This window comes from Hylobates moloch, unplaced genomic scaffold, assembly GCF_009828535.3.
Source record: "Hylobates moloch isolate HMO894 unplaced genomic scaffold, HMol_V3 SCAFFOLD_15, whole genome shotgun sequence".
Classification (NCBI taxonomy): Eukaryota; Metazoa; Chordata; class Mammalia; order Primates; family Hylobatidae; genus Hylobates; species Hylobates moloch.
The window spans coordinates 28,291,046-28,395,167 of record NW_026652290.1 but is presented as its reverse complement, the minus strand read 5'-3'; the positions used below and the strand labels follow the sequence as shown (position 1 = coordinate 28,395,167).

At 45.5% G+C, this 104,122-nt stretch overlaps 1 protein-coding gene and 1 long non-coding RNA gene across 4 annotated transcripts; one reads left to right on the top strand and one right to left on the bottom strand.

The window, feature by feature from the left end:
- Positions 1 to 697: 697 nt before the first annotated feature.
- LOC116483864 (uncharacterized) lies at positions 698 to 3,649 on the bottom strand. Its single transcript, XR_004252379.1, has 3 exons — positions 3,126 to 3,649; positions 1,752 to 1,781; positions 698 to 1,266 (listed from the first exon to the last, which is right to left on the bottom strand). It is a non-coding gene; the product is annotated as an uncharacterized LOC116483864 (long non-coding RNA).
- A 243-nt stretch (positions 3,650 to 3,892) lies between these two features.
- Positions 3,893 to 58,806, top strand: ST3GAL5 (ST3 beta-galactoside alpha-2,3-sialyltransferase 5). Of its 3 annotated transcripts, XM_032176949.2 has the most exons (7): positions 3,893 to 4,103; positions 32,505 to 32,628; positions 34,702 to 34,813; positions 48,087 to 48,430; positions 49,718 to 49,904; positions 51,408 to 51,566; positions 55,535 to 58,806. In XM_032176949.2, exons 1-7 carry the CDS (start codon positions 4,022 to 4,024, stop codon positions 55,781 to 55,783), a joined length of 1,257 nt encoding a protein of 418 aa, XP_032032840.1. In that variant the 5' UTR covers positions 3,893 to 4,021; the 3' UTR covers positions 55,784 to 58,806. The 3 variants fall into 3 exon arrangements, with proteins under 3 accessions (XP_032032840.1, XP_032032841.2, XP_032032844.1); XM_032176950.2 differs by lacking the exons at positions 3,893 to 4,103; positions 32,505 to 32,628; positions 34,702 to 34,813 and adding an exon at positions 42,874 to 43,438 and having other exon boundaries at positions 55,535 to 57,193; XM_032176953.2 differs by lacking the exons at positions 3,893 to 4,103; positions 32,505 to 32,628; positions 34,702 to 34,813 and adding an exon at positions 45,360 to 45,493 and having other exon boundaries at positions 55,535 to 57,193.
- The last annotated feature ends 45,316 nt before the right edge of the window (positions 58,807 to 104,122 follow it).

The following is a 104,122-nucleotide window of genomic DNA, read 5'->3' as shown; positions in this document are numbered from 1 at the left end:
TGTAAAAGCAATACATATGCATGTTATGCAATATGGGAAATACAGAAAAGCAAAAATAAAAATAAGAAGTAAAAATCTGCTACAATCTTGCGCTTACGATCATATGCCACTGAAGATCCCATTTGTCTGAGCTAGGTACTTTCCTCCTGGACCCTTCTCTGCCTTCCAGCCTCATTTCATCATTGCAACTTGTGTTGCATAAGTAGGTACATGGTGAATCAGTTGGGGCGCCTGGGGTTGGCTCGTTGAAACCACAGAGGAACTTACTATCTCATACAACTGAAATGTACAGAGGCAAGATGGACATTAGGACTGGTTTGATTTAGTGACTCAAAAATGTCATAAAGGAAATGGTTTCTTTCTAATCGTGGTCTTCTGCTTCCCACAGCATTACTTTCTTCCTAAAATAAGCTCTTCTTGTAGTCCAAGATGTCTGTCTTACCAACAGCTTCTGAGGCTACTTACTGCCTGGTTCTTGTCTGACAGAACATGAAAGCATCTCTCCCCCAGCATCCAATAAATTCCTGAGACTTCCTCTGATTGGATCAGTGTGGTTCCTATGGCTACCCATGAACCATTCCTAGTGGCAAGGAGGATGGGGCAATGGGGCTACTCTGGGTGGCTGAGACCAGTAAGTCTCAAACTCTGGTCTCAGGATCAATTTACACACCTACAAATTACTGAGGATCCCAAAGAATCTTTTTGACATAGTCTTTCTCTTGATATTTGCCAAATTAGAAATTAAAACTGAGAAATTTTAAAATATTTAATTTAATTTAAATATTTAAATTTTAAAATATTTTTTAAGTCATTAAAATAACAAATCTGGCTGGGCATTGTGGTTCACACCTATAATCCCAGCACTTTGGGAGGCTGAGGCAGGTGGATCACCTGAGGTCTGGAGTTCATGACCAGCCTGGCCAACATGGTGAAACCCCATCTGTACTAAAAATACAAAAATTAGCTGGGCGTGGTGGTACATGCCTGTAATCCCAGCTACTTCTAGAGGCTAAGGCAGTAGAATCACCTGAACCTGGGAGGTGGAGGTTGCAGTGAGCCATGATTGTACCATTGAACTCCAGCCTGGGTGGCAGAGCGAGACTCTGTCTCAAGTAAAAACTAACTAAATAAAATAATAATAATAATAATAATAAATCCACCGCATGTTAATATATATTGATAAAAAATAACTTTTTTTTTTTTAGACAGAGTTTTGCTCTGTCACCCAGGCTAGAGTGCAGTAGCGTGATCTCAGCTCACTACAACCTCTGCCTCCCGGGTTCAAGCAATTTTCCTGCCTCAGCCTCCTGAGTAGCTGGGATTACAGGCACATGCCACCACGCCCAGCTAATTTTTTGTACTTTTAGCAGAGACAGGGTTTCAGCATGTTGGCCAGGCTGGTCTCAAACTCCTGACCTCAAGTAATCTGCTCACCTCGGCTTCCCAAAGTGCTGGGATCACAGGTGCGAGCCACCGCGCCCAACCAAAAAATAACTGGTTTTGGCTGCATGCAGTGGCTCACATCTGTGATCTCAGCACTTTGGGAGGCCCAGGCAGGAAGAACACTTGAGCCCAGGAGTTTGAGGCCAGCTTGGGCAACAGAGGGAGACCGCCGTCTCTACAAAAAATTAGAAATTAGCCTGGCATGGTGTTGGGTATCTGTAGTTCCAGCTACTTGGGAGGCTGAGGTAGGAGGATTGCTTGAGCCCAGGAGGTGGAGGTTGCAGTGAGCCAAGATCGTGCCACTTCACTCCAGCATGGGTGACAGAGTGAATCTGTCTCTAAAAAAAAAAAAAAAAGTGTTGCTGTCCTGGATTTGTAAGTAGCCTGAGTGACTCTTTGCTAGTCACTATTCAGAAGCTTCTCTGAGATCAGCCACTGACTTGGAGAGATACCGGTAAGGCTTTGAGATCTAGAGGCTGATCTTAGTCTGCTGTTTGGAGATCTCTGTCTTAATCCAGAATAATAGCTAAGGATGTCTCTGTGGCTGATGAAGAGGAAGTTTGGGGGCCTGCTTGTCTTGCTGCCCAAGTGGGTCAACCTAATGTGAGTGGAGTGAATCAGGTAGTAAGGGCTTAACAGATGTCTTGTGATTCCGGGACAGGAGGCAACTTCAAGTTCCTTTTCTTCCTCATTCCCACCTTACACCCATTCTTGGAAGCTGGGATACTGCTGACTCTCATGGCAGCCATAACGCTATCAGGGCCTGGCTTTGCAGACAAGGGGAATCTGGAAGAGAAGGGGAAGGGCAGGGGAGACAAAGAGAGGTAAAGAGTGTTGCATCAAGCACATGTGTCAGAGGCGTTCAAACCAGAGCGCCTCCATTTTGAGTGAGGGCTAGAAAAATGAGGCTGGGACTTGCTAGGCTGCATTTCCTGAAAGTTAGGCATTCCTAGCCTCTAGATGTTTATGGTTAAGGGAACAAATTAATAATGCTTACTAAACAGACCCAGACTTGAGAGTGTCCAGATATCCCAATATCTGGAGAACAAAGGCATTCCTAATTTTGCTTTAAAAATAATAATATTGATTATTGCAAAATACAGTAATTAGGAAAATTAATCCTTTATCACAAACCCCATATATACAAGCATTACAAGCATTGTACCTTAGTTGGATATGTCCCGCCTCTTATTTTCAGGAATGCTCTGCTGGAGTGCAGTGGCGATCTCGGCTCACTGTAGCCTCTGCCTCCCGGGTTCAAGCGATTCTCCTGCCTCAGCCTCGTGAGTAGCTGAGACAACAGGCTTGCGCCACCACGCCCGGCCAATATTTGTATTTCTAGTAGAGACGGGGTTTTGCCAGGTTGGCCAGCTGGTCTTGAACTCCTGACATCAGGTGATCTGTCCGTCTCAGCCTCCCAAAGTGCTGGGATTACGCGTGAGCCACTGTGCCCAGCCACTACTTTACTTTCTTAATAAACTTGCTTTTACTTTGCACTGTGGACTTGCTCTGAATTGTTTCTTGCATGAGATCCAAGAACTCTCTCTTGGGGTCTAGATCGGGACCCCTTTCCTGTAACACATGGGCCTTGGTCTGATCTCCAAGATTAAGAGGGCAAGGTACTCAGCTGCAAGGGTCAGCTATCGCTGACCCCAGCAGCTGCTCTGCCTTGGCCAACTTACCGGATTTAAATCGCCCAGTGACAGCTTTTCCTCCAATATTTTCAAAATGCTCCCAATATCCTCACGTCAGAACAATCCAGAAATAGTCTTATGGTAAAACCCTTTTGGGAAGTGTGAAAGTAGAGTCCTAACACCGTTTCCTTTGCAACGCTTTTGCCCCAACCTCGATCGCCCAGGCAGCACATTTTTTCCGGCACCCCCACCAAGGGAAGAACAGAGACATCTCCAAACCAGTTGCCCTGCGCCAAGCTGTTACAAAAAAGAGCGACAAGGCTCCCGGTTTATGCAAACATATTTGGCTCGGTGTCTAGGATCTTCTTTTTCAAACCCAGAAGGAGATCACAGGCACACGGCCGCGGTGCTGTGTCTGCCCCTCTGAAAGGAAGTTCTGCAAGTCGACCGACTTCACTGGCTTCACTGAAGTCCAGTCCGAAAGCACCGGAAAGTTGCAGGCGCACAGTATACGCTCAGCTGTGTCCAAGAAATAACCTATCAATCACTGCCTTAAGCTTTGTTTCCTTCCTGAATTTTTTATTTTCACGAACATTTATGCTTTTACAAACTGTATATCATTTCCTCTTCAGAACCAACGGGGGCTCGCCCCAGCCCGGCCCCCGCCCCGGGTGCGTCCCTGCAGGTGGCGCCCTGCTCCGGCAATGCCCACTCCACCGCAGGGCTGACTGGCCGCGCGCCCGGGGGCGGGGCCGCCGCGGAGGCATCGTGCTCTCCGATTGGCCGTCCGCGTCCTCGTGACGCCAGACCCCGCCCACGCGCCCCTCCTCCGCATCTGCACGGGGGAGCGGCGGCCCCCAGCTGAATGGGCGCGAGCGCGGCGCTGAGGGCGGGTGGGGGCGCGGGGTACCGGGCTGGCGGCCTGCCGGCGCCCCCTCATTAGTATGCGGACGAAGGCGGCGGGCTGCGTGGAGCGGCGTCCCCTGCAGCCGCCGACCGAGGCAGCGGCGGCACCTGCCGGCCGAGGTAAGTGGCGCAGCCCCCTCCTCGGCGTCGCGGGGGCCAGCGGGCTGGGGGCTGCGGCGGCGACCTGCCTCTGCCCGGGCCGGCTGGGCGCGGCGTTTCCGCCTCGAACCCCGCGGGCAGCGCCCAGGGCACGGCACCCTCAGGCGAGCCCGGCTGGGGCGCGGGCGGAGGGTCGTGGTCCCGGGCCGTGTGGACCGGCGGGGGGGCCCACGCAGGTGTGGACGCGGTGGAGGGTGGGGCGGACCGCCGGGTGTCGGGGCCCGCCGCGGTGGCCCTTTCCCCGCCGCTTTCCGCTGCAGGTCGGGATTTAATTCATTGCTGGAAGCTTCGGAGCTAGCAGAGCCGAGTTAACTCGTTTTCCTGGGATGGGCTTAGGGGACCCCCTGCAAGGTTACTAGCAGCTCCTGAAACCGCTCTCTGCATCCATCGGGGAGGCATGATGTGGGGCCGCTGGTAGAAATTCGCCGGTGACCTTCCCTGCACCCTCTCTGCAGCCAGCCTTGCGGAGAAGACAGGTTTTGGCGACCTTTTGATTTCTTCTGAATTGTAAGCCATGGCTTGACGTGGATGTGCATTCATTGTACGCCTTGCGTGTGTAAGTAACGCAGGGTTTTCCGAGAGCATCCCCGAGGAGCCCTGCCCCTGCCCCACACCAGCTTGGTGACCTTGGCAGACACTGATCCCCCTGTGGGGCTCTCCTGAGAAGCTTACCCTGCCGATGGCCGAGGTCCCTTCCAGGCCCCGGGTTTTTCTAATCATAAAAAAATACGTTTACGAGGGTAGAGGATCCTGCAGAATCTCTAGCTGACTCGGAAGACGAATTTTATATCCTCATGTCTTAAGTCATGCATGCGGCTTTTGCTTAATTAGGCATCGTTCATTTGAAGGGGAAAATGGTTTTATGTGCTGCGCTTCATCTGGCACCAGTGGTTGGTTGCCTGCTCCTCGTGGCAGGGTCGTGCTGGGTGTCACAGAGAGGAAGGAGACTCATCTGCTGCCCTCTGGTGTTTAGCTGCCCTCCCCCGGGCTTATGGCTGCTAATCCTTTTCCACGGAAGGATACAGCTGCTGAAACTGTGGAAGAGGAATCCATTTCTGCTGCATGAAGGGGCACAGACTTGAATACAGTCAGGACAGGTTGTGGTTTCACTTGTGTAATCCTGAGAGCTTGACAGCTTCGAGGAGTGTCTAACATTGCTAGTAACAGAGCCCGGAAGCACCTGAATTCCAGCTGTCACTTGGAGAAGGAGAAGATTCATACGAACTGCGAGAGCATATAACCAGTATGACTTGAGTCTTTTACCCGTATGCCTGTTATATGGGTGCTGCTGTTTTTGTGAGGTGAAATAACCCTCGGATATTCTTGGTTATGATCAGCATTTCTTCGTCTAGGCGAGAAAAGAAATAGGTGAGATAGGAAGGCATGAAGGGGCTCATGGAAGAGAGAGGGCTGACAGGCATAAATTCTGAGAGCTCACATTTACGACTATTTGGACAGTTCTTATAATTTTGGCATAAATTGTAAATTGTTGCATGTTATCAAAATAGATTGGTGATGAATGTTAAGGATAGATCCATGGCAGAATAAGGACACACTCTTTGTATTTTGGTTTGCTCCTCTAGTTCTTCCCTGCTTGCCTTGTGGGACTATTTGCAGCAGTGAGGGGAATTTATCTAGCAGGTTGGCTCTCGGGAGGCAATGAATGAAAAGAGGTTGGTGAGTCCTCTGTGGGAGTCCATTCCAGGTCCTGGAAGGCTGAAGTGGGTGTCTTGGAGCCAGCAGTTTCTGGGAGAAGGGATAAGGCTCACCTTCCACACCCTCCTGGCTCCTGAGGAATGATTTAATCCGCACTGCCTGTGGACACGATGGAGGACTGAGATCACTCCTGAAGGGCATGCTCCGTGGTTTTAGTCTGCTGGGAAGCTCTGGCAGAAGTAAAACAACTGGGAATATACACACGTTAATGATGCTCCGAGTTGCCTAACTGCTGAGGAAGGAAAAGCAAGGGCTGGATCAGTGTGGGTGGCATAAGTTAGCAAAGGCATCCAAAGTGGGGTGAATCACAGGCCTGGTGTGGGAGGAAACCATAAATATGACGGTGACACGCAGGCTCGCCCGGGAGACAGCCAGCTTAACCACACGTTCAGAGGAGAAGCAAGTGAAATGCGTAAGGGAGCAGGAGAAAAATCAGCTTTGAGGGTTCAAGGACACTACCAGGCTTGTCTTACCTGGACACCAGACAGACGAAGCTTTTTTTTCCTCTTTGTTTTTTAAGTATAGCATAGATACTAGGAAAGTAGACATACCATAAGTGTCCTGCTCAATGAATTTTCCAGACTGAACATGCCCATGCACTCAGCACTTAGATCAACAAACAGAACTGGCCGGGACCCTGGGAGCTCCCCTTGTGTTGTACTCCAGTCACGGCCTCCCCCAGGATCAGCCTTGAACTCCTGGAGTCAAGTAGTCCTCCTGCCTTAGCCTCCTCAGTAGCTGAGACTACAGGCACACACCACCAGACCCAGCTAATTTGCTTTATTTTATTTTGTAGAGACGGCTCCCACTGTGTTGTCCAGGCTGGTCTCTGGCAACTCCTGGCCTCAAACTATTCTCCCACATTGGCCTCCCAAAGCGCTGAGATTACAGGCGTGAGCAACTGTGCCTGGCTAGTGTATGCCTTCTTTCCTTAAGCATTGAGTTTCTGAGAGTCACTCATGGTGCTGCCCATGGTTGAAGCATGTTCACTCTCATTGGTGATAGGGGCCATTGGGTGAATATACCACATAGTCACGCATTGTCAGTGGACATTTGGGCAGTTTCCAGCATTTGTCTGTTACAGAAAGTGCCGCCGTGACCACTGTAGTGTCTGGCTTTGGTACATAGGTGTATACATTTCTGATAGGTCTATACCTAGGCGTGGTATTGCTGTTTTAGGAGCCCTGGGCACAGCTATTTTATTCCAGTTTTGAAATGACCACGTTGGTAGTTCCTCACTGTTAGCTGATGAGGGCCACAGTTCTAAGCAGACTGGGGCAGGAATCAGGAGTCCTTCTAGCAGTCAGGATCAGTTTCTACCTGGCTGTGTATGGTGTCAGTAAGTGTGGTCACCTATAGGCCCCAGTCTCCCAGTGGGTCAGGCAACAGGGCAAGCTGAGCTGTGAGGAACCCTTAGCTCCCCAATAGCCTCTGACCTAAGGGAAGTGTTTCTCTGGTGAAACTGCCTGGCTTGGTCTCAACTCCCACCCTTCTTGCTGCAAACAAACCCCTCCTCTCTGAGTTCCCATAATACTGTACTTCCTATACTTGATGTCTACTTCTCTGGCCTGCTTTCTCTGCATTTCTGCTAAAAATTATCCGTGACCTAGAGGAAAAGCCCATTTCTTATTTGGGGTTTTGAGGCCATGTAAGACGTTTTTGTTGTCCCGTTATTATAGCATGGAAAAATGTTCAGGATTAAGTTATTGGATGGTTCACCAAGTCCTGTACCCATGAATTCTTTCCTTTTTTCCTTCAATTTTTAACATCTGGAATTATAACAGTTAAGTATCATGTGATAAGATAAGATCAGTTTGATAAAAATAACAGATTAGAAATGTCTGCTTTGGTGGAATAGTACTTCTGTCTTTTGACTGTTAAGGCTGTTTTTAAGACCATGTCTTTTTCATAATTCAGGGCTTATGTGTATGGAGTTCTGAGCAGGGGCAGTTTTTCTGTTACACGTGTCGTTTCTTCCTCAGCCTTCCTCTCTTCTCCTCAGCCTCTACATTTTTATACTCTTCTGCCCTGTTCTTCACCCCCTTTTTGCTTTTCATAAACATCTTATTCTCATCTCTAATCTATACTCTAGCAGAAGAGAATAGGACAAGTATGGCCTCTGATACTCTCCTCTCTTTGCTTGTCACTTTCTGCAATCCAGTTGTTGTCACCCAGGACTTGGGGACGGATGTGGGCTTCTTGCTCATCCTTCCTCTAGATCACTGCTGTCCAGTGGAAATATAACCTGAGCCACGTGTCTGATTTTATATTTTCTAGTAACTACATTTTAAAAATTGAAAAGAAACAGGTAGATCAAAGTTTCAATTTCCCAAAATGTTTCCATTTCTAAACTCTTACGTACCTAATAACACAGCTGCACGCTATGTAACTTATTAATGAGCTGCTTTATATTCTGCTTTTCACAGTAAATTCACTCCCTGCCCCCACAAATGAACCCACATGCTACAAAACATAGATACGACAAAAAGAAATAAATGCTTTCCTACTCACTTTATTCTTATCTATTGTAGACATGTTATATATACTAACTAATGTAATTTTCACCACAGCCCTCAGTGTTTGGTGCCATTGTCATCCCCATTTTATAAAGGAGGGTATTGAGGAACAGAGGTTAAGAAGCCGTAGGGGGCAGAGCTGGCCTAGAGGTGGTAAATGAGGCTGTCGTATCCATGTCTTTGTGGTCTGTAGTGCATTCCCAGACTGCCCCTTGGAACAGCTACTGGTGAAATGGGCGAGGATGATCTTAGGGGCCTGAGAGATGGCTCCATCCTGTCAAGTGAGTGCACTCCTGGGCAGTGCCGTCATCGCTTGCTTGGAGCTCCATAGCAGCCTCCTAACTGGTCCTGCTTCGTGAGAGGACTTCCCTATCTCCAGTCGAGCCTCGAGAGAGGTCTCCAAAATCCAATTCCACTTTAAACCACCCTACCACTGGTTGCTCTCTTTTATTCTTAGAGTAAAATTGCAGCCTCCTGTGGCATGGACTGCTTGCTTTTCTAGCGTCTCAGGGTGCTGTTCCCTCCTGGGTAGACATTTTAGGCACACTGCACTTGACGTTCTTTAGGCACGCTGCACTTGACATTCTGCCATCCATCCCCACTGTCCCTGGTCCTGAGGCACCTACCTCTCCCATCCCATTCCAGTTCCTATTCAGGCCTGGGCAGAAACATTCTTTCCTCTGGGAACTCTTTCCTAAGACACACATTGTATTAGTCCGTTTTCACACTGCTGATAAAGACATACCCCAGACTGGGCAATTTACAAAAGAAAGAGGTTTAATTGGACTCACAGTTCCACGTGGCTGGGGAAGGTCTCACAATCATGGCAGAGGGCAAAAGGCACTTCTTGCATGGTGGAGGCAAGAGAGAAGGAGGAAGAAGCAAAAGCAGAAACCCCTGATAAACCCATCAGATCTCATGAGACTTACTCACTATCATGAGAATAACACGGGAAACACCAGCCCCCATGATTCAATTACCTCCCCCTGGGTCCCTCCCACAACATGTGGGAATTCTGGGAGATACAATTCAAGTTGAGATTTGGGTGGAAACAGAGCCAAATCATAGCTTTCCTCTCCTGGCCCCTCCAAATCTCATGTCCTCTCATTTCAAAACCAATTATGCCTTCCCAACACTCCCCCAAAGTCTTAGCTCATTTCAGCATTAACCCAAAAGTCCATGGTCCAAAGTCTCATCTGAGACAAGCTAAGTCCCTTCTGCCTATGAGCCTATAAAATCAAAAGCAAGTTAGATACAATAGGGGTACAGGCATTGGGTCAGCCATTCCAAATGGGAGAAATTGGCCAAAACAAAGGGGCTACAGGCCCCATGCAAGTCCGAAATCCAGTGGAGCAGTCAAAATTTTTTTTTTCTTTGAGACAAAGTCTCTCTCCATTGCACAGGCTGGAGTGCAGTGGCATGTGATCTCAGCTCACTGCAACCTCCGCCTCCTGGGTTCAAGTGATTCTCCTGCCTCAGCCTCCCGAGTAGCTGGGATTACAGGTGTGTGCCACCACATCCAGCTAATTTTTTTTGTATTTTTAGTAGAGATGGGGTTTCACCATGTTGGCCAGGCTGGTCTTGAACTCCTGACCTCAAGTGATCCACCTCGGCCTCCCAAAGTGCTAGGATTACAGGTGTGAGCTACTGCACCTGGCCCAAATCTTAAAGTTCCAAAATGATCTCCTTTGACTCCATGTCTCTCATCCAGGTCATGCTGATGCAAGAGGTGAGTTCTCATGTTCTTGGGCAGCTCACACCTGTGGCTTTGCAGGTTACACCCTCCCTCCTGGCCACTTTCATGGGCTGGTGTTGAGTGTCTACGACTTTTCCAGGCACACAGTACAAGCTGTCAGTGGATCTGCCATTCTGGGATCTTGAGGACGGTGGCCCTCTTCTCACAGCTCCACTAGGTAGTGCCCCAGTAGGGACTCTGTGTGGGGGCTCTGACCCCACATTTCCCTTCTGCACTGCCCTAGCAGAGGTTCTCCATGAGGTCCCCACTCCTGCAGCAAACTTTTGCCTGGGCATCCAGGTGTTTCCATACATCTTCTGAAATCTAGGCAGAGGTTCCCAAACCTCAGTTCTTGACTTCTGTGTACCCGCAGACTCAATACCACATGGAAGCTGCCAAGGCTTGGGGCTTCCACCCTCTGAAGCCACAGCCCAAGCTGTACATTGGCCCCTTTCAGCCACAGCTGGAGTGGCTGGGACACAGGGCACCAAGTCCTTAGGCTGCACACAGCATGGGGACTCTGGGCCTAGCCCATGAAACCACTTTTTCCTCCTGGGCCTCCAGGCCTGTGTTGGGAGGGGCTGCTGTGAAGCTCTCTCACATTGCCTGGAGATATTTTCCCCATGGTCTTGGGGATTAACATTAGGCTTCTTGCTACTTATGCAAATTTCTGCAGCTGGCTTGAATTTCTTCCCAGAAAATGGGGTTTCCTTTTCTGTCACATAAGCTGCAAATTTTCTGAACTTTTATGCTCTGTTCCCCTTTTAAAACTGAATGCCTTTAACAGTACCCAAGTCACCTCTTGACTGCTTTGATGCTTAGAAATTTCTTCCACCAGATACCCTAAATCATCTCTCTCAAGTTCAAAGTTCCACACATTTCTACGGCAGGGGCAAAATGCTGCCAGTCTCTTTGCTAAAACATAACAAGAGTCACCTTTGCTCCAGTACCCAACAAGTTCCTCATCTCCATCTAAGACCACCTCAGCCTGGATTTTTATTGTCCATGCTACTATCAGCATTTTGGGCAAAGTCATTCAACAAGCCTCTAGAAAATTCCAAACTTTCCCACATTTTCCTGTCTTTTTCTGAGCCCTTCAAACTGTTCCAATCTCTGCCTATTATGCAGTTTTAAAGTTGCTTCCAGATTTTCGGGCATCTTTTCAGCAATGCCCCATCTGCTGGTACCAATTTACTGTATTAGTCCATTTTCACACTGCTGATAAAGACATACCCAAGACTGGGCATTTATAAAAGAAAGAGGTTTAATTGGACTTACAGTTCCACATGTCTGGGGAAGGTCTCACAATCATGGTAGAAGGCGAAAGGCACTTCTTACATGGCAGCAGCAAGAGAGAATGAGGAAGCAGCAAAAGCAGAAACCCCTGATAAATGCATCAGATTTCGTGAGACTTATTCAATATCATGAGAATAGCACGGGAAAGACCAGCCCCCGTGATTCAATTACCTCCCCTGGGTCCCTCCCACAACACGTGGGAATTCTGGGAGATATAATTCAAGTTGAGATTTGGGTGGGGACACAGCCAAACCATACCACACATACACCCCAAATCTGAAACATCATCTGACACTCTGCCTGCATGTCCAACATAGATAAGTTAAAATAGACCTACTTGTCTTTTTTAAAATGAGATTATGAGAGTTTTGTTGTTTTTTGTTTTGTTTTGTTTTGCTTTGTTTTGTTCGAGACAGATTCTTGCTCTGTCACCCAGGCTGGAGTGCAGTGGCACCATCTTGGCTCACTGCAACCTCAGCCTCCCAGGATCAACTGGTTCTCCTGTCTCAGCCTCCCGAGTAGCTGGGACTACAGGTGCATGCCACCAAGCCCAGCTAATTTTTGTATTTTTAGTAGAGACGGGGTTTTGCCATGTTGGTCAGACTGGTCTTGAACTCCTGACCTAAGGTGATCCACCAGCCTCAGCCTCCCAAAGTGCTGGGATTACAGGCATGAGCCACCATGCCCAGCCTATGAGAGCTTTTTGAAGGAGGGACAGTGTGTGTGTTTCTTGTTGCTATCTCCCCAGGCACATACTACTATTTGATCAAAAATGGGTTGTATAGTTAAAAACTGTTATGTCTGTTGGGGAGCCTGCCCAAATGCTGGTTTCTCAGAATTTTAGAGCCAACAGTAAAAGAGATGTGAGTGGGGTGTAAAAGGAAATTATATGTTTTAGTTAGACCTGAATATATGTTGTTGGTTTTAGAAATGGAAATGTAACTTGTTCTGAGTTTTAAGCAGCCCAAACAAAATCTCCTTTTGTCTCCCTCTCCTTCCTCCCTCTCCTTCCAACCCTAAATTGCCAAGTCCTGCCAAACTCTGGGTTATCACTGTCCCAGTCACTGTCCCCCCAGTTCCTTTTCTAGGGTCATTATTGTTTTCTGATTTGGGGCTTTCTATGACTCCTCTGGTTCTTCTGTTCCTATAAGACATACAGGATTCTGAATACCATGGGTTATTGGAAAAAAAAATGCCTAGCAAATTCCCTATCTTCCCTTCCCATCCACCTGGAGAGCTGTTCCCTGAGGAATATTTCTAAGGTTCTATTTGGTGATATCACTTTTATGCTCCAAAACCTTAAGAACTTTCACCCTTACGCTTTCTGGGGCAGTGGGATCTTCATTGTTTTAGAATTTGCCTACAAACTTTCCCATCATCTGATACCCTGTGTTCCCCATTCTGCTCAAGTTTAGCAAAAGGCCCACATGTTGGAGCCTTTGGGTACTGGGTCCTAGAATTGCTTTTTGTTAACTGTCAGTTCTGCTGACTTTCGCTTTCTCCTATTAAGTATTATTTATTCAGCCCAACTACTTGTATTTCCTTTGGGTTAAGAGGGAAATATTCCATTAAACATTTAGCTTCTAGATTTTGCTTTCTTTGGGGCATTCATGGGGTTGCCACAGAGTTGTTCTCTAGTAGCAGATTCTGCATGTATAATGTGCTGTCACACAGGCCCACCACAGGAGAGCTATTATGTAAAAGCTTGGTGGGACCCCAAGGGGAGGGGCAGTTCTAGGGGCAATTTCTTCAGTTTACCCCTAGTGTCATGTCTTGCGCCCTCTGGCTTCTTTCTCTTTGAGGGACATCCCTACCTTCACCATTAAATCATTCTGAGAAACAGTAACATTTGAAGCCTTCTTGCATACCTTCTCCCCTGCGACTCCGCTCTTTAGCTACCTGAATTTGTTACCCAGGATGGATCTTGGCTGGCCCAGTGCTATAATAATAGCCCCTCCTGGCTTGGTCACCAAGTCCTGTGGCACCTTCCTCCTCCACATCTCTTGGTTGGCCACCTTCTGGCCTTTCTGGCTGTGGCTCAGCTCCTCCATCACCCCTCACTGCACTGATCTCAGTGGTCTTTTGACTACCCTGTCCCTTGGCCTCTTTCATCCCAGTATGAGCTCTCCTACTTAAGAACCACTTAGGGCCATCCTCCTTTGTGTAATATAAGAGGGCCTGGTTCCTTCCTAGCTGCATCTTCTGCCCACTCTTCCCCAGGCCCCTGTAATCCGGCCCCAGCACACACCTCTCTCTGTGTGTCTTGGCATTACCTTCCTTCTGTCTGGAATGCCGCCTCCTCTCTCTGTCCTGTCTCCAGAGTCTTAGTCATTCTTCGAGGACCCATTCATACATAACCTCCTCAGGGAGGCCTCCCTGATTTCCTGTGATGGAGCCTGTGGTTTCCTGCCCAGGATGCGCAAGGTCTACTGTAGCTCCTCTATCACAGCGTTATTTGGTATTTTGAGTATTTGGGCATTTTCAGTTTTCCTAGCTGGATTATTCATTTAAAGAGGAAAGCGGCTGTGTCTTATTTATTTTTATATTCCCAGTGCTTGGTGTATGGAAGAAGCTTATGAAATTTTTATTTAAAGGATTGTTAGGTAAACAAAGGAAATTAGACAACCATACAGACCAGCCCTTCTCAACTGAGGTTCTGCAAGAGACTTTTGCCCCAATACTGTCAGGCAACCATTGTGTGTTATGAATTAACTTCTCTCCTTGCTTCTGTAATGATTCTAGTTATAGATCATTCCTGGGAGAATTGAGAAAAATCTATTCTTTTTTGTAGGACTTCATTCCCGAGTGGAATGCACCTTGAATGAGGCTGGTGTAAATAGCATGACCCCCGTCATGATAATATATCTATGCAAAGAGCAGAGGCTGACAGAATACAGACCAGAATGTTAACAGTGGGTATCACTGGGTTGTAAGATAACAGTGATTTTTAAATGTTCTGTTCTTATATTATTTTCTGAAATTTCTACTTGTGTCCTACCAGGGTTTTTAAAATATTTCTTGGATAAGGCAAATCAGAGTTTCTAAAGCTGGTCATCCGTTGAGAGTAGAGTTCTTGTTTTTAAATGTAGCTGCCTACATTGTGCCACAGTGAGCTGGGAATCACCAAGCTGAGCCACGCAGCGTTGCCCTTGGAAAATCAGGCATTGGTGTGAGGATGGCTCCAGCTGTTAGCTCTCTGGACCTGGGTGTCTCTTCTTGCTGCCACTGGACACTTTGTGAATTGAAGGGCTAAGTTTCTAGCAGACATGGAAGCACCAATAGAGAAATTACCATACTCCCAACTCATATATACTGTATTCTCAAAAGCAATTCTAGAGGTTATTTTTTTTCTTAATAGCTAAGAGTGAACGTAAATGGGGAAGTTAAGTCTGATAGGAGTCTTACAGGTTAATTTTTGTTCATCACCTACTGTTTTATCCAGCCCTAGTTTCATTCCTGAGGTTTGAATTTGTTTGACCTCAGAGAGTCATATCCTTCTCCTGCAAGAATCTACCAGTGGATACTGAAACAAGTAGATTTGATGATAAACAGGATATTTACTTAGTCTCTAAGTATCTCCCATCAAGTCACTTATTAATTACAAAGGGAAAATAGTTCACTCGACAGTGGAAAAACCTGGTGTCTACCACCTTAACCCTTAAATCAACATCACATGCCTCCTGAGAAGTGCTTTGAGAAGGGCACAGGATCACTTCTGTGATATTCCAGCCAAAAATGCATAAGTTGAATCTAATCATGAAGAAACATTAGACAAACTCCAGTTGAGGGACTTTCTACAAAATAATTGGCCTGTACTTTTCAAAAATGCCAAGGGCATGAAAGATAAAGGAACGGTTTCAGATTAAAGAAGGCTAAAGGAACATGACAGTGAATGCCAAATGATCCTGGACTGGACCCTGTAACAGAAAATAAGAAAATAACATATATTCTTGCTGTTTTTGTTCTAAGGCCATCACTGGGACTAGTGGAGAAATTTATATAAGGTATTTAGGTAATAGTACTGAATCAGTGTTAATTTCCTAATTATCATTATGCTGTGGTTGTTTAAAGGAGATGTCTTTGTTTTTAGGAAATACTAAAATATTTAGGGGTAGGTGTCATCATGTCTTCAACTTTCAAATGGTCCAATAAATATGCACACAGTATACCAATGGAATGGCAGCACAAATGTAATAAAATGGTAACAACTGGGGAGTCTGGTTAAAGGGCAGATGGAAATTCTTTATACTATTTTTGCAACTTTAAGTTTGAAATTATTTCAAGATAAAGTTTAAAAACTGCAGCCTCCAGGTCATGGGTGCTGTGGCCAGTCTAGCATCAGAAGCCACCATGGGGCTTTTCAGTGTCTGCCCTTTCCGTGGTCATTACAGAAGTCATGCCCACAGCACTGAGCTTTCTTGCAGAATTTGTTTTGTCTCCTCTGGTACCATCAGAAAACAGTGTAGAGGGCCGGGCGTAGTGGCTCACACCTCCCAGCACTTTGGGAGGCTGAGGCGGGCAGATCACTTGAGGTCAGGAGTTCGAGACCAGCCTGGCCAACAAGATGAAACCCCGTCTCTACTAAAAATACAAAAATTAGCTGGGTGCAGTGGCACACAACTATAATCCCAGCTACTTGGGAGGCTGAGGCAGGAGAATCGCTTGAAACCTGGGAGGCGGAGGTTGCGCCGAGATCGTGCCACCTCACTCCAGCCTGGGCAACAGAGTGAGACTCCATCTCAAAAAAGAGAAAAAAAGAAAAAGAAAAGAAAACAGGGTGGAGGAACACTTAACAGTGTGGCTTTGCTGAACCTGAAGGTTCCTTTCAGCCCCCAGCCACCCATTGTCACTGCTATTTTAGGGGACTGCAGTCCTTGTAGCTGTCCTCGGGCATCTGGTCAACCAACTCTAACGCATACATTTACCTGGTTTAGACTAGCCCTACAGCTGCCTCTGAAAGAGGCTTCCTGGGCAGAATATAAGTTTTAAAATATAGTTAAACACATTTGAGGGTGTTTATGCACAGAGATCAGTGCACTTCACCAGGGTGCTTTGGTGGAGCCCTTGGAGGGTGCGTTTTATCCAAATCCTCAGCATTTGCCAATTAAAGATGGGTCTCTCTGCTATCTTGACAGAACTCAGGTTGTATGTTTTGGCAGAAATTGCGAATTTATTATGTCCTGCATGATGAGGAGGGTCCTTCCTCAGCCCCACTTTTAAAACCCAGTTTAGGGCAACCTTCTACACTTCTAGCTGGAACCTCTCCTGTGGGGAGGGGAGCAGGCGGCAGGTCTTGGAATCAGAGGAAGATCTCTGAGTTGCTGCCTGTAATCGCTTTGTGGGTAGGTCTGCTTATAAGAATTCACAAAGAGGAGTTCCTCTGAAGCTCCCTAGCCCCAGGAAACAGAAAGAAGAACAGTGCTGGGGCTTCTCTTCCTGTTCCTGTCTTTTCCTTCCAGTTCTCCCTTCCCAGAATTTCCTGTCTCTCAACCTCCACTCTGTTTTTTCCGCCCCAGTGTTCCCCCACCCTCTTTCATTTTTATTGTCTTAAATCCATCTTCTCCCACTTATTCCAGCTTTCTGGTTTTCTCCCCAGATGGCTATAACATATTAGCATCCATTGAGTAAGCTAAGCTTCATGTTTCTTGTTCTTCCTTTGAAATGTAGATGAGTGAGAATCATAACATTTTGTTGGAGGAAGGAGCCATAGAAATGTTGTCACCCTTGGCCGGGTGCGGTGGCTCATGCTTGTAATCCCAGCACTTTGGGAGGCCGAGGCAGGCAGATCACGAGGTCAGGAGATCGAGACCACGGTGAAACCCCGTCTCTACTAAAAATACAAAAAATTAGCCGGGCGTGGTGGCGGGCGCCTGTAGTCCCAGCTACTCGGAGAGGCTGAGGCAGGAGAATGGCATGAACCCGGGAGGCGGAGCTTGCAGTGAGCCGAGATTGCGCCACTGCACTCCAGCCTGGGCGACAGAGCGAGACTCCGTCTCAAAAAAAAAAAAAGAAATGTTGTCACCCAACCCTGCTTTCTACAGATTACCAAACATCCTCAAAGAGACTGAGTGATTTGGCTGTTACCAAATAGCCAAACAGTTGAGTATTTCGTCTCTTTGCTCTTCTCTTTAAAAAAAAAAAAAAATCAGGCAAGTGTGGTAACTCACGCCTGCAAATTCCAGTACTTTGGGAGGCTGAGGTGGGAGGATTGCTTGGGGCCAGGGGTTTGAGACCAGCCTGGGCAATAAAGCTGAGACTCTATCTCTACAAAAAAATTAAAAATGTAGCCAGGTGTGGTGGTATACACCTATCGTCCTAGCTACGGGAGGCTGAGGCAGATCACTTGAGCCTAGGAGTTCAAGGTTACATTGAGCTGTGATCATGCCACTGCACTCCAGCCTGGGTGACAGAGCGAGACCTTGTCTCAAAAACAACAGCAACAAAAAGATCCATTTGCCATTTTCTTCCATGGTAGGGGGGAGACAGTCATTTTATATTGTTCCCCTAGCCTCCCCTCAACAAAGACTTATGGTGGGTCTTGTTGAAAAAGGATCTCAATCCCTGTTTTCCATGTGCCTGGTGCTATCTGGACATTGAATAAATGCCCAATGATTATGATACTTGGACACCTGGAAGGTCTGGTCTTCACAGTGGTCTCTTGTTAGGACCATGGTGAATTTGGGTTAACTTTGTGTGGGGATCTAGTTGCAGGCCACTGATCATTCATTCTTCTGTTCATTCACTCTGCAGGTGCTTGTTAAATGCCTTTTATATGCTAGGTACTTTTTACATTCCTGGATTATAGCAGTGAACAAAGTGGACACAGTCCCTAAGCTGGGAGTCTTATATTTTAGTAGGGAGAGCAGAGAATAGGCAAATATGTATCAGTGGCAATGAATGCTATGAAGTAAAGCAGGAAAGTGAGGGGATGGAAGTGGTGTTTTACAGAGGGTGGCAAGGAAGGCAACTTTTGAATGAAAACCAGAACGGAGATGGTGGGGAGGGAGCCATCCAGAGGGGCAGCAGAGGAAGGGCAAGTCGAGCACGAGGCCCCCTTGGTTGACATGGAGTGAGGAGGAGAGTGTGAGATAGGTGGAAGCGGAACTGGGCTCTTAGAGTAACTGCCCTCCTGACATCTTTACCACTTCAGTAAAGTCTTGGAGAAATCCCATCGTGCGTGCCGGGCACATTATAGTTTTAGAGAATGTTCATATAGTCCAAGGGCTCAGAATTAATTGCCTTAACACTTTTACATTTATAAAAAGCAGGCAATTGAATGATAGTAATGATGTGTTCTCAACACTAGAGGAATAGTAGATTTGAAGTAGATTAAAAAGCACAAGAGTCATTGAAGTGCTTGCATCTTGGTTGATGGTCAAAATTAGTACAGTATTGATTGTGCATTCACACAGCAACATTTTATTTTCTTCATTGCAGAAGGTAGGTCCTCATAACTCTGCTCAGTTTGTAGGAGAATCTGAAAATATATAGGCTAAAAATCTGTTGTTAATTACACGTGCTTTCCTCCAGCTGTGAGAAACTTGCTGGTGGGCAGGATTTCTCAAAGTGCTGCACCCACGTAACACTGGGGAACTTGGTTAACATGCACAGTCAGCGTCCTCACCTGGACCTGCCACCAGGTGGGACATTCTGGGGATGAAGTATGGGAATCTGCATGCTTTGCAGCCTCTTCCAGTGGTTGTTTTTTTGTTTGTTTGGTTTTTTGTTTTTTGTTTTTTGTTTTTTTCTTGAGACGGAGTTGCTCTGTTGCCCAGGCTGGAGGAGTGCAGTGGCACAATCTCGACTCGCTGCAACCTCTGCCTCTCGGGTTCAAGCGATTCTCCTGCCTCAGCCTCCCAAGTAGCTGGGATTGCAGATGGGCGGGCTGGGTAATTTTTGTATTTTTAGTAGAGATGGGGTTTCACCATGTTGGCCAGGCTGGTCTCAAACACCTGACCTCAGGTGATCCACCTGCCTCAGCCTCCCAAAGTGCTGGGATTACAAACATGAGCCACTGCACCTGGCCCTCTTCCAGTGGTTCTTGTACATGGGCAGGTTGGAGAATTCCTGGTAGAGACAGTGGTGAGGGTGTTTATAATTTAAACTGAACAAATACTAGGAGCTAGTGGGAGATGGTTGGGTGCGGTCTCAGCACCGGCACTTCCTCGGTGCTTTTGATTTCATGGGGGAAATTTCACACTCCTAAGAGACAAATGAGACCCTGCCCACCCAGTTGAAATCGGAAAGTACCATACAGTGGGGGTATTTTTCCTTTTGGTGGCAGGAGTGGAGTGAGATGGTTATAAAGAGGCCCTGCTGCAGTTGTGTCAATCCAGGAGTGTTTTCCTCCTATGTCTGTGTACAGCTGTGCACTCTACATGGATGGGCCAACTGCTCTGCCTGGGTCAGTGTGTGGATTCAGGCCCACGTATGTCTGTTGGCTTAGGCACCATTATACAGGTGAGGACATAAACACATTTCCCAATGAGTCAAGAATTTTTGAGATTGTGCAATCCAAACAAACCTAGAAAAAGATTAGATATTAAAATTTGCGTTATCAGTGTTTATACCACAGGCAATATTGCATTGTCTCATTACCCTCATTGACTTTAAAAATAAGGCCACGTGGAAATTTTAAGGTACACAATGACTTTATCCCAATGGTTAAAGTCAGGGGTGATTTCGCCCTCCCCAGGGGACTCTTGGCAATGTCTGGAGACATGTTTGGTTGACAAAACTGGAGGGGAAGAGAAAGAGGAATAGAGATACTACTAGCATCTAGTGAGCAGAGGCCAGAGCTGCTGCTCAACATCCTGCAATGCACAGGACAGCCGCTAGCACAAACAATTACCTGGTCCCAATGTCATCAGTGCTGAGGTTGAGAAACCCCACAAAAAGATCCATTGAGTACCATATATCTGCATTATGATAGATAGGATTCTACATGAGTTTTGATGTAAAAAGAGTTCTGCTGCTAAAACTAGTTTGAAATTAGCAACCTAGATTGTACAAAGATGACAAGCTGCTTGGGAGCACAAGGGAGGACAGGTTGACTTCTGGAATCATAAGAGAGAAGTAACGTGTCAACAAGAGCTCCATAAGCCACAGAGAAGGCCCGGGGCTGGGGCGCTCTTGAGCATTTCCAACTAGAGCATTGCCCCCTGCCCCACCCCAAGCTGCTGCTCCCTCTTGGGTAGGGGTAGAGGAGAGTTTGGTTTAGAATATGCTTGCACATCCTGGATCCTCGCCTCTGGCCCCAGCCCTGCGGCTGTTGTCATCATACCCATGGGTGGTGTCGGTGAGCCCACCTCGGGAACACACTCTCTGACCTCACTGTGTGGGTGCTGCATGTCAGACACACTTCGGAAGGTCCCTTTTCCATAAAGCTCTCTCCACACTACTGTAGTTACAGTCCCGTTATTTCTCAGGACCTTGGGTTTCTGGAGAGCTGGGTCTTGGTCCGTCATCTTTACATCCTCACTTGGAGGGCTCCCTAGTATGTTGGAGGAATCAGTGAAACTTCTAGAAATTACACTTTTTTGTGGACACAATGGGGGTACCTATGTTACTTGTAATTAGGTCAAAGTGATTTTAAATGTATTTTGTTTAGGAACTAGTGTGTTGCTTTCTTAAATAATGGTCATTTCAAAGTCTGAAACTAGGCTTGAAATTGGCACATGAGAATTCCACATTTTGTTTAACGCCTCCTTTCTTTTTCCCCTACTCCTTCAAGGTCAGTTTTCCCGAAGTCAAGATAGGCCTGCACTTTGTTCTTCCACTTGGGGATCTTACCTCTTTCTAGTAGCCCTTAACTGTCTTCTTAATTCAAATAGCCCCAGGTCCTTTCCTCCAGCTGTGGCAGACCCTACTAGTGCCTATTAAAGCTTCTCTCTCTCCTCCTTTCTTACTGACAGAACCCTAACTTTATTTGGGCAAGCAGCCTGCCCAGCTTATAGAAAGTTCCCAGACTACTCGGCAGCTGGGGCAGCCGTATGATGGGGTTCTGGCCAAGGAGATGTGAATGGAAGGCCATCAGGGGTCTTGGGAACAGTTTCCCTGATCTAGGAGCTGCTGCTCCCTTCCTGCATCTCCCTCTTTGCCTGATATAGGAGCTGCCCCTCTCTTCCTGTGTCTCTCTCTCCTCCGGCCTGAATGGGGCAGAGGTTGACCATGTGCTGATGCTGGAAGAGCAGAAGATGCCAGGAGCTGGGGACATCCTGGCATCGCAGAGCTGCTACACCAGCCCTGGTCTGCTTGTCCCCAGACTTACTGTTCTGTGAGAAAAATAAATCTCTTCTTGGTTAAAGGCCACAGCAGCCAGGTTTCTATTACCCAAAGCCAAGTGCAACCCCTGCTGATGCTCCAGCTCAGGTCCCTCCTGGGGCATCAGGCCTGGTTCTCAGCTGTTTGTGGGATTTACCAACCTGGCAGCCCACAGGCGTTTGGGACTCCACAAGGCCAAGCTGAACTTAGTGTCTCTATGGCGTTTTCTCTTCTTCGTGGCCTCTCTCTGCAGAGGGCTCCTCTTTCCTCCCTGTGACCTGAGTCATCCTCTTCCTTGACTCTCGCCTCATCTGATCCATCCCAGGTCCCGTCCATGCTGAGCCTATGGTGCCCAGAGCACTGGGGTAGCCCCTCAGCAGCCTCCCTCCTCCCCTGTCCCCACTGCTGCCCCATGATTTTCTCCACGTTTCATGTCCCATTCCTGAATAAAATCCTCCAGGGCCCCTCATCATCCATGATCTTCTTGACCTTGACCTTGATCTACCTTGACCTTGCTGACCCAACTTCCCGTCCTAGAAGCAGAGCCTGGGACAGGGACTCCTGATTTGCTGAGGGAGCTCCCAGGATGAAGAGAGTAGGGCCGGGCAGAGCTGAGCAAAGTTGTGGTCTCAGCCCAGAGCTCGGGGGCTTGAATTGCTCTCACGGTGGTCCCGTGTCCAGGCGAGGGGGCCAGCCTTTAATACGTCAGTCATTCAGTGTCTGGGGATGGAAGGCAGATGTGCAGAGAAGGGGACGACACCCGTGTTCTAGTAGCAGCCAACATTCAGTGGCCACAGCAGGGCCACAGTGCTGCCTGCACCCCCCAGCCCCACCTTGGGGCAGGACTTGCTTGGCCCCTTCATTCTGTCTGCCCACAGCACACCATGTCTTCCCTCCTCTCGGCCACCCCTTGTGCCGCTGCTGTAGTTGTAGCTGTTGCATGTTGTTGCTAGGCGGCTTTAACCTGCATGCATCCCAACACTGTCTTCTTGGCTGAGGTAAGGCTTCCTGCCTTGTCTTCTGTTCTCCTTTGCCAAATGGAATTCTTCATCTCAAACACAAAACTCCAATGGTGACTTGAATGGCTGTTTTCTCCCTTTCCCACGGATGGTAGGTCCCTGGTACCAGTCTAGGTGCACGGGAGAGGGCAATTCATTTGTTCTGCACAGTGGGTGGCTTGGGGCCTACTTCAGTCAGACCTGCTGCAGAAGTTCCACCCTGCCCCTTGCACGTTCCCAAGTACCTCCTGGACATTTTTTTTTTTTTCTTGAAATGGAGCTTTTCGCTCTGTTGCCCAGGCTGCAGTGCAATGGCACAATCTCGGGTCACTGCAACCTCCACCTCCTGGGTTCAAGCGATTCTTCTGCCTCAGCCTCCCAAGTAGCTGGGATTACAAGCGTGTGCCACCACGCCCAGCTAATTTTTGTAGTTTTGGTATAGATGGGGTTTCACCATGTTGGCCAGGCTGATCTCGAACTCCTGACCTCATGTGATCCGCCTGCCTCGCCTCCTGGACATTTTCATGTGGTAATTTATCATCTCAAATTCATCGTCTCCACTCAAGGACAAAAACAGACGTCCATTCGTATTTCTTTCTCTGATTGGGACCGAGGTCTGTCCCTGTGTGCTTCTGTTCATCACCAGTGTTGCTTTTGTTCTGGCTCAGAGACCTCTGTCCCCATTCCTTCCCCGTCCCCCTCACCAGGGTAGGCCTCGGACTCCCCTCTTGCCTGGACACCACAGTAGGGAGGGCCCAGGATCCTGCCTTGTCACCCACCCAGCATGCAGCAGACTAGGCTTCCTTGTCTCCTGCTGTGCTCGGAAGTCCTTCTGCTCTTGGAATCCTCCCACCCCACAGAGTGTGCTCTGCTGGCCATATTAGCCTATGAGCTGCACCTGCTCGCCTTCCCACACAGTCCACTGCAGCCATGTTGGTTTATTTTCGGCTTTCCCAACTTCAGATTTTTGTTTATAACCGTCTGTGCCTTGGTGTGACTTCACTATTTTAAAAAGCAGCCCCCTCCCAATATTACAAATACCCTCCTGTTGTTCCAGGTCCTCGCCCTCCTGACCACCTTGCTGCTGGAAAAGCATGGGTGTGGAGATGGGTAGATGTGGGCTGGAGTTCTCAGCTCTGTATCTACCCATGTGTGTCCTCTGGCAGGTTAAATGCAGATAACAATCCAGTGATATAAGTTTTTTAGGATGTATTGAAATCATATGTTGGCTTATCCCTCTCAATAAATATCAGTGCCTTACTCATGCACCAGTAATTATCTCTACAGTTAATTTGGCAGTTTATCATGTACTGCTTTATGGCATTTATTCTACTCTTATATTAAATGGTTAATTCTTTTTTTTTTTTTTTTTTTGAGACGGAGTCTCACTCTGTCACCCAGGCTGGAGTGCAGTGGCGCGATCTCGGCTCACTGCAAGCTCCGCCTCCCGGGTGCACACCATTCTCCTGCCTCAGCCTCTCCAAGTAGCTGGGACTACAGGCGCCCGCCACCACGCCCGGCTAATTTTTTGTATTTTTAGTGGAGACGGGGTTTCACCGTGGTCTCGATCTCCTGACCTCGTGATCTGCCCGCCTCGGCCTCCCAAAGTGCTGGGATTACAAGTGTGAGCCACCACACCCGGCCTAAATGGTTAATTCTTAATTTTGAAGAAGTTAAATGTCTTACAAATTGACTGAAAGCCCAAATTTGCCCTTATATTTCTTCATTAAGGCCTTAAGAATTATTGAAAATACAGAAATAAGTTCTAGTGTTTGATAGCATAGTAGGGTGCCTATAGTTAACAGTAATTTATTGTGTAATTCAAAGTAACTAGAAGAGAAGATTTGAAATATTCCCAACACAAAGAAATGATAAATGAGCCTCGGCAGCATAGCCAAAATTAAAATTTTAATTTTTTAAAAATTAAAAAAATTAGCTGGGTATGGTGGTGCACACCTATAGTTCCAGCTACTTGAAGGGCTGAGGTGGGAAAATTGCTTGAGCCGGGAGGTCAAGGCTGCGGTGAGCCATGATTGCACCACTGCACTCTAGCCTGGGCAAAAGAGTGAGACCCTGTCTCAAAAAAAAAAAAAAAAAAAAGATAAATGGTTGAGGTGATGGATATCCTAATTACCCTGATTTGATCATTGTAAATTGTATGCATGTATCCAGATATCACATGTATTCCATAAACATGTAGGATTCTCGCACTTTGGGCGGCCAAGGCGGGTGGATCACCTGAGGTCAGGAGTTTGAGACCATGGTGAAACCCTGTCTCTACTGAAAATATAAAAATTGGCTGGTCATGGTGGCGGGCCCCTGTAATCCCAGCTACTTGGGAGGTTTAGGCAGGAGAATCGCTTGAACCCGGGAGGCAGAGGTTGCAGTGAGCCAAGATGGTGCCATTGCACTCCAGCCCAGGTAACAAAAGCGAAACTCTGTCTCAAAAAAAAAAAAAAAAAAGTGTACGATTATTTATCATTTTAAAAAGCACATAAAAAAGAATTATTTTTTCATATGGGCCCTTTAAGAAGAATCTGTTACCTTTTAATATGTGGGTAGAAAAATATAATTTTGAAAGTCAGACCTTTTCTGCATAAAGGTGGTTGCTGAAACCATGATGCGGAGGCTGTTCCTGGCAGCCTGAGTGAGAAGAGTATCAAATTGTTAAGCCCTGGGGATCCTAACTCTTAGGAGATGAAAAAGGAGAATGAGGAGGGAGCCACAGGACAGAAGAAGATAGGCCAACCTTGTGATGGCCTGCCAACAAAAGCCTTGGAGGAATGCCTATAACCACCATCACTTCCAAAACCCTCATAAGAAACTGCATATTTATTCAGTAAACAGATATGGATGCCCTTTATATGCCTCTTCCCGTCCGAGGCACTGTGAAGACAGTGGTGTGCAAAGCAGAGACCCCTGCTTGCATGGAATCTGCATTCTAGTGGGGGAGACAAGACAAATGTGTAATTCAAAAGTAAAAAGCTTATGAAGAATCACATGTCTCATGATTAGTGTTATAAAGAAAAAAGAAAGCATGCATACAGGAATATCCACATAAGCAATTTTGGTAAGTAGGGCATGTCTGTAGTTTTATTATTCTAACCCAAGCATTGACATTATGTAAGTTAATTGAATTAAGGAGAGGGTCTTGTTTGCTTAACTGAACGGAGGCTGTGTGTGCACGTGTGTGCGTGCTCACCATTGGCTGGGTGGCTTTAGTGTGGGGAGTTATTTGTGATACCCTGTGTCTCTAGCTGAAGCTGCAGTGCCAGAATAGACCAGGTGAGAGAGTGTGAGCCTTCTGAAAGGAGGGGCCTCCGTCATCCTTTGTCCGTCGGGGATTCACTCACCATCTCTTTGGAAGCCCAGTGAGGCTTCCACAGAAAGGGAGCAACCCGGTTCCTGCCCCCTGAGGCAAACTGGACTTGCTGAGTGCCGACATCCTTTATTTTGCATCTCCATAAATCTGTTTTTTTCCAGTTCAGCAAACATGTGATACTTTCTTAGTGAAGTTCCTCATGATTTGTTTCTGCTTTTTAAGCCTAAATGCTTAATTTTGGGGATATTTTTGTCCCATACTAAAGAGATGATCAAGGGATCCTAAAAATATTTTATTTGGGTGATTTTCAAATGTCTTCTCATAGCTTAAATTTCAATCGTAGCTTAAGGATTTCCTCCCTAAGTGAAAATAGTTTCAGTTTTTCAGAAATAGAACTGGTAATGTATGGAATTCAGGTAGTAAAAAAGAAAAGGAATGCAAAAAGAAATAAACTCACTCACAATTGCACCACCAGGCCATGCATGGTGGCTCACGCCCATAACCCCAACACTTTGGGAGGTGAGGCGGGAGGATTGCTTGAGGCCAGGAGTTTGGGACCAGCCTGGGCAACAGAGAGAGACCCCATCTCTACAAATAAACAGATAGCTGGGTGCAATGGCACATGCCTATACTTCCAGCTACTGAGAAGACCAAAGTGGGAGTATCGCTTGAGCCCAGGAGTTTGAAGGTGCAGTGAGTTATGATCACACCACTGCACTGTTGCCTTGGCAACAGAGCAAGACCCTATCTCTAAAAAAACAAAAACAAAACAATTGTACTACCTGTTGATGACAGGTGTACTTTCTTCCAGATGCCTCTATGCCTATAATTACCTATGGCTACATGAACACTCTTCCCCTGCAGTCTGATCGTTTTTTGCTGGTTAAAAGCATAATTGCCGGCCGGGTGTGGTGGCCCAGGCCTGTAATCCCAGCACTTCGGGAGGCCGAGGTGGGTGGATCACCTGAGGTCAGGAGTTTGAGACCAGCCTGGCCAACATGATGAAACCTTGTCTCTACTAAAAATACAAAAATTAGCTAGGTGTGGTGGTGCGTGCCTGTAGTCCCAGCTACTCAGGAGGCTGAGGCAGGAGAATCGCTTGAACCCGGGAGGCAGAGGTTGCAGTGAGCTGAGATCACGCCACTGCACTCCAGCCTGGGCGACAGAGTGAGGCTCCATCTCAAAAAAAAAAAAAAAAAGTTTAATTGCCAGCTGGGCATGATGGCTCACAACTGTAATCCCAGCACTTTGGGAGGCCAAGGCTGGTGGGTGGCTTGAGCCCACGAGTTAGAGACCAGCCTGGGCAACATGGCAAAACCCCGTCTATACAAAAAAAAATACAAAAATTAACTCGGCATGGTGGTGTGTGCCTGTAGTCCCAGCTACTCAGGAGGCTGAGGTGGGAAGATGGCCTGAGCCCAGGACGTCAAGGCCACAGTGAGCTGTGATCACACCACTGTACTCCAGCCAGGATGACAGAGCAAGATCCCATCTCAAACCAAAAAACAAAAGTATAATTGCTATTGAAATTTATGACAGTTATTCTAGCAATTAACAAAGCATGCCCCTGATTCAATGTTCATATAATCCAACTTTCAACTGCCACCTTTTCACCGAACAGAAAATTGCAAACAAAAGAAATGAATGAAAACAGTCCAGATGGTGTCAAGGTGATCATGACTTTCAGCTGATAAGGCCTGGCTTCTCCAGGGGATCATGGAGAGGCCACTCCGCCGTTTGTCTGTTGTACCCAGCTTGGCCCTTCTCTTGTGATGTTGAGGGACGTGGAATCCACATGGTCCCTTGTAAATCAGAAGTAATGCCTGCTGAGCTGAAGTAGAGGGATTTGATGAAACTTCTTGGGAAGGCAAACTCTTTTTTTTTTTTTTTTTTTTTTTGAGACAGAGTCTCGCTCTGTCACCCAGGCTGGAGTGCAGTGGTACAAACTCTTATACTGTGGAGGCTAAAGCAACGCCATCTTGGATGCTAATCTTCCATGTTGACTTCTGACTAACCCCAGTCCCAAGAAGGCTTCTAAGGTTTCTACTTTCATATACTTACTGTAAATCTTGCCCTTAGGTCAAAACAGTCTTGCTGTTATACCATAAGTCCTGCCCTTTGGCAAATTCTTGCATTTTCCTGAGGGTTGGATGTCAATGTGCTATACATTCCTTCAATATGGTATTGAAGACCTGGGTGTATATGCCCTCAGTCTGGGGAGTAATAGCATGGGCAACCATTATCCTGTCTTGCCGCCACCCAGGACATGGCGTCTGTTCATAAGTCCCCATCACATGTTTCTTTCTGAGAAACTGGATTCGTCAGCCTCTTCCTTGGCCTTTGGGGGTGGGTTTGCATATGCCTGCCCACCACAGAGCACATACCTTTAACAGATATATCCCAGGAGGTAACTACATGTGTAGATTAATAGATTTTTATAAAACTGCCTTTTTCTTATATTTTTCAGTGTCAATAAATGTAAGTACTGAGTACTTTAAGCTAGTGCTTCTCAAACTTTAATGTGCATATGAATGTCCCAGGATCTCATTAAAATGCTGAGTCAGCAAGACTGGAGGCAGGCCTGAGACTCTGCATTTCTAACCTGCTTCCAGTTTACACTGATGCTGTCAGTCAGAGACCCTGCTGTGTAGCAAGATCTTAAGTACTGTAGAGTATTCATGTAGTTTGTGCTGTCATTTACCAACAAATTTCCTGCTGTTGGACATTTTAGATGTTTCATTTATTATTATTTTTTTGTAGAGGCAGGGTCTCACTATGTTGCCCAGGCTGGTCTCAAACTCCTGGCCTCAAGTGATCCTCCCATCCCAGCTTCCCAAAGTGCTAGGATTACAGGTGTGAGCTACCACACCCAGCCATTTTAGATGTTTCAATAGAGTTTATGCTTTATTCTTGCCATTATAATTTCTGTTAACATTCAGTTTTAGTTTTACTCTTAATCAGTATTGAGAAAATGCTTTTCTTGGAAGTTTATCTTGTTTGATGACAGGCTACAGACATGTAATGCACATTTCATTCCATTCGAGATGTTTCTTAAGGGGCTGCTGTGTGCCTATCTCTGTCCTAGGTGTTAGGGATACAAAGGTGAACAGAGTTCTGGCTCTGCAGCTCATTCCTCCAGGAGTCTGCAAAAGAAAATTCAGTTCATTTTGGTAAATAGAGATAGGGACGTGCCCAGGGATGGGTGTGGTGTTGAAAAATGACCTCAGAGATAAGGAAAGAGATGCTTGAGCTAGGTTTAAGGATGAAAAGTAGCTCACCAGGCAGATTGTTGGGTGGGATTCCAGATTGTGGGCACATCATGTGCAAAGTCACTGAAGTAACAATTTGGCACATCCAGTTTTCTAACAGTACTTCTTTGTGCAGTGTGATAGACAGGTTTGTCACATGGAGTCACAGAATCTGAAATAAGCTGGGAACCAGTAGGCAGATATGTATTTTTGAAAGATGGCTTTGAGGCGATAAAATTGAGATCAGGGCATTCGAGGTAAGTGATTTCTATTAAAGGCATGTAGTGAACAGGAGAAATTCAGGAGGTATTATTGGCAGGCCCTGCGGATTGACTGGGGTTGAGAATGAAAGTCTGGTTGACCTGCAGGTTTTCATCTTATGGCTGAACAGATGGTTCAGATACCAAAGAATGAAAGGAATAGGAGAAAATGCCTGGTTCCATTTAGGAATGTTGCTTGAGGTGAAAATAGCAAACAAGTCATTAGGTATACAGGTCTGGGCTTAGGTGAGAGGTCCACATTAGAGAGATGGATTTGGTCTTCAGGGAGCCATTGTCACCCCTAGTCTGAAGCTTGTACTTGTCACAAAGTTGCTGGAAGTGCCACGGCATCTGCTGCTTAAAAACCCAAGAATCCGAATGCCCACGACTGCTGCAGGAGTCACATGTAGACACCTTCCCTTGCCTGCTACTACTGCTATCCAAAGCTTCACCAAGTCGGGGGAAAAGAAAGATTGTCTCCCAGTCTTTCACTAGCACATCCTAGGATCACAACTTTATGAGAAGCCAGCTGGTAAGAGAGAGTTCGGAAAATATTTACAGGCTTATAGTCTGACGGGCAGAATAGAACAAGAGCCAGAGCACTGTCTGGCTCAGCAGTAGAGCACCTGGAGGCGGAGACCCTGGAGTCTTTCTCATACTCTTACCACAGTCATCTTTGTTCTCTGGAGGTCCACTTTGGTGTGAACTGAGTATCATTCCGGTCATCTCAGAAGTTTCCATTTTAAATATGCACAGGCTACAGGTAGCCTGCTGGTTCCCACCACTTGGCTGACTGTACATGAAGTAACCACAGAATTGTGGTGTTTGAAAACCTTCCAGGATCTCAGTTGTTCTAACTTCTCATTTAATAATTCAGCAGATTCTTCAGCAAAGGTTTATTAATAAGGCCTTCAACACTTATTGAAACTATTTTGATAGAATTATACATAATGATAAAAACTGTTGCTACACAGAATTAGAATTAAGGAGTTAAGGAAGAGATTGTTTACAGTGGCAGAAAAAAAAAACTTGAATGCCTGTTTAGTTTAAGATAAACAGATTTTTTTCAAAGAAGATGGCAAAACTCTAACGGGAAAAATGAAGTGAATAATGAATGAGATATAACTTCTTCCATCCAACTAAAAACTATAGTGAAGACATTATTTCTTAAGTTAATATATGCATTTATTATAATAGTAACTAGTGCCTATATTAGTTAAGATATAATTTTGCCTTTAATTAACAATTCCTTAAACAAGACAGAAGCTTATTCCTCTATCATAGACCAGTCCAGAAGTAGAGTGGCAGCTCTCTGCCCTATGGGGTTGTCCCAGGGGCCCCAGCTCCTTCTCTTGTTGTTCCGCCATCCTTGAGTAATGTCCTCTCTGTGTGGTCCAGAGTGGCAGATCATGGTTCATATTTCAGTCAGGAGGAAGAGGGAATAAAGGAGAAGCCAGAGTATGCCAAGGGATGCACCTTGAGAATTGCACAGGATGCTTCTACTCATATCCCATTGGCTAAAACTTAGTCTTGAGTCCTAGCTCCAAGGGAGACTGGGAAATGTAGTCTTCATTCTGGGAGGTACTATGCCCCACTAAAAACCCAGAGCTCTATTAAGTTGAGTTAGGGGAAAGTGAATATGGGGGAGATGGAGCAGTTTCTACTACAGTACTCTTGGAATATTATTTAGAACTTGAAAATTGCTAATAAAATTATTTCAAAAGAATAAATAGGCAGGCACACTTAAGAACATGTTTTTTAAGAAAAGTGTTTTTAAATTGCCATATTCTTTTTTTCTTTTTTCTTGATGTAACACTTCTGCTTTTTTTTTTTTTTCCACCACCCACTAATTTTTTGTATTTTATAGAGACGTACCCGTGGCTCCGATCTGATCCTGTCCCCCCGGCCTCCAAGAGCCACCGCGCCCGGCCAACACTTCTGCTTTTAATGTAACTTTCTTTCTAAACTTTTTTATTATATAAATTTTAACCGTACACAGAAGTGGGGAGAATTGTGTAGTGGGCCCTAGTACCCATCTCCCAGTTTTAGTAAGTTATCAGCTTAAAGTTAGTTTTGTCTATTCTCCTCAGCCCTCCACTTATCCCCTTCCTGAGTTCTTGAAGCAGATCTCATTTTCGCTATTTGATCTGTAGATATTTCTGTATGTAGCTCTAAAAGGTAAAAGGTCCTTTTTTAAAAAAAATAAACTTTAAAGTTTAGGATAATTGTATTCACATGAGGTTGTAAAACATAATCTAGAGAGATTTTGTGTATGCTTTACTCATTTTCCCCCATGATAGCATCCTGCAAAACTGTAGTACCATATCACAGCTGGAATCTGACATGGATACAGTCAAGATGTAGAACATCTGCATCCTCACAAGGGTCCTTCGTGTTGCCCTTTTATAGCCACATCTACCTCCCCTTCCACAATCCCTGACACTCACTAGTCTGTTCTCCATTTCTATAATTTTGTCATTTTAAGAATATTAAAAATCAGCTGGGTGCAGTGGCTCATGCCTGTAATCCCAGCACTTTGGGAGGCCGAGGCAGGTGAATCACAAGGTCAGGAATTCAACACCAGCCTGACTAACAGGGTGAAACCCTGTCTCTACGAAAAATACAAAAATTAGCCTGGCATGGTGGCATGCGCCTGTAATCCCAGCTACTCAGGAGGCTGAGGCAGGACAGTCACTCGAACCCAGGAGGCAGAGGTTGCAGTGAGCCGAGATCACGCCACTGCACTCCAGCCTGGGCAACAGAGCAAGACTCCATCTCAAAAAAGAATGTTAAGAATCATACAGTATGTAACATTTTGGTATCAGCTCAGCATAGTTCCCTCTAGATTCATCCACTTTGTTGCATGTAACAACAGTTCATTCTTCTTTATTGCCAGTTACTATTCCATGGTATGGATGCAACATATAAAGGCTCTTTGAAAACCATAATCCATCCTCCTAACTCTTTCCTCTCTTTCTCTCTACTGCCCTCTTCCCCTCTCTTCACAGCAATGCCAAGTGAGTACACCTATGTGAAACTGACAAGTGATTGCTCGAGGCCTTCCCTGCAATGGTACACCCGAGCTCAAAGCAAGATGAGAAGGCCCAGCTTGTTATTAAAAGACATCCTCAAGTAAGTACCACCCCTGGGACTGTAGATCCCCCTGCTTTGGGTCAACTGTGTAGAACTAGGAGAAAAATTCAATGAGAGCCCTCAAGATGGCTAATGTTGGAGAAGCATGCTTGGTCAAAGGATCATTCAAAGGCACGTCTGAGTAAAGACTGAGTGCACAGCTGGAGTGGGCCTGTACAGCTGGCTGTATTTGGTAAGTGCACAGTGCCAGTAGCTGCTCAGGCTCTGTACCTTGGCCTGGATGCCTGGGAGAGCAGCTCTCACCGTGCACTGCTCTTCATGCCCTTATTTAACAAAAGAGGGCTTTTCCCTTAGCTATTGTAAGTTAATCTAAAATATGGTTAATTAAATTTCCCTGAAGGCCCTTGAATACTATTAAATATTGAATACTAAAAATGATGACAGGTGTTTGAGCCAGGTCACCCTTATATCCTAATAAGTGGTAGAATTAATCAAGGAGAAACTTGGCAGGTGTTTTTTTTACATATATACCAGTCAAACCCAGTTGAAAATTGCCCTTTTTTCATGTCTAAACATAGAAATCCAACCTTGCAATCTAGTCTTCTGTCTCACTTTACTGACTTAGGAAGTGTAGGGGAAAAGGAAATTTATAAGAATAAAGCTTATGTTACATTCGGCCTCCCTTTAGTCACCAACCAATATTTATTGAGGCCCATCATGTTCATGACGTCATGCTGGGCGCCAGCCACAAGGCAGCAGGTGAGATAGACCTGTGCCCTGTGCTGCTCAGGCTGTGGGTGAGGTGGACTCGCGCCGGGAATTAAGGCACAGTCTGATATGTGCTATAGACACTGGGCTTGCCTTCATGCCCTTTTCTTTTTTTTAAAATCAAAATAAGGGAAGTATATGCACTGAATGTAACACCTTTTCTGGGGCTGAAGAGAAGAATAGGTAATACTAGGTTTTCAAGATTGAAAATTCAAAAGGTATTCAAGAGTCTCAGTGAAACACCTTCTCATCCCTGCTCCCCATTTCCCCTCCATAATTAAAGATAACCAGTGTCACCAGTTTCTTGTGTATAGGATAAATATTTTGTGTGTATGTGCTCTACCATGCCCCCTGCCCAAACCCACTTTTACACAAATTGATAGCATCCTGTTCACTTATCATTATACATAATCCCAGGGAAGAATTAAGATGCTTGTCCAAGTTGTCATGGGAAGCCTGTTTTAAATGAGAATTTTAAAGTTTTTAAAACACTCCCAGCAACACTTCATTGTATTCTCATCCTCAAATATTAAGAAATATTTTGCATCTATTATGTATAATGTATTATGCTAGATGCTTTTTTTGAAAAAAAAACTGCCCCTTTATTTAGAAAATGGATTACTTTCTCTTTAATTATTTCTTACATTTGTTTTTTCAAGAAGAGAATTGTTTAAAGCAGTGGTTCTTAAATTTTGGTTGAAACTTTTTAGCTTGTGGTTTGTGTCACTGGAGAACTTAGTAAAAATAAGATTTCTAAAACTAAGACTAGACTCAGCTCTTTTCTCCAAGTCGTGTGTGTGTGTGTGTGTGTGTGTGTGTGTGTGTGTGTGTATTAAACTATATATTAGTGTGAATTTATCAGACCTTTAAAAATATGTTTTAGGTCATCTTAAGGGTAACTAATGGTCCTGTCTCATTTCCCAGTCGGCCTCACTTCTGGGTAGAAGTCTTTAGAAGTACTGTGAATAAACTGTTTCTTTTCTTTTTTTTTAAGGACTGACAGAATTTTAAAGTCACAAAAGATTGAAGCCGAGATTCTATAGTTCAAGTCTATTACTTGATTTTAAGTTCAATAATTGACGTTGCGATTCAGATTTTGTTACAGTGCCCCTGCAAAAACAGTTTTTTCTGTGTTTGCTTATAACAAAGACAGTCATAAATGACTAGTTTATCTTGTCAGGAAGATGGGAAATGGCCCCTTCCTTTCACCCCAACGTCAACTTAAAGATTGTAGTTTTATGCTGCATAGCAGGCAGACTCATTTAGGATTCCGTTTTCAGTTTCACATTGCATGTCATGATTCTCACATGACTACATCATAATACCTAATTGATTTTTTTCCAGATGTACATTGCTTGTGTTTGGAGTGTGGATCCTTTATATCCTCAAGTTAAATTATACTACTGAAGAATGTGACATGAAAAAAATGCATTATGTGGACCCTGACCGTGTAAAGGTTAGATATCCCATTGGTGTGGTTTAAATGAAAACATTGCCAAGCATATGCTTAAACTATAATGTCATTAGTCTACTGTGTTACAAATATATGTTAATAAAAGTTTGAACTCAGAGGGGAAAGCACTTAATCTCAGCACTCCAAAACCAAAGACAACCTTCTTCTAAAAACCTACCACTAACTACTCCACAGTATCCATCTCCCATTTACTGTAGCTGGGGTTTGGGATGAGGTGGGCTCAATCCAACAGGCTCTAGGGCTCCTCTCATGGAATTAATTTGCCCTGATGCTATAAAGTAAACAACAAAGAAATGCTCTTCTTTTTTCTTTCTGCCTTTTTTTTTTTTTTGAGTCAGGGTCTCACTCTGCACCCGGGGTTTAGTGCAGTGGCAAGAGCACAGCCACCTTAGCCTTCTGAGTAGCTGGGACCACAGATGTACACCACCATGCCTGGCTAATTTTTTAACTTTTTGTGGAGATGGGGTCTTGCTATGCTGTCCAGGCTGATCTTGAACTCCTAGGCTCAAGCTATCCTCCCGCCTTGGCCTCCCAAAGGGCTGGAATTACAGACATGAGCCACCATGCCTGGCCAGAAATTCTCTTAGTATCATCTGTCCTTCCTGTGTTTTATTTTTAATTTTAATGAATTCACATTGCATTGCAAGATTTTTCTTTCAGCTTACATTTGTGTTTCCAAATCAAGTGACATATCGAATGCTCATTTCACTGATTATTTTAGTGGCTGGATTATCCAATAACATTTAGCCCAGGATGGAGGAAGAGATGATTTTAAATAAAGTAGCATGGGAGGAATGATAACTGACATGTATGGATGCTTTATATATATTATCTCCTTTGGTCATTGTGACTGGGAGATATCCCAGTATCATCTCCATCTTACAGATGATGGCTTGAAAGGTTGAGCTGCTCACCCAAGTTCATGTCTAGTTTAGCTTGCTAGTTTATAATGTAATTTAGTGCTCCTGTGTGCCAGGAACTGTTCTAAAAGTGTATTAGCAATATTAGCTCATTTAACTTTCATCACATTCCTGGGGATGTAGGTGCTACAATCATCCCCATCTCACAGGCAGGGAAACTGAGGAGCAGGGAGATTTAGTAACCTGCGCAGGGTAACCTGCGGCAGTATGTGGTGAAACCCAGGCTTGAACTCGGTGTGGTTTCAGAGTCTGAGCTCCTGACCACTCTGCTGTCTGCCTGGGTAGGGAGTGTCCACAGAGAAGCCCAAAGTTAAAAGCAGCATGATGCAGAGAGGAAAGAGCTTAAATGTTTTACTCAATTCGAATCTAACTGCCACTTAGTAATGGTGAAACCCTAGGCAGGTGACTTGATTGTTTTGAGTCCCAGTTTTCTCAACTGAAATGTGGAAGTTGAGTAAGACAATATATACAGAATTCCTTTCTTGGTCCTAATTTTTATTCATATTTTTCTACTTTAATTTGTACATCCTTCGAAGTGCCTCCAATTTTTTTTGTGGTACAGACAGGTATAAACAAATAAATGAAGAGCTCAGTTAGCAAAGGCATAGCTTGGCTCCCGCAAAACTATTGAGTCTCAGGGTCTTGCTGGTCGCAGGGCCAGCCTTCCCAGCATAGGTGTCCTCAGGTGTCTGCTGGCTCATGTCATTTCATCAGCATTAACACATCTGCTTTGGTTGAGTAGGATGTGTCCAGTACCCTCTGCTCAGGTTTCCCTTTCTTCCTGGACTGTCTGGCCTTGCAGCCATACCTCCCCCCATCCTTTACAATTCCACAGCCCTTCACAGTTCTCTTGGATAAAGGTTTTAGACATCCTGTTTCTGTTTTTGTCTTCTGAGAAAGTCTTTAAATGATGGCACTTGGTATGGCTTATTGATGGACTGGGAACTCTTCCCTTTGTTTCTTTGCTGCCCTTCTCCACGTTCTCTTTGCATCCTCTTTTTCCTGTCCATTACCATCTGAACAACTGTAAAGTGATTGTTCTAAAGTCTGGGTCAGTAGAGGAGAGAGATGTGCTCTCCTGTACAAGGACCAGGCATACTATTCCACAAGCACAGGGTGGAGAAGGTGTGTTTTAGTAATACTTTGGGGAAAATCAACTTAGTAGTTTTCCTGTCCAGCCAGGGCCATCTGTGTCAACCTGTGCCCCGGCTGCCTGTGATCATTTTGAACTTAAGCCAGATGGTCTGCTTGTCTCTGCAGTGGTCAGTCAAGTGCTGTGGTTGTCAGGCTGTTACTTGTTAAGGCTCCCCTAAGGAATCCTAGTGATTTCTAAGAATGACCAGAGGAGAAACTCAAGATCACCTCCCTGAGGAATCATGGAAGGGATAGGAACATCTGTGTAGCCTTAAGGAGAGAAGACCTAGTGCAGGGCACATGGCAGTCAGTGTCAATGAGCCAGATTCAGACCGCAGAAGGATGGGCCTGTCCAGGTGGCCTTAATGGCAGAGCTCTGTATCGGGATGGCAGCCAAACTCAAAGGAGAAAGGTTTCAGGCATCCAAAGATGGGATAAACAGACCACCTTTGTGGTGATTCTCTGGAGGTCTTTTAGAAAGTCAGGGGTCTGACTGGGTGTGATGGTGCACACCTGTAATCCCAGCACCATGGGAGGCTGACGTGGGCGGATCACGAGGTCAAGAGTTCGAGACCAGCCTGGCCAACATGGTGAAACCCCATCTATACTAAAAATACAGAAATTAGCCGGGCGTGGTGGCAGGCACCTGTAATCCCAGCTAGTCAGGAGGCTGAGGCAGGAGAATCACTTGAACCTGAGACGGGGAGGTTGCAGTGAGCCAAGATTGTGCCATTGCACTCCAGCCTGGGCGACAAGAGTGAAACTCTGTCTCGAAAAAAAGCCAGGGGTCCTGTAGGTAGAATTCAGACATCAGATAGGGAGGCGCTCAGGGGCCTTTCTGATCCCTTCCAGGTCTGAGATTCTGTGGTTCTCAGCAATTTGCCAGTGCCTGACTGGAAGATGGAGGCTGGTTTCGTAACCTGGGGCTTTCCCAGTTCTGAATTCTGGGTGGAGTTGTCTCAAACAGAAGGCTCTCAAAGAACACCTGCATGCAGCCCCACCAGTCCCCAACTCAGTGACTTTCAGACTGAACCTCATTGCTACTTCCAAGCTCCTCTGAAGCTTGCCAGATTCCATCGATATTATCCTAATTCATATGAGCCTCTCATCCTGCCATCTGAAGTGTAAGTTACTTGAGAGTAGGGACTGTGTCTGTAAAAATACATAGTACGTGGCATTCCAAGGAAAGGTGTAGTGAGCCAGGGCTGCCCTTTAGAGTCCCCCTGCTCTTCCTGTTTCCCTGCTTGTGTGTCTCCTCACCTGCCTTCCTGCATCCAGCCATGCCCCACTGTGGCCGGAGTAGTCGTATTCTACAATTTGAATCGAATGTATTGCTTCCTTCCTTAAAACTCTTTGCTGCCTCTCCTTTACATTCAGGAAAATACCCAGACTCCTTAGTCTGGCCCAGAAGACCATTCATGACTTGGTTCCTACTGATCTCTCCAGTCTCTGTGCCACCTCCATTGTCCCAGCTCTATGTATTTTAGGCACACTCAATCCCTCACAGGTCCTTGGGTGAACCTCTTCTCTTCTCTTCTCTTCTCTTTTTTCCTTTTCTCTCTCTTTTTTTTTTTTTTTCTGAGACGGAGTCTCACTCTGTCTCCCAGGCTGGTGTGCAGTGGCACGATCTCGGCTCACTGCAACCTCCACCTCTTGGGTTCAAGTGATTCTCCTGTCTCAGCCTCCCGAGTAGCTGGGATTACAGGCACGTGCCACCACACCCAGCTAATTTTTGTATTTTTAGTGGAGACGGGGTTTTGTCATGTTGGCCAGGCTGGTCTCAAACCCCTGACCTCAGGTGATCCACCCACCTCGACCTCCCAAAGTGCTAGGATTACAGGCATGAGCCACTGAGCCCAGCTTCTTTTCTTTTCGGCAGGGCCTCATGCTGTCACCCAAGCTGAAGTGCAGTGGCCTGATCATTGCTCACTGCAGCCTCCACTTCCCAGGCTCAAGCAATCCTCCCACCTCAACCTCCCGAGTAGCTGGGACTATGGCATGCACCACCATGCGTACCTAATTTTTTTTTTTTTTTTTGTACAGGCAGGGTCTTACCATGTTTCCCAGGCTGGTCTCAAACTCCTGGACTCAAGTGACTCAAGTGATCCTCCTGCCTCAGCCTCCCAAAGTGCTGGGATTATAGGCATGAGCCACCATGCCCTGCCCTGAAAACATCTTTATTGAGATATAATTAACACACCACATAGTTCACCCATTTAAAGCATACAGTACAGCCAGGCATGTTGGCTCCTGTCTATAATCCCAGCTTTTTGGGAGGCTGAGGCAGGAAGGATCATTTGAGGCCAGGAGTTTGAGACCAGCATGGGCAACATACCAAGACATCATTTCTATTAAAAAATAAAAACATTAGCCTTGTGTGGTGTCTCACAACTGTAGTCTTAGCTACTCCAGAGACTAAGGCAGAAGGATCGCTTGCGCCCAGGAGTTTGAGGTTACAGTGAGCTGTAATTATGCCACTGCACTTCAGCCCGTACAACAGAACAGAATAAGATACTAAGAAAAAAAAGGGATACAGTGTGGTGATTTTGTGCAATACACTATGGTTTTAGTGATTTACAGAATTGTGCAACCATCACCATGATCTAAGTTTAGAAGGTTTTTAGTATCCCAAAAAGAAACTCCATATCCATTCATAGTCACTCCCTATTTCCCCCTCCCCGCAAATCCTAGGCAACCAGTAATCTACTTTCTGTCTGTATAGATTTGCCTGTTATGGACATTTCATGTTACTCATTTCATGGTCTCTTGTGACTGGATTCTTTCACTTAGGATAATGTTTTCAAGGTACACCCACGTTGTAGCATGTATCAGTACTTCATTATTATTTCTGGATAATACCTCATTGTATGGATATACCACATTTTGTTTATCCATTCATCAGTTAGTGGACATTTGGGTTGTGTCCACTTTTGGCTATTATGAATAATGCTGCTGTGAACATGTGTATGTAAGTATTTGTGTACCTGTTTTCAGTTCTTTTATGTATATACTAGGAATATAGTTGCTGAGTCATATGGTAACTATGTTTTGCTTTTTGAGGGACTGCCAAGCTGTTTTCCAAAATGGTTGCATCGTTTTACATTCTTGTAAGCAAGGTACCAGAGTTTTAGTTTCTCCGCATCTTTATCAACATTTGTTATTGTCTTTCCTTTTTTACTACTGTCATCCTGGTAGATGTTAAGTGATATCTCATTGTGGTTTTGATTTGCTGATAGCTAATGATGCTGAGCATCTTTTCCATGTGCTCTCATTGACCATATGTGTGTCTTCTTTGGAGGAATGCCCATTCAGATCCTTTGCCCATTTTTAATTGGGTTATTTGACTTTTTATTCTTAAATTTTAAGAGTTCTTTCTATGTTCTGGATACCAGTACCCTATATCTGGTATGTGATTTCCAAGTATTTTCTCCACTCTCTAAGTTGTCTTTTCACTTTCTTGATGGTATCATTTTTAGCACAAGAGTCTAATTCTGATGAAACCCAATTTACCTATTTTTCCTTTGGTCATTTATGCTTTTGGTGTCATATCTAAGAAACTTTTTTTTTTTTTTTTTTTTTTGAGACGGAGTCTCGCTCTGTGGCCCAGGCTGGAGTGCAGTGGCGCAATCTCGGCTCACTGCAAGCTCCGCCTCCCAGGTTCACGCCATTCTCCTGCCTCAGCCTCTCCAAGTAGCTGGGACTACAGGCGCCTGCCACCACGCCCGGCTAATTTTTTTGTATTTTTAGTAGAGACGGGGTTTCACTGTGGTCTTGATCTCCTGACCTCATGATCTGCCCGCCTCAGCCTCCCAAAGTGCTGGGATTACAAGCGTGAGCCACCGCACCCAGTCTGAAACTATTGTTTAGTCCCAAGTTTTCTTCTAGTATGTTTATAACGTACTACCTCTTATATTTAGGTCTTTGATTCATTTCGCATTAATTTTTGTATATGGTATATTAGTCCATTTTCACTATGGATAAAGACATACCCAAGACTGGGCAATTTACAAAAGAAAGAGGTTTAATTGTAGTTACAACTCCACATGGCAGGGGAAGCCTCACAATCATGGCGGAAGGCAAGGAGGAGCAAGTCACGTCTTACATGAATGGCAGCAGGCAAAAGAGAGAAACTGTGCAGGGAAACTCCCATTTTTAAAACCATCAGATTTCATGAGACCCATTCACTATCACAAGAATGGCACAGGAAAGACCTGCCCCTGTGATTCAGTCATCTACCACTGGGTTCCTCCCACAACACATGGGAATTATGGGAGCTACAAGATGAGATTTGGGTGGGGACAAAGAGCCAAACCATATCAGTGTGAGGTCAGGGTCCAGGGTCATCCTTTTGCATTTTGTTCTCCAGTTGTCCCAGGACCATTTGTTGAAAAGAACTTTCCTCTATTGCTGCATTCTTTCTTTCTTTGCTGCCTAGAGCCTTTCCTTGCCCTTTGCCCTTCTGTTACTCATATTTTAAGTCAAGTCTCAGCTCAGCGGTTACCCCTTCTAAGAGGCTATCCCTGATCATCCATCCCTCTGTGTGTGTGAGAGAGCCCCCTCATGCCTTAATCCTGATGTTTATCATTGTAGGATTTCAGCTGTTCATCTTCCCCACTTGTTTTCCAGGCCAGGTCTTGGGAGACAGGGGCTGTGTGCTTAACATCTTACATTACTTAATATGCACTTATGTATATTCAACTTCAGGGGAAAGGGGAGATAGTACTTGAATCACAGTGCAATCTTCCATTACGTGTGAACTCTAGATTGTACAGAAAATGCAGTTATAACATGTAATTCTTGGAGTACATTCAGTAATGCACCTTAAGTTTAATGTGAGGAACAGGACTGATAGTTCTCTTCAACCTAAATATCCACTGGTAGACAGGGAAAAGCCCAGCACCCACTTCCTGCCCCTTCTCCCTGAACCATGGAATGTAAGTCCTTTCATTAGGCTACTGGGCCAATTTTTAGACCTAAGCTCATGGCTGGACCAATAGCAGCCTTCATAGATGCCAATGCCCTGCCTTGATGGGCTTCAGTGAGGACTCCTGACCAATCACTGAAGAGGGGGTTGGGAGGACTTCTGATGGGGGAGTTGGCCTCCCTGGTCCTACACCTGCCTGGAGAAGGAGCCAAAGCCACCTAAGCAAAACTGAGCAGCAGCCCACAGTGTCCATCTACCATGTCGCCCCAGTGCTGAGCGATTTCTAAAAGGTTACTTTTTTCAATTATTTAAAAAAACACCGAAAATTCAAGTAATACGGAAATAAGTAAAGGAGAAAGTCCCCTGTAATTTTTCATAGAGAAAGAGGAAGGAATGGGGGGCAGTTGTACAAGTCAAACATGTTTGTAAAACTCCGTGAGTTTGAAACGAGTAAAATAGAAAGTGAAAGCCTGCTATAATTATGGTGGAATTGAGGGTGTCTTATTGTGTTACTAGAGAATTTTTTAAAGTAGGTTTTTAACATTTTGACCTTGTTAAAAATGCTCCACTTTTCAAAACAGTCCTGACAGGATGTCCTGCTTCCTTCCACGCGGAAGAGGTGGTTTGTGCATAAGTGCAGGCCTCAGAAGGCTTTGCACGTGAGAGGGATGGCAAGAGTTGCCTATCACTGAGGATTTGGGGAGGAGGGATCACAGGATATGGGACTGAAAATGAGACAGGGCCAGATAGCAAAAGGCCTTGAATGCTACGCTAAGCACGAAGCAGCTGCTTAATTTGATATCTGGTTGTGCATCATTGAAGCAAGAATAGAGTGGAGGACATGGCCCGTGTGGTCCTCGTGTTCTGAATGGCTGTGAGATGGAGTTCTGTGTGAGCTCTCTCAGAAGAAAATCCCGTCTCCAGGCAGTCAGTGGAGATTTAATGCTTACCACAAGAGCACATGGACAAATTTGAATTATCGTGGATGTATATGGGCAGAAGAAGGTCTCAGAGCCATAAGGGTGGGGCCCTGTTAGCTCTGTTGGTTCCACTCATCAACTCACAGTGTGAGTGGGACCCTGCCAGCCCTGCTAGACATGAGCATTGTCTCGTGACACCGGTCCCCGCCTTCATTACCGCAGCAGAGGAAGTGTGGCTGTGGCAGTTGTGGGTTCTGTATTTTCTATTTAAATATGTCCCTTAATGTGCCAGTTGTTAAAAAGACTACCAGTGGGCTCTGAAGGGCTGCCTGGACACTTTGAAAATGTGGTTCAGATGTGAAATTGCACTTAAAAGATGTTTGAAGAGAGATGAGGGCACGTTGTCAGTTTCGGTTTGGGCTGTGTAGTAGCAGCATTTTGAACTTGGCCCTCTCTCCTTTCCGGGAGCTAAAGACCTTATCTCCCTGCTGACTGCATTGCGTGCAGTTAATTATGCCCAGATGGACTCAGACGCTTCTTCATCGTCTTCTCTCAGACTCTACAGACCTACACCATGCCTTTAAAGTAAACAGGGCCCACCCTGCTGAAGCATTCAGTGAGCCCAGGCACCAGCACCTTCAAACCAAGTCTTTTCTCTCCTTAGTGCTGCTGCTCCCCGCTTTCCAGGCCTTCCTGGGATATCTTAGAGGTAAGAAAACTGAAGCCTCGACCTGGGGAGAAATGCTTTAACAAAGATGACGCTGCTGGTTAAATCAATCTAGAACTGAGTCCGGCCACCAGATCTCCTGATTATTTTTTTTTTCTAACAGTTGATGGGATGAAATCTACATAAGATTTACTCCTTTGAAGTGCATTGTTTGATGAGTATTAAAAACTTATGCAGCCACGCCTCTGTCACCACAATCCCGCTTTAGCACATTCACATGGCCCAAGCAAGTTCCCTGGAGCCCCTCTGCAGTCAGTCCCCACCCTCAACCCCCACCCCAGGCTGCCACGGACTGGTTGAGTTTATAATGTAGTGTTCTTTCCATGACTTGGTTATTTAAATTTTTTTCTGCTTCTAACTGGGTAAAAGTTATAAGTTAAATGTGAGTAAAATATGTCAATAACTTGACCCTCAGTTACTGTCCTTGTGTGATATCATACAAGTCTCCACACATGCCAGGTACTGGGCAAAATGCTTTGGGCATCAGAGCAACCTGCGAAGACGCGACCAGCACCAGAATTTACAGGTGTGGGAAATGAAAGTTCCACAAGGTCACTGATGCCCCCAGATCACGCGATCCGTGGCAGAATTGAGCCGCTTCCCACATCTCATTAATGCCAGCCACGAGTTTTCTTTCAATCTGAGTGCTCTGCCCTGTTCCAGATTTTTAAAAAATAATAAGTGCAATAGAACATTGCCTTTTACTAAGAATTATGCCACTTACTTGTATTTCTGAGAAGGGTTGTCCTTAAAATTTCAGAGTGGAAATGAAAGTGGGGATTTTGCTGAGGAAAATTACTTTGATTGTTTTTAATACCCTTCTGTGAATTTCACATGATGTTTTTATGGCACACTGCCACAGCATTAACAATTGGCACTACCAGATGTCTACTTTGTCTTAATCGTGGGCAACCTGCAAGCTCGGCCTGGAAGATGTTAAAAACTGAAACCTTTACTTTTGTCCCTGGATTTGAGACGAATGGGAGTTCTTGTATTTTACGAGAGAGTCACCAGCTCCTGGCTTCCCAGTGAGCCTCATCTGGATGAATGCCACCCAGGCCCCAGCTGATGCCTCCAAGGCCTTCCTAGGAGCTCTGGAGTCCTCACGGCCTAGTCACACTGCTTCCTGTCTTCATTGCAGCTCCTGAAGGTGGGGCGCTCCCCTCGAGGCACTTTCTTCTGAGCTGTGAGCCACGGGCAAGCGGTGGAGAGGGAGGAGAGCAGCTGAGACAGATGCCAGTTCAACTCATTTAAAGATGTGGGACAAGCTCTGAGGAAGCCAAGACAATGATATCTGGTTGTGCACCATTGAAGCAAGAACAGAAACCATCCCAGAGTGGAGCACATGGCCCATGTGGTCCTCGTGTTCTGAGTGGCTGTGAGATGGAGTTCCGTGTGAGCTCTCTGCAGAAAAAGCCCTGTCTCCACGCAGTCAGTGGAGATTTGTTAAACGAGTTGAAACAAAAGAGGACAAGGAATTGCTGTGGCTTTAGACGTTGCCAGGGCATGTAGAACACTCACTCAGGATTTACTTACAACATCCACTGTGACTTAGGCGCAGGAGGGGTCACAGTCAGAAGGTGACTACTGAGAAATGTGCCCTGCCCACAGTCTAGAAAATTAAGTTTGGGCTGGGCACCGTGGCTCACGCCTGTAATCCCAGCACTTTGGAAGGCGGAGGCAGGTGGATCACTAGGTCAGGAGTTCGAGACCAGCCTGACCAACATGGTGAAAGCCCATCTCTACTGAAAATACAAAAAGTAGCCGGGCGTGTCAGTGCACACCTGTAATCCCAGCTACTCAGGAAGCTGAGGCAGGAGAATCGTTTGAAACCAGGAGGCAGAGGTTGCAGTGAGCCGAGATTATACCACTGCACTCTAGCCTGGGCAGCAGAGCGAGACTCTGTCTCAGAAAAAAAAAAAGGAAAAAAAAAAGAAAATTAAGTTTGAAGCCTGAAATTAACCTCTTGGTGAGAATGGAAATGGAATGAAATTCCTTTTCCAGATGAAGCTTCTGAAGAGGAGACCTGGCAGCCTGGTGAGCATCCAGCTTGCTCATGCACCTCTTTCTAGTCCTGTGGCCATCAGTGAGCTTCTCCGGGTCCCTCTTGCCACTTCTCAGATGTTCCTTTCTGTGCTAGGAGATTTGTAAAACCAGACACTTGGGATATGATTCTCTAGTGGAGAGTTAGGCCTTTAGGCCTCTAAAAATTGCCATTCATGACCTTCGGGCCTAGGGTTTAAGAGATGAATGTTCAGTGTGGGTGGCCACTCTGTGTGTCTTGCTTCCACCAGCTTGGCATTAAGCACCCAGAGCATCGCCTGCTGGGCAGGCCTGGCCGGGGGTGAGCCCCTCCATTCAGGGGCTCAGGGTCAAGGCAGATTCCTTGCTTGGCTTTCCTGCTGATTCCTCATGAAGATGCCAATTCGTATTTAAACATTTGTTCTCAATGGTGGTGTTTGTGTGCTGATTTATATAGCTAGAGGCTGTTGTCTTAGGAGCCAGGTTTGCTGGGCCAGCTCAGACCTCTTACAAAGTGAAGATACTAATGATCGTCTTGCAAGGTGCCATAGTGTCGTGAGGGTGAACTGAGGCAGTGGCTGTGCACGGTGTCTGCAGCAGCATTTCTGAGGCTCCAAGAATATCAGTTCCTTTTTCAGAAATGAGGCTAGATTCTTGGGATGTAGACAAGTGTTCTCTTCACAGATGCTAACAACTTATCAAAGCTATAATATATTAAGTATCTCTGCTATAATAGGATAGATGCATTCCTAAAAAAAATGTATTAAGCAAAAATCAGAAAATAAAAATAACAAGGCCTTGAGGAAAAACATAGTTGGGACGAACATTTAAACCTATACCCCAGTAATAATCCTCATAATGATACTGACAAAGTTGAAAAGATGTGTTAAATTCCTATTAATAAATATCCCAGTAAATATAGGATTACACACACAAACACACACACACACATTCTTCTGCCTGTGAGAAGGTAGTGAATAGGAGGAGTAATGCAGGGCCAATTCCAAGGCTGCTAAATATGGAGACAAGGACAAAAAAGCACAAAGATTAGGAAGAACTACCTGACGGGTTCTGAGGCAGCATTTGTCCAACTGAGCCAAGAGGAAGACTGGGGTGAATGGACACGCATACCATATTCCTCCAAGGTTGTGTTTTTGTTTTTGTTTTTTGTTTGTTTGTTTTTTTGAGACAGAGTCTTGCTCTGTTGCCCAGGCTGGAGTGCAGTGGCACGATCTCAGCTCACTGCAAGCTCCGCCTCCCGGGTTCACACCATTCTCCTGCCTCAGCCTCCCAAGTAGCTGGGACTACAGGTGCCCGCCACCACATGCCCGGCTAATTTTTTTTGTATTTTTAGTAGAGACGAGTTTCACCGTATTAGCCAGGATGGTCATGTTTTTGTTCTTGTTTTTGTTTAAGAGACAGGGTCTCCCTCTGTCACCCAGGCTGGAGTGCAGTGGCACAATCACAGCTCACTACAGCGTCAACCTTCCAGGTTGAGGATCACTCGATACTCATGCCTCAGCCTCCCACGTAGCAGGAGCCACAGGTGCACACCACCACGCCTGACCCATTTTTTAAAAAATTTTTTGTATAGGTGGGGTCTCACCATGTTGCCCAGGCTAGCCTCGAACTCCTGGGCTCAAGCAATCCTCTCACCTTGGCCTCCCAAACTGCTGAGATTATAGTGTGACCTGCTATGCCTGCCTTTCCTCTGAGTTTTGTTGCATTCAAGCAGCTCCTGGCTGAGGCAAAACATTAAAATGCATGTGGAAATTCAGGCTGGGAAAATGCTTTGAAACCAATGCAATTTCTATGTTAAGGGGACGTTCCCTGATTCTTTCAGGTAATTTGCATTCTAGACTGTGACGTTCTGTACCTCAACTGATAAATAAGCCTGTTTGTCATCCTTCTAGATGAGAACCTGATATATGAACCTTTTTTTTTAATCGTGGTTAAAAAAAGCATAAAATTTACCATCATAATTATTTTTAAATGTACCATTTGGCAGCATTAAGTATATTTAAACTCTTGTGAAACAAATTTCTAGAATGTTTTCATCTTGCAAAACCGAAACTCTGTACCCATTAAACAACTCCCCTTTTCTCCCTCTCTTCAACCCTGGTAACCACCATTCTTTCCTGTTTTTATGAATTTGACTACTTTAGATACCTCATATAAGTCAGGTCATACAGTATTTGTCTCTTTGTGACTGGCTTCACTTAGCATAATGTCCTCAAAGTTTTACCATGTTGTAGCATGTATCAGAATTTTATGAAACATGAAGTCTTAAACACCCCAAAGTACATTTTCACCCCAAATGTATTTGAACAGTGTTAGGCTAGGGGTGGGAGGTGGGAGTCCTTCTTGCTTTGCCCGTGCAATGAAATGAATACCCTGCTGTGTTTATCTCCCTGTCATGTGATTCTCCCAGGTTGTTTCTTCAAGTTTCTGAGCCAAACTTAACTCTAAAAAGCAAATATTCTGTGTTAAAAGACACTAATCAACACGGGAGCTACATCAGACATCATAGGACAAATTGTCATCTAGAAGAGTATATTTTTAATGCAGGAGAGTTTTTAAAACCCAGATTGGTGTGATTTCATTCCAGAGAGCTCAGAAATATGCTCAGCAAGTCTTGCAGAAGGAATGTCGTCCCAAGTTTGCCGAGACATCAATGGCGCTGTTATTTGAGCACAGGTATAGCGTGGACTTACTCCCTTTTGTGCAGAAGGCCCCCAAAGACAGTGAAGCTGAGTCCAAATACAATCCTCCTTTTGGGTTCCGGAAGTTCTCCAGCAAAGTCCAGACCCTCTTGGAACTCTTGCCGGAGCACGACCTCCCTGAACACTTGAAAGCCAAGACCTGTCGGCGCTGTGTGGTTATTGGAAGCGGAGGAATACTGCACGGATTAGAACTGGGCCACACCCTGAACCAGTTCGACGTTGTGATAAGGTACATTGGTTTTTTTTTGTTTGTTTACTTATTTTTATTGTTTTTATTTTATTTTATTTTTTGAGGTAGGGTCTCACTCCTGTCATCCAGGCTGGAGTGCAGTAGTGTGATCTCGGCTCACTGCAGCCTCAACTTCCCAGGCTCAGGAGATCCTCCCACCGCAGCCTCCCCAGTAGCTGGGACCCCAGGTACACACCACGCGTGGCTAATTTTTTATATTTTTAGTAGAGATGGGGTTCCCCCAAATTGCCCAGACTGGGGTACATTGCTTTTAAAAGCAACCTTTCTCCTCTAGAACTCAGCGCACTGCTCTTGGTCAGTGTGGCTCCAGGAACAGTGAGGGACGCAGGAAGCTCTTCACAGTCCCTGCCCTCAAGGGACTTACTGTTTGAGAAGTTGAAACAAAAACACAAAATGGTTGGATGCTCCAAACTGTCATACTGACCCTAAGTTGGAGGAGCATGCTGCCGGCTGTAGTACGTGGCAGAACCTTGTCAGAGGAAGTGAGGTTTGGAAGGTGGGTAGATTCAGGTAAAACAGCAAAGGACCACAACTGCCAGACGGGCAAGAAGAGGACACAGCAAGAGACGAGTCTATGAGGGGCCTGGCTTCTGGAGAAGGGGCTTGGGGCTAGTGAGTCCTAAGGCAGTGCTGGCTGGGACATGGAAGGCACACAGAGAAATTCAGACTCACCATAATAGCCAATAGGCAGTCATCCTAGATTCTTTTTTGGTTTCACTGTTTAAAAATTGTTTTCTGGCCAGGCGCAGTGGCTCATGCCTATAATCCCAGCACTTTAGGAGGCCAAGGCAGGAGGATCGCTTGAGCTCAGGAGTTCAGTTGAGACCAGCCTGGGCAACATAGAGACAACTTGTCTCTACAAAAAATCAAAAAGTCAGCCAGGCATGGTGGACAAGATTTTCCCTTCTGATTCCTTAAATTCTGTCAAGAACTAATATCTGAGCACAATGGGAAATTTCTGAGGATATTTTACTGGCACCCAGAGAAAGTCCCAAATGTAATATGCTTAGATTGAGTAAAAATATTAGGGCTAGATGAAATTGCTTGACATTCAGGGATTAGATACAAGTGTTCGCTCAAGGACTAAAGGCTGCATTCGTCGAAATCCTAGAAAGACAGAGCTGGGAGGGGAGATAAGGCTGCAAACCATGTACTCATTCTTAGTCATAAGAAGACGTGGAGGATATGACATGGATACTGCCTGGTGTACAGAGATGGTTGATGGCCTGCTTTGTCAGTGTGTCTTTGTTCTTTTTATTTAAATAGGTTAAACAGTGCACCAGTTGAGGGATATTCAGAACATGTTGGAAATAAAACTACTATAAGGATGACTTATCCAGAGGGTGCACCACTGTCTGACCTTGAATATTATTCCAATGACTTGTTTGTTGCTGTTTTATTTAAGAGTGTTGATTTCAACTGGCTTCAAGCTATGGTAAAAAATGAAACCCTGGTAAGCACTAATACTTCTATTAAATCTGCCTTAGTAAAAAGTGAAAGAGTCTGACTTAGTTGTAATTATAGCCTTTTATTTTTAAACACGCGGAGCGGAATGCATACTTTTGTGTTGTCTTTCAAATGATGATCACTCTCTTTGTAGAAACCCCTCAGCAATTCTTTCCTTTTTTGGGGGCGTAGGGGATGGAGTCTCATTCTGTTGCCCAGGCTGGAGGGCTGGAGTGCAGTGGTGCAGTCTCAGCTCACTGCAGCCTCTGCATCCCAGGTTCAAGTGATTCTTCTGCCTCAGCCTCCTGAGTAGCTGGGATTACAGGCGCCTGCCACCATGCCCAGTTAATTTTTGTATTTTTAATAGAGATGGGGTTTCACCATGTTGGCCAGGCTGGTCTCGAACTCCTGACCTCAGGAGATCCACCCGCCTCGGCCTCCTAAAGTGCTGGAATTACAGGCGTGAGCCACTGTGCCCAGCCACCCCTCAGCAAATTTGCTGCAAATTGCTTTTAGAACCTAATTAAGAGTCACATGAAAATGGTGATCATTGCTTAATGGGAATATCCAGATTGTGACCAGAATTGCTGTTACTGAGGTTGTTCACCCACCTTGTTCTCCAGACATGAACTTGCATAGCTTTTGGCTAGTTCCAGAAATTAGATTTACTTAGATGGATATAAGCCTTTTTGAGGATATTCAAAAGAATATAAAAATCAAGGCATACTCTAAAGAGCTTCTCCAAAAATGCTTTGGTCAGTGGTTCCCTTGTTGGAATAAATTCATGGCATTCCAGAAGGGCAGCTATGGAAGAGATGGCCCTCACTTGGTCATATTCCTTTTGTCTTTATTGGTCACATTACTTTATAGTCTCACCCATTATATTCAAATACATTTCAGAGGTCACCTATCGAGGAGTATGTGCACACGTATAGACATATGCACAAACCAGCTGTCTGTGAAACTAATGGGACACATTCGACTTTTCACGTAAACTCCATGTGATGATGAATTTGTATTTCCAAAGCTGATTCTATACCAGTCATCATGGTCTTGTGGATTTTCTATTGGGCAGAAGTTCTAGTTGGAAGATGAAGCATATATGAAACGACTTCATGGGACTAGGAAATAGAGTAAGTGGGAAAGGATGCAAGGTGAGGGCAGTTACAGCACTTAATAGCCTTAAATTGGACCTATTTGCTGGGGCTTCCCTGGACAAAATGATAGCTTTAGCGCCATCGAGGAATGTCTACCTCAAACAAATACAAGCTGGTTCTGCAATTCCTCTCTTTGTGCAGTGTCGCCTGTGTGAAGTGGCTATTTTAGAGTTACTTTTTTGAGTTGAAGTGCTGGATTTGTGTAGCTTTTGCAATCTACAGGAGTAGATTGCTTCAGAAGGCAGTGCACAGGGCCACATGGGGTCACACCCACAGCCTTGGTCTGATGAGTGGGAATGCTTTCTCCCCTCCCCTGGAAGGATGACTAACAACTGCTTGCTTGCTTTCCTTAGCCGTTCTGGGTACGACTCTTCTTTTGGAAGCAGGTGGCAGAAAAAATCCCACTGCAGCCAAAACATTTCAGGATTTTGAATCCAGTTATCATCAAAGAGACTGCCTTTGACATCCTTCAGTACTCAGAGCCTCAGTCAAGGTTCTGGGGCCGAGATAAGGTATTCTTGTTGCTACTCAAAGTTAACCGTTCCCTGTTTGAGGGGAGATGTGTACAAATTTCACTTTGGCTCAACTGTATACCCGGAAGCATCTCTAGTGGAGAAACCCAGCCTGTGATTAGATGCTTCATGTGTGTTTACCACTCTGCACTTGGCTGCAGGGCTCCTCATTGTTTAATTGGCCTTCTCTCCAGTGACTCTTCTCTTTAGTGTAGGCGGCACATTAACACTTGAATCACTGAGATACTGTTTAAGGTATTCTTACTCCAGGACTCCATATAACTGCAGGACACTGAAAGGCACTTTCGTGATCTGAAAAGTTATTTAGATTTTATTTTTTAATTTTTTAAAAATTAAAAAATTTTGTACCCCAGAGAAAAGTCATATTTACATTTTCACTCTGTGGGCCACTCAGGTGAGAACTGATTTTTATCATCACTTTGTAGGTGACAGTTATAAAAGTTAATCCTCAAGAACAGTGTTTTTCAGTTAATGCCTGGGTCTCATCTCAGACATTCTAATTGTTTTGTGTTTTAAGATTTTCTAAATTCTCTGGACAATTTTTATTTTGCAGCCTAATTTGGGAACTTTGTGCTCTAGGCTGTTTATTGCAGCAGAGATTCTTTACCTGCAATTAGCAAGTGCTGCCACCAGGGGCGTGGGGGTGTGCATGCCTTTATTACTTGTGGCTTCTTGATCTGAATAACTTGACTTGTGTCTTTAAAACTTAAGACCTGTGTGGAAATTATCACATGTACAACGAGAGTAAACACTCTCAGAATACAAAGAGCTCTTACTAAATCAAAAAGAAAAAGATGAACCAATAGAAAATGGGCAAAGAATAGGAATAGACATTTCACAAAAGAAGAATTAAAATAGCCAAAGAATACATGTAAAAATGTTCAACTTTACCAATAATCAAATAAAAGCAAATTAGAGCCACAGTAATATTTTTGCCCACTTTCTTGGGAAAGACTTAAAAGTTTGATAATGTCCTTGTTTGGCAGGAATGTAGGTAGAATGATCAGCTGGCACTTTTTCTGGAGGATATTTTGGCAATATTAAACCATTTTAAATATGAATCATCTCTGACCCACTAATTTTACACTAAAAACATTATTACAAGGAAATTAGAGAAATTTGCAAAAATGGATATTCTAGGATGTACACTATAGCATTAACAGCAGAGGACTAAACACAGCCTAAATGTTCATCATTATGGGATTGCTTAAACAAATTATGATAAAGTCAATGCAGTATTGTCTGTTAAGGATGAAGAAGATAGGAAAACACCTCCATAGTATATTAAGTGAGAAAATAAAGATACAAAACACTAGGCTGGGCGTGGTTGCAGACACCTGTAATCCCAGCACTTTGGGAGACAGGCGGGCAGATCACCTGAGGTCGGGAGTTCGAGACCAGCCTGACCAACACGGAGAAACCCCATCTCTACTAAAAATAAAATTAGCCAGGCGTGGTGGCGCATGCCTGTAATCTCAGCTACTTGGGAGGCTGAGGCAGGAGAATCGCTTGAACCCGGGAGGCAGAGGTTGCAATGAGCCGAGATTGCCTCATGGCACTCCAGCCTGGGCAACAAGAGTGAAACTCCATCTAAGAAAAAAAAAAAAGATACAGAACACTTTAACAATAAAAGTATGTGTTTAGTATAAAAGCTTGGAAATAGACACCAGCCTGTGAAGAATGCCCTTCTTCAGAGGGGAAGTCTGTAGAAGACTTCTACTTTCTGCTTTATAATCTATTAGTTGAACTGAATATTTGCCTATTTTTATAATTGATAAAATGGCATTTTTATTTTGGATAAAAACAGTAACTTAAAAGAGGACTTCTGATCTAAAATTGCAGTATCAGAAACTTCCTCATGTATATGTTCTTCCAGCAGATGAAGAAGCCTGTTGAGCAACAGATGTGATCTCAAAGGGCATGCTATAGAGATAACGTGCTTTGGGGAGTTTTTCATCAGTTTTTTAGTTCTCTCCATGTATCACCCCAATGGACAGTTGATTTCACACACTCCTTCCACAAACATTGAATGTTCCCTGTGTGCCAAGATGGTCACTGCGGGTACATGGTTGGAGAAGACAGAACAATGCCTAGAGCCCTGGCTAAACAGGAGGAAAGTGTCCTTTGTGTTAATTTCTCTTGGTTTCTATTTCCAAGCCTGCAGAATGGCTGTTGAGTTCCTTTTTAACAGGTGAGGTTGGCTTTGAGAGGTAGATGCATCAAGGAGCAGGAAGCAGATTTTAATAAATGATGGCTTCAGTAGATGTTCCCTAATCCCACCTGAATCTGTGAACTCTGGAGGGTCCACTGTTGTTCCACTTTACAAAAAAGGAGAGTTATATTTATGGCAGCCACAGGCTCAACTAAGATGAATGAAAATGGAGGCACATTTTCACATGAAAAACTATACAAAAGGATGCTAATAGTAAGAGTATTAGTAGATTGATGGCAGCCTTCGAGGAGGCCTAGCGAGCTGCAGGGCCTTCTGTATTCCTCCCTGTCCTGTGTACTGTTTTTACCCAAGACTGGCATGGAGATCCAGAAAGCACGATGCCAGATTTGCACATTACAGGAGGCATGACAAGATGCTAGACATGAGGAGGGAGTGGGGACACCATCAGAATCTAGAAAGGTTTAGACAATGGAGATTCTAGGCCAAGGTCAGTAGGATACATTTTTAAAGGAGCAAATGTGAAAATATCTAATTCAGGACTAAAAATGTACTTGCGGCTGGGCATGGTGACCCATGGCTGTAATCCCAACACTTTGGGAGGCCAAGACAGGAGGATCACTTGAGCCCAGGAGTTCGAGACCAGCCTGGGCAACATGGTGAAACCCTGTTTCTACAAAAAATACAAAAAGTAGCTGGGCATGGTGGTACATGCCTGTAGTCCCAGCTACTCAGGAAGCTGAGGTGGGAGGATCACTTGAGCCTGGGAAGGTCGAGGCTGCAGTGAGCCGTGATCGCACCACTGCACCCCAACCTCGGCAACAGAGTGAGACCGACCCTGTCTCAAAAAAAAAAAAAAATGTACTTGCCCAAACAGAGGGTGGGAAGAAACTGGCTTAGCAGCTCTACATAGGGAAATGGCCTGGAAGTGCTATTTGCCAGCAAAGCCAATGGGGCCCTTAAGTGGGATGTAGCTGCTGGTGTGGGAACACAGTCTTCTGCAGTGAGAACTGAGAATCCTCTGTTCTCAGGAAGGGATGGGCTCCAGAAACTGTGCCCTGGGAAGGACCGTGGAAGGTCCTGTGGCCACCTATCCCAGAGCAGACCTCATAGACATTTGTCATTGAGAGAGGAAGTAGGCTTTTTTTTTTTAATGATTCTGGACATCACATATAGGAAGGACCAGTGGGGTAGACATTTTAGAAGGAATACCTTTTTTTTTTTTTTTTGAGACAGAGTCTTGCTCTGTCGCCAGGCTGGAGGGCAGTGGCTCGATCTCGGCTCACTGCAACCTCCGCCTCCCGCGTTCAAGCGATTCTCCTGCCTCAGCCTCCTGAGTAGCTGGGACTACAGGCGCGCACCACCACGCCCGGCTAAATTTTGTATTTTTAGTAGAGACAGGGTTTCACCATATTGGCCAGGCTGGTCTCGAACTCCTGACTTCGTGATCCACCCACCTCAGCCTCCCAAAGTGCTGAGATTACAGGCGTGAGCCACCGCGACCAGCCTAGAAGGAATACCTTTTAACTTGGTGTAAGAATTGTCAGGCTGCCCCCTGAAAGTGTGTGAACATCACAGACCATGTTTTAGAGCCTAGATTCCTGACTTAAATGGAGAGTTGGACTCTAAAGTTCATGATGTATAAAATTATGTGATGTATGAAATTGCAGCCCCCAATGTAGCTTTCATGACTCTGCATAGCATGTATAATACCAGCAAAATGGTGACTTGCGCTAAAATTTTTTTTTACTTTTTGGTCTTCTTTTCCCTTTCTCAGAACGTCCCCACAATCGGTGTCATTGCCGTTGTCTTAGCCACACATCTGTGCGATGAAGTCAGTTTGGCGGGTTTTGGATATGACCTCAATCAACCCAGAACACCTTTGCACTACTTCGACAATCAGTGCATGGCTGCTATGAACTTTCAGACCATGCATAATGTGACAACGGAAACCAAGTTCCTCTTAAAGCTGGTCAAAGAGGGAGTGGTGAAAGATCTCAGCGGAGGCATTCATTGTGAATTTTGAACACAGAAAACCTCAGTTGAAAATGCAACTCTAACTCTGAGGGCTGTTTTTGACAGCCTTCTTGATGTATTTCTCCATCCTGCAAATACTTTGAAGTGCAGCTGGTGTTTTTAACTTTTAATTTAAAAACACACAAAAAAATTTAGCTCTTCCCACTTTTTTTTCCTATTTATTTGAGGTCAGTGTTTGTTTTTGCACACCATTTTATAAATGAAACTTAAGAATTGAATTGGAAAGACTTCTCAAAGAGAATTGTATGTAATGATGTTGTATTGATTTTTAAGAAAGTAATTTAGTTTGTAAAACTTCTGTTCGTTTACACTGCACATTGAATACAGGTAACTAATTGGAAGGAGAGGGGAGGTCACTCTTTTGATGGTGGCCCTGAGCCTCATTCTGGTTCCCTGCTGCGCTGCTTGGTGTGACCCACGGAGGATCCACTTCCAGGATGACGTGCTCCGTAGCTATGCTGCTGCTACAGGGTCTGTGACGCAGCGGCGTGAGGCCTGGACTGGTCGGAGAAGGTCACAGCCCTTCTCTGTTGGTCTGCCTTCTGCCGAAAGACTCGAGAACCAACCAGGGAAGCTGTCCTGGAGGTCCCTGGTCGGGGAGGGACATAGAATCTGTGTCCTCTGACAACTGTGAAGCCACCCTGGGCTGCAGAAACCACAGTCTTCCCAGCAATTACAACAATTATTGAATTCCTTGGGGATTTTTTACTGCCCTTTCAGAGCACTTAAGTGTTAGATCTAACGTGTTCCAGTGTCTGTCTGAGGTGACTTAAAAAAATCAGAACAAAACTTCTATTATCCAGAGTCATGGGAGAGTACACCCTTTCCAGGAATAATGTTTTGGGAAACACTGAAATGAAATCTTCCCAGTATTGTAAGTTGTGTATTTAAAAAAAAAGAAGCTTTTCTGAATGCCTACCTGGCGGTGTATACCAGGCAGTGTGCCAGTTCAAAAAGATGAAAAAGAATAAAAACTTTTGAGGAGCTCTCGTAGTCTGGTTAATTTGGGTGCTTATGTCTATGAAGCTACCCAAAACCTCCTTCTTGGATGCCGCTGCTAGATGGAGACCTCCCTGTGGATGCCAGTAGTGAGGGACAGAGAATTAAGGCGCCTGGTCCTGCAAGCTGCTTGAGTCCAGACAACTGTGAACCCTTCTGGAGAGATGCTGGGTGTCAGTGGCTTCCTCCCCAAGGACAGGCTGCCCCTAGCTTCTGTCTCTTAATGGCTCTAGCCTCTGATATCAGAAGATCTGCTACTCTGTTCCCAGCCTGCCCCAGACTCAGCTGCCGCCATCGCTGTTCTCCACTCTGTGGCTGCTCTTGTCACTAATGCTACCTCCCACCACTTTCCCTTCCTGCAACTGCTTGTGCAGCCCCAGTGCAGCCTTGGCCCCCAGCCCATTCCAATGTCTTCCCATCTCCCTCCTCCTCGGCATATGCAGGGCCAGGAGTCAGGTCACAGCATTCAAAGCAGAGTCCCTTCAGTCTCCAGGGGTCTGGGATCCAGCTCAGAGTGGCCAGGAGAGCAAAAGTCGTATTTCTCTGGTTTTGTGTCTTTACAAATAATTTTGTATGAATTTTATTTCCTACTCTATAAGCTACTGCTTGTTTAAGAGAAAATGTTTTAAGATTATCACCCATCAAATGAGTTTAGAAAATTGAGACTCTGGAAGATGGTCCACAGCTCCCTTGTGGCTTAGGTGGGGCTGGGCTTACACCACACAGCTCCACCCCTACATCCCTCAGGGGGTTATTGGAGAAGCCGGAACTTCCTCAGACAATGTTCTTAATGCTACGAGCGCCTCCTTGCTGATGTGAGGAGACTTGCCCACCTGCTTCTCAAGGCTGCTGGGATGTGTGGTGCTCAAAGCTTCCACTTAGTCAGCTTGCAACAACTCTCAGGCCGGCTCCCATCCCCATCCCTCCTCCCTGTAAGGCCCTTCTTGTATCCTTAGGTTGCTTTGCTCATGTCTCTCAACTTTTACTCACTCAGGTGGTAAGTAGATACCATAAAAAGGCATGTTTTTGTAGACCTTTTATAGAGTCCACCAGCCAATAGGAGTTGGCTGGAGATCATTCTCAAGGACTTTTCACACTTTGGCATTCATTTGTTGGAAGTTCCATCTTCACTTCAGAGCTGCGCCCCCATTACTCCCCCACCCCACACACACTCTTCTGAAAACAGACCTTTGCTAGGTGCCTTCGGGTGTTCTAAAGTTGATCTCCAGTAACTGAGAATTCACTGCCACTCCAACAGCTTTGTATTGCATTCTAGACCTGCACACACACCCTCCGACATAAATGAAATCACTGATTCCGAGGCAACTTAGGAAGACTTACACATGTTCTGTATTTTAACATACTTCTAGAACTTTGAGCTGCAGAAAATTTCAGTTTTAGGGTTTTTTATTTTAATTTTTGATTGATACATAGTGATGTACATATTTTGAGGGTCCATGTGATTTAATACATTCATGTCATTATAAGGAGCAAATCTGTGTAACTGGGATATCGGTCACATTAAATATTTGTCTTTATGGTAGAAACATTTGAATTATTCTAGTGTTTTGGAAATACACAGTAAATTATTGTAAACTATAGGCATTCTACTGACCTATCAAACACTAGGTCTTGTTTCTTTTATCAAACTGTATATTTGTACCCATTAATCAACCTCTCTTCATTTCCCCCTGCCCTTCTTGGCCTCTGATGACTACCAGTCTACTCTGTATCTTCATGAGATCCACCTTTTTAGCTCCTACATAGGAATGAGAACATGTGATAATTGTCTTTCTGTGTTTGGCTTATTTCACTTAACATCACCTCCAGTTCCATCCATCTTGCTGCAAATAACAAGATTTCAACCTTTTTATGGCAGAATAATATTCCATTATGTATATATACCACATTTTCTTTATTCATTCACCCATTGATGGACACTTAGGTGGATTTCATGTTTTGGCTATGTGAATAGCGCTGCAATAAATATGGGAGTATAGGTATATCTTCAATATGTCTTTTGTTTTGGATATCGATATGGTTTGGCTCTGTGTCCCCACCCAAATTTCATCTTGAATTTTACTCCCATAATTCCCATGTATTGTGGGAGGGACCCTGTGGGAGATCATTTGAATCATGGGGGTGGTTTCCCTCATACTGTTCCCATGTAGTGCATAAATCTCACAAGATCTGATGGTTTTATCAGGGATTTCCGCTTTTGCATCCTCCTCTCTTGCCACTGCCATGTAAGAAGTGCCTTTTGCCTCCCGCCTTGATTCTGAGGCCTCCCCAGCCATGTGGAAATGTAAGTCCAATTAAATCTCTTTTTGTTCACAGTCATGGGTATGTCTTTATCAGCAGCGTGAAAACAGACTAATATGGATATATAATCAGTAGTGGAATGGCTGGATCAGATGGTAATTCTATTTTTAGTTTTTTGAGGCACCTCCATACAATACTCCATAGTGGCTGTACTAATTTACATTCCCACCAACAATGCACAAGGGTTTCCTTTCTCTACATCCTTGCCAGCATTTATATTCCTTGTCTTTAATTAAAGATCCATTTTAACTGGGGTGAGATTATATTGTGGTTTTGATTTGTATTTCTTGATGATTAGTAATATTAAGCATTTTTTTCATATACCTCTTGGCCCTCTGTCTTTTTTTGAGAAATGTCTCTTCAGATCTTTTGCCCATTTTAAAATCAGTTTGTTTTTTACTTTTGAGTTGTTTGAACTCCTTACATATTTTGGTTATTAACCCCTTGTCAGATGGATAGTTCACAAATATCTTCTCCCATTCCATGGATTGTCTCTTGACTTGTTGATTGTTTCCTTTGCTGCACAGAATCTTTTTAGCTTGATGTAATTCTATTTGTCTGTTTTTGCTTTGGTTGCCTGTGCTTTTGAGCTCTTACACAAAATATTTTTGCCCAGACCAATGTCCTGGAGTGTTTCCCTAATGCTTTCATGTAGTTTCATAGTTTTAGGTCTTAGATTTAAATCTTTAATCCATTTTCTTTGGTTTTTGTATATGGTGAGAGATAGAGGTTCAGTTTTATTCTTTTGCATATAACTATCCAGCTTTCCCAGCATCATTTATTGAAGAGACTCTCTCCTTTCCCCATTGTATGTTCTTGGTGCCTTTGTCAAAAATGAGTTGGCTATAAATGCATGGATTTATATCTGGGTCTGGATTCTCTATTCTGTTCCATTGGTCTGATGTCTTTTTATGCCAGTACCATGATGTTTTGGTTACTATAGCTTCGTAGTATATTTTGAAGTCAGGTAGTGTGATGCCTATAGCTTTGTTCTTTTTGCTCAGGATTGCTTTGGGTATTTTGGGGTCTTTTGTGGTTCCATGTAAATTTTGGAATTATTTTTTCTAGTTCTGTGAAGAATGTCATTGGGTCCATGAGCATGAAATATCTTTCCATTTTGTGGTGCCCTCTTCAGTTTCTTTCATTAGTGTTTTATAATTGTCTTTGGATAGATCTTTCACATCTTTGGTTAAATTGATTCCTAGGTATTTTGTATTCTTTGTAGCTACTGTAAATGGAATTGATTTCTTGATTTCTTTTTCAGATTGTTGTTCTTGGCATATGTAAATGCTATTGATTTTTGTATGTTGATTTTGAATGCTGCAACTTTACTGAATTCACTTATCAGTTCCAACAGTTGTTTGGTGGAGGCTTTAGGTTTTTCTAAGTATAATATCATGTCATCTGCAAACAAGACTAATTTAAACTTCTTTCTTTGATGCCCTTTATTTCTTTCTCTTGCCTTATTGCCCTGAAACTTCCAGTAGTATGTTGAATAAAAGTGGTGAAAGTGGGCATCTTTGTCTGGTTCTGGATTTTAAAGAAAAGGGTTTCAGTTTTTCCCTATCAGTGTTATATTAGCTAGGAGTTTTTCATAGCTAATGACCTTTATTATTTTGAAGTATGTTTCTTCTGTACCTAGTTTGTTGAAGGTTTTTTCTTATAAAGGCATGTTTAATTTTATTGAATGCTTTTTCAGCATCTATTGAAATAATCATATCATTCTTGTTCTGGGTTCTCTTAATGTGATATATTGTGTTTATTGATTTGTATGTTGAACCATCCTTATCCTTGCATCCCTAGGATGAATCCTATTTGATCATGATGAATTATCTTTTTAATGTGTTGTTGAATTCCATTTCTAGTATTCTTTTGAGGATTTTGCATCTATGTTCATCAGTGGTATTGGCCTATAGTTTTCTTTTTTGGTTATGTCTTTGTCTGGTTTGGTATCAGGGTAATGCAAGCCTCATAGAATGAGTTTGGAAATATTCCCTTCTCTTCAGTTTTTATGAAGCGTTTGAATGGAATTGGTCATCATTCTTCTTTAAATGTTTGGTAGAATTCAGCAATAATGCAATCAGGTCCTAGACTTTTCTTTGATGGGAGACATTTTATTAAGGCTTCCATCTCATTACTCATTAGTGGTTTGTTGAAATTTTCTATTTCTTCATGGTTTCAATCTTTGTAGGTTGTATGTGTCCAGGAATTTGCCCATTTGTTCTAGGTTTTCCAACTTGTTGGCATGTAGTTGTTCATAATAGCCTCTAATGATTCTTTGTATGTCTGTGGCATCAGTTGTTACATCTCCTGTTTCATTTACAATTTTATTTATTTGAGTCTTCTCTCTTAGTTAATCTAGCTAAAGGTTTGTCAATTTTGTTTTTGCCAAAAAAACCCTTTTCATTTCATTGATTTTTTTTATATTTTAGTCTCCATTTATTTCTGCTCTGAATTTTATATCTTTTCTTCTAATTTTGAGTTTAGTTTGTTCTTTTCTAGTTTTTTGAGGTACATCATTAGGTTATTTGAAGTCTTTCTACTTTTTTGGTACAGGCATTTATTGCTATAAAATTCCCTCAGTACTATTTTTGTTGTATTCTACACATTTTGGTATGTCGTTTTCCATTTTCATTTGTTTCCAGAAGTTTTTAAAATTTTCTTAATTTCCTTATTGGCCCTAGGTCATTCAGGAATGTGTTAATTTCCATGTGTTTGTGTATTTCCCAAGGCCCCCCTTGTTATTTCTAGTTTTATTCCATTGTGGTCAGAAAATACACTTGATATGATTTCTACTTTTTTGCATTTGTTGAGACTTGTTTTGTGGCCTAATATACAGTCTGTTTTGGAGAATGTTCCATGTGCTGATGAAGAAAATGTGTCTTCTGCAGCAGTTGGGTGAAATGTTCTGTAAGTGTCAGGCCTAATTTGGTCTAGTGTGTAGTTTAACTCCAATGTTTCTTGATTTTCTGTCTGGATGACCTGTCCATTACCTATAGTAGCATGTTGAAGTCCCCTGCCATTATTGTATTGCAGTCTATCTCTCCTTTTAGATCTGTTAATGTTTGCATTATATACTTGAGAGCTCTGTTGTTCCGTACATAGATATTTATACTTATTTCCTCTTGCTGAATTATTCCCTTTATCATTAGTGATCTTCTTTGTCTCTTTTTACAGTCTTTGATCTGTAGTCTGTTTTATCTGATGTAAGTACTTACTTATATCAGCTACTTACTCCTGCTCTTTTTTGGTTTCCAATTACATAGAATATCTTTTTCCATCCCTTCACATTAGAAGTGAAATGATCTTCTCGTAGGCAGCATATAGTCAGGTCTTATTTCTTTATCCATTTAGCCATTCTATGTCTTTTCATTGGAGAACTGAGTCCATTTACATTCAGTGTTTTTGTTGATAGGTAAGGACATACTACTGCCATTTTGTTGCTTGTTTTCTGGTTGTTTTGTAACTCCTCTCTTCCTTTCTTACTGTCTTCCTTTGTGGTAAGTGATTTTCTCTGATAGTATGTTTTAACGCATTGCTTTTTATTTTTAGTGAATCTATTATAGATTTTTGCATTGTAGTTACCATCAGGCTTACCCAAAAAATCTTACAGATACGACAAGTTATTTTAAAGAGATGGCAACTCAGATCACACAGAAAATAGAAACAAAGAAAAATGTAAAAACAAAAAACTGAAAAAACCTCTACACTTTAACTTCATCCTCCCCACATTTTGGCTTTATGTTATCTCGATTTGTATATCTTTATATTCCCTACCTCTTTTTTCTTTTTTTTCTTTTTTTTTTTTTTTTTTTTGAGACAGAGTCTCGCTCTGTCGCCCAGATCGGAGTGCAGTGGTGCAATCTTGGCTCACTGCAAGCTCCACCTCCTGGGTTCTCACCATTCTCCTGGCTCAGCCTCCCAAGTAGCTGGGACTACAGGCACCCGCCACCACGCCCAGCTAATTTTTTGTATTTTTAGTAGAGACAGGGTTTCACCATGTTAGCCAGGATGGTCTCGATCTCCTGGCCTCATAATCTGCCCACCTTGGCCTCCCAAAGTGCTGCAATTACAGGTGTGAGCCACCGCGCCTGGCCTATATTCCCTATCTCTTAACAGGTTGCTGTAACTATTATTGTTTTTGACAGATTTGTATTTGGGGCTTTATACTAGATAGATAGATTTGTATACTATAGTTATGATGTGGATTATTTACCACAATTACAGTATTAAAGTAATACTGGGTTTGTCCATGTATTTAATTTTACCAGTGGGTTTTAAACCTTCAAATATTTTCTTTTTGCACATTAGTGAGTTTTTTCTTCTTTTCCTTTTTTTAGTTTCTTTTCTTTTACTTTTATAGTATCTTGAAAACTATCATAGCTCACTGCAGGCTCGAATGCTTGGGCTCAAGCAATCCTCCTCCCTCAGCCTCCCAAGTAGCTGGGACTATAGGCACTGCTGTGCCCAGCAAATTATTTTGTGTAGAGACAGGGTCTCACCATGCTGTGCAGGCTGGCCTCAAACTCCTGAGTTCAAGCAATCCTCCCACCTCAGCCTCCTGTGTAGCTAGGACTACAGGTGTGCACCACCACACCCAGCTAAGTTCTAGTTTTTTGTAGAGATGGGGGTATCACTATGTTGCTCAGGCAGGTCTTGAACTCCTGGACTCAAGCAATCCTCCTGCTTCAGCCTCCCAAAGTGTTGGGGTTACAGGTGTGAGCCACCATGCCCAGCCTGTCAAAGATTTCTAAAACCATGGATAACTTTGTTTTGGCTACATTCTAACCCTATCACTTTGGGACCTGGGAGGCAGAGGTTGCAGTGAGGGGAGATCCCTCCACTGCACTCTAGCCTGGGCGACACAGTGAGACTCTGTCTTAAAAAAAAACAGGAACAGTAGTCAAATGAAAAAGTAGTTTCGCGTTGACTGTTACTCATAATATATCAAGATGTCCCATCAGACTGGCTCATTTGAAGTGGGAAGAAATTGACCATCAGCCCTAAAGCAATGAGTAATTCAAGTGTACATCTGTAACTAAGTTATAAACTCTTCAGTGAAAGAATTTTATTATTCCATCTCAAGAACCTATAACAAGGCCTTGCCTGTCATAGACATTAAATAAATATGTTTTGATTTTATTTGATTTCATATCTTTGGTGGAACATGAAGATGGGCAGTTGATGGTCTAAGATTGAATACAATGAAGAGCTCTTGAGTCTAGAATCTGGGATAAGGGAGTCGTATGCTAAGAGGAATGGAATATAGGTAACTGAAGCAATAAATGAACAGTTGCTTTTTTTATATGTAATTGTCCTAGTGATTTAAATAGTATTTTTAAAAGTGTCAGAAGCCAGATAGGCCCATTTAATGTCTGTGTACATATCCATACCTTTTGGAAAACCAGCTAACTCCTGAAGTTTACAAAATACGTGTGTACCCTACCTTTTCAGAGACCTGCCAAGGTATATCAAAGTGTGGGCTGGAGCTTCAGACTCTAATAGGGAAATTCCTGAGTCAGAAGCTCTGTGTTTTGTGTTCAAGGCAGTTGTCATGAGTTTATTACATGGAATTTGGAAACCAAGATAATATAACTCTATTGTATTGCATATTTGCTTTTTAAAATTTTTGGCCATCATTATATACTCAAAGTTTTTTTGTGTTTGTTTTTTTTTTTTTTTTGAGACGGAGTCTCGCTCTATCACCCAGGCTGGAGTGTAGTGGCACGATCTCGGCTCACTGCAAGCTCCGCCTCCCAGGTTCACGCCATTCTCCTGCCTCAGCCTCTCCGAGTAGCTGGGACTACAGGCGCCTGCCACCACGCCCGGCTAATTTTTTGTATTTTTAGTAGAGACGGGGTTTCACCGTGGTCTCGATCTCCTGATCTCGTGATCCGCCCACCTCGGCTTCCCAAAGTGCTGGGATTACAAGCATGAGCCACCGCGCCCAGCCTCAAAGATTATTTTTAAAAGATGGTAATTACTACAGATCTGATCATTTAAATACAACCTTGTATTTAAAATAATGGTGGACAAAAGACCTTTTGACTATGGGGTTTTGTTCTAGAGCTGAGTGAGCTTCCATTGTGATAAGCTGAAAAGGGGGTGACTTTCGAAACCTTCATACACACACACACTGTCTTCATGTGTTCGGGTTGCTACAACAAAATAACATAGAGTGGGTGGTGTATAAACAACAGAAATGTATTTCTCCCTGTTCTGGAGACTGGGAAGTTCAAGATCAAGGTGCAGTGTCTGGTGAGGTGCCACTTCCTGGTTCATAGATGGCCATCTTTCTGCTGTGTCCTCTCATGGTGGAAGGGGCATAGGAGCTCTCTGGGGCCTCTTTTGTGAGGGTGTTAATCTCACTCATGAGGCTCTACCATCATGACCTAATCATCTCCCAAAGGTACCACCTCAAAACACCGTCATATTGGGGTTTTGATTTCAATATATGAATTTGGGGGTCACAAACATTCAGACCATAGCACATACTGATTCCAAACAAATGAAACTATAGATTCCAGCCTAAACCAAGCATCTTGTCCTCGAACAAAAGGTTGAGTGGAATAGCGTGTCAATGCCCTTCCCTTCTCCATCTTTTGCCGATGGCTCACCTATATCACTTTTGTCGGCAAACTTGGCAGAAATTTAAGAACATGGTGTGCACTGTGATGCTAGGGGGGCAGCTAAGGAGAGGTCAGAGGGACAGTCTTCTTGTCTTCTTGCTAAACTCTCCAGCTCTCCCAACATAACCACTGTTAGTCCCACAGAAGACTGACAAGGCATAGAAAAACCACCTCATTCAACCTCCTGCTTCACAGAGGGGCAGCTCCTTTCGGGTTCATGCACACTGGGGTGTGCAACCTCAGTTCCTACACTGCCCAGTCAGCAAGTCAAATATCCTGAGGTTGTCTTTGGACAATATGACCACCACACTCACTGCTGTATATACTTATTCCTAGTGACCTAGTTTATGTTTTTAACACCTTTATCCCAAGATGTTTGGAGTCACTTTCAGAAGGGGCTCTCCTGATGACATCTGTCTCAGCCTCAAGCTACTTCAAAGTGTCTCCAGAATTTTCTTCAGTCCCCCTCCCATAGAGAGCCAGTCCTGATTTTCTTTCCCTCTCCCGTCTCTCTGCCCACCCCTCTCCCTCGCTCACTTCCTGCCAGGAGTTCAAGACCAGCCTGACCAACATGGTGAAACCCCATCTCTACTAAAAATAGAGACATATATAGTTTAATTTTCATTATCTGAATGACTACATTGGACTAATTTCCAATGTTAAATTTCAACCCATTTAGCAGAGAATCGTTATCCCAAACTTGCCCACTTCCTGCATTGTACATTGGTTTAACTTCCCCACAACTAGAAAGAATCATCTGTCTTCAGGAAGTGGGCAAGTTTGGGATAAGGATTTTGAGGAAATTCTGGCTAGAGGTAAAGAGCCAGATTCAAAGACCACAGTCTTGTTCCTGTTTGTCAGAGTCAAAGCTTCCCGCAGAAACAAAGGGCGGCCTAATTTTTTTTTATTTATTTATTTATTTATTTATTTATTTATTTATTTATTTTGAGATGGAGTCTCGCTCTGTTGCCCAGGCTGGAGTGCAATGGCACCATCTCGGCTCACTGCAAGCTCCACGTCCCAGGTTCAAGTGATTCTCCTGCCTCAGCCTTCCGAGTATCTGGGATTATATGTGCCCACCACCACACCCGGCTAATTTTTGTATTTTTTTAGTAGAGATGGGGTTTCACCATGTTAGCCAGGCTGGTCTTGAACTCCTGACCTCAAGTGATCCACCCATCTTGGCCTCCCAAAATGCTGGGATTACAGGTGTAAGCCACCACGCCCAGTCCCTGGACTGCCTTATTTTTATTGTCCAAGTTTGAATACTCCCTGCCAAAAAAGATTTTATATATTTGTAACATTGAAATATGAAATAGAAAGGAGAAAAGCTCATTTAGATCATTTTTTATTTCTTTAGCCTTCTGGAAGTCTCTATGTACATAAAGAGATAGGTGACTTGCTTTGTGTAACAAACTTGCATTCATGGAGTCCCTCAGCTGTCCCACCCATGCACTGGGGAAATTCAGGATCAAGACCTCTATTACCACCCACTGATGCAACTTGCTGCAAGAGGGAAGGGAGAGGGAAATGTTTTGAAGAGTTTGTCCTATGGGCCAACAACCCTCGTATCCACAGGAATGGCATGGCTGGGTGCTTGTCACCCCTCGGCTTTATGGGTGCCTCCATGTTGTCATTGTCTGGCTCAAGGATCTACTGACCCCAGTTCTGGCTGAGTTCTGACTGGGTTGGAACAAAGGCCCTGCTGAGACCTATCTACTGCAGATGCACCCACACATTTTCCAACACTTGGGACTGAAATCAAACTCGATTGCTTTATTTTCCCACACACTAAAATACCCCCGGTTCTGGAATATGGAAGTGAGAGTGACAGAGTGGGTCCTTCTGTAGGACACTCAGTCCTGGCACTCTGGCTGACCATTCGGGCAGATCATGCTGTTCTGAACACCATTTATTCAAACTCTGAAACCAGTTGATGCTCTGCCCATCATTCCAGACACTCTTGGCTGTATCTTAGTACTCAGCAGGGCTGTCCTCGAAATACTGCCCTGTGGCTCCTGGCGCCAGCTCCTATCCTGCCCTGCCAGCACCGCTACCTTTAGTTCCCATGGCCTGCAGAAAGCCATGGCTGGGCGCTGATGACAGGCTGCACCTAACATGGATCCTGCTTACTGTTCTGGAGCTTCGTTCTAGAGGGAAAAGAGGCTAAACAAGTCAACATGACAAAGGCAGTGTCAAAGCAAAGGGGAGGTACACCAGAGGAGCACACCAGGGAAACCAGGTGAGTCTAAACTGAGACCAAAATGCTAATTAGGGGGCCAGGAGGAGGGCAGGAGGAGCATTCTAGGCAAAACCAGCAGCTTTCGAGAAGGGTTGTTAAAGCAGGACATGCTTTAACAACCAAATCACAAAGTGAGCGTAGGCCAAGGGTGTGGCTGCGATGAGGGAGATGAATGTGGGGGTAAGGAGCAATTTGGAGCCCCTGAGGGATGTTACAGGGGTGGGGGGTGCGGGGAGTGATTCAATTCGGCTTAAACTGAAAATCATGTGGCTGTGAGTGGAAAGAGAATGGGGAGTGGGAAACTGGGAGCAGAGAATCGATGGGAAAGCCAAGGAAGGTGATCTCACCGCAGGCAACACTGAAAAGCGGGTGGTGCTGGGGACCTGGATGGGCTTGGTGGACCTCACATCCTTCCAGGCTGCCTTCTGACTGGGTATTCCGCCAGCCACTTTTCTAGATCCCTTTGGGGTAGGTAAGGGGTGACTGGAGAGAGATACTGGGATAGGAGCCAGGAGTCAAGGAGGCAGCCCCACCTTTGCCACAATGCCCCTGTAATGCTTTCAGGAAGGTCACAGCCCCTCTCAGAGGTTCCATCGGTTGAACAGGGGCTTGGCGAGGCCCCCAGCTCATTCGTCGTTAATGAAAAGAAACCACTAGGGCTAAGAGAGGTGGATGTTAGAATGGTCCACCGTGCCACCTGGTGTCATGAGGCCGCGGGCACAGCTCTCTGCGCTGGGCTACCAGGTGACCCCCAGTGGGTCTGGCCCATTCTTCTACAAGGTCCCCTCAGCCACTGGCTCTGGCACCGTCTTCAGCTGCTGGGGCACTTCTCTCCTCCCTGCACAATCTGGATTTTCTCCTCCTTTTCTGACCATTCCTCGGGCTCCCCTCCCCTCTTCCAACATGGTGAAACCCCGTCTCTACTAAAAATACAAACATTAGCTGGTCATGGTGACATATACCTGGAGTCTCAGCTACTTGGGAGGCTGAGGCAGGAGAATCGCTTGAACCCGGGAGGCGGAGGTTGGAGTGAGCTGAGATCACGCCACTGCACTCCAGCCTGGCAACAGAGTGAGACTCTGTCTCAAAAAAAAAAAAAAAAAAAGTCAAATGATAAAAAAAAGTTGAAAAAAATCTGGAGAAACTGGAACCCTTGTACATTGCTGGTGGGGATGTACAATGGTGTAGCCACTTTGAAAAACAGTCTGGAAGTTCCTCAAATGGTTATAAAGTTACCACGTGACTCAATTCCACTCCTAGGCATATGCCCAAGAGAAATGAAAACACATGTCCACGCAAAAACTTGTACATGAATGTTCATGGTGACATTATTCCTAACAGCCAAAAACATGGAAACCAACCCAAATGTCCACCAACTAATGAACAGATAAATAAAATGTAGTATATCCATACAACGGAATGTGATTTGGCCATAAAAAGAATGAGGAACTGATATCACATGGATGTACCTTGACAGCGTTACACAAAGTGAAAGAAGGGTCGTATATTGCATGATTCCATTTATATGAAATGTCTAGGATAGGCAAATCTACGGATACAACAAAGAGATTAATGGTTGCCTAGGCCTGGGGAGATAGAGGAATTAGGGTGATAGCTAACGGGTGCTGGGGTATTTTGAGTAAATGAAGAAGTTCTATAATTAATTGTAGTGATGAATGCACAGCTCCGTGAATACACTAAAATCCATTGAATTGTACCCTTTAGATGGATGCACTCTCTGGGATGTGAATTATATCTTAATAAAGCTATTTTAAAATGTTGTTCAAGTTTTCTTCATCCTTCTGAAGACACTAAAGCTCTTGGCTCTGTGGCCTCCTCAAAACCCATGACATCTCTGTGTGGCCATTTGGGTGCTGCAGGTCAGGAATCAGTGATGTTCAACCTCCTTTGCTGGAGCCAACCTCCACTTCCAGCTGAAGCCAACCTCCAGTTCCAGCTGAAGCCAACTTCCCTGACACGCACCCCACCTCACCCCACCCAGCATGGATCCAGCTGTCCTTTCTGCTGCTTGACCAGGCTCCACTTCCAACAAGCATCTTGGAACCTCAAAGATTACACGCAGGCAATCCTCAGCTGCCACCGCACAACACATCACAGCTGCCAGGGAAGACATTGGAAATGTCCTCCAATCTGGTCAGCTGCTGCTGCTCACTCTGAGGCTGGATGGACACTCCCCTGCAGACTCAAGGAAGTGCAAAAGTCAGTGAAGGGGACATCATCTCCTTGACCCAAAGAAGGGCTCCATGCAGCTACCTGCATAGGCCCCTGCAAGGCCAGAGGGAAGACTTTGATGTCTCTTCTGGACCATCCTGAGAGATACATTCCCACTTCTTCACTTTCCTGGCTACAGAAACCTCCTGTTACCAAGTGTGAGGGTTAATACTGAGTGTCAATTTGATTGGATTGAGGGATACAAAGTATTGATCCTGGGTGTGCCTGTGAGGGTGTTGCCAAAGGAGATTAACATTTGAGTCAGTGGGCTGGGAAAGGCAGACCCACCCTTCATCTGGTGGCCACAATCTAATCAGCTGCCAGCAAATATAAAGCAGGCAGAAAAATGTGGAAAGGCGAGACAGGCCTATCCTCTCAGCCTACATCTTTCTCCCCTGCTGGATGCTTCCTTCCCTCAAACATCAGACTCCAAGTTCTTCAGTTTTGGGACTCGGACTGGCTCTCCTTGCTCCTCAATTTGCAGACAGACTATTGTGGGATCTTGTGATCCTGTGAGTTAATACTTACTAAACTCATATTTATATATAAATACTTAATAAACTCATATATAAATATATATGTGAATTTATTATATATTATTATATATATTTTATTGAGTTTATTATATATATTAATTATATATAATTATATAATTATTATTTATTATGAGTTTATTATATATAAAGTTTATATATTAAGTATATATAATTATATATTATATATTTTATAATAATAATTTTATAATATATTTTATATATATAAAATAATAATAAATTTTATAATAAATTTATATATATATATAATTAGTTCTGTCCCTCTAAGAGAACCCTGACTAATACACCAGGCCTCCAAATGGTCACCGAGGCTAGCTGGCTGTGCCCTGGAGGCTGAGCCCCTATAACCTCAGAATTTCCTTCTTCACATGTCCTGGAGTCCAGCCACAGACAGAGGGAGAGAAGTTTGCAATGGACAGCTGTGCACAGAGAGGCTGACCCCCCCTGCCTGGAAGGGGATCACCAGCAGAAGCAGATTTGCCTGAAGCCAGTGGAGCTTAAACTCCAGGGCACTCACATGTATGTGCCCTTTTCAATTCTATTGTGATCTGACACCATACTTTGTATGATTTCTATTCTTCTACATTTGTTAAAGTGTGTTTTATTGCCCAGAAGTGTTCTATCTTGATGTCTTCATCTGCTCAGGCTGCTAAAACAAAATACCATACACCAGGTGGTTTAAACAACAAAAATGCATTTTCTCACAGTTCTGGAGATTGGAAGTCCAAGATCAAGGTGCCAGCCAGGCTGGTGTCTGGTGAGGGCTCTTCCCTTGGGTTGCAGACTGCCACTTTCTTGCTTTGTGGTCACACGACCAGTGTGGAGAGGGAGGGAGGAAGGGACAGAGAGAAGCATGGGAGAATGCAAGCACTCCAGTGTCTCCTCTTATAAGGACATTAATCCAACCGAGAGCCGTGGCTCACACCTATAATCCCAGCACTTTGGGAAGCCTAGACAGGTGCATCATCTGATCCCAGGCATTCAAGATCAGCCTGGATAACATGGCAAAACCCTGTCTCTACAAAAAATACAAAAATTAGCTGGGTGCAGTGGCGCATGCCTATAGTCCCAGCTTCCTGGGAGGCTGAGGTAAGAGAATCACTTGAGCTCTGGAGGCTGAGGTTGCAGTGAGCTGAGATCTCACCACTGCACTCCAGCCTGGGCGACAGAGTGAGATCCTGTCTCAAAAGACAAAAAAAAAAAAGACATCAATCCTGTTGGACGGGGTCACCCCCCATAGGACCTCATTTAACTTTAATTACATCCTTCAAGACCCCATCTCCAAATACAGTCACGTGGGGGTTAGGGCTTCAACCTATGAATTTTGGAGGGACACAAACATTCAATATCAAACATTTGCTGAATGTTTCATGTGAGCTTGTGTGGACTGTGTATTCTTGCTGTTGTTAGATGAAGTATTCTATAAATGTCAATTTAATCCAGACAATTGATGGGGCTGTTCAGGTAAACTATGTAATTACTGATTTTCCACCTTCTGGGGCTGTCAATTACTGATAGAGGTGTATTGGCCTCTCCAAATATAATAGTGGATTTGTCTATTTCTCCTTGCAGTCCTATCAGTTTTTGCCTCAGATAATTTGACAGTGTTGTGAGGTGCCTACATGTTAAAGATTGCTATGTTTTCTTAGAGAATTGATGCCTTTATCGTTATGTATTCTTTATCCCTGACAGCTTTCCTTGTTCTGAATCTGCTTTGCCTGAAATTAACATAGCGGCTCTAGGTCTCTTTTGATTAGTGGCAGCATAGTTTATCTTTCTCCATTCCTTTACTTTGAATTTATCTGGGTCTTTATATTTAAAGAAGATTGCTTTTAACCTATAGTTGGGGTCTTGCTTTGTTTTATCCACTCTGATAGTCTCTTTTAATTGGTATATTTAGACCATTCACATTTAGTGATTGTTGATATAGTTAGATTGATATTCTAACAGGTTTGTAGCTATTTTTTATTTGTTGCACTTGTTCTTATTTCCTTTAAAAATTTTTCTCTCTTTTTCTGTCTTGTCTGGTTTTAATTAAGCATTTTATATGATTCTGTTTTCTTTCTTCTCCTAGCATATCAATTATATGTCTTCACATTTTTTAAAGTTGCCCTAGAGTTTTCCATATACATTTACAACTAATAGAAGTCCATTTACAACAAGACTGTTCCCAGTTCCTCCCTACTATACTTATAAGACAACTAGCTTTCATTTCACTTATCCATATATTCTATAATCACCCAACACATTGCTGCTATTATTACTTTGAACAAAGTAATAATCTATCAAAGTAATTTTAAAAATAAGAAAATTAAAGTATTTTATTTTACCTCATTTATTCCTTTTTTTTTGGTCTACAGTCAGCCAATCTAAACTAAACTTATTCCTTTTCTGGTATTCTTTATTTCTTTAGTTCCAAATTTCTGGCCCTATGTCATTTTCCTTTTCTCTGAAAATTTTATTTTAACATTTCTTGGAAGGTAGGTCTAACAGCTACAAATACCCTTTGACTGAGAGCAAATCTTATTTCTCCTTCACTTTTGAAGAACAATTTCATTAGCTACAGAATTTAATGTTGTTTCTTTCAACACTTTAAATATCTTCACTTTCAACAAGCATCTTGGAACCTCAAAATTAACACATAAAATTAATCATTACAGGCTCTAATGGAAAAAGTAAACAACACACAAGAATAGACGGATAATATAAGCAGAGAGATGAGAAATCCGGGAAAGAATCAAAAGGGAATGATATAAATCAAAAGTATGGTAGGATGTGAGGCTGGCTAGGTGGGTGTCGCCTTCCTCCCTCACCACTTCACATATGTCCCTCTTGAAGCTGTGTGCTCGGTCAAAGAGGACAACTTTCCCTGATAGAGGAGGACCGTTCTTCAGTTACAGGCATGCAAATAACTGCACTCCCTTTGGGAGGTGATTAGGTCATAACGGTGGAGCTCTGCTGATTGGGGTTCATGCCCTTTTGAAAGATGCCCCAGAGAGCTAACTTATTCCTTCTACCAGATGAGAACATAGCAAGAAGGCATTGTCTCTGAACCAGCCACGGAGGCCCTCGCCAGACACTGAATCTGCAGTGACTTGATCTTGGACTTCACAGCCTCCAAAACTGTGAGAAATAAATATCTGCTGTTTATAAGCCACCTGGTCTATGGTATTTTGTTATAGCAATCTGAACAGACTAAGACACATTGCAATTCTCAAATCCTCCCAGCAACACAGTGAAATAGGTATCATTCCCATCTTACAGATGAGGCAACAGAGGCTCAGAGAGGTGGCATCACTTGCCTAAGATCACAGAGATACTAAGCCACGGAGCAGAGATTTGAATCAATGCTGTCCCTTCATGTCATGAAACTGTGTACAGACATTCTCCTACCTGACCTGAGATTAGGACTATGGAGTCTCACCCACACCAGAAGCTCAAGCTGGCCCTAGCCAGGGGATTGACTATGCAGAAATTGGGAAACCATCGGAAGGAGACTTCCAGCCACAGGCCTTGACCATGCAGCAATTGGAACAAGCAGTCTGAAGAGATCCTGTTAATTCTAAAGAGATCCAAGTGTCCCAAGCCAAAAGGTTGTTAGACCCAGGCTGGTGTTTGCTGCCAGAGCTCTAGCGTGAGTACTCAGGTGGTCACTTAAGAATCTGAACTTGCATGGTAAATGTAATGTTATATGTTTTTTACCACTATTCACAATAGCAAAGACTTGGAACCAACTCAAATGTCCAACAACGATAGACTAGATTAAGAAAATGTGGCACATATACACCATGGAATACTATGCAGCCATAAAAAATGATGAGTTCATGTCCTTTGTAGGGACATGGATGAAACTGGAAACCATCATTCTCAGTAAACTCTCGCAAGGACAAAAAAACCAAACACCGCATGTTCTCACTCATAGGTGGGAATTGAACAATGAGAACACGTGGACACAGGAAGGGGAACATCACACTCCAGGGACTGTTGTGGGGTGGAGGGAGGGGGAAGGGATAGCATGAGGAGATATACCTAATGCTAAATGACGAGTTAATGGGTGAATCCCCGTCTCTACTAAAAATACAAAAATTAGCTGGGTGTGGTGGCATGTGCATGTAATCCCAGCTACTTGGGAGGGTGAAGCAGGAGAATTGCTTGAACCCAGGAGGCAGAGATTGCGGTGAGCTGAGATTGTGCCATTGCACTCCAGCCTGGGCGTCAGAGTGAGACTCTGTCTCAAAAAAAAAAAAATATCATAGCATGTTGGGCGGCAATCTGAATGAGCAATCCCTCAGGGAGGGAGAGGTATAATGTGGCCGACACATGCTCCATGGTACTATGTGGCAGTCAGAAGCAACCGACCTGGTGTCTACAGTGCAAGATGGACCTATCTTAAAATCAAGGAGCTGAGCGCAACAAGCAAACAGAGAATGAGATCTGTATCAGTGAGTGTCCAATCAGCAGAGTGGAAACGACGGCAAACATTTTAAACAGAAGGATTCAACACAAAGCATTAGTGACAGAGGTGTTAGAATTTCTGTAAGAAGATAAGACTACCTACAGATTTCTACCTACAGGAAGCAAAAGGGAAAATGGTGTTAGCCAGGGGCCCATACTCAACCAGCTGCTGCTGCTGTTGCTGCCACCACTGCTACCGTTGCTGTTTGGGAGAGATGCTGCCAGATGTCCCCTCTGCACTGTTAGCAGAACCTAACAGGTAGAAAGACAAGGGAGTGTTAGAATATAGTTTTCAGATTCCCAATCCCAGCAGCAGAGAGGATGGCAGAGACGGTGAGTGAGAGACAATAGACACACCCAGCGCACCGCCAAATAGTTCCCATGTCGCCCATGTTTAAACCTCCATATGACAACACTGACTACAACCCACGCCTCTGCCTAGCAGGACACAGCTGCTGCTCACCTAGATGAAGACACGCTCATCCTCTCCCTGAAAAATTCGACACGAAGGCCACTGCTTCCATCTCTGGGCTACGTTAATTCCTCATCTAGTTCAGTCACCAGTTCCACCGGAACTTTCTGTTACCTAAAAACTATATTGTAATGCTAAATGCCACCAACTTTTAAAATGTAAACGATTGGGAGAAAGACAGTGAGGGAAAATGGCGAATGTATTTCACAAGGAAGAAAACAATGCATAGCTCTCACAGTTCACATCTGTAAATGGTCATACGTGGATATCAGAATTTCCATGTTTGTAAGGACACACGCCTGTGGCCGTACTTTGGGGTTCAAATCTAGGCAGCCAGGATCTGCCCACGTCTTCTGTTGAGCACCAAAGTGGTTGGGCGGGTGGGAGTGCTAACTAGACAGCATTCACTGGAGTATGTTAGGGAAGTGTTAGTCCTTCTCCAGGTACCTCAGTTGCAGACCCTAGAAACCAAGACCCAAACATCCTCCGACACTGTGGTTAAGACAGCAGCCTCCGGGCTGGGCGTGGTGGCTCACGCCTGTAATCCCAGCACTCTGGGAGGCCAAGGCGGGCGGATCATGAGGTCAGGAGATCGAGACCATCCTGGCTAGCATGGTGAAACCCAGTCTCTACTAAAAATACAAAAAATTAGCCGGGCATGGTGGCGGGCACCTGTAGTCCCAGCTACTCGGGAGGCTGAGGCAGGAGAATGGCGTGAACCTGGGAGGCGGAGCTTGCAGTGAGCCGAGATCGCACCACTGCACTCCAGCCTGGGTGACAGAGCAAGATTCCGTCTCAAAAAAAAAAAAAAAAAAGTGCACCCTCCGGAGTCAAAGAGTCCAGCTCCAGTCCAGCTTCCTAGACGCAGGGCCTTGAGCAACTTACTAACCTCCCAGTGCTTCTCATCAGTAATGGAAGATAAAATGAGAGCATTAGTGTAAAACACTATACAAACGTTAGCTATTTGTATTAATATCTGTCATTGTGAATTGTTTTGTTTTTTATTTTAATGTCTGAGGGCAGTCCAGAAAGGACTACTTACAGTTGCTTGGGTTTTAAATTAATGTTCCATTAAAATGAAACAACCTAGTTATCCTTAGCTGTTATGTTCGGTCTACAAATCTTGTTATTCTGTTTATAAATGGGGCAAAATAAAAACAGTGACCTTCAATTTTCTTTGATTAATGAGCTATTAACTCAACTTGAAGACTCTAAGTTCCCTTAATAATCATTTGTAAATTTAATTAATTAAATTCTCTTAAACTCTGTGAACTGCATTATAAATGTAATATATTATATTTCTTTTGTAAGCACTTCAGTTGCCTAACAAAGCAATTGTATGGCCTTAACAAGCAAAATATCTTCAAATAATAAATTCTTATAAGTCTAAGAAATAAAATGTTATTAAAATAGTGAAGCATCAGTTTTCCTTGAAAGCCCAACAATTATTCACAAAAATAAGGTCAATTTTTTTCCCTTTGCAACTTAAAATCACAAGTCTAAATTCTTTTAAATTTTTTTTTAATTTTAGATTCAGGGAGTACATGTACTCACGTGTTACATGGGTATAATATGTGTAATAGTGGAGACTGGGCTTCTAGTTTACCCATCATCCAAATATTGAACATTATACGCAATAGGTGATTCTTCAACCCTTCTCCTCCTCCCTCCCAGCCCCCTCCCCATTTTGGGGATCCCCAGTGTCTATTATCTCCATCTTTACGTCCATGTGTACCCATCGTTTAGCTCCTACTTATAAGTGAGAACATGAGGTTTTTGATTTCCTACTTCTGAGTTAGTTCACTTAGGATAAGGGCCTCCTGCTCCATCCATGTTGCTGCAAAGGACATGATTTCATTCTTTTTTATGGGTGCATAGTATTTCGTGGGGTATACAGACCACATTTTCTTTATACAATCAACAGTTGGTGGACACTTAGATTGGTTCCATGACAAGTCTAAATTCTAGTACATATTTAAAACTGGAGGCATCAGGCTAATCTGTGGGTCGAATCTTTAGACTATTACAGTATTTTAAAGAAACAAACATACACAGATTACTCCTAAACTTAGCATGAAACTTTTGCTTCTAAAGGCTTTCCTTATTTCACTATCTTCATGTTTAAACTCAAGCTTTCCCAGGTTAGAAAAGGGCTCTCGAAGCAGCAGATGCACCATCTCCAGCAGGACAAGGGTGCCACCCTTGGGTAACTGGTGACACTGGGCTGGCAGTTTTATTGCCACGAGTGCTTTTTTTTTTTTTTTTAAAGAGAGCTTAGTGTCTTCAAGTTGAGTTAATAGCTCATTAATCAAAGAAAATTAAAGGTCACTTTTTATTTTGCCCTATTTATAAACAGAATAACATGATTTGTGGACTGAACATAACAGCTAAGGATAACTAGGTCTCTAATTTGGATCTCTAACCAAATCTCTTGGTTAGAGATTCAAAACTGAGGACTGCAGATCTGGCTGCTGGAGAGTCCAGAGGGCCACAGTTGGATCTGCCAGGCCCTTTTTGTAGTTGTGATGACAATAAGGGCTCCCCAAGTTCATTCTTCTCAGATAGGATTGGCTTTGCAACCCAGGCTCCTGGGCATTTAGCCCCTTCCCCAATTTTCCATAACCTCCTTTTAACTTTCACTGCTTTAGGTGGGGAGTGGCATGCCACATTCTGCACAACCAACCCCTTGCCCAGGTTTCTGCAAATGAATTCAACCAACCTGCTCCCTGTCTGAGCCGTGTCTTGTTGGCTTCAGTTGCAGCGTGCAGGGCACTCCAAGGACACAGCACTTTCCCACGGGCACGTGTGGCTGCCCAGCACAGAGTTTAGAGGGGGCAGGAACTTTTCCTGAGATAATCATTTGTCTTGTGTTCTTGACATATTTTCCTTCCCTGTTCACCCAACCTTTCCTGCTTTTATTTTCTAGGATCTGGAGCAATTTAAGGGGATTAGGCTGCGGGTTGGGGAGGGGAGGAAAAGGTTTGAGAAAGGTTTTGAGAGAACTCCATGGCTGGGAGCAGCAGTGCCTGCTGAGGTGGGGGCAGGGGGCAGGACCTCAGGTGGCATGGCCAAGTTGTAGGGGGCCTCAGGGGAGCGAGTGGCATGGCCTCAGGCCCAGGCTGCCAAACTAGGCAAGGAGGCAGCACAGCCCCCCTGAGGCTTGGACACGAAGCTCTTACAGTGGTGCTGACGCGCTGAAGATTTAAACACTACTCCCTCACACCCATTTTCTGGCATCACCTTAGACTCCCTGGCTCTTGTACAGGCCTAGGGAGGAGCAGCACCCACTCCCACCTCCAAAAGCAAGTCAAAATGAAGTTTTCTGCAGCCCAGCCAGAGGCGGAGTCAGATCTAATTTGATTTTAATAAAATAAAGAAGGGTACTGTTTCCAGCATCCCTGAGTCCTGTTATATTTTGCATAAAATGATTCAGTGTAGGGTGGAAGAAAGGGCATTGCAGGATGGGTCTGCCTCCGCCATTTAATAGCTACGGGACCCTGAGCAACTTTCTGCACTCCTCCTAGCCTGTTTTCTCATTTGTAAAATGGGAATGAGCTTCCCACCTACCGGGGTCCCTCCTGCTCCTGAGCCCTGGCTGCTTGAAATGGAGGCGCTGCTCATGCTAGGTGTGAGGATCACCCTCCTCCTGTACCGCCGGTGCCAGCGCAGCCTGGCCAGCAGAGGGCGCTGCCATGCCATGCAGACTTCTGCTCCAAGTCCACCAGCTCTCTCGGCTGTACCCAGCAGCATATGGTGGCCAGTGTGCATTCTCCCGTATTCACTGGAGCAGTCCAGATGCCCTGACCCTCGATCTGACAATTTTTAGACACAAGTAACATGCCCCTGGGTTCTCTGGCCCCCTTAGGCTCATTACTCACAGATCCTCAGCTGCCTTGGAACTGTGCCCTTCTGGAAGCCCCTGGGGTGGCTCATGTGTGGTCCCAAACCAGTCTGCACCCATAGGGCAGCTCTGCCAGATGTCTGGGGTATCCCACATGGCACCCCAGACTCCCAGCAGCCTCCACCTGTACTTGCATTCCTCCCCCAAGCGTCAAAGGTGCGAAGTGGTTGGGGCCAGGAATACCCCCACTCTAAGGGGTGGGGAGACTCAACTATGAGTCCTGCAGAGGCCAGACCAGGGGACGCCAGCCTTTCCATCATCAATTCCTCCCTTCTTACTGCTGGGCCAGCTCACTGGGTCATCCTGTCACCCCTCAAGTCTAGCTCCCCACCACAACTGTGACTCCCACTTAAACCAACACTTCAGCTCCCACAGTGTGCCAGGTGCTCTCATACCTCTCCTGTCTCTTAATCCCAAAGTAAAATATACATGATCACCGCCATGGGGAAACTGAGGCTCACAGGAAGGTTAAGTGATTTGCCCAAGACCTCATGGAACTGCAGTATCAGGACCCACATCCAGATCTCTGGATTCCAAGGGCCATGTTATTTCCACGCCACTGTTGTGCCTCTTGGGTGTGGGCACTGGGGGTTTGGGCTGTTTGGGGGAAGCAGGATGGCAGCTTGAGGTGGGAAGTGCTTGAGGGCACTTGGCAGGGCTGGAACTGGGACAGTGGGATGAGGCCCAGGTGTGGGGCACTCGGTGCCAGGCTGAGGATGCCATGGACACACAGCTCACCAGCAGCTCTGGTCACCAGCTCCTCCTCTGCTACAGTTCAGAGTGTGGCAAATCACCTGCACTATGAAAATGATGGCCTGGGTTAAACTGTTCATTTGTTCAGTTGACTGGCCAGCCAGTCACCAGCTTTGTGACCTTGGGTAGGTCAATGAATTGACCTAGTTTCTGCCCTTAAAATGGGGTTAAAGTATTACCCCGTGGGGCTGCTGTGAGGATTAAATGAATTGATTTGTAGGCAGCACTTAGCATGTGCCAGGCTCAACATGATGCTATCACTATTAATCCATATAAACACTAACAGCTACCATTTAGGGAGCACCTACTATGTGCCAGGCTCTGAGCTAGTTCCCCACCTATATCATGTCTTTAACCTCCAAGGTAACTTACCATGATCATGTCCATTTTACAGATGAGGAAATAGAGGCCCTTGCTCGCAGTACAGTCACAGTGCTGCCAAGTGGGGAGCCGGGTTCCCACCCAGGCCTGCCTAACTCCCAAGCGCAGGCTCTGAGGATCCAGCATCCGACAGCTGCATCTTTCTGCAGGGGAAGGGGCCTGGGCCATGCAGAGTGTGTGGTTTATGGACCACAGGGATTTCTGAACTCAACTTTGGGCGCATGTGTGCCTGGCACGAGGGGGCAGGAGAAAAGCTTAGTTCCTCCCGCCGCGCCTCAGCTCACGCACTCCGCAGACCCTCCTGGCGCCCACACCCAGGACTCTTGGTTTTAGGCGACACATCGTGATGCCTGTTAAAAGCAGAGCAGGGAAAAGGAGCCCTTAAACAGTCCAAATGTGTCCCTCGCAGCGCCTGATTCTCCCAGAGCCCCGGCGCGCCCAGACAGAAGTTGTGTACACAGGATTTTAGTATTTCCTCTCCGGCTCCAGCCCCAATTTGAGGGCCTGTAAAAGCTTGAATGGCGTCCAGTGCGGCGTGGTTTGCCTAAGCTCGGCTCCCGGCGCTGAGTCAAAGCAGCCCACACAGGGACCGGGGCGCCTGCTGGGGAGGTAGGGGGCGCCTGCGGGGGCGGGGGGAGGCCGGGGGCGCCCACACCCACGTCCAGGCCCAGCCGCCGCCTTCCAGCCGCCGGGGCTGGCCCTGCTGCGGCTGAGCAAACCTGGGGACTCGGGGTACACTCGTGGCGGGAGGCAAGGACGTGGCTGCATGACCCCTTTTCTCCCCCTGCGCCTGGGAACCTCTCCCACTTCATTGGGGCGGGGGGCGCTCCCTGTGGCTGGGAGGCTGCTTCAGATGTCTTCTCTGAGGCTGAGAGGCTCTTCCAGTCCCTGATTTTAAAACATGCCTCCAGCACCCCTCTCCCTGCCAGGAATCATCCAGTACAGTGCCCAGACTGACCTGCTGTGTAGGTAACTCACTCACCCTCTCTGGGTCTCAGTTCCCTCATCTGTAAAACCAGGGTGGGCTTGGGCTCCGTCTCTGGCTCCTGCCAGACCCAGCACCTTGGAGTCTAAGAAGATTAGGAGCCACCTGGGCTGCAGATAAGGTGCCCATGCTCTCTGGAGGGGACAAAGGTTGGTGGGGGTTGGGGGGTTTTCTCCAGGGGCTGTGACACCATGACACCCACAACCAGCCAGTAACGGGAGGAGTGTGTTTCAGGGTCCAGCAGATCTAGGGGCAAGTGGCCAGGTGTGAAGGTGATAGCTGGGGAAGCTCTGAGCCCCTCACTCTCAGGAGCCTGGGGTCCCTGGCACCCTGAGGCACAGTGGCCTCTTGTCCACACAACCCATGGGCAGACAGGGTCTGGGCCTGGCACCCGAGGAGTCACCGTAGGCACATTCGGCCATGCTGCAACAGCCTCTGCTCTGCAATTCCCAGATCCAAAAGCTCGGAAAACCAGCCGTGCGTGCATGCGTGTGAGCACGTGTGTAATGTCTAGGGCTAAATCTGACCTGAACAGAACTCCTTTGGTGACTTGAAATGACACGAGATAATTTTAGTCTGTATTTATCTCACTCCTTGGGAGTATTTATACCTTACATTTGTGAATATTAATTACATTAATATAAATGTGTTTGATGACAGGGTCTGCCCCACATCCTGTTGGGGGAGGGAGAGTTACATAATAAACACCATAGCCCTAGATAACTTTTCTAACTCCCCTTTAAAAAAAAAAATACACAACTTTGAAACTTCCTGGCCCCAAGGGTTTCTGATAAAAAGCTGTGGGCCCGTGAAAACCATAAAAGTGACAGAGCCAGAGAAATGTCAGTGGCAGTGATTCAGGTGGTTCTTCATGTATTCCATGCAATGACACTCCGGGGGATGGGATCTGCTGGCCCCTCAGCCCATCGGGAACATGTTGCAGGACTAAGAGTGACTTAGGTGTTTAAATATGCAAATGCTTATGACCCCCAAAGCAGATTTCTTTATGGGTGGCTGAAGGGATTTTTTTTTTTTTTTTTTTGAGACATGGTCTCAGTCTGTTGTCCAGGCTAGAGTGCAGTGGCACAATTATGGCTCACTGTAGCCTCAAGTTCCCAGGCTCAAGCAATCCTCCCACTTCAGCCTCCCGATGAGCTGGGACAGGTGCACACCACTATGCTCAGCTAATTTTTGTATTTTTTGTAGAAAAGAAGTCTCACTATGTTGTCCAGGCTGATCTCGAACTCCTGAGCTCAAGTGATCCATCCGCCTCCACCTCCCAAAGTGCTGGGATTACAGGTGTGAACCACTGTGCCCAGCCAGGATTCTTTTGGTCTCATTTTGTAGTAATTACAGATCCATGGAAAGGTGCAAGGAAATGCACAGGAAGGTTCCATGCACCCTTCACCCAGACTCTGCCAGTGTCTTGCTAAATTACCATAGGACCATATCAAAACCAGGAAACTTGGTACAGTCCTTAGAATGTATCCGGATTTCACCAGATATACATGCACTCATGTATGTGTGTGTGTCTGGGTGTGTGTTGCTCTTTGCAATTTTATTATATGTGTAGCTTTGTGTAATTTGTCTTTGACCCTGTTAACGGGATCTGTTGCAGAGCAGACGTTTTTCATATAGGATTTTTTAATGAGGCCCAAGTTATCAATTCATGATCTATGTTGAACCAGTTTTCTTTTGTGGATCATGCTTTTGGTATCAGGTATAAGAACCCTTTGTCCAGCCCCAGATTCCAAAGATTTGCCCTTATGCTTTTTCAAGTTTTATAGTTTTGTGTTTAAGTCCATTTACGTTCGTGATCCATTTTGAGTTAATTTTTGCATGGGGTATGAGGTTAATTTGAGGTTCATTTTTAGCCAATGGCTATCTCCAGTGGCTGGAGGGATTCTAAGAGCCATTTTAACCACTCTGTCTTTGCTTTAAGAACACTACTTTCAGGTGAAGAAAAGGAGGCCCAGAGAACTAAGACAACTTTCCCAAGGTCACTGTGGTTGTCATGAATGCATTCCCCACTCTCTGTCTTCCAGGCCTGTGGTAAGATCACACTCAGGGCCCCTCTGTGGTGGGGCAGGGCCATGAAACTGGCCCTGGCCAATTTGTTGTGAGCAGAAATTATGTGAGTTTCTCCCAAATCAGGGCATTTAAATGTCATAGTGAGGCTGGACACAGTGGCTCAGGTCTGTAATCCCAACAATTTGGGAGGCCGAGGTGGGCGGATCGCTTGAGGCCAGGAGTTTGAGACCAGCCTGCCAACATGATGAAACCCCGTTTCTACTAAAAATACAAAAATTAGCTGGGCATGGTGGTGCATGCCTATAATCCCAGCTACTCTGTAAGCTGAGGCAGGAGAATTGCTTGAACTTGAGAGACAGATGTTGCAGCGAGCTGAGATCACGTCACTGCGCTCCAACCTGGGCCATCAAGTGAATGAGACACTGTCTCAAAAAATAAATAAATAAATAAATAATAAGGAAATGCCACAATAAACCCTCCAGATCTCTTTTTTCCCTCTCTCATAGCAACCAGCAAGTTAGAAATGGTGGCTGCTCCATCAGCCTGGATCCCAGAGTGGAGAGACATGGAGCAGAGCCCCTGTGAACTGACGATGGACATTCAGAGTGAACAAGAAATACATCTTCGTGTTTAAGCAATTATACTTGTCGGGGCATTTGTTACCACGCACGACTCAGCTTATCACCAAGTTGGATTTTGGAAGAATCCAGGTCCTCCTCGTTCCACGGTAAATGCACTTTGCTAGGAGTTTTCATATGACTTCCCATCTGTCCTCAAGAGTCCTCATGGCTTACTATCACATGCCACAAGAAGAGACCAGCAAGACGGGTTAGATGGCTTTCCAGGAGCCTTCTGTGCTACCAGAATACCAGGCTGCAGACAGCCTCTGTTCCCAGGACCTCTGTGCCAGCTCAGCTCAGAAATGGTCAGTAGGGAACTCAGTGAGGGTGCTCTCGTCCCACTCTGCTTAGCACTAGCCACTGCCCCCAACCCAGGGCCTGGATCTACTTCAGAGGGCCCCTCTGGGATGGACAGGGATGAACTGGGACCCACTGAGGCAGAGGCCCGGAATGGGAGTGGGGAAACACAGTGGGGCTTCACAGTGTCAGGTCCAGAAGGCAGGATGTCTGAATTTGTGCCATGCACCAGGAGTTCCTATGGCAGAAGATACACCATCTCTGGCCATGTTTGGGGACATGCTTCTGCCTATCAATATCTATTTCCCCTTCTTCCTTGTAACAAACCCAATTCATTTGGAATGGAAATGGGCCTGGTCCCACAGAGAGGCTCCACGGAGCATGACAAGCCTAGTCCCCAGTTCCCCAGCCCCCTTGCACCCAGGATTGGGCCATAAGATATAGGTGGAAGTCGGCTGGAGTCAGGGGGTGGGGTGCAAATGTCAGTAAAACTGGTTTCCTGACAAAAGGGGACAGATGCAGCTGGTGTGGCCCTCTCTTTCCACCTTTCTGCCTCTTGGTTTTCTTTTGAACACAGACACGATACTTAGAGTTGTACCAACCACATTAAGACCATGAGGAGAGGCCATGAGAATCTCAGAGTTGTGGAGTTACCACAGCAAAGTCAGCAACCACCATTTACTGATATCTTATTATGAGAAAAATGCACCCCTGTGTGATTAAACTAGAACCAGGTTTCCTGTTACCTGCAGCCAAATGCCTTCCTAACTGGTACAGTGCCTAGCCGGGGAGTTAGAAGAAAGGACTTCTTTACCAACTCCTGGACTTCTCTTTCCTTATCTGGGGCTACATGCCCCCCAGATCAATCCTGTCCCTAGAAATTGTCCCCGATCAATTTCAAGGACAGAATTGTCCCCTTCTGTCCTTGTAGCAGGAGGTCTGATGTAAGCAACCCCACATCCTGGGCCCTGCAATAGCCGCCTTTTGCACCTTCCACATTGCCACCAAAGTGATCTTTCCAAACTCATGGCACCCCTCTGCCAAAAAATTATATCACTCAAATTCCTTCCCAGCTTTCTATCCCTTTACCGCTTACCAGGCACCCCCACTCCCATGACTTCACCTCCTTCACCCCACATCCACCACGGGCTGAAATGCTTGTTACCTCCTTTGCACACTTTCTGCATACCTTTGTTACAGCAAGTGCCACGATACTTATAATTAATTGTTTATAAATCTTTTCCTTCCAGGGAGTGTGTGCTCTGAGGACAGGGGTCAATCCTTACTCTGTTTGTATGTGTGTCAGCTTCTAGCACAGCCAGTACTCAAAAAAAAAACAAAAAACCAGCCTGCTGAATAAATAAAACCCCAGTGCTTTTGTTGTATGTTGAATATTAACCTTGAGCTTCCTCTTTGGACTCAACATGGAGTTGCTCTTCAGGTAACCTGTGAAGTTCCCCACTATAAAGAAAGGGCTTGCTCAGTTTCTTATTAAGCAATACTTATTGAGCAACTACTGTGCACTTGTATCAGTTGGCTATCACCGCATTCAGGCTGTGTAAAAAATATTTTTTAAAAATTCCAGTGGCATATGACCATGACCATTTATTTCTTACTTGTCTGAGGGTTAGCTGGAGGTATCACAACATGTTATTATTACAAGCCCCACTTTTCAGATGAGGAAACCAGAGGTGCGGAGAGGTAGAGTAACAGTCCAATTTTGCACAGCTGATAAGCAGCAGAGCCAGAATTAAAACCCAGGAAGCCTGGCTCAAGATGGATTCTTAACCATTGTGTTGCACTGCCTCTCCATCTTGGAGAGCGTCCCACCTCTGTGCATGAATAACTTACTGATCAAAAAAAAATTACAGCCAAATATTTCAATAAATGGATGTTAATGTATCATATCATATGTCATATTTAGCCAGTCTGATATGGTTTGGCTGTGTCCCCACCCAAATCTCATCTTGAATTGCAGCTCCCATAATCCCCACGTGTTGTGGGAGGGAGCTGGTGGGAAGTAATTGAATCATGGGAGTGGGTTTTTCCCATGCTGTTCTTGTGATAGTGAATAAGTCTCATGAGAACTGATGGTTTTATAAAAGGGCAGTTCCCCTGCACACACTCTCTTGCCTGCCACCATGTAAGAAGTGGCTTTGCCCCTACTTTGCCTTCTGCCATGATTGTGAGGCCTCCTCAGCCATGTGAAACTGTGAGTCCATTAAATCTCTTTTTCTTTACAAATTACCCAGTCTCTGGTATGTCTTTATTAGCAGTGTGAGAACAGACTAACACCACCTCTGTGCATCAATAATTTACTCATTTTTTAAAACTCACAGCCTAATATTTCAATAAATGGATGTTAATATACCATATGTAGCCAGTCCCTACTGATGTGTGTTTAACTTTTTCCCAGTCTTTTGCTATTATGCAATGGTGCATGAATAATATGTGCCCCACTCATTCAGCATCTGCAAAGTGTATCTGCAGGAAAAATTCCTAGAAGTGGAATTGCTGAATCAAAGTTATGTGTCTTTATAATGGTGATAGCTTTTGCTGAATTGCTTACCAAAAATCTATGGAGTATCAATGTCTCCACACCCTCTTCCACACCGTGTGTTAGTGAGCTTTTTGATCTTCAACAGCATGACGGATGAAAAATAGTATCTCAGTGTTGTTTTAACTTGCATGGTTTTTTTTTTTTTTTGCTACGTATAGGTTGAAAAAATGATGCTGCCTCATGGGGTTGTTGTGAGGATCAAATGTATTAAGACTATTAACTCATATCAAGTTCTTAGAACAGTACCCAGAACCCCAGAACATAGTAAGCACTTAATAAATGTTCAGTGCTATTACTATTATATATTATGTGAAAGTGGTGGAAGAATAAGGCACAGGGCAATATGTATGATATGCTTACTATCTGTGGGAGAAAATGAAGCAAGAATATATATACACACACATACCCATAAATACATACGTATATGTGTATATGTGTACTTGTGTATATATGCATACATAACAGTCCTCAGGAAAGATATGCAAAAGTAGAAAACATTGATGCCTCTAAGGAAGGAAATGGCTGCTGGTGACAAGAGCGTAGAGATTTTTCACCTCATTTCCTTTATTTCATAATTTTTAAATCATATGCACGAATCATTTATTCTCAAATGACTGTAGTTCCTGATATCTTCCTGCAGGGGAAGGGGAAGGTTCCAGACCCGTGGTTTTAGCCCCAGTCCCCAGGAAGTGGTCACAGCCCCTCTTGCCACCTTCCTACCCTTGCCTTTTGAGAGTGCCAGACTCAGCCCTGAAGACGGTTCAAAAGAAACAAGGTTTGCACAAGCTGAGGAATTGAAAGGTTGGTGCTCATTCTCCCCTATTTCCCCACCTTCTCCAACCCCTATCAGTGTATCCATGCCCATCAAGGTAGGAGGAGAAAAGCCAGTGCAAAAAGGAGGGAACCTGAAGCCTCTGCCACCTTCGAGACTCCCTGAAGGGTAAACAGAAAACAGTCCTGGACTTGGGTGCCCTAAGCTTCAGCCTCCCACTTGCCACTGACCTCCTGGGGAGGCAAGAACCATCACCTCCCTGGGCCTCAGTTTCCTCAGAGTTAAAAGGGTTACTGACACATAGCCTCCATCAGGGCATTTGGATTAAACGAAGTAAGTAATGTGTAGCCACATTAGAGTAGAGTAACAGGCAGTGTTCCGGGGCTGTCATCAGAGAGGGGCATCTCTCGGTGTCACTGCTGGCACCGCTCCACGGGGCACCTGCTGCCAGCATAGACCTCCAACCTGGGAGGACCTCCTCTCATTCGAGAGAATGAATGAAACACCTAACCACGCACTACCAGATGTCACACAGTCACTGTATAGAGAATGAAGAGAATGATGCAGGAAAAAGAGAAGTCAACTCCACGTTTAGCAAGTATCTGCAGGAATTTTGCGGAATATATTGGAAACATCAACCTTTGGTGAAATCCACGGATTAAAAACTTACGTGCTCAGCCATCAAGTGGAAGGAAACTCTGATCCATACTACAGCATGGGAGAGCCTTGAAGACATTATGCTAAGTGAGCCAGTCACAGAAAGACAAAGATTGTATGACTCCACTTAGATGAGATATCTAGAATAGGCAAAGTCATAGACACCAGAGGTAGAATAGAGCTGCCAGGGGTTACAGAAGGGAAATGGGGAATTATTGTTTGATACCTTCTGAGTTTCAATTTGGGGTGATGAAATGTTCTGGAGATGGATAGTAGTGATGGTTGTACAACACTGTGAAAGTACTTAATGCCACTGAATTATAAACTCAAAAATGCTTAAAATGTTAAATTTTATGTTATATATATTTTATCACAATAAAAAATTGTTCCCTCCAAAAAAAAAAAAAAAGAAGAAAAAAATTCACTAACTTAATGCTCAAAGCAAAATTTGAACAATCACCTTAGCAGATACTGAACTAGTTTGGAAATAAGAGCCCTGAAATAAACACTCAATCCCAAGACTAGCAGTTGTGGGCATGGAGCGGTGTGGAGAGCTGAAGGGAGCAGCAGGGGCTGTCAGAAGAGGGATCCACCGGGTCCAAGTGATGCAGTCTCCTGGCCACGATGTTTGGAGTTCCTATCAGTTATTAATGAGGAGCCACTGGGCAGTGAGACTAGAAGCCACTGTGTAATCTTTTTTTTTTTTTTTTTTTTTTTTTTTTTGCAGTGCAGTCTCACTGTGTCACCCAGGCTAGAGTGCAGTGGCACAATCTCAGCTCACTGCAACCTCTCCCTTCCAGGTTTCAAGCCATTCTCTTGCCTCAGCCCCCCCAAGTAGCTGGGATTACAGGCATGCACCAACATGCCTGGCTAATTTTTGTATTTTTAGTAGAGACAGGGTTTCACCAGGTTGCCCAGGCTGGTCTCAAACTCCTGACCTCAAGCGATCTGCCCTCCTCGACCTCCCAAAGTGCTAGGATTACAGACGTGAGCTACCGTGCCCAGCCACCACTGTGGAATCTTTATGGTCTTGTAGATCTAAGTCTGCATAAGCAATATCACAAAATGTGTAAGGTTCTCATGTTACAGTGTGATGTCACTCATGCTAAAACAGATCCTTTTGTTTACTTCATATAGCCCTGAGTTTAAGCAAAGGGGAGGACACGTCCAGCAGATTGCCTGGGTCTGGTGAACCTCACCGTCTCAGTCCATCTGAGCTGCTGTGACACGGTACCATAGGCTGTGTGGCTTCTAAACAACAGAAATGTATTTCTCGAAGTTCTGGATTCTGGAAGGCTGAGCTCAGGGTGCCAGCATGGTCAGGTACTGCTGAAGCCTCTTCTGGGTTACAAGCTGCCCTCTTCTTGAGTGGTGTGCTCACACAGTGGAAGAGGGTGTGAGAGGTCCCCAGGGCTCCTATGATAAGGGCGCTAATCCCGTTCATGAGGGCTCCACCCTCATGACCTCATCACCTCTGAACAGCCCCGCCTCTGAGTACCATCACATCGGGGTTAGAAGTGTCAACATATGAATTAGGCGGGACACAAATATTCCGAGCATAACACCCAGCCATTAAAATAGAGATTCTGCTCTTCTAAGTGGGTGACATCAGGAAAGCCTCAGTCCCACACTTCCTAATAAATTCTGTTCACAGGAGGCTTGGTTTGATTTGGGTATGTGACTCATGACCATCCTCAGGGAGAAATGATGTTATTAAGCAGTGTCCACCTCTGCACCGTTGCCATCTGTGTTCCTGAGCGGACAGAGCCTGAGAAGAGAAGGGAGGTTGGGATATAGACACAGCTCAGGGGGAAGAGAGCTGGAGTCAGAAGCAAACTGTGAGTGGTTCCCCAAGGCCACGAGGAGGGTTCGTTCGCTCTTGTTGTTTGCAGAATCAGTCCCCTGCACAAGCAAGGGGAGTGATCACCAACACCTGGGGCCTCTGGGACCTAGAGAAAGCCCGACCACTTGTAGCACCTGCCACCTCGCCTGCCAAGACCTGACATACCCCTCAGAGCATGAGTGTCCCATGGCTGATTAAGGAGAGCAGCATATGTTAAAAGTACTAAGCCACATCTCACTTTGGAGGATGTATTCGTTGGGATAAAATTTGGCTGTCATGACAGAGACCCAAAGCTTCCCAAACGTTATTCCCATCACAGCACACAGAGAAAATTGTAATAATTGTGTAGCTCATGGGGGTAAAAGAATAAGGCTATGTCTTAGTTCTTTCAGACTGCTAAAACAAAATACCATAAATTGGATAGCTTATAAACAGAAATTTATTTCTCACAGTTCTGGAGACTGGGAAGTCCAAGATCAAGACACTGGCAGAGCGGTGTCTGGTGAAAGCCTGCTTTTAGTTCATGGATAGTGCCTTTTTGCTGTGTCCTCATATGGTGGAAAGGGAAAAATCTCTGGTCTTGCTAGTCCCTTATAAGGGCACTAATCCCATTCATAAAAGTTCCACCCTCATGACCTAATCACCTCCGAAAATCATCACACTGGGAATTAGGTTTCAACATATGAATTTTGGAGAGACACAAACATTCAGTCCATAGCAGGCTGCTTACATGCAGAAGTAACTCGCCCTGAGACAGAGGGGATCAGTAGCTTCATGCACCTGCAACCCATTGATAGCACTCCAGGAAGGCCCAACATTGGTTGGGATGCTCTGGCTTAATTAATATAGACATTCATGTTCCTCTCACATAGAAGTCTGAGATGTTATGCTGACCCTGTCCTATGAAGCCATCAAGGGCCCAGACCCCCTCTATGCTGTTGCTCCTCCATCCCTAGCATGTTGCCCTTATCTGCAAGATCCCAGATGACACACTGCACGTCCACCTTCCATCCAGAGAGAGGGTAAAGGGGAAGGGAAGACCCACCCATCCTTTTAAGGGCATGTATCAGTTGTCTATTGTTGCAAAACAATTACCCCAAAACTTGATTGTTTAAAACAATAAACACTTATTATCTCAGTTTCTGTGGGTCAGGAATTCAGAGTTTACAGTCAAGATGTCATCCAGCACCACAGTCACCTGAAGGCTGGTTCAGGGGTTAAGGACTTGCTTTCAAAATGGCTCTCTCACGTGACTATCGGCAGGACGCCTCGGTTCTTTGCCACATGGGTCTTCTCTCCATAGGGCTGCTACATTGTCCTCATGACATGGCAGCTGGTTTTCCCCAGAGTGGATGATGCAAGAGACAGAGAGCAAGAAGGAAGCCAACTGCCTCTTCAGTTCAACCTCAGGTGTTCATTGCTTCTACCACATTCTATGCATTAGAAGCAAGTCACAAAGTGCAGGCTACACTTAAAGGAAGGGAATTAAGCCTCCACCTAAATGAAAGAAGGACTGTCAAATAATTTATGGCCATATATTAAACTACCTAGCACAGGGCACATCCAGGCAGTTGTACACATTCCTCTTCTGCTTGCACCCATTGACTAGAACTCAGTCCCACAGCCATACAGAGCCCCCTGGGAAGCGGAGATACATTGTCTTCATTGTAGTGGCTGTCCACACAACTAGAAATTGGTGGTCTATTACTACGGAAGAGAAATGGGAAATGAATAACATTTCTGCCTCGGAGGAAGCAAAAACACAGATATTCTAGGAGGAAAAAAAAGAATCCTGTGTAATATAATTTACATCCTAGGAAAAGAAAACATGTTTTTTCATCATTGACATTCTTGAAAATGCTCATGACATATAGTTGAGTGAAAAATGCAGGTTGAATAGAGCACGATGCCATTTATGACAATGTGCATATGTATATCTCAATGAGTGTGGAGGCAGAGAGGTGCCTGGAAGGATGTTCACCAACACAGTCACTGTGGTTATCTCCAGGTGATTAGATTATTGGTGATTTCCTCATATATTTCTATGTCATCTTTCTATATCATTTACTGTTGCTCAAAAAAAAAAACAGAAAAAGCTATAAAAATATTTCTTCCTACTCTTTCTAATCAACCCCCCACCACCCCCACCCCAAGCTGGTCTAGAGGAAGAAGATTGATGAGGAATTCCTGGCATTGTGCAGTGAGTCTGGCTGATGAACCTGCCAGCTCTGAGTCATGCCAAGCGCAGGGCAGGCAGGTGGGGCAGGGCCAGGGGCCTGGTTAGACAGTCAGGATGTGCCAGTGAACACAGCATCGGGGCATGAAGTCACAGCTGGGACCATGTGAGTGGAGAGGGGTTATGCCAAAAATCATGAAAACAGAGGTCAGAGGCTGCAGAGTCAGCCCAAACGGTGAGAGTGGCCAAGGTGTGGTGTTGGAGGGGATGTTCCAGGGTCCAGGGTCCACATGTTGACCCTGAATGTCAATGATGACAAAACATGTGGACCTTGCATCAGGGCCAAGCATCAGGCTGAGGACAATGTTCCCACTTCCAACAAGCCCCCGGGGCTGGGAGGAGAAGAGAGTGTGGGAAGCTATGCTCTATATAAGAGATGGGAGACAGTGCAGGTTGAAAAGACCCCAGGTGCCTCCCCCACCCCCAGGGCACGGCTAGGTAGGAGCAGCCAACTGGATTGCAGCCCCAACATAGCCACGAGGGCTGCCAGGGAGCCTGTTGCTGCCCCAGCAAGAGAGTTGGCTGCCAGGCATGACTGCGCTGCCCCCTGCTCAGGCAAGGACGGTGACTGGGTTTAATGTCACCTGCCAGCTCTGGTCTGTGAGCAGTAGCTCTCTGGACTATGGGGCTGAGAAAGATTCTAAAGCCAAGCTGGAGCTTAGGAGGAACTGCTGAAATGATTAATTAGTGATGTCTGCCAAGGCACAAAAGGAGGGTGTTTTAGCCCAAGTGCCACCATTCCAGCAGGCACTCTTTTTCCACTAGGGGTTCACCCTCACCTCTTCTTCTCCCACTTGTCTGCCTTCCATCGTAAGGAAAACTTCCACGGTAAGGAACATTATCCATAATCCTATGTTTTCATTCTGGCCATTCACTGCTAGAGTTTTCTGCACACAGAGAGCCTTTTTATGTCATTCTCATCAGAAAAGTACATCCTAACTGTAAATGCTTTTCCACTTGGTATTACAGTACAAGGGTTTTCCTATGATTGTTTTTTAATAACCTTTTTAAAAAAGTAACACAAGATCGTTGTAGAAAGTACAGAGTACCAGCAAGAAAAAAAACCTTAAAACCTTTCATTCTAAAACCCATAGAGGACCCCAGAGCCTGCCAGGCAGTAGCGGACCGGGAGGGTCCTCATACTAAGCGATAGCGCTGGGAATGGCCATAAGTATCACAATTACCTGGGATGCTTTAAAAAAAATGCAGATTCCGTCTTACACACATGTTAGAAAACATCAGTCCTCCCCTACCCATCTCCCCTGTAAAAACAAAAATAGGCAAAGACTACAATAAACAAGACAATTCACAGAAACAGAAATTCAAGTGGTCAATAAATATGAACAGTGTTCTTCTCTATTAGGCAGGAAAATGAAAATTAAAACAATGAGATGCCTTCCCTGCTTCCCCAGAAGATGGGCAAGAACTCAAGTGTGATAACATCCAGCACAGGCAGAGAAATGGGCATGAATTGCTACAACCTCTTGGGAAAGTAATCTGGAGTTGTTTATTAAAATTAAAAATATGCATACACTGGACAGAATAACCATACTTCCATGATCTAGTCTACAGAAGTCAAACCACCAGGACATAAAGATACACGTACAAGTACATTTAATGAAGCACTCATATTTGTTCATCAGCTACTAGGGACTGAGGACAGCATTCCCAGATCCAAAAAGCCCCAAGGGGGCACTGTTTAGACACTAGGGATACAGTGGTCAGCAAAACAAAAACCCCTGCTCCCATGAACCTTACGGTCTAGAGGGAGGTGATAGTGTTTTCAAACTGACATAGCGTGGCAGGGAGTGATGAGTACTATGGAGAAAATAAAGCAGGGGAGAGAGTGCTAGGGGAAGTAGGGGAGCGTTGCGATTTAAAATAGAGCCATTGGCTGGGCGCGGTGGCTCACACCTGTAATCCCAGCACTTTGGGAGGCTGAAGTGGGCAGATCACTTGAGGTCAGGAGTTCGAGACCAGCCTGGCCAACATGGTGAAACCCTATCTCTACTAAAAATACAAAAATTAGCCAGGCGTGATGGCACACGACTGTAATCCCAGCTACTCGGAGGCTGAGGCAGAAGAATCACTTGAACCTGGGAGGCGGAGGTTGCAGTGATCCAAGATCTCGCCACTGCACTCCAGCCTGGGTGACAGAGTGAGATTCTATCTCAAAAAACAAACAAACAGATAAATAAATAAATAAATAAATATAAATAAAATCGAGCCATCATGGAAGGGCTCGCTAAGAAGGTGGTGTTCAATCAGAGAACTGAAGATAATGAGGGAACGAGCCAAACAGATACTGGGGAAAGAGCATTCCAGGCAGGGGGAACAGCCAATGCGAAGGCCTAATGCAAAGGGTGGCTGGGTTTGGTGTGTCAAAGAACCAAACAGATGACAGCAGCGAAGGTGAGGTCAGGGAGGTGCCAGGGCAGGTGGTGCGGGGCCTTGAAGGCAAGGACTCGGCTTGGCTCTGGGTGATGCAGATAGGAGTATCTATTGTGATAGACAGAGCAATACCTATTCCTATTCGTCTCTGGGATACAGACAGGAATTGGAAGTCAGCAGCCTATGAAGGGCGTGGCCCTGAGTGAGTGGGGAGTCCCGAGGACTGGGCCCTGGGGTGTGACAACAGGCAAAGGGGGCCTGGAAGGAGCAGCCAGAGAAGCAGGAGCCAAACCAGGGAGACGGAGCTGCAGAGCCAGTGAAGACAACATCTCGGCAGGGGAACGGGCTGCGCCGATGCCTGATACGTCCAGTCCAATGAGGCCTAATGCTCGACCCGTGGAGTCAGCACCATGGACACCCTGAAGAGACCAGCTCAGGGGAAGGACGTGGGTCGCTGCTGGTGGGCACTTGAATGAGCCCCTCAGGGAGGAGAGTGGGAAGGACCTCCGAGAGCAGAGACGGCAGCTGACAGGCCCGGGGGCAGCAGCTGCGGAGGGGCAGCTGTGTTTCTCCGGAGAACAATGAGGTACCCTGTGTCCTTGAGCTCCAAGGCGGGCGCCTCTCTCCCAGGGCCAGGAGGAAAGCGGATCCCTGCGTTAATTAAGTCTCATCAGCAGCAAGGCAGTGCTTGCCAAGGTCCTGCCTCTGAGGAAGCACTGGGCAGCAGCGACAGGCGCTGGCTCCTTGAGAAAGTGCTCAGGCCTGGGAGGAAATGAGTCCTGCCTAAGGTCCCAGCCAAAGGAAGGCCACAGCCCTGGGAGGGGCCCAGAGGACCTGGGCAAGGACAGGTCGGCCGAGGCCAGTGCTGAAGGGGAAGGCAGACGGAATGAAATGCCTCTGCCTGCCTGTTGTGGATGATGCCCAGTGGGGCAGGGCTGGCTTTAAAAGCTGGGTTTAGAGTAGAAATTCCTTAGATATTTAACTCCGTCTGGTGTTGAATGAGCAGATATTATCCTATCCGTCTCTGGGATACAGACAGGAATTGGAAGTCAGCAGCCTGAGTGGGGAGTCCTGAGGACTGAGCCCCGGAGTGTGACAACAGGCCAAGGGGGTCTGGAAGGAGCAGCCAGAGAAGCAGGAGCCAAACCAGGGAGACGGAGGCGCAGAGCCAGTGAAGACAGTGTCTCAGCAGGGGAACGAGCTGCGTCCGTTATGTACCCGGAAGAGGCTTTAGTCACCATCTCTTCCAACCACTTTTTACAAAAGAGAGAAACTGAGGCTCAGGGAAGGGAGCAACTTGCCCTGGGTCACACAGCCAGTGAGTGGCAGGGCCAAGAACCAGCACTAGGGCCCTTGGCACCCTGTGACCACCCGTGGGCCAGACGGTGCCCAGCAGATGTTGCTGCCACTGGAATCCACGCACTGAGGAAAGCAGCTGAGGCAGAATGGGCCAGGATAAAGCAGGGAGGGCCGAGAGAGGGCTGGCTCTGAGAGGGGTGGGCTTTGTGGGGAGGAAAGGGGGTCCTGAGGACGGGGTGGGCTTTTTGGGGAGGAAAGGGGGTCCTGAGGACAGGCCTGGCTCAGTGGGAGACAGAGACGAAGCTCTGCAGGGAGGCAGGCCTCAAGGTAGGCCCAGGACCTGGGGCTGCGGGCTGCAGACAGGCCCTGGGAGGAATGGACCCTGCCACCTTGTCGTGTGCGCGAGGCATTCACTTCAATCCCTCCGAATGGCTTTGGGCTGGAGAAGTACAGTACTTCTCGGGGTTCCCCTCACTGTGTGCTCCGTCTGGCTCCAGCTCCTTAGCCATTTTGTGCTGAGAGCATTCATCCTACTTCATACTTCCCTCCCACACCTGACTCTGCTGGGTTCTGCAGGATAACCCCAGGGCTGGGCTGGGCTGCCCTGGGGTGGGCAGGACCCTGAAGCCCCTCACCAGGGCAGAGAATCGCGAAAAGCTTTTCTAGCCCAGGCCAGCAGTGCTGCATCAACGCAGGTCCTGAGGGCCGTTCTGCCCTGGGGAGATGACCAGACACACTCACTACCTTCCAGGAGTGCACAACGGAGCCAGGAAGACAGATGGAGGTGCAAGGAACCAGGCCACGGGGGAGAGAGGACGTGTCCTGGGAGGCCCAGGCAAGGGGAGCTTTATCCAGATTTGAAGGGTGAATCCCCGTTTATTTGTAATTCCTCTAGAGATGCTGTGTTGTTTTGTTTAACAACTCTGCAAGGTCTTTCCTCTTTCAAATAATTCTCTGGCTCAAAAGAAAATCTCTCACGAGGGGAAATACAGCTGTTCCAGCAAGAACAGGGTGCGCCCTCGCTCTCCAGGGGCAGTAGAGCCAGCGAGGGGAGTTTTAATCTGACCCTGAATGCCAGCATCGGGGCAGGACAAGGCAGTGTGAGGACCAGGTGGGAGACTACCAAGCCAGGAGTGACCTCAGAGGATACAGGCATGGAGTGAAGGATCAGGCCAAGCTGGAGCCCAGGCCTTCGGGTTCCCAGAGGGGCCCATGTTGTCCGTGTGGACAACATGGAGGCTCGACTCTGGGCATCTCCTCACTTGCCTGAACTGGGGTTCTGGGCCCCCTAACCCATTAATCCCCAGCTTGTCTGCCCGCTAGAAAGGGGTCTCCGTGGGAGGTGCTGACAGGGAAGGGCAGGGGCAGTTGTTCAGAACAGCGTGTCCAGCTCCTTATAGGAACAGGACCTGTGAGGCTGCCAAAAGGGGCCAGGGCCTCCCGGGCAACTGCTCCCCTCAAACCTGGCTCCTGTCCAGCCCTCTTCTCAAAACCAGGGAAGGCAGCCCTGACAGATGGCACCAACACTGAGCTGTCAGCCTTCCCAGCAGGCCCCACAGCCCAGCAGGACCCAGTGTCCTGTGGGGTTTAGAGAACAAGGCTGGCTCCGGCTTTCCCCCCAGGGGTGACCACTCCCCAGGTACCTCCCAGACAGCTTCCCCACTCAGGGCTTCAGCCTTTGCCTTAAGTTTGGAGACTGAGCTGACTGAAGGCCTTCTGTCAGTGCCTGGGGCAACCGTGTGGGTAAGAACATGAACATCCTGGCCCCTTCTAAATCCAAACATTCTAGTGGTTCCAAAAACCAACAGTGCCCAAACTATGTTCTGGGGACCTTTCTTGGTGTCCCATGAGAGATGGGTCCCTGTAATAAAGGATAAGCATTCTCCATCAACAGAGATGTGGTCTAGCCATACAATGGAGCATTGTTCAGCCATGAAAAGCAATGAAATTCTGATACATGCCAACACGCAGATGGACCTTACACATAGTGAAATAAGCCACATATTACACATAGTGAAATAAGCCAACAGAGAAGGACAAATACTGCGTGATTCCACTTATATGAAGTACCTGGAATAGGCAAGTTCATAGAGACAGGAAGTAGAATAAAGGTTATCAGGGCTGGGGGGAGGCGGGGAGGGAGAGTTACTGTTTAATGGGTGCAGAGTTTTTGTTGGAGATGATGAAAACATTTGGGGTATAGATAATGGTGATGGTTGCACATATTATGAATATATTTAATGCCACTGAATCGTACACTTAATGGTCAAAATGCTAAATATTATTTTATGGATATTTTACCATAATACATTTTTTTAAAGGGTAAGTGTTCATAAAAGTTTGAGAGGCACAGAATTCAAAAAGTTAAATGAGTTTTTCTACTGCAGGACTTTTCAGAGCCTTTAGGAAAAGGATGTATTACACCGTGGTCCTCAACGGACGGGATCGTTGAATGGGTTGCTTTTGGACAGCCTAATCTTATTCATCTCAGAGCTGCTCCCCAGATTACAATGTTTGACTTCCTAGGCTGCCTTTCACACCAGGACCTGTCCAGAAAAAGCACTTAAATCTTCATCAAACCTCTTGTCCTGATTTTTATTTAGGAAATGAAGGTCAGTCTGGCCATCTCGAAGCATACTATAAAGAAATAAATAAACTTGCTCTTTTTGTTCTATTTTCTTCTCCAAAAATGGAGATTCCTTTCCTGGGATTTGGAAACATTTTTAAGTTCTTTATTTAAAAAAAGAAAAAATGTGTGTGTGTGTGTGTGTGTGTGTGTATCATGTGCATGTGTGTGCCTGCCAGAGGGGAATTCTCTAGAAACTTCTGGTTGTGGTGCTGGAAATGAAATCCCAAAGGATGAAAGCATGTTGTCTGTGGGCCAGATGGCTTTAGAGGTGGCTGGGGGCACGGGCTTGGCTCTGCCGGTTTCTTGGGGAGGGGGCAGGCTCTGTCCTGGCCTCACTCCCCGCTGTGTGGCCCATCTGCTGCCTTTGGACAAGCCTTGGTGACAGGAGAGCCCAGGGAGAGGCTGGCTGGTCCAGGGAGGTGTATCTTTCCTCCCGGAGGTGAGATCCTGGATACTTGCTCGGCCAAGGGTGGGTGAGCACTCTCACCAGCTGCTGTGTTTGCTCATAGTCTATCCATTAGCCACCATATTGGTGGTGATGGGCATGGAGGGGGGCAGGGGAAGATGTTAGAATAAAGAAAAAATACTAGATTTAAGTGCCAGCTGTGAGACAACCTCAGGTGAGTCACAGCCCAGAAATGTAGCACCAGGGAGTGAAGCCAGAGGGGAAAAAAGTTAGAACTGCCGGAAACATGATGAACCTGTCAAAAATACATGAAATCAGCTGCATAAGTTAGGAAGTAAAAGGCAAGGTCCTGTTTGCTTTTTCATGCATGTAAGCATTTAAAAAGATTCATCAGGAATGGAAAAAATAACTCCTCTCCACACCACCGCCTTGGGTAAGGGATGTTTTGGGGAAACTGAGGAAAGGTGTGTGTGTTCCCTTGAGGGCCACAAGGTAGAGAGAAGGAAGCAGCCATAGGGAGCCCCTGAGTGAGAGATGAATTCAGTGGGCCCCAAAGATCAAAGCCAAGGATGTAAGTCCCTCGAGAATCCTCAGAGACACGGGCAATGCTGGGCTGGCTTCCCGCTAAACATGGCGTGGGAGTGGAGATGTTTTTATTTAAATGTGAAAAGGAAAGATGAGCCCCGAGGGCAGAAGGGCGGCCATCTAGGTTGTTGCTGTCAGGTTAAGTAGGGCCTCTCTGTCCGCCCCAGGTTCTGGGATTGAAAGAGCTAGAGTTCCCCGGGGACCCAGGCGCTAGGCAGGATACAACTCCGGGTAATGTTAGGACTAAAAGGAACCGTTTCCTTTGCAGCAAACATTAAGGTCAGAAAGAATCTTGTTTCATGGGCAGCCGGAGAGAAGGACACAGGGCCACAGCTGAGAAAGAGGGGCTGTTAATGATATCTCAGGATGGGATTCGGCTACCACCTCGAGACGGCCAAGCTGTGGGCATGCCCGGACGCAGTGGCGACAGGGAGATGTTGTGGACCTGGAGGACACACAAGACCATCATGATGGTCAGCTAAGGAGCCTGGGCTGTAGTCTGGAGGCGATGGGCCCAGGGAGGACGTTTGGAAATAAACCTCTATCAGCCATGGCAGAGGCAGGGTTGGAAGGCACAGACTACTGACAGGGAGGCCAGTCAGGAGGCAGCCATGTGGCCCATGAGCAACAGTGAAGGTGAACTCCTGACATCGCCTCAAACACGCCATGCTGGGGCGGCCCGAGGAGGCTGGCCCACTCCAGGGAGGCCACGGGACCAGGACGGCAGAGGGAGCTCATCTCTCCGATGGATTAGTAGTAACTGCTTGGAGCATTGTCTGGAGCGGAATTCAGGCAGTGTGGGAGCCCCTGGAGAAAAAGAGCCACTGTTGATTAGTGATGTCCGAGGTAGGGCTGTAAGGAGGCTTGGCGGCCTTCATTCATTCATCTACACATTCAATAACTGTTCATCAGTGCCTGTGTGCCAGCACGTGTGCTGTGATGCTGTCCTCTTCACTCAGTTCTCAAAGGCTCGGCCACGTAAAGAGCAAAAAGGTCCAAGGCCAGGCTTCTGTCGGCTCTAAGCCCCTCTCCCTTCAAGCCTCTCCGAAGCCATATAAAAGATCACCTGGCTGGGGTCCTGTTTTCTCCAGGTCTTGAACAAATTAGATGCTTGGGAGTTATTTGTGGAAGGAAGAAAACAAAAATGAGTGAATTACCACATTTTCCATGTTTTATTCATTCATTCAACAAAGAAACCAATATATACACTTTGCAAGAAGGCCCTTTCGAGGATCAGGGGTTGAATTAGATCCAAACTTTGCTCTCCAGGAATGCATAATACCATCTGAGATTAGACACGTACCCACAGTTCTGGAAAACACTGTCATTGTTTGTCCATCTAAGTTCCTCGGGGTGCCTGCCTTCAGGGAGGCAGGCATAGTTTGTCTGGGGTCCAGGTCACCAGAAGGGAGACACGTGGGAGGGCAAAACCTGGGGGCAAACGGTGAAGCCAGCTGCTCCCCACAAAGCAGGGACCCTGTGCCCCACTGTCTTCCTGGAACCAGGAAACAGCAGCTGTTAACATGGCAGGGCAGCAAGAGGGCAAGAAGAGAACAACGGCACAGATCCACTTGAAGGGTTTCCTTGGAGATGTCTGAGTCTTGCTGTTTGTCGCCTGGGATGCTGGTAATGACCACTTCGTGGCTTAGGAAGCAGCACAGGAGGGAGGCAAGTGTAGCCCCAACTCCAGTCCCCTCGCCGGCTTCCCACCGCTGACCACAGCGCGGCCCCTGTCTTATCCTAATTAGCTGCACCTATGCCTCTGTCCAGGCTCACCGGCAAGCTCTTGAGCAGAGAGGAGCTCTGTTTGTACCTGCAGCTCCCAACACAGTCCCTGCACATGGCAATGCTACCCAGTTCCCAGCCCCCGGGACCTGCCTACTCATGCCTCCGCTAGCTGTGAGAAAGGGGAATTTGGTGGAGGTGGAGAAATCCGGAAAGAAAGAGAACAGCACAGAGCCTTGAAGGATGTGGCCATGGAGACAGGAAGGAGCATAGTGTGGGGAGATGAACACTTGCTCAAAACCTCATCTCCAGAACTTAACCCTCTCTTCTGGGATAGTCTCAGGCCAGACCCAGGAAGCAGCACAGTCTGTGGGCAGTCTTTGGAGAGTCTTGCAAAGCTTGGCCTGTGAGCTGAGATCGCCAACTCCCAGAGCCATTCTTTCTGGTTTTGTCCTGCAGAGAGCAGGAGGCTGGCACACACACATGAAGTTGGGTGTGCACACGTGGGGCTTCATGCAGACATACCCATGAAGATCTTGTGGGCCCCTGGAGAGGGTCCCCTCATCCCTTTATGGCCTGTGCCTGGTGACCCAGAGCAGACAAGACAAGGAGAGTGTGCTACAAACAGATCCACAGGTGACTCTGTGACCACAAACCCAAGGCTGGACTGCAAAGCGCTTTCACAGGGCCCCATGAGGGCACCTCCTCATCATTTATATTTTGCTGAGGGTCTTCTTGAATAGCTGCTTGCATAAAACTGTTTAGAAGACTGCCGGTGGAATCTGAATCTATCTGAAATGTAATTCCATTTTCTGGAAATGTACCCGAGTGTGTGTGTGGGTGTGCATGTGCCCATGAGAGGGAGTGTGCATGTGTATGCATACAAACACAAGTTGCTGTGCTGGAGAGGAAGCTGGGAAAGGAGAGGAGAGCATGCACTTTTAGTCATCCACATACATATATATGTGTGCACACACATGCATCCACCCACAGCCTGTCTCCCAAATCGATGGCTCAAAGCCACTTTCTTGTCGTAGACCAGACCCCACTTAGACCAGCGGCTTCAACCTTGCCTGCACATTAAGATCACTTGAGGAGCTTGTAAAAATCCCAATGACCAGCCCACACCCTAGACCAATACATCAGAATTTCTGGAGACGAAATTGGGCATCAATACTTCATATCAATATTTAATATTTAATAATCTTCTTGGATGATTCCAATTTCCTGCCAGAGCTGAGTGGTCCTCTGCATAGAAAGCCCTTCTCCTACTCCCCTGCTCAGAAAGCTTCTACTCACCCTTTAAGACGCAAGTCCCAGGGCTACTTTCCAGGAAAATCCTTCCTGAGAACCTCCCCAGGAGTTCGTTCTTCCTTTCCTAAAGCTCCTGACAACACCTTAGTCATCTGACTGTAATCATAATTATTTGCTTGTCTACCTGTCTGTCCCACCCTTCGTACAGAACCCAGAGCTCCGTGATGCCACGCATGACACGAGATCCATCTCTTCATTCCCACTGCCTATCTTAGTGTCTGACAGGCAGCTGGTCATCAATGATGCTTCAGAATGAAAGGGAAATACGTAATGAAGTATGTATGCAGGAGGGGGATGGGAGGTGGAGGATGGGCTGTTTCTGGGTGGTAAGGCCATGGGTTTGCTCCCTTGGCAGCAGAATGGGGTACACTCCCTTTAGTAATAGAAATGGTCTTCTATGTCAACAGTTTGATGTTGGTCAGTCCACATGTCCTGCTGCCTTAGGAAGTTCCATCAGGGTTACTCAGAGGCTCTGAGGGACAACAGAGCAGTGCTGTTATCTGTGCCAGGGTCACAGGGTGGCTAAACCTTCCTAACAGAACTTCTTGGCCCCATTCCATGCCCACTCTGTCCAGTCTGCTTCCAGAGCACTTTTGCTCTGAGTAGTGCTCAGGGCCACCTGGGTCCCCTGTTTCTGTGCCAGCCTAGGGATCCAAGACAGCTTGGACACTGTGGTCCTTGGTAAAGGGCCAGCCTGAGAAACACTACTGCAAGGGGGCCTCCCTGCAGCCAGCCGCAGCCCAGCTCAGGAGTCTGAGCAGCAGAGACGAGAAAGTGACACTGGTGAAACCAAGGGACAAACTGTGTCCTGCATGGCTGCAGCCTCCGGTCCCCTCCTATCCCCCTTTCCTTGGCCAGCCCTGTCCCTTCTGCCTTGACTGTGCTCTCCTATTTTTTATCTTATCACCCCTTCCCCCAGTCCCAATGGGCCTTTATTGTCCTTACCTTAGGCCCACTGAGGTGAAGCGATGTGACAAGGCCACACAGAGACTTTGGGCTGGGACTGGTGATGGGGCTGGAAAAGGTTTGAAAGCACAG

Coding starts and splice junctions, on each gene's coding strand:
- ST3GAL5 (XM_032176949.2), top strand. CDS start 4,022: ATGCGGACGAAGGCGGCGGGCTGCGTGGAGCGGCGTCCCCTGCAGCCG. Junction 4,104..32,504: donor GGCGGCACCTGCCGGCCGAG/GTAAGTGGCGCA, acceptor CTCTCTTCACAG/CAATGCCAAGTGAGTACACC. Junction 51,567..55,534: donor GGTTCTGGGGCCGAGATAAG/GTATTCTTGTTG, acceptor TCCCTTTCTCAG/AACGTCCCCACAATCGGTGT.